This window comes from Labeo rohita, chromosome 6 (genome assembly GCF_022985175.1).
Source record: "Labeo rohita strain BAU-BD-2019 chromosome 6, IGBB_LRoh.1.0, whole genome shotgun sequence".
Classification (NCBI taxonomy): domain Eukaryota; kingdom Metazoa; phylum Chordata; class Actinopteri; order Cypriniformes; family Cyprinidae; genus Labeo; species Labeo rohita.
In genome coordinates, this window is record NC_066874.1 from 30,190,648 (window position 1) to 30,334,826 (window position 144,179).

At 34.8% G+C, this 144,179-nt stretch overlaps 9 protein-coding genes across 11 annotated transcripts; 4 read left to right on the forward strand and 5 right to left on the reverse strand.

Annotated features, from left to right (window-relative positions):
- The first annotated feature begins 11,517 nt into the window (after positions 1-11,517).
- On the forward strand, positions 11,518-14,213 carry LOC127166382 (potassium voltage-gated channel subfamily A member 10). Its single transcript, XM_051111593.1, has one exon. The coding sequence runs from the start codon at positions 11,578-11,580 to the stop codon at positions 13,258-13,260; it is 1,683 nt and encodes a 560-aa protein (XP_050967550.1). The 5' UTR covers positions 11,518-11,577; the 3' UTR covers positions 13,261-14,213.
- An 11,859-nt stretch (positions 14,214-26,072) lies between these two features.
- Positions 26,073-29,978, forward strand: LOC127167157 (uncharacterized). Its single transcript, XM_051113009.1, has 5 exons — positions 26,073-26,192; positions 26,707-27,526; positions 27,617-27,754; positions 29,108-29,178; positions 29,318-29,978. The coding sequence occupies exons 1-5, from the start codon at positions 26,181-26,183 to the stop codon at positions 29,651-29,653; spliced, it is 1,377 nt and encodes a 458-aa protein (XP_050968966.1). The 5' UTR covers positions 26,073-26,180; the 3' UTR covers positions 29,654-29,978.
- Positions 29,979-30,306: 328 nt separating this feature from the next.
- LOC127167158 (uncharacterized) lies at positions 30,307-35,030 on the reverse strand. Of its 2 annotated transcripts, none has more exons than XM_051113012.1 (5): positions 34,398-35,030; positions 32,354-32,627; positions 31,401-31,533; positions 31,157-31,279; positions 30,307-30,966 (listed from the first exon to the last, which is right to left on the reverse strand). In XM_051113012.1, exons 2-5 carry the CDS (start codon positions 32,553-32,555, stop codon positions 30,489-30,491), a joined length of 936 nt encoding a protein of 311 aa, XP_050968969.1. In that variant the 5' UTR covers positions 32,556-32,627; positions 34,398-35,030; the 3' UTR covers positions 30,307-30,488. The 2 variants fall into 2 exon arrangements, with proteins under 2 accessions (XP_050968969.1, XP_050968967.1); XM_051113010.1 differs by having other exon boundaries at positions 30,309-30,966; positions 32,354-32,650.
- A 150-nt stretch (positions 35,031-35,180) lies between these two features.
- rplp2 (ribosomal protein, large P2) lies at positions 35,181-38,710 on the reverse strand. Its single transcript, XM_051113013.1, has 5 exons — positions 38,605-38,710; positions 37,192-37,315; positions 36,887-36,935; positions 36,678-36,779; positions 35,181-35,312 (listed from the first exon to the last, which is right to left on the reverse strand). Exons 2-5 carry the CDS (start codon positions 37,312-37,314, stop codon positions 35,236-35,238), a joined length of 351 nt encoding a protein of 116 aa, XP_050968970.1. The 5' UTR covers position 37,315; positions 38,605-38,710; the 3' UTR covers positions 35,181-35,235.
- A 4,127-nt stretch (positions 38,711-42,837) lies between these two features.
- On the reverse strand, positions 42,838-44,770 carry rps26l (ribosomal protein S26, like). Its single transcript, XM_051111470.1, has 4 exons — positions 44,672-44,770; positions 43,298-43,475; positions 43,070-43,200; positions 42,838-42,937 (listed from the first exon to the last, which is right to left on the reverse strand). Exons 1-4 carry the CDS (start codon positions 44,672-44,674, stop codon positions 42,902-42,904), a joined length of 348 nt encoding a protein of 115 aa, XP_050967427.1. The 5' UTR covers positions 44,675-44,770; the 3' UTR covers positions 42,838-42,901.
- Positions 44,771-47,414: 2,644 nt separating this feature from the next.
- ppp4r1l (protein phosphatase 4, regulatory subunit 1-like) lies at positions 47,415-64,498 on the reverse strand. Its single transcript, XM_051112742.1, has 20 exons — positions 64,275-64,498; positions 63,427-63,471; positions 61,518-61,647; positions 60,911-61,017; positions 60,685-60,827; positions 59,743-59,889; positions 59,347-59,454; positions 57,271-57,336; positions 56,921-57,079; positions 56,577-56,701; positions 54,906-55,384; positions 54,602-54,819; positions 53,711-53,794; positions 53,276-53,461; positions 52,720-52,881; positions 51,643-51,743; positions 51,426-51,546; positions 51,099-51,233; positions 48,949-49,090; positions 47,415-48,318 (listed from the first exon to the last, which is right to left on the reverse strand). Exons 1-20 carry the CDS (start codon positions 64,279-64,281, stop codon positions 48,173-48,175), a joined length of 2,811 nt encoding a protein of 936 aa, XP_050968699.1. The 5' UTR covers positions 64,282-64,498; the 3' UTR covers positions 47,415-48,172.
- Positions 64,499-65,954: 1,456 nt separating this feature from the next.
- rab22a (RAB22A, member RAS oncogene family) lies at positions 65,955-77,363 on the forward strand. Its single transcript, XM_051111747.1, has 7 exons — positions 65,955-66,284; positions 66,867-66,946; positions 68,527-68,608; positions 72,668-72,739; positions 73,158-73,264; positions 74,849-74,958; positions 75,339-77,363. Exons 1-7 carry the CDS (start codon positions 66,249-66,251, stop codon positions 75,440-75,442), a joined length of 591 nt encoding a protein of 196 aa, XP_050967704.1. The 5' UTR covers positions 65,955-66,248; the 3' UTR covers positions 75,443-77,363.
- A 4,086-nt stretch (positions 77,364-81,449) lies between these two features.
- On the forward strand, positions 81,450-105,487 carry vapb (VAMP (vesicle-associated membrane protein)-associated protein B and C). 2 transcript variants are annotated; one of them, XM_051111745.1, is made up of 6 exons: positions 81,450-81,751; positions 89,849-90,001; positions 99,849-99,952; positions 102,646-102,726; positions 102,898-103,074; positions 104,911-105,487. In XM_051111745.1, exons 1-6 carry the CDS (start codon positions 81,694-81,696, stop codon positions 105,070-105,072), a joined length of 735 nt encoding a protein of 244 aa, XP_050967702.1. In that variant the 5' UTR covers positions 81,450-81,693; the 3' UTR covers positions 105,073-105,487. The 2 variants fall into 2 exon arrangements, with proteins under 2 accessions (XP_050967702.1, XP_050967703.1); XM_051111746.1 differs by having other exon boundaries at positions 104,914-105,487.
- An 11,605-nt stretch (positions 105,488-117,092) lies between these two features.
- apcdd1l (adenomatosis polyposis coli down-regulated 1-like) lies at positions 117,093-130,472 on the reverse strand. Its single transcript, XM_051111610.1, has 4 exons — positions 130,069-130,472; positions 121,216-121,399; positions 120,207-120,735; positions 117,093-118,854 (listed from the first exon to the last, which is right to left on the reverse strand). The coding sequence occupies exons 1-4, from the start codon at positions 130,127-130,129 to the stop codon at positions 118,081-118,083; spliced, it is 1,548 nt and encodes a 515-aa protein (XP_050967567.1). The 5' UTR covers positions 130,130-130,472; the 3' UTR covers positions 117,093-118,080.
- Positions 130,473-144,179: the final 13,707 nt, after the last annotated feature.

A 144,179-nucleotide genomic window follows, 5' to 3' on the forward strand; every position in this document is an offset into this window, starting at 1 on the left:
TATTTTTATAATGTAAAAATATATATAAAAAAAGTTTATATATATGTATTATATAAGTTTATATTATATATATGTATGTGTGGGTGTGTGTGTGTGTGGGTGTGTGTACACAAAGTCTCTTATTCTTTCTCACCAAGGCTACATTTATTTGTTTAAAAATACTGTATAAACAATAATATTTTGAAATTAAAAAAACATATCATATCAAGACAGAAAAACATCAAGATACTATCTAACCCTCACAAAACATCGGTCCAACTCCCTATCAATTATGACTGGCATCAAAAACATTCAGTAGATTTGCAGTTACATTCTTTCTCATATTTATCTCTGTCTCCCATCTCAAATTCATGAGTGGCTATTCATTCTGTTAATCTGGCGATCCCTCGCCTGCTGGCACCAGTTCTGCTTAAGTTGGCAAGGACGTCAAGAATGAATTACAGTCAGCCTTTCCGGCACAGGGAACTTGGGATGTAGAATGAGAGATTTTTACTTTTATATGGAATATGACACTGCACTAATTGCCCCTCACAGTCCTCTATATGCCATTACCATTTGCATAGACAAGCTTGAATGAATTCTCAGCAGCTACTTTAGTTGACACAAAAACTGCTAACTGTGTTTGAATCAGCTTAGATGAAATGTGATTCATGACTGTTTTTCCCAGGTGTGGTTATTGTGCGGCAAACAAAAGTCATTTGTTGTTTTAAAGCACATTTTTTTCGAGAACGACAACAAGAATTGGAAACCTCAGCTTTACGATGAATGGCACTCTCTTCTGAGCCATATGCACATAGTGAACAAGGACAAGACTACAGAATCAATTCTGGTGTTATGTGACAAAATTAGTGCTGGTGGAAGCATCAGTTCTCTAACACAGTGTACACAGGCCTGGGTGGTCCATCAAATGCAGAGGGCAACAAATAGGACATTTTCTTAATAATACTGATTGTAATTTTGACACAGTTATGTTTTCCTGAAATTAAGGGACATAGTTTCTTTTTGTACTATCAACTTGGTAAATTTTGCACCCAAAGGGAAACTTTTTAAAAATATTTCATCAGAATGGCTTTTAAAAGTTTGAAATTTTGAAATGCTCATACGTTCCTTAAAAAAATTTAAAAACTGGCGCTACATGTTGCTATTTTTACCACAATACAACTCGGAAAATAAAATACTGACACGATGAAAGACACAGCTACTGAAAGAGCTTACAGGTGATGATTGATATAAGCGTAAGCTTAAACCAAATGCCGTACCATTGATTTTTCCTCACAAGGAGTCTAAATGCCCCCGGATATCGAGTGAAAAATGCTGAGAAGCATGCATTGGCATGTTTACGTCCTGCCAGGATGGCATCTAGTGTTTCTTGTCTCTGCTGTTTGTAAGCTCTATCAGTAGCTGTTGTCTACTAAAAGCCTCAAAGGCTTCAGGGCTAGAGTGAAGAGAACAAAGACGTGGGTCTTTAGGAAGTTTTATTCATCCACAGACATCTTCCCATTCTTTTCTCCTCTTTTTATTGCTAGGAAAAGCAGTGAAAACTTACATCACTTCTCTTGTTGCCCTCTGACTGAAAATTACAACTAACAGCCACTCAATGTGGCATCGTATCAGTATTTTATTTTCCGAGTTGTGTTGCCTTAAAAATAGCAACAGGTAGCGGCAGTAGCTCACCGAGTGCAACCATTTCATGTCATCAAAATATTTTTTTTTTTGATGATGAACAAAGTTCATGAGAACAGCATTTATTTCAAATGTAAATGTCTATTCTCTGCTAAAAAAAAAAAAAATATATATATATATATATTTTTAAAAATTAGCTAGTCTTGGGTTATATGAACAACTTAGACTGGTTTACAGGAAACCAAAAAGAAGTAGGGCATTCACACAGAATACATTCCTATGATCAAAACAGCACAAAAGAAAAGTTTGAACAATTATTCTTTTAAGTTTTAACAATTTTGAATTTTACAAACAATCTTAAATTTTCAGAACTCATGCTGCGAAACACAAGTTGGACAACCATTTGACCATTGCAGTAACAGATCAGCTCTCAAAATGATGTTCCCATTAAGTTTTACATTTTTATTATTTTATTTTATTTATTTATTTTATTATTTATTTTATTATTTTTTTTAATGTTCAAAACGTCCACTTTTCAAAATGTTTTAGAACTTTTTCTTATTATTACTGGTTATGATAATATTAAAGGGATAGTTCACACAAAAATGAAAATTATGTCATCAATTACTTACCCTCATGTCCCAAATCCACAAGAACTTTGTTTATCTTATAATGTAATTATATAATGTTATCTTATAATGTTATTATAATGTAACTAAAACGTTCAAACGGCCCAGAAAGGTAGTAAGGACATCAATAAAATAGTCCATGTGACATCAGTAGTTCAACTCACGATGCGAAGAACCTTTTTTGTCTAAATGGTTCCATTAAGAACCGTTAACATCTGAAGAACCTTTCTGTTTCAAAAAAGGTTCTTTGTGGCAAAAGAAGGTTCTTCAGATTATAAAAAGGTAAGAAAGAGATGGTTCTTTAAACTTTGACTAATTGGTTCTGAATGGAACCAAAAATGGTTCTTCTATGGCATCTCTGTGAAGAACCTTTTAAAACACCTTTATTTTTAAGAGCGTACCAAGAGTAATTTCTGTCCTGAAGATGAATTAAGGTCTTACAGGTTTGAAACAACATGAGGTTGAGTAATTAATGACAGAATTTTCATTTTTGGATGAACTTTTTCTTTATAGGTACATGATATAATTTTGCAAACATTATGGGAATGTTACTTTTTAGTGTTCTGTGAACATTCTGAAACAAGTAGAGACATAAAAAAAAGTTAAACAAAACTAAATGTCTAACTAAAGCAATTCGGGGGGAAAAACATTCCATGAACACTGTATAAATAATGTTTTTATGCTATCATTGTGAGAACATTATTAAGGACCATGGAAAACTGAGAGCCTGGTTTCTCCCAAGGTTTTTTTCTCCATTCTTTCACAGATGGAGCTTTGATTTCTTGCCACTTGATTGCACAGATACTATTTGAACTGAACTGAGTTGGACGGTGTTATTTTTCTGTTGTTTTCCGGTTTAATACTATAAAGCTGCTTTGACACAATCTGTATTGTATAAAGCGCTATATAAATAAAGGTGACATACTTGACTATTGAACAGACGTTCTATTAACGTTACTGGAAGAACATTTTGAGACCTTGCCAGAATGTTAGCCAACATTCAGAGGATGTTCCCTGTTAGGTGAGAGCCTGTTACGTACCTTTGTAAACATTTGATGAAGCGTTAAAAACCTGTGCACAATGTCTCAGAAAGTGCGAAAAGCCAGCTATTGTTGGGTGCAACATCCATCAGGCGATCCATGAACGATCTGTGGATGTGTAGTCCCTGAAACTAAAGCATGACATGAATTCACATTGTTCAAAGTATGATGGGTTAGCACATATCCAATCAACTGATACAGTGAACACTTAAGCCACCAATGTCTCATACCCCTCCGTCAATCAATAACTGGGTGACATTCAACTTCTCCTCACCTTTTGTTGGAGTTCCACAGTGGATCATTCAGCACTTTTGCGACCTACTCAAAACCCTTACTCAGGCCCTGCTGAACATTTATAGAGACATGCAGATTGTCTGGAACCAATTCAGTGTCCTGCAGCACTTAGATACATTCTTACCTCTTTGTATGTCTCATTTGCAGTTGCCAGGCATCAGCAAGAGGCAAAAAGAAGACTTGATGAATGGCCCCTTTCACTTCTGCCGCTGGACCCTAAACAGAATTGCACTGGATCTCCTGTATAAGCAGTTTAAAGTTCTGGACTGTGCCGCGTAGCTGAATCGCTGCTGAGCACTGCTGCAGATGTTTGTGTGCGTATGTGTGCGAAAGCGTACGCGCTTGTGTGTGTTTGACAGCGATACTGGGTGCCGAGTCAGGTCCCCTGAGCTGATGGGGGAGGAAGGAGCCCGAGATATATGTGATGTGATTTGTGTTTCTATCCAAGTTAAAATGTGTTCAAATGTGTGTGCTTATGTGTTTGACAGCGATGCCAATTCAGGTCCCATGAGCTGATATGATGGAAACAGGCCGAAACATATGTGACCCTGGACCACAAAACCAGTCTTAAGTCGCTGGGGTATATTTGTAGCAATAGCCAAAAATACATTGTGTGGTCAAAATTGTTGATTTTTATTTTATGCCAAAAATCATTAGAAAATTAAGTAAAGATCATGTTCCATGAAGATATGTTGTAAATTTCCTACTGTAAATATATAAAAATGTAATTTTGATTAGTAATATGCATTGTTAAGAACTTCACTGATAGGACAATATTTGTCTGAGATACAGCCATTTTAAAAATCTGGAATCCGAATGCAAAAATATCTAAATATTGAGAAAATCGCCTTTAAAGGTGTCAAAATGAAGTTCTTAGCAATGCATATTACTAATCAAAAATTAAGTATTGATATACGGTAGGAAATTTACTAAATATCTTTATGGAACATGATCTTTACTTAATATCCTAATGATTTTTGGCATAAAAGAAAACCTTTTGACCCATACAATGTATGTTTGACTAGTGCTACAAATATACCTCTGCTACCTAAGACTGGTTTCGTGGTCCAGGTTCACATATTACTTTATTCCACAATAACTGTATCAAACTGTAGTGTCACATGACCTTATACACTTATGTTCACAATAGTTTGAGGTCTGTACTTTTATTTATTTATTTTTAATTTAATACTTTGACTTAGCAAGGATATATTAAATTAATCAAGAGTGATCAAAAGTGTAACATTTACAATGTTTCAAAAAAATCTATATTTCAAATGTCTTGTTCTTTTGAGCTATATATTCATTAAAGAATCCTGAAAAAAGTATCATGGTTGTTTTTTCAGGTAAAGAATTCTGGTCTAGAAAATCACATTCAGTGCTGTTCATAAATTTAAATTAACTTTTTAAAGAAATGCATACTTTTATTTAGCAAGGATGCATTCAACTGATCAAAAGTGACAGTAAAGACTTTTATAATGTAACAAAAGATTTCCGTTTCAAATAAATGCTGCTCTTTTGAATTTTCTATTTATCAAAAATCCTAAAAAAAAAAAAAAAAGAAATATATCACAATTTTTGCAAAAATATTAAGCCACACAAAAGGTTTCAACATTGATGATAATATGATTATTATTATTATTATTATTATTAATTATTAATAATATAAGAATGATTTCTAAAGTAAAGATGCTGAAAATTCAGCTTTGCATCACAGGAATAATTTAAATTTTACAATATAAAAAAGATAGAAAACAGATATTTTAAATTGTAATAACATTTCATAATTGTACCATTTTTACTGTATTTTTTATCAAATAAATGCAGCCTTGGTAAGCATAAGAGATTACTTTCAAAAAAAATTTTTAAAGTCATTGTGGAATACAATATTCTACACAATAATGCTATGTCCCATAAATGGTATAATCCCACTTGATATCTCATCTGTCTCTACAGATATCATCTAATGTGTGAACTTTAACTTATTAGCACAATATATTTACTTTAAAGTCAAATACTGGTTCATTTCTCTCAATGCCAGCATGGACTTCAACAATAAGTGTCATTCCATTGCACTTTTCTATGTATAAATGTAAAATTTTCAACATTTTGAGTTTGTCTTCCAAGTATTCTATACATAAAGAGCATACAATACATATACTATAATAGTATTATTAGTATTCTACTAACATAGATTTAGTGCCTGTGTAACTGCATATGTCAATGTAACTCGCAAGTGCGAGTGAGAGTAATTGTGAGTCTGCGAGTGCGTGTATGTGTGTGCGTGCTCTCGCGCCCTGGAGATGTTGCTCTGTTTGCTTAGTCGGCAGGAGCTCAGGTCCTGCCGTCCTTTACTCAGCGCTGTTTGCCCCGCAGAGCTCTTGCCGGCTCCGGCGCCGTGGGGTCCTCCTCTGACACCCCCAACACCTCACCACCTGAGGAGAGACAGACAGAAAGCGAGAGAGTAAAGAGAACCCGGTCTAAGGTTTAAAAAGCCAAGCCAGATGCGAAAGGTAAGGTGTGTGTGTGTGAGCGCGTGCGTCTCCCTGATGGCAGCCGTGGGTCTCAAGTTACTCAGGAGGCATAAGATTACTGAAAGAGAGAGAGCTTAAACAGAACACAAGGGTGTGCAGAAATCTGATTGTAACGCAGGCTGAGAAGAGGAGCAGGGCTAGAAAGGGACAGAGACGAAAAGAGGAGCCCCACTCATCCGGGATCACAGCGCTCACAGAAGGACCGTCCTGTTCCAGAGGTTTTCCCTGGTGGGTATTTCATTGAGCATTTGTCCGTGTTTGGGTTTATAGATCGGCTTAAGCATGTCATTTTGGTGTTCTTGGGTGTTGTTTTATAAAGGATAGAAGTCTGACTTTGGATCAAAGTAAGACTTTGGATCTAAATGAATTTATAGGATGTGAATGGAGCTGTTACAGAAGTTTAGAAAGATGAAATAAGATGCTGCTATCTGTTCTCTCCGGCAAGCCACATTGCTTTGTACAGTATGTGCTGTGAGATTCGACTGTATTTCAGCTTAAGCTGTATTTAGAACTGAGGAGTGAGATAAATATTCAAAATAGTTTGTTGTTTGATTCGATATTGATTTTTGGAATGAATGATGATTCAAAGGTTCATTTTCAATTTCAATTTCTTCAAATATTTTAAAGGGATAGTGACCCTTTATCAGACAGATGTTACCCGATTCACAGTAACACAGAAGTTCCAAAAGATACATTTTAATTTAAAGGGACAGTTCACCCAAAAAAGACAATTCTGTCATCATTTATTTACCCTCATGTCTTTGCAACTTACATGAATCATTCTTCTGCGAAACACAAAAGGAGATATTTTGAAGAATGTTTCAGTGACAACATTTTTTAAATATGTCTATTTAAATACAGGTTTGGAATGACATGAGAGTGAGTAAATGATAACAGAGTTTTCATTTTTGCATGAACTGTCACTTTAAGTTAAAATTTAATTTTTAAGTTGCTGCTACCAATCTGGTAATATCTGACTTGGAAACTAAAGCAGCTATAGCAAATTGTCTAATAACATTTCTGCGATTCAAGCCAGAGGAATAATTTGTGCTGATTCGGATATCTACGAAACCATATTTTCACAGAATTATGCACACAATCTAGTACATAGAGTACAAAACTTATATAATGTGCTTTTACACATGCACATGCTAGTGTCCTGAGGTGCTTGATACAAAACAATGGCTTTGTACCTGCGATGCATGCGGGGAAACTTTCTCACACGTTGGTGATCGATCTTCTAGACACACGCGAGCACACACACACACAGCTGAAGGATATAGATGTCATCTCTGTCCGTGGTGCATTTTCACATCTTCAGCATTTTCCCCCAGACGAAGCACTGCAGGATAAGGACGGAAGCTCCTGTCACTTGTAACCTTTGTCCATTGTGCCCTCGCTACATAACTGTACCTCATATAAACCCTCATGTAAACCCTGCATTTGTGCTGATAATACACTGGGCGGGAAAAAAAAAAAGTGTAGAAGCAATTTTCACTCAGAAATTGCAAGTCAGTTTTACAAACGATTACAAAAAACAACACGTGACACATTAAATGTTAAGTAGAAAAAGTTTGACATTGTTTATAACTTAAAAATATTTCTTTAAATGTAGAGCATAAACTCAATACTTAGGTAAAACGAGATTAGTTTCCTTTGCTTTCACAAGGTCATTGCAGTTACAGTTGAATAATGTAGGAAATAAATAAATATAAAGAAGTTCAATCAATAATAAATAAAGAAAAGGTGCAGAGTGCACAGGATACAGTTAACAAAGGCTGTGCAAAATATTACAATTGTGTAACATAAGTCTTTCTGAGAAGAGTATACTTAAAATAAAGACGGCAGAACCATGCAAAATTGGTAAAAAGAGCTATTTTTAAAATAGTTCTAAAAAATGGAAATTCTGATCATCTTATCATTAAATCATCTCTTTATTTTTTCTTCTGCGGGACATAAAATAATACATTTTGAAGAAAACTTCATTGGATCTTTGACTTTAAAAAAAAAAAAACAATTTTTTCAAAATATCTTCTTTGTGTTCCAAAGGAGGAAGCAATGCATACAGGTCTGGAACAACACAGGGATGAATAAATTATTTGGGAGTGAACTAACCCTTTAAATTAGATGCAGACATTGAGTCATACTGTACACTCTCAGAAATAAAGGTAGAAACGCTGTCTCTAGGGCAGTTTCTTTTCAAAAGGTACTAATGTATACCTATGAGGTGTTAATATGCACCCTGCACACTAAAGGTTAAAATAAAGGTTCTTTATTGGTATCAATGGTTCTATGAAGAACCATGAACATCCATGGAAACTTTCAAATGCCTAAAAGGTTCTTTATAGTCAAAAAAAAATCTTTAGATTTTTAAAACGTTCTTTAAAATGGTTCTTTTAGGAACTGTTCACTGAAAGGTTCTTCGGGGAATCATACTGGTTGTTCAATGGCATCACTGCAAAAACACCGTTTTAGAACCTTTTTTCTGAGAGTGTACAGTATGTGGCCACCAGGTATATACGATTTAAGCAGTGTGATGCTGTAATTCATCCTTGGACTCTGGGCAACTTTTCCTTAAAAACTAAAGCCAGCATTGAAGACATGGAATTACCATATAAACGAGGCCATCTCGCCAATGCTGTAAAAAATGTGGCCACATGAAACAGAACGCCCGTGTAACCCACCCATCCAACAATACTCCTCTGACAATGGAAAAGATAGGCCCTGCTGTATACTAATAGGGTCAATGGAATATAACGCGGAGCGAAGGTGAGAGGTGTGCGTTACCTTCCAGTGTAGCCACACAAGCTGTCATGGAGCCAGAAGCTTTTTTCTTTGGCGGCTGTGGGTTCTATGGTGTCAAGTGGTACGAGGGGTAGCTGTTTAAATCCTCTGTTCAGGTTATGGTTACCTGTCTCCATTAAACTCTCTGGAAAATAGAACGCTGTAGATAAGAGGCCCGAACCAGACCTTTGACCTGTACCTTTGACCCTGAAAGGAACGGCACTGGAATCCAAAAGATGCTTTACTTAGATGTGGAATACAGTGCGTTGAATGGGTATATTAAATGGGAATATACTATGTTAAAAATCTTAAATTGTCGCAGATGCTGTTGATTATCTCTTCGGTATTCTTTTCCAACTGGAATAAATAACATAAGTTTGCATAAATTAAACTGTAACACATATTAAATATAAATAACAATCATTAACATTCTTTAAAAAACACCCACTATTTACACAGACGTGCCTAATAAACTATTTGGCTCCATCAGTTGATTGCTACTCTGCTAAAGCACAATGCGCAGGAGAGAACAATACAACATAATTAAAATGGAAATTAATGGAGCATTGCAATGTAATAATTTCTAAATAAGCATAGCATGAGATTAGTGTAATTACTTACTAAAATTAGCTGTGCAAATTAAACCCTTATTTTGTGAAGCTTGTGAACACAGCAGCTTTCACTCAATGTTTGCGAGCATAAAAGAACAGGAAGTGATGTAATGTGTTGCTTACCTAAAACTCCACCTAAAGGAATTACAGAAATCTGTAACAGAAAACCAGAAGTTAATCTACCTACAAGAGCACAGAGAACAGAACTAATTATACAACATTATATGGAAACGATTAAATTATTATGTGAGTTTCCAAAATAAACAAATAAATGCATTTTAGTTTGTAAAAATTGAATGAGTCAAAATTACAGCCTGAGGGAAATTATGTCATATGCTGTTAAAATTAGTATAATTTATATTACACCTGGAACATACAATGGGACATTTAAATCTTATAATACTTCCTGATTGTCCGCAAAAAATAATGCTAAATTTGTCTGTAACCTAAGTATTTGTGTCTGCTTACAATTTCTGGTCTCTTTTGCTGAGCATCATTAATTTCATATGCAACAGTGTAGGTACAGCTCTATTGCTGTAAATGCTTGTACTACAATACAGGAGATGTGAATTAAAATGTGTGTGTGTGTTTCTACAACAGGCCATAAGGGAGAAACGATGATAAAGTGCAGTTCTCAGCTCTCAAGCACACTTGGCAGCAGACAGAGAGGACAGGAAAACATGTTCAGTTTGAATGCATTATTTATGTTTGTTTAGGCACATTCAAGGAGTTTTCAAGGAGAGACTAAATGCAATCTGTTAGTTGTAATGTATCTCTGTACAGGATATTGGCCATGCCAAACTTGCATAACGTAAAAACTGCCAATAAAGTATCACAAATGTTGTTAATTTGAAGTATTATTCACTGAAATTTATTGCATGACAGTTCATGAGAAAAGAAGAGACGACTGATTCATTTGGTAGAGGCGCTGAATTGTTATTTTTGGTTAAATATGTGACCCTGGACCACAAAAACAGTCATAAGTAGCATGGGTATATTTGTAGCAATAGGGTCAAAATGATTCATTTTTCTTTTATGCCAAAAAATTCATTAAGATATTAAGTAATCATGTTCCATAAAGATATTTTGTAAATTTCCTACCATAAATATATCAAAACTTAATTTTAGATTAGTAACATGCATTGCTAAGAACGTCACTTGGACAACTTTACAGGCGATTTTCTTAATATTTAGATTTTTTGTTGTTGTTGTTGTTTTTTTGCACCCTCCGATTCCAGAAATGTCTTAAATAGTTGTATCGCAGCCAAATATTGTCCTATCCTAACAAACCATACATCAATGCCACGCTTTCAGATGATTCTTATTTATTTCAGATGATGTATAAATCTCAATTTCATAAAAAAAAAAAAAAATCCCTTATAACTGGTTTTGTGGTCCAGGGTCACATATTTTAAGTGAAGTGGTTGATTTAGCTAGTAAGGTTAGGTAGTAGTAGTAGTTTAGGTCTGAATGATTTGTTAACATGTCATTGTTAAATTTCAGTGTGTTCCTTACACAACGCTATCATACAGCACCTTAAGATTTGGAATATAGCACATCTTTCATTATATATTTTTTAAACAGGTTAGATTTGAAACAACAAAGGAGTAAATAAATAATGACACTTTTAATTTTTGATTGAACTAATCCCTAACTTATAATGTTGATGCTTAATTTTGAATGGACTTTATTTGTGGGAATCATGTTAGCCTAGATTTTATACTTGGAGTAAAATAATTGTGCTTAAGAATAAAACCTCAATTGTCTTGTTGTAGAGTTTATATTACTTTAGATTGCCTTAATTGTTTCCTAACCTAAGGTGCAACCTTACCTCCCATGCAGTAACACAACTGTTTTGTTCCCTTTGTCTTTATCTGCAGATCAGGTGACAGTATCTTGGGATTCGGCTCTCTGCTGCAGAACCAGCCTGAATCTTCTCTGATCTCTTCGCACTTTGCGGTGCAGAGTGGGCTGGGCTGGCTGGCCTGTGCATTTGGCTGCCCGTCTGTCATTTCATCCTGGGTTAGGAGCCTGAGCTCAGCCCCAGGAGGGGAGGGAGGCCATGGAGGTTCCTCTAGTCAACTTTGAGAACCTGGACGACATCGGAATCAACCTGGGAGACCCGAGTGACTCGGGATATCCGACCTCACCCACCTCGGATGCCCCGGAACCAAACCAGGGGACCCGTGGCATAAACTCACCTACACACTCACCTCAGAGAGGAAGACAGCCGCGGCACTCGACGGCCTCACCACCGACACTTAGCAAGAAGGGAACATCAAGCTGCAACAGTCTGATCTCCAACTGGAAGGTGCTGATGAGCAGCGAGGGTAGTCCCAACGAGGCTCTGCTGGGAAAAGTAGCCAAGGATTGCTGCGAGGACTATTTTGCGGAAAAGGAGAAACTCGAGGAGGGCGAACAGAAAGTGGTTATCAATGTCTCAGGGATGATGTACGAGACAACACTTAAAACTTTGAATCAGTTTCCGGATACCTTGCTGGGAGACCCCATGAGAAGGATTGACTACTTTGATCCCATGAGGAATGAGTATTTCTTTGATCGCAACCGCCCCAGCTTCGATGGAATCTTGTATTTCTATCAATCCGGAGGTAAGATTCGGAGACCAGCAAACGTGCCATTGGATGTGTTTGCGGATGAGATCGTGTTTTATCGACTGGGGCATGAGGTAATGGAACAGTTCAGGGAAGATGAAGGTTTCATCAAAGACCCTGAGCCTCAACTCCCAACGAGCGAGCTTCACCGGCAATTTTGGCTGCTCTTTGAGTACCCAGAGAGCTCCAGTGCTGCCAGGTCAGTGGCCTTAGTGTCTGTTTTTGTCATCACTATATCTATTTGTATCTTCTGCCTGGAGACTCTCCCGGAATTCCGCGACGAGCGTGAATTTATGCCTGCGTTCGTCAACTTAACCCGTGACGCCAACGGCACGCTCCTGTCCCCTACGCCTCATCCAAAGGCCATGCTCTCAGCCTTTACTGACCCTTTCTTTGTGGTGGAGACTATCTGTATCATTTGGTTCTGTTTTGAGCTTGGAGTACGTTTCGTAGTGTGTCCCAGCAAGAGCGAGTTTTTCAGCAATATCATGAATGTCATTGACATTGTGTCCATTATGCCCTACTTCATCACCGTCATAACAGAACTGATGGCCGCCCACGATAAAGACCCCGCCGCCAACCAGAACATGTCTCTGGCCACGCTACGTGTCATCCGATTAGTGCGCGTCTTCAGGATCTTCAAGCTGTCCCGCCATTCCAAGGGCCTCCAGATTCTAGGCCAAACCCTGAAGGCCAGCATGAGGGAGCTGGGCTTGCTTATTTTCTTCCTCTTCATTGGCGTCATCCTCTTCTCCAGTGCCATTTACTTTGCTGAGGTTGACGAACCTGATACTCAGTTCGTGAGCATCCCGGAAGGTTTCTGGTGGGCTGTGGTCACAATGACGACGGTCGGCTACGGCGACATGTGCCCTATCACGTTGGGAGGAAAGATGGTTGGGATCCTCTGTGCCATCGCTGGCGTGCTAACCATCGCGCTTCCCGTTCCTGTGATCGTCTCCAACTTCAACTACTTCTACCATCGTGAAACGGAGCAGGCAGAAAAACAAATGATTGACGCTGCTGCTGAGGCCGCTGCAAATCAGAAAACCAGTTCTGAAGAGAAGTATGAAAGCAATTACTCGCTGGACAAGAGCAATGGGAATTGGCAGACAGGGAAAAATGGCATTCCATGAGGTTTGGTATTTCGCATGACTAGCAATAATGACTATACAACGATGCACTTAGAAACTCTCGGTTTTATGGTTTGACAACTGCTTAATTTAGAGTTCTACATACGTACCTAATGCTATGCATATACCAACAGTACCTTTGCAGAACGTGCTGTTTCAAAGGGAGACCTTAGCCAAAGGCTGCTAAAAACACCTTTGATGGATGACTATAAAACCTCAGAAGCACTGTCTACTAAAAGGAAGCTAAAAAAAATAGAAAGGAACAACCCTTTAAGGCTTTACAGTAATACAAACTGAAATGCACTGAACTGAAAAAAGGAATATGAACCTCAGAAGACGAAAAAAGTACTCATGTCATCATTTGCGAGGCAAACGGCTGCGTTTGACTGAGGTCAAAACAAGCATTTAATTAATCGCGATTAAGTGCCTGTGTTGCCGAGTCCCTCAAATTAATGCCGAGGAATCATGAATCTGCACTCTGAGCATCCACCCAGCACCACCTTTTGCTGATGTTGTCGTTCCTTTAGAGTTTTGCACTGACATCACCTTTTGTCCCTGCTGCTTGTGAGAGAAAAAGCTTATGCCAAACTGTTATCCATCTTTCAATGTCACCGAATGTCTCCTCTAACAGCCCTGGTTGTTGTCATACATAATCAGGCCTGTTTGGAATTTAAATACAGTATCCTACGCATGCAAGTATGTTATATTTGGATGACCCACCGTGCTGTGGCAGCATCTGCTTGCTGCTCGTCCCACATTTACTTCTGCTGGTTCTATTCTTGTCAACATGCACACAGAATGAGACGCAAGAAACTCTATCTTTAGGCAGAGTGAGTTCAAATTTTCGTACACACCTTTGCTTGGCAATTTCATTCAGTTAGGTTTATAGTACATCATATCTCGTCTCTTGTTTGACCGAATGTATATAAAAAGCACTGATGATAGCTAGTAGGTTACACAGCACTTACTTCTTTACCTACATGCTTCATTGGCCTACTGTCAGCCTTACTCGGTATGCACACGGATATGAATGGCTGGAAAACGCACAAGAATTTAAGCATGGATTTATACTTGTCGGTCAAATGGAGCACGCATAAAAAAGCTTTAATTTGGGTTGGTTCTGTTGGTGGAGGCAACAAGTGTTATTTAAAAGGCAGATTTTCATGTATCACGCTAGTTTATGCCGACTTGACAAGCCAATGAAGGCGGAAAGCATGATCGCACAGAGCATGTACTGTATAGTAAAATCAATTTACAATCAGCCACTGCAAAAGATGAAAAGATTGCAGCAAATGTATCATCTAATCCAGCCTAACGAATTACCTGTAAAGGATGTTTCTTGTTGATTTATGGAGGAATCTTTATCTTACAAGGATATTAGTAACATTCATAGGCAATAACACAATGTTTTTGTCATGCGATCATGCAAATGAGCACACATGTCTGTCTTTGTCCATTATTGCAATAGATGACATGTTTTGTTTTACTTATGAGATATTATTTCTGTCTTTGGAATAAGAGTAAGATCTGTTATGCTCATCACATGACATCATTTTTAATTTATTCAGTGACTTCTATATGCTTATAGAAATCTATGTCTCCATAACTTGATGTTTCTTTATTGCAGGAATTTCCTTTTTATGAGAGAATATTTCCTGCTTTATTCGCTTTAAAAAATATTGCACATTTGCATGTTTTTGTAAAAAGCAAAGTTGAAAAAATATACAGAGAACAAGTGTTTCCAAAGCAAATTTTGATTGTAGCATTTCAGCACTAACTAAAGCAAAGCAATACAGCACTTTTCAGGGAAGCAGAAATAAGTTTTCCAATAAGCTTGAAAATGACCTTATGCCAGCAGGTAACATTGCATTTTTCAGACACTTAATGTATAATTGCAATAGAGAGCTTAAAATGCTTTTTATCATGCTGTTGTAAATTTTAAAAGATGCATGAAAACTCTGAGAGAATTAAAGAATTAAAGAATGATCATGCTTTGAATAGAGGTAGGAATATAATATTTAAATCAACCCTCCATTGCGTCAATGGAAAAAACTTAAAAGTATATTCCCTTGTGCATGCATTTTATGTTATAGTATGGTTTAATATCAATAGTAATGTTAAAAGTCATTGTTCAATAAATACTGAGAGTTCTATTTTGATTTTTTATAATTATCCCACCGACGAAGGTGATAATGCCAGTGTTATGTGGTCATTATGGCATTTAGCATCTCATGAATGTATGCTATGGCTGTATGATATATTTTGATTGTTTAAGCACTATATTTTATTCATGATATTCTGAGTGCCTTTTATTAAATATATATTAAATTTATCGGCTCCATCTTTGTGTGATTTGACAAGGCCGCATACATTCTCATTGTATGATTTTGTGGCAACCCAACACAAAATCAGATTTATAAAGCCAATAAAACATCACCCAAAAACATTGTGGTCAGCACTACCAGTCAAACGTTGAACAGTAAGATTTTTAATGTTTTTAAAGAAGTCTCTTCTGCTCACCAAGCTTGTATTTATCTGATCCATAGTAAAGCAAAAGCAGTAAAATTTTGAAATATTTTTACTATTTAAAAGAACTGCTTTCTATTTGAATATATTTTAAAATGTAATTTATTCCTGTGATTTTAAAGCTGAATTTTTAGCATTATTACTCCGGTCATATGATCCATCAGAAATCATTTTCATATTCTGATTTGCTGCTCAAAAACATTTATTATTCTTATTATGTTGAAAACGGCTGAGTAGAATTTTTTCAGGTTTATTTGATAAATAAAAAGTTCAGAAGGACAGCGTTTATCTAAAATAGAATCTTTTGTAACATTATAAATGTCTTTATCATCAGTTTTGATCAATTTAAAGCATCCTTGCTAAATAAAACTATTAATTTCTAGAATTTCTCTTCCCAAAAAATTAAAAAATTATACCTAGTCCAAGCTTTTGAATGGTATAGTGTATAATGTAAGATATGCTTTTTATTTCAGATAAATGCTGATCTTTGAATCTTTCTATTCATTAAAGAATCCTGAAAAAACATATACTCAACTGTTTTAAATATTGATAATGATAATAAACAGCAAATCAGAATATTAAAACATAGTAAAAACATATAAAACTGGTAGTGTACATTTAACATATATTTAATGTAGCTTGGGTTTCTTTTACATTTTGTGGTCAGTTTTCGCCCCATAGGTCAATATTTCTTTACTATTTTTTCCCAGAAAAATACCTGTTGTCATTACAAACTTTTCTACTCTTTTGTGGTTTTGCAGTATTATTATTTATAAATCATTATATCATTTTTTCTGTCCATCTTGCTCTGATCTGGCTTTTTACATTTGGGCAGTCAACCGTCAGAGAAATGTTTTCCTGTATAAAACTTGAGAAGTTAAGATTCTCGCTTTTTGGATCTCTTAAATCTTTTCATAAGACCTGGAAACCTTTTTTAGATTACATCAAAGGATTACTCTGTTCTCTTGACCTCAGCGCTAATACACAATAATTAACTTTTATTAGAAAGAGGGAAAATTGATTTTTGAGAGAGGAATGTTTATTTATTTTTATGTATTTGTTTATTTTTATTTGTTTATTTAATATATTATTTAGTCCCTTTTTTTCTTTCTCTTGACTTTATATTCAAATGTCTTTTGGCTGGGAGGGTTTTGAGTAAGTTTATATTGAGACGATCTGTAATTTCTTATTTTTCACTGAATACATTATGTATGGTCTTAAAATACCAATAAAAAATAAATAAATAAATCATTATATCAACTCTCAGAATTTGAGAAAGTGGCGGTGTGTGGTTCATAAGGTTTTAATACAGTATTAGGGAGGTTAAAAGGTTCGTCTCAGGTCACTGAGACAAGTGAGAGAGCGACTGTGATTTATTGGCACGACCTGTGGAGTTTTTCGGGGACAGAGACTACACAGTGCAAGATCCCACAATGAGAGCACATTAATCTTTAAGGCCATTTTGTTTGTGTATGTGTGCGCGCATTAATGTTTCAGCGCTCGCCGTCTATCTGGACCGGGTTGTTATAGTGTGTACATAAAGTACGCAGATGCAGCAGGCATTTTAAGTTGGTCATTCTTTAGTGATCTCACTGTCTTTCCTTACTTTCATCAACTGCTTTGAATTGCCAACTTACAATTGATATAAAATCTACATTTTTGGTTTGATCCTCACTATGTCCATATTTATCCAGCAAGCTAAAGTGTTTGGTTTGAGGAAAATGTGAATACCAAATACTTTTGCCCCGATACCAATTTCCCTTTGCATATATATCTGTTTATCCAGCTGAGCTGTGATTCAAAAGATACATTAAAAGAATTTGGTGTAGAAACAATTTTCACTCTAAAAATGTGTTAGTAAATTTTAAAAATAACTAATTACAAAGAAATTGCAAATTACTGAAGTAGTATTTTCTTGTAAAACCTACTTCAATAATACATGCTCTATTTAAAAACTTTTAAAAAAATCCAAAATATTTGCACATGTATTGTAAATACTCTTAAAATGTTTTAAAGACAAACAAAATTTAGATAAATTAAGTATATATGCACTTTTTATATATATGCATTGAATCAGCATTTTATCCTGTTTGCTTGACTGTTATTTCAAGACATGACTGATTTTATTGAAGTCATTTGACAGGCAGTCATAAGAAGCACTATTGTCTAGAGGTGAGAGTCCAGTTGAGACTCTAAAATATTGAGTAGTGAGACAGCAAAGTAACCAAATACCAAACTATGTATATAGTATGTAAGAGAACGCTGTTAGTGTTTTGTGGTTATGTAAGAGGAATGCTAGGTATTATATGACTGTCATTTGAGTGGTGTCATTTCTGAAGTATGATATCGCAATATTTGTTGTCATAAAAATATAGTTTGGTGTATTTTTAGGTATGTGTGAACACAGTTTCCAAGCAAAGCAATTAAAGAGTTTGAAAATTTATTTTAGTATATAGTAATTTAAGCAAATGGTTGATTATGTGTACAGTCTAACAAGAAAACACAATCGGGACAAAATCTGGAAACAGAACTGTGGAAAACACTTTTTCTTTTGGAATGCTATGGATTGCAATTTACATAATATATTATGAACAATACATTTTAAATTAACATTAATAATTAAATATACTTAAAAACTCCTCAGCAGCTACAGTGGTCGCACCACAGTCCGGACTAGGCGCCTAATGATGTGTCCTTAATTTTATCTGCGTTTATCTCTAGAACTCGACACTATGCTGATAACCCCTGGTAAGACCAATTAGGAGATTGGGGAAAGAAAAATCACACAAAGCCGGCAATCGCCTTAATACCCTGGAGATACCCTCGGTCTCATATATACTTAACTGGTCAGGTGCAGAGTAAGGTCAAACAGGGTATGGAGAGAGACGTGGTTATAAACATTTAATGACCAGCCATTTTGTTCTAGTCTTGCACTGTTTAGACCGTTCAGGTCTCTCTAGTTCTGCGGCTGGAAAACGTTACTAGCAAGTTAAAGCTGGGTAAGACTGATTACATCTACAACAAGCAGAAAGTGAAAGAAACTGACCCCTATAACCCGAGCGTGGCACGATTTGTACTTTCACACAATCCTGATTACTGCGGTAACTTTAGTATGCAGACTAGACGATATTTGAGGTGATTGCAGGTTTAATCAAAGAAAGGTGACACTTACTAATTTGGGGATTATGGTTACTTACGAGTCGTCGGGATTTACACCGGAAAACAGACTTCATTTCATGCAACTTAAAACTATCAGCCTTGTAATTGCTGTAACTTTTTTTCTTTTTTATTGTTTGGTTTGTGGTTGTGCTTTGCAATGCCAAAAGTCATGGGCTCAATTGCCACACTCTCAGAAAAAAAAGCATACTGTCACAGTGGCGGTACCCTTTAAAAAAGTACTAATATGTGCACTTTAGAATACTAATATATACCATTTAGGATAAATAAGATACAAAAATGTACTGTCCCAGTGACAGCTTTGCACCTTTTTTCTAAGAGCGCAGGGATAGTGTGTATATTTTTAATATACTAGATAAAACTGCATTGCAAGTGCCTTAACTATAAAAGTATACTTTTTCTTGGACATGTGTTTTGTTGTATTTGAGAAAATTTGTTTGGTGCTGAATTAAACATCCAGGTTATTACTTACATTCACATTTATGAATTTGCTATCCAAAGCAACTTCTATTGCACTACGGGTTCACTTTTTATCAATGCATGCATTTCCGGAGAAACCCACAAGCTTGGCATCGGCAGCAGTGCCATGAGCCATTGTTTAAACTGCAATATTACGTATTAAAGGGATAGTTCACCCAAAAATGAAAAATACCCCATGATTAATCACCCTCAAGCCATGCTAGGTGTATGTGACTTTCTTCTTTCATACGAATACAATTGGAGTTATATTAAAAAATTTCCTGGCTCTTACAAGATTTATAATGGCAGTGAATGGGTGTTATTTTTTTAAGTCTAAAAAAAAAGTCCATCCATTATAAAAAGTGCTCCATATGGCCCCAGGGGGTTAATAAAGGGGTTCTGAAGAGATCTGAGCATTTGTGTAAAGAAATACCCATATTTTATACTTTATAAAGCATAATCTCTATGTGTAAGAAAAATGGATATTTTTCTTACACAAACACATCAATTTGCTTCAAAAGGCCTTTATTAACCCACTATATGGAGCCTTTATTAATGTGGAGCACTTTTTATGATGGATGGATGCACTTTATTGGACTTCAAAAAATCAATAGTCATTCACTGCCATTATAAAGCTGGGAAGAGTCGAGCCATTTTTAATATAACTCTGATTGTATTCATCTGAAAGAGTAAATCAAGGGGTAATTGTCATTTTTGGGTGAATTATCCCTTTATGGATTTACATCGTTAGAGTGGCAATAATTTACAGCAAAAAAGTGACCAGTCATCGTTCACTTTCATTGGTGCTCAAACAGAGGTCAGCTTCATGCAAATGAGCAGAAAAATAAACTAGTGAAAAAAAAACCCTGCCTTGTACAACTGGATGCCATATTCTTAAAACCAGCAGCAGGCCAACTTTTAATGCTGACCTCTAGTGATTTTATCACTGTAAGTGTGAATGGGGCATTAGTTACCACTTATCAATGACATGGAGAACTCTATGTGTACTTATAATTCTACATGTCAGAGATAAGTTTACTGTGATGTATGGCCAAGTGTGTATACAGTATGTTTAGAGGTGAGATGACCTTATATGTGAAGTGTGATCTTTACTGCAGGAGCTCTCTACTGAATTCAGATTAATGTAATGTAAATGGAATTTTTATATTTCTAACGGTCATATAATGAGATTTGATCTTTAAATATTTGAATTACTGTACAATATATGTGAATGTATTTTAATTAACTTACATACAACAAACATAATGTATGCCTATATGGATTCCAAAGTAGGAAAGAAGCTCTGTTACTTATTTCACATGCAAAGAGGGCATTTACAGAGACGTCTTAAAAGCACAGCAAAAAACAGTTTAAAACAATTTTGTGGAAAAAAAAAAATTGACAGTATACTACAAAATATTGTGTAAACCACTAATATGTAGTGTAATTCTTAGTATATGTAATTCTTCTGAGATAACACAATCTAACATTGACAAAAGGAGACAAAAGTTTGATTTCAGTATGGAGGATAGTTTCAGTTCATTGGTAATATACAGGGGAAAAAATCAGATGAGAGGAAGTGTTACTTCCACATCACTTGGCTGATCACCCTGTCACCTGGATACTGCCCACTATTCATATTCAATGAGTAATCACACAGTAAATAACTTACTCACTCAGACATCACTACTTTCAGTAGTTCTTTGACTCATAATGCTTATAATCAAAATGACTTGACAAAAAGGGTCATCATCATAAAACCTGTTTACAGAAAATTTGATCACCAAGTAGGTGGTCTAAAAAAAATCACCAAGTATGTGGCCTAAAGCCTAACAACAGTTAGTATTAACAAATAAAAGTTTACCACAACATGTTTGTTATTGTATTATAGCACTTATATATTATAGTATTATGCAAACTGCATAAAAAAAAAAAACTAACAAACAGCAATGCCAGTTAAGTCCGAATCAGTTTAAATCATTCTGTCAAATCACTTACTAAACAAATTCAAAGTGGTTACTGAATCAACACTTGATTCACTTATGAACTGCAATTTATCATTATTTTCAGTGATGTCCATCTTAAAATTAAAGCAGAAGTTCACTTCTGGAATTAAAATTTCCTTTTAATTTACTCACTCTCATGTCATCCAAGTTCATGTTTTTCTTTCTTCAGTCGCAAAGAAATTAAGTTTTTTGGGGAAAACATTCCAGGATTTTTCTCCATATAGTGGAGTTTAATGGGGATTAGGGGGTTAAAGGTCCAAACTGCAGTTTCAATGCAGCTGCAAAGGGCTCTACATGATCCCAGCCATGGAATAAGGCTCTTACTTAGCAAAATGATCGGTCATTTTCTTTAAAAATTGGATATTTATTTATATGCTTTTTTATCACAAATGCTTGTCTTGCACTAGCTCTGCGATGAGTCACGCGTGCATTATTACATAATGCGTGAGGTCGAGCTAGTGCAAGACGAGCATTTGTGGTTAAAAAGTATCTAAATTTGTATTGTTTTGGAAAATGACAGATCGTTTCACTAGATAAGACCTTTATTTCTTCACTGAAATCACGTAGAGCTTTTTGAAGCGGCATTGAAACTGCAATTTGGACCTTTGGCCACCATTGAAGTCCACTATATGGAGAAAAATCCTGGAATGTTTTCCTCAAAAACCTTAAATTCTTTTTGACTAAAGAAAGAAAGATGTGATTTTGGATGACATGGGGGCGAGTAAATTATCAGGAAATTTTCATTCTGGAAGTGAACTAATCCTTTAAGCAAGGTTTGTGTACAAAGCTTTGTAAAATCGTTTTAAGATAGGCCTACCAATACGCATTTTCTGTAATAAAAGACATTTAACAGTTTGCATCTGTAATTATAAGCAAACTACTTTTAATCAATACAAGGGTTTTTGTTTGGTTCTTTAACAATACACCGTCTTTCACTACTAGCGTCACCTACAGTTCAGTCATAAGCTCCGATTTAAATTGAAGTGTACTGGATTTAATATGATGCCCTGTAGAGTACAACGTGTTTCAAGACAGCCCACAAATGCGTCAGTATTCGCACGGATTCTCAGGCAAAGCTCAAAGTCATTTTGAAATATGAAAAGTAAATAAAGTTGAGCCACACCCATTCTACTTCAATTAGCATACAAAATATACACCTTTTCATATACACTACCGTGGGGTCAGTAAGACTTGTAATAGTCTTTAAAGAAGTCTCTTATGCTCATCAAGGCTGCATTTATTTGATTAAAAATATAGAAAAAAAAACAGTAATATTGCAAAATGTTTTTACAATATAAAATAATGTTTTTTATTTTAACATACTTTAAAATAGAATTTATTCCTGTGATGAAAAGCTGAATTTTTATCAGCTGTTACTCCAGTCTTAAGTGTCACATGATCCTTCAGAAATCATTCTAATATGTGGATTTATTATTAGAATGATCAATGTTGGATAATATCAACAGTTGTGCTGCCAAATATTTTTTGGAACCTGTGATTTTTTTTTTTCAGGATTCTTTCATGAATAACAAGTTTAAAAAGTACAGTGTTTATTCAAAATATAAATATTTTATAACAATGTAAATTATTTATTATTAACTTTTAATAAACTTTTAATTATTAACTTAATACATCCTTGGTGAATAAAAGTATTAATTTCTTAAAAAAAAAAAAAAAAAGAAAGAAAGAAAAATGTACTGACCCCAAACTTTTGAACGGTAGTGTATATTTTATTTTATTTATTTTATTTTAATATTCGAGATATGCTACATATGTCGTAATATTACTGGTAGCTTATTCTGAAATCTTGAGAAATACGTTAACTCCTTCAGACGAGGTTGATCACCCAGTCACGATCTAGATTGCTGTAAAATTATCTGACATGACCTGTGTTAAGTGTTGAATGTGCAGGTTCTCTTTTCCTCTCATCTCAGTTGAGCTGTAAAACAGGTAATGAATGTTACTCATCCCATGAGGGATTTCCCCTGTTGCTTTACGTCTGTCCCTCTGACTCTCTATTACCCAGCTTTGTTACACCCTCTTCATTCATTATTTACATGATGTTTTGGTCTTACTCAATAATTCAAAATGGTCACATGATGGACTAATAACTGGAGTAAAGTTCAGAATAAAATAAATATTATTATATTACTATGAAGACACTCTCATGGTTGAGTGATCTGAAGTAAGATCACATTTTATGCATGTGAAGAGATTTATCATTTTAAAAATTAAAAATGCATGACTAAAACATAAAATAAATGGGAAATGCGCTTTCCTTTATGCATTCATGTTAATTTTATCCTTAATTACCCATATAATTTTACAGCTACACACAAACACAGTCTTCAAAGATTTTGAATAATATTTAGCGTTTATGTTTAGTGTTAATGTTTGCATCATTAAAGTGTATCAAAGAAACAGATTCAGTCTATACAGTAGCATGTTTAGCTTAAAAAGACTACTTCATTACAGATGAGTTTAAAGAAAAACACCAGTAAGCATGTGTATTTTTAGAAGCAAAATGCAGCAAACATTAATCATCTGTCTAAGAACATATGTGTGTTTGGAAGGTGAGCGTCCTGCCAGCTGTGCATTGTTAACCATGAAGGAGATACTTTATCTTCTTTATGTCCCCACAAGTCCTTGCCTGGACACTGAAACCTTCAAATCACAAATGCACTGTGTGCAGAATAATGAGAAAAAATGTGCTTTTCTGTTTGCATTCACACTCCATTTAGTTTGAGGGGACCATTCCTCACTTGAAGGCCAAAATGACAAGAGTTTTCACGTTCTTCCTTCAAATAGATTGTCATATTAAAAAAAAAAAAAAAAATGCTTATTTTATATTATATCTGTTTGTTTCAATAAGGGACATTTCAAAGGAAATAAAGTTCTAAAAATAAAAGCACTCTACAAGAAATGAAAGCACAGCACATTAGTCATTAGTCATTAGTCATGAATCAAAATCACACCTTTGCAAATAATATGAAAAGAGGAACTTCCTTATACAGTGTTGTTGGTTATGCATGGTGCATTTCCCACGAACAACACTTGAAAGCCAGACCTGACTTGCTGATTGATTACAGTGTCGCAATCACTGTGCCTGTGAGTAACAAGCCATCTTGCCCTAAATTATGTGTATGAGGTAAGACATATTTCCAAAACTGAAAGGCTTTGAATGTGCGTGCAGTAATGCAGGCGTCAGTAAAAACAAGGTGAAAAGTCAATCATCTGTCTTCCAGGAAACTGTCTATATGATTTTAGTAAAGCAGCAGCCAAGGTCTTCCCCCACACATCCTTCAGATGACCTCTAGTGGCCATAATATTGAACTGTTTAGTGTAAATGGACCACAGAGAAAATACACCAGAGATGCATTACATAATTCATCTTACATATATGAAAATAGATGTATATGTGTATGCAGAAAAATAAATCAAGACAGAATGGCACTGTATCTTTACAGGATATGGCATATGTAAGCCATACAGGAAGTACTGTATATGATATGCTATGAAAAACAGTATCTGTCATCATTTTACTATATACCGCTGTAATGTACACCTACACTGTCTGTATTGATACTGTATACAAAGTAAAAGCAATCACCTTGATACTCTCGTCATCATCGAGATCTGTGCACTCCCACAGCATGTTTTGAAGTTTGAAGAAAGTGTCTGCTAAGGATGTAAATGTAATTTAAAAGTGGTTGTTTTTGCAGTTATGTATTTGTGCATTATTGTATTTGCATAAATGCACTCAGATGGCTACTGTGAATGCAGTAAATATGAATAATTAGTACCTAACTATATACATTTCTATAATAATAAAACCAGGTAAATAGTGAAAGTAAAGAGATCTAATGTCCTTTTTTGGTTAAAAGCAGCCCTAACATAACAAAAGAACTCAGCTGACAAACTGGTTTGACTTTAAATGGATTTCCCCTGCCTCATTTTAATGCAAAAACATATGACAATGTATTGAGGTTAGTAACATTTATAGTCAAGTGACGTGTCCTACAGCATTAGTCCAAATTGTTACTGATGGATAAATATTTTTAAATCTCCTATATCTTTAAATATTGCCAATGTATGACATCTTTATTTTGCTGATTTTGTCTGCATTCCTTAATATGAATTACTCATTACAAAAAGCAAAAATATCATTCCCTGAACACTTCTTTATTTTGCAACACCTGAATTTTTGCACAGCTTGTCTTGACTTAATTTCATTTTCATTACGCATCAGACTTTCCATGTCTTAACTTTTACCTCTGCAAAATTTAAAGCACGGGAATTTCTTGGTCTCATAAACAGTTTGCTGTACATGTCATCCATCAGAGACTACAGTAAAATGTTTACTGGCTACAGAATGATGCAATTTCTTCTTCGTGTCACATACATTTAAGCCAAACTCATGACTTGGGAAAGACAAATGAATAATTTTTACTGCACGACTCGGTTTTAACTACTTCTATTCAAATTACCTGGGAATTAGTTTCATTTTAAATTATTTTCTGGAGCCATTTCCTTATTTGTTTTAACATGAAGAGCAAACGACGGCGAAACCGTAAACATCACCTGACAAGCCTTTTCCCGGACTACCTGGATGACGTCAACCCCAGTTGCAGCGCCTCCTGATAGGTGCTTCTTTAAAACAAATGGGCGTCTTTAACGTTGCCTACACGTCCAAGGTTCCTCAAAGACTTTGCATAAACAGTCGGTCGCGACTGGATAGTAGACTGGGATCGAGGAATGCGAGAAACAGTAAGACAAAATCAATGGTTTACTTGAAAATTTCAATACATTCAAGTAAAGTTCGTCTTGTGATGTCTTGAGTTTGTGTTTTCGCTGCTAGGCTGAATAGATGCGTGCAGTTACCATGGTCGACCCTTCTTAAAGGAATAGTTTCCGTAAAAATTCAAATTCCTCTTCTTTATGTTATGTGGAGAAAATCACTTAAATCGGTATAATTTTATATTCTTCCGAGGAACACAAAAGTGGATTTGATACGAAATTAATGGTGACTTTCCGCCTACAGTACAATGTAGCGATTAATCGAATGACTTTTGTCTGATTTTTAGCATTGGATGAGTAGCTTGTCAGCAGATTATTTACTTTTTCTGTTTTCTGTTTTAATTAGTCAATAATATATTCAAACAGTTTGTAAAATAAGTGTTATTTTGCAGTTCTGGGATATTGCGTGTTTATATCAGCGCTAGAGATTAAAAAAAACGTATTTGTCAACCACTAATAGAAATGTTGATGTATTTTTTTGCAGTATGACAGCATGGCGTCTATTCCGTATGAGCAGAATACACAGCGCGCCCCTCAGCTGCTGTCAGTGGGAGAAAAGGATACCAAACGGCTGCTGGAGGTGTATGTGAAGCGAAGTCTCAGCCTTAACGATGGAACTCAAAGTCCGTTGAGACATGAGCAAAGAGCACGTAAATGGGTCCCAGTCACAGAGCGGAAGACGAGAGATCGCAAACATTCCAGCGATACATCTCTGAACTTGACTTCGCAAGCGTCCTTCTCAGATGAGGACATAAGTTACCAGCCCGTCGTTGAACCACAACCGGACAAAAAAGAAACGGCGTCTGAGAAGAAACCCAAAATGTGGAGAGTTAAAGGGAGTCTACGTCGCAACGATGGCTCGAATGTGTCTCAAAAGTCCAATAGCAAACCCAAGAAGTGGTTGCTACGTTTGGATAAGGGCAAGGAGGAAGGTGGGCAAAGCAGTGATGCTTTGCCCCATGAAACGAGTGTGTTTGCTGATGGAGATGTGCTAGAAAATGTGGAAACTTCTACAGTGGAAAAGAAGGACAAAGAAGGCAAGAAGACAAAGAAACCCACTGTGTGGAAGAGTTTCTTGAACTGGTTTTCCAAAGGAAACAGTGAAAAGGAACAAGACCATCAGAGAACCAAAGAACAGCTACCTCTTTCCCAATCCTCAACACCCGAGATCTCTTGTTTGCCTTTAGCTGATCCCTTATCAAAAGGCGATATCAACCTGCGGCGTTCGAAATCTTCGAAAAAGAAAACGTTTCACAGGAGATCATTAAAATGGAGGCGAAGTGGAGATATGTCTAATGAAAAATGTATGTATCTCAGATTTTCTCCACGTATGTGCAACTTTATTAAGTATGCATTTGAAAAAATGTTGAAAAAAGGTTTGATTTTTTTTTCAGCTGTTGAGATTGTGGAATCCACTACCTCATACTATGAGAAAATGTCAGAGGAACTGGAGAAAATTGTGCATGAGGTGAAAGACAGTCCAGCCGATGACAATGCCACTTATCAACGAACAGACCAGAATGGTGTAAATGGTGGGTGTTATTATAATAGACTATTTGAATGATGCAAAACAGTTGGGTTACATATTACATAGACAGAACGCCACAAACCAGTACAGGTTTCGGCTAGTTGTGTCTCACTTTCTGAATTACTCAAGACAGCAGAACAGGGATGAGTGTAAAAGGAAAGTTCACTACAAAAATGAAAATGATTTTATCATGTACTCACCGCCATCTTGTTACAAACACTTCCTTTGGTGAAACATAAAAGAAGATATTTTGAAAAAAGTCTCTATTCCAATACTGATTGATTACTGACATTCTTCAAAATATCTTCTTTTGTGTTCTACCAGAGATACAAGTTTGAAACGACTGAATTTGATGTATTTTTTTAATTGTTCAGTGAAATCACTTAAGCAATAAAGCTTATGCAAATTTAAAGCATTTACTAATTATTTAAAGAAATTCTACAATTATTTGCTCATTCTCATGTTGTTCCATGTTGTTTTTTTTCTGTGGAACACAAAGGAGAACAATTCATAGTGACCATGAAAGACAAAAATTATTTGTATTTACTAATTATTTAAAGAAATTCTATAATTCTATAGAAATTCTATAAATATTTGCTCATACCCATGTTGTTCCAAAGCCTATGCTGTTTTTTTTTCTGTGGAATACAAAGGAGAACAATTCATAATGACCCTGAAAGACAAAAAATTATTTGTATTTACTAATTATTTAAAGAAAATCTATAATTCTATAGAAATTCTAAAACTATCTGCTCATGTTGTTCCAAAACCATATGCTGTTATTTTTTTCTGTGGAACACAAAGGAGAACAATTCATTGTGACCATGAAAGACAAAAATTGTTTTCATTTACTGATTATTTAAAGAAATTCTATAGAAATTCTATAATTATTTGCTCATTCTCATGTTGTTCCAAAAACATATGCTGTTAATTTTTCTGTGGAACACAAATGAGAGCAATTCATAGTGATCATGAAAGACAAAAATTATTTGTATTTACTAATTATTTAAAGAAATTCTATAATGCTGTAGAAATTCTATAATTATTTGCTCTTACTGATGTTGTTCCAAAGCCTACACTGTTATTTGTTCTATGGAACACAAAGGAGAACAATTGATAGTGACCACGGAAGACAAAAATACTTTTAGTTTACTAATTATTTAAAGAAATTCTGTAATTCTACAGAAATTCTATAATTACTTGTGTTCTATAGTTACTTATGTTGTTCCAAAACCACATGCTGTTATTTTTTCTGTGGAACACAAAGGAGAACAATTCATAGTGACCATGAAAGTTGTGATTTTCTTGTTGCTTTTTTTATAACATTTGCTATTTTTTCTTATATTTCTCCAATTAGTCTCACAAAAAGAGATTATCGAGAGAATCATAGAACTCATAAAACATGAAGGAGACATAATACAAGACAAGGTAAGTGTGCATCTTTTCTTTTGAAATTTTATTAGTATTGCAGATGTATTGCCAAGTATTGCCATTCCTTGCAATGTGTAATTTAAAGGACCAATTTTCTTTTGATTACTAATGTTTTCTGATCTCCTTCCCCACCCAGCTGAAAAAGAACAACACCGTGACCACTTATCTGGACGGAATCACCTATGGACTCTTCCAGCAAATGGCTGATCAATATGTGCAGTCAGAAGTTCCCAACAAGAAAACCCAGCTGCCTGTTGTGGCACCGGAACTGGTGAAGTTCGCCTTCACTCTGGACTTCACAGCCAGAGTGGCTAATTTGCACCGCCAAGCCACAGGCCAAATCATGGGCTTCGGGAACCAGTATCTCCAAGATCGCTTCACTCACATGAGCGACAGCCATCCGCATTTCTTTGACTTTAATGCAGAGGATCGGAGAAAACAGAACTCTGAGCAAGAATTTATAAGCTTGTAGAAGCTCGAGCTTCTAGCTGACATAGTTTTACTGCGTGATTTACCTTTGAAATGTAGCAACAAAACAAACCATAATGAAGGATTTTTATAAGATTTGTTCAAAACACACGTAGTTAAAAAACCCTGAATGAAGTAAGAGAAATATGAATGTTAATTTAATGTTAACAAATTATTATGTATTTGCACAACTGCATTCATTTTTTTATTTACATCATTCATTTTTATATCTATATATTGTAATTCAAATTTATAAGCTTTACTTACTAGGCATATATATATATATATTACATATGTTGTAACTGTATATGCAGGCATATACATACTGAAATATTAAATATATTTAATTGTTGTCTATTTAATTTATTTTATTTTAAAATGAAGTTAAAATTATGCAATTTTTTTATTTAAAAATATTTATTGTTACTTTAAATATTTATATAAAATATATGAATGACAAAAAAATCTATATTATTATAGCCATATAGTCATATGTGACCCTGGACCACAAAATCACTCATTTTTTTAAACTGAGATTTATTTTGTACAGTTTGTTGTTTTGATATATTCAGTCTGTCCAAATCAAACTTGATAATGCATTTATTAGATTATAACAGTGTTACATACAGAAAACAGAATATCACTGTGGCACATTATTACATTTTTACTAAACATTTAGTAATTCTGTCATTATGTGCTTGTCATTTTCTTTTTTCGTTTTTATTATTTCTATGTAGCTTTTGTTTTAGTAATTTTAGTACTTATTTTCAGTTCATTCCCAAAGCAACATTTCTCGTTTTTATTTCTTTTGCAATAAATTTGCAATATAATACAGTCATTCAGTCTTCCTCTTGTACATCCATGTAAGAAATAAAAGGAGAAGATAGATTCTCATCTACTTCTGTGTTTAGTAATAAACTTCCCTCACAATCTGGTGTGTCCTTCTGAAACTGTCGTGGTTCAGGATGGCTGTCCATTTCTAACTCTAAGTTGAGCTGCAGGAGAAAGGCAGAAGATAGTGGCTCTGCATCTGTCAGTATGTTATCTGACTTCTTGCAGAAGCCACCGGATCCGGTCAGCTGGAAGCAGAAGAGAGATCGTTGTCTAGACCAGAGAGGCTGAGTCTGGCTCCTGCACTCCGGCTGGTTATTTGATGTTGAAGTGGAGAGACGGCGTGGCAGAAAACGCAAAGCAAGAGAAAGTAAAGGAAAAGAGGAACAGGGAAGGAAAGCAAAAGGAAGAGATGCGAAACAGGACCAGGGTGCAAGAAACAGAGCAAGTGTGGGGAGCAAAGCTGGAACTTGCAAAAGCAGGGATCTGAAAAAATTCAGGAACATCTAATAATGGCAATAAGGTTAAAATCTACAATCTAAATATGCATTCACATATTTAAAAAATTCAAAAATTCAGAAAAAATGTCACATAATGGAAGTTAAATGGGTCGCCAGTGTCATTTCGTGTTGATTAGGTCAATCATGTAGGTAAAACTTTGTTCTACTAGTTTTACCTGTTCGACAGAAGTCCTCTTAAGTGCGCAAAGACTAATCGCAGATGTGCGATCACTTCCTGTTTGAATTCCTTGCATGTGTTCAGAACCTTGTGGGGAATTTTCTTCACCCAGTACAGAAATCTGTTTGGTGTCCAAACACATGGAAAAAACATAGGTGCTTACATATTTTGTCTTTGTATCTCATGTACTGATAAGACAGAAATGAGAGACATGAGCAACAGATTTAGGCTAAAGATCTGACCTATAGATGAATGAGATGACAGCTGTAGCAGGCAGAGTGTACGGCAGTAGGGTGTAAGATATGAGACGACACGGCAGGATGTTGTTATGAAAAGTCCAGATGCCAAACTGCTCAGCTAAGTTGCAAAGCAAAGCTAAAGAGAGAGATTTGTGCATTTTTACACGTATAGTACAGTGCAAACATGAAAGCAATGTGTCAAAGTATAATTATAATAATTATTATATTACTGTTTAATTACTGTGCATCAGACTGGATGTAGTACAGCTGCCCCAAAAAGGATTCATACAGTTAAGTCACACTTTAGTGTTCAATATTATTTTAATAAATAATATCAAACCAAGTGTAATCTGCAAACAAATGCTGCTATATAGCTTTTCTCAAAAATAATGATTCTGGGGCATCTTTGCAATGACTTTGCAATGAAAGGCTGCATTCTAGATCAAAATATACAATAAAATCTGTAAAATTATAAAACATTATTACATTTTAAAATGCCAGTTTTCTATGTTGATATACTTTAAAATGTAATTTATTCCTGTGATGCAAAAGCTGAATTTTCAGCATCATTACTCCAGTCTAATAGAGTGACATGATCCTTCAGAAATCATTCGAATATGCTGATTGGCTGTTCTACTGCTGTGATACTGCGTTTTGACTTCATTAAGTACTTTTCAAGCCTATATATCACTAGACAGTGTTTGTCATACTTATTTCACAAGTCATGAACAACTTGTACCGTGGAAACATTTGCCCGGCATGATCCTTCTGTAGAGCAGGTGGGATATAAGGGGCGTAATGAGGGTAAAAGTGATGGAGGGCTGCCCGCTGGCCCTCATAAAGCTCAGATGCAAGGTTTTCCTAACCCCAGAATCACCAGTGAATACTGAGAGTGTCATTAACTAAAGTCAGAAGTGCACTAAATCTGGATTGATTATGTATATTGGGCTACTCACCTCTTTGTATCCATGTTGGCAGGCTGATGTACAGTAACTGCTCCAGTGAGTTCAGGTTCCAGGGTAGATCCTCAAGCCCATGATAGTACTCCTCCGGTAACTCTGTATCTGTTTTTATCTCTTCAGAAGGCTCTACTTTGTCCCACCTTTTCTCTTCTTCTTCATTTATCTCATTTTGTCTGACCTCTTGTTTTCTATTCATCTTCAGTTCCTGAGGATTGTGTTAAGATCACTCCATGCCAGAAATATCATATCCAGGCCCAGACGCCAGATCCTGTCAGAAAATACCTGTTTTGTCTGGTAACAGAACACTAGTCAGCAAAGTAGTCTAATACCCAAATCCTGTTAACAACAAGTCTTGTCTGGTACCCAAAACTAGTGTTTTTTTGTTTTGTTTTTTTGTTTTTTGTTTTTGTACCCAAAACTGTATTTTATACACTGTAAAAGAAAAACAAAAAACACAATTTCTTGAGTCAACTTAAAATAATTTGTTACCCTGGAGACTTCAAATGTTAAGTTCAGTAAACTCAAACAAGTTTAGTCAACTTAAGTTGTACTAAGTGAAAATGTAGATATTTGAGTTGACTAAACAAACAATTTGGTTTGTTAAACTTAAAAACTGGGCTTGTTACCCAGCTGCCTTAAAATTTTAAAATGAATGAACTCAAATATCTAAGTTGTCACTTAGTACAACTTAACATTTCAAGTTGACTAAACTTTTTTGAGTTGACTGAACTTAAAATTTTAAGGCAGCTGGGTAACAAATTATTTTAAGTTGAATCAACAAATAGTTTTTTACAGTGTAGTCGTCTATCAGCCAAGAAGTCTACCGAGTAAAGCCAGTGAAGAGCAGAAGCAGATGAAGTGATGATGATAAAAACGGAGCAGTTTATTGAATAGTCTTAGTTGCATATTTTTCAATGCTCAGACTTCGTCTGACCACAAATCCAACAAGTGTTTTTACAACAACGTCCAATGATGTTAAAAACCTTGAAATAGCTGGAGTTTATGTCATTGTAGCAAGCATGTTGTCTTTTATAAGGACTGACAAAATAAAATATTCAAATCTTAAAGGGACAGCTCACCCAAAAATAAAAATTGTAATTATTGTGCAGGGCCGTGGGCAGAGCTAAAGAGTCAGGAATACGCGCAGCTTTTGCGTAGCGGTCCTCTGCAAACTGTGACATCGACATACACTACCTGTCAAAAGTTTTTGAACAGTAAGATTTTTTTAAGAAATCTTTTGTGCTCACCAAGCCTGCATTTATTTGATCCGAAGTACAGCAAAGACAGTAACATTTTTAAATATTTTTACTATTTAAAATAACTGTTTCCTATTTGAATATATTTTCAAATATTTTATATTTTCAAATATTCGGATCAGCCAAATTTTCAACATCATTACTCAACCTTCAGAAATCATTCTAATATGCTGATTTGCTATTTAAGTAACATTTTATTATTATTAATTATTAATTTTTTTCTTCTAGATGAATAAAAAGATCCAAAGATCAGCATGTATCTAAAATAAAAAACAAAGATCAGATCCAGCAATATATAGGTTATTCGAACCAGAATCCAATCGCGGCGACTTCCGTAACCTAAATGAAGCCATTTGATAGGTGTGCTCTTGCTCTGGTTGATGTGTGTACACACTTTTCTGGGAGAAGTGCCCATACATCCTTTATGATGTTATACAGGGCCATACTCCAAAAAACTTTCCAAAACTCATTTTTAGCATGAGAATCCAACTCTTTAACAGTAGTGTAAATAATGCATGAAATGGCATTAGACACCTATCTTAGGTTTCCCCACTTTATTAAAACCATAAACCCTGATTATTACATTACATACATTATGTTAACATGTATTTTACAGAACTATATGCCTAAATGTTTCTTTTAAATGGCACCTATTACAAGTGCAGACAGTAGTGCCCTCTAAAAAGTACAGCTGCTCTTCGTATTTCCTATACAACCACCACCAGTTAATCTCAGTTAACTTCAAAAAAGTTGAGAAAGTGAAAGTAAAGAAATTTACTTACATAATAGTTCATAACATCTTTCAAGTCTAGGGAGGGAGAAGAGAACAGCAGAAGCTCTACTGAAACCCTGATTTTCTCTGAGCAGTGAATTGTGCTCAAGCTTATTTTAGAGAGACGGTGACAGCGGCCAGTCAGCATGACAGGGCATTGCCAGTTTATGCTATTTTGCCACCTGCACCTATTTTTATACACCAGTGATGATTGATGGCTGTAATAATGCAACTGACTTCTGCCCAACACATGCTCAAAGGCTTTTGCCAGGCACTCATTGTGATTTTCAAACCTTCTGTAAGCAACATGTTTTCTTATTTTAGAAAAGTCACCTTCCTCCAAAGGCTGATTTAATATTTATTCTCTTATCCCAGTTTAATGTGCAGAGACAGCTTTAAATGATCATGGTTTGCTTATTTATGACATGACAATTAGCTCAACAAGTGGAGTAGGAAATTTGAAACATTTTTTTACCAAAGAATTTTCAAAAAGCATTATTGAAGACCAGTTTCATAAAGTAAAACAATTCAAAGTAATTCTGACTATGATTTTTTTCTTAATTGTGAATTCTGTTGCAGAATGCCTTCATATTTCACAACTGTGGATTTACAGTTGTTTACAACGTGACTTTATTTTTTTAAACGTTACCAGTTGTCCCATAACATTTTGCACCTTCAAGAGATTACAAAAAATACAACCATGAACCGTATATGCCTAAAGACAAGGCAGAGTTGACCTATTAAAAAAAATATTCAAATTTACCAGTTTGCAGACAAATAACCAAAAGGCAGCTTTAAACACAAACGTTTTTCTTTTTTATTGTATTTTTACAGGTACAAAAGAAAGATTAATCAAAGAGGCCAAAGCCCATGTCTTCATCAGACTCCTCGGATTCTTCTTTCTTCTCTTCCTTTTTCTCTTCCGCTGAAAAGTAAACATGCACAAAGCTTCCTGGTTATTTCTGACCTCAACCACAAAGTATTTTATCAGTGAACCAGATCAGCCTCTCTGTAATTAAAGTTTGGACTGTTGCAATTCAGCAAGAGGGAAAAAGGCAGGAATGTTACGATCCGATCAGATCCATTACAAACCAATTAGTGTGTAATGGAAGACGTTCATCTACTACTGAAAAACAGATCATTCACACAAGGAAACAGATATACAAATTGTACAAGGAAGTGCAGTGTTATTTTTTTATCGTTAAGATACTAATATAGTTTTATTAGTTTTTATTTTTATGATTTGTTTTTATTCTAGTTAAAATTTAATTAATTAATTAATAATTAAGTTTTGATTTGGTTTTAGTATTAGTTATTTTACGTCAGGTTAAGTACATTAAAGGAGAAGTCCACTTCCAAAACAAAGATTCACATATAATGTACTCACCCCCTTGTCATGTCTTTCTTTCTTCAGTCATAAAGAAATTATGTTTTTTGAGGAAAAAAATTTTCTTCATATAATAGACTGATATGGTGCCCCGATTTTGAACTTCCAAAATGCAGTTTAAATGCGGCTTCAAATGATCCCAAATGTGGTTGTACATGATCCCAGCCAAGGAAGAAGGGTCTTATGTAGTGTAACCATCGGTTATTTTCATAAAAATAATACAGTTTATATACTTCTTAATGCCAAACGCTCGTCTTGTCTTACTCTGCCTGGACTGTTTTTGTTCCGGTTCATGACAGTTAGGGTATGTCGAAAAACTCCCATCTCATGTTCTCCCTCAACTTCAAAATCATCCTACATCGCTGTTTTACCTTTTTTGTTAAGGGTGTTTGATCTTCTTTGCATGTTCACTTTGCAAACACTGGGTTGGTACTTTTGCAGCGATGTAGGATGATTTTGAAATGATTTTTGAAGTTGAGGGAGAAAATATGATTGGAGTTTTTCGACATACCCTAACTGTCTTGAGCCACAATACACAGAGTTCAACGAGAGCTTAGCAAGACGAGCGTTTGAGAATAAAAAGTATTTAAAATGTATTTTTTAAATGACAATAAGCAATCGTTTCACTAGACAAGAATCTTCTTTCTCGGCTGGGATTGTTTACAACCGCATTTGAGATTGTTTGAAGCCGCATTTAAACTGCATTTTGGAAGTTCAAACTCGGGGCACCATAGAAGTCCATTATATGAAGAAAAATGCTGAGATGTTTTCCTCAAAAAAATATGTCTTTACAACTAAGGAAAGAAAGACATGAACATCTTGGAGGACAAGGGGGTGAGTACATTATATGTGAATCTTTGTTTTGGAAGTGGATTTCTTCTTTAAGTTAATTAAACTACCCACCTGCAGGTGCTTCCCCAGCAGGAGCGGCCCCACCGCCACCAGCAGCAGCAGCTGAAACCGCCACTGCACCACCCGCTGGAACGGAGGCTAACTTAGAGAGGCCTGTGGAAAAATAAAAGTAAAACAACAAAGCAAGACTCATGAAATACTCATAACTCACATGATCTAAATATTATGTAGGTCAAACAGCAAATGCAATGCAGCCTTACCGGCATTCATGACTTCATTGATGTCTTTGCCATTCAGTTCACTGATGACCTGTTGAGTAACAACAAAAACAGCAGCATTGACTAATCTGGGGATTTAGTGAGCATTTATCTTACTGATTAAGAACAAGAAAATAAGGGCAACAGAGTTGCATGTGCAAAACCACCAGAACTGTATCGAATTCCTTATAATAACTAATAGTAGACTATACCCAAGAAATGTATTTAATGTGATAAGGGTTGCAAAACCCATTAAAAACACTTGTAATTATAAAACACTTGTTTAAAAAATTCAAACTAGGATCCACCTTGTTAAGACGCTCATCATCGGCCTCGATTCCAACACTACCCAGGATGTTCTTGATGTCCTTGGCGGATGGGTTGCTGTTGCCACCCAGAACAGCCAACAGGTAAGCGGCCACGTAACGCATTCTAGAAAAGAAGTTATAAATATTACTGGTTAATAGGCTCGTTCATAGCTATCTTCTATTCATATGATCTAAAAAAGAATTCTCACCACATATATAAAAATAGATATATATAAAATATATAAACAAAAAAAGTATTAAATACATTTTAAACAATGTTTTTTAAAGAAGTCTCTTCTGCTCCCCAAAGCCTGCATTTATTTGATCCAAAGTACAACAAAAAAGTACAATTTTTAAATATTTGTACTATTTAAAATAACTGCTTTCTATTTTAATATGTAATTTATTCCTGTGATCAAAGCTAAACTTTTAGCATCATTACTCCAGTCTTCAGTGTCAAGTGATTCTTCTGAAATAATTTAAAATGCTAATTTGCTGTTCAAGATTTGCTGCTTGTTTGTTTTTTTTTTTTTTTTTTTTTTTTTAGCAGCAAAATCAGAATATTAGAAAGATTTCTTAAGGATCATGTGACTGGAGTAATGATGCTAAAAATTCAGCTTTGAAATCACAGGAATAAATTACATTTTAAAATATATTCAAATAGAAAACTGTTATTTTAAATAACACAAATATTTCAAAATTTTACTGTTTTTGCTGTACTTTGTATTAAATAAATGCAGGCATGGTGAGCAGAAGAGGCTTCTTTAAAAACTAAAAAATCTTACTGATTAAAAACTTTCGACTGATAGTGCATTTTTTTTTTTATATTTATATTATAATATAACAAAAGCATCTCCAATGCCTAAAAAAAATGTCAAGACGCTCTAAATTAGATCTCACTTACTACATACTATATTTTTGGAAAAAAGGTATTAAATTACACAGAAAAAAACATATATTTTAACCTAAGATATTTAATAAATTATAAAAATCATCTGTACTGTAACAGAGATGGAAAGTAACCCTCAATGCCAGATGTGTCTGGGACTAAACTTCATAAAGTGAAGTGTCATTCAGCTGAATAACGTTAGGTTTATCAAGCGTTTAATACATGCTTTGTTTAGGGTTAGAGGCTTTTACATTTAAAAACGTAATTCAAATAAACAGAACATTTTTAGCCCTTCACGACGTATTATTAATTATAATTACATTCTGCCATATTTCTATTCTGGAGCGCAAGGAAACAAAATGGAGTAACGTTATGGCTGTATCACTTGACAAGCGTGTGCTTACAGAAGGGGAAATACAGTTGAGTTTTAATTCCAAATACTACTTAAACATACTTTAACACCTTCAACATATAAACGATACGTGAAAGTAAGATTTACTGATAAAATGTTTATAAAAACGTACTTTAAGTCTGCGAAAGACACGAAACGTCGGTCACGCTGCAATTCCGGAAAAGAGAGGACGAGTAGAGGGAAATAGCTGAAGAATGTCGCAGTATGCGATGATCTGATTGGCTGCATGGTGCGCGCTGTCAAAATGGCGAACGTTGATTGGCTACTATTTTTTCCTCGTTTATGGCGTCCTGTCAAATGAGTGTGACAGCCATGGTAAAGAGCAATATTTGTTGATTTTAGGCATTTTTACGTTTTTTTTTTTTTCACAACGTCACCCATGTATGCCATCATCATATTGTGGTTTTACCACATTTCTATTTTAAATGTATATTTTTTAATCTAAATCCCCTCCAATTTTGCTATCGTCCACACATTAAACAACACCTCATATAGTCAGTAAAGAGATGTTAAAATATTGTATGAACAATAGCCTTAAAAGCCTTAAAAAGTAGTTGAATTATTGTTATTTGTCGTTTCGGTGCCATTTAATCAGTGTTGGGAAGGTTACTTTAGAAATGTAATAGGTTACAGATTACAAGTTACTTGATTTATAATGTAATAAGTAGTGTAACTTTTTGATTACTTTTTAAAGTAAATGTTAACTTTTGAAACATTTAAACCAGGCAGAGTTAACCTTACAGTAGCACTCAACACTGATTACTGTCAGACTTTCAAAATCCTTTATCACTTGAATTAAGATTATAATAAGTAAGGGATAATATACATTCAGACTTTGCAATAACAACTGGCTGAATGGACATTACCTCACTTATTACACAGCTGCTTGATAGATTATTTAGTTGTTTCGTGGCAAAATTATTAGACACCAAACACTGATCTGAGTTGAAATATTTGAAATATATAACGCAAAGCTCCAATGAAGAAATCAGTTGCTAGCAAACGGCAAGTTCAAACTAGATATTTTAGGGATACAGTGCAGTCATACCAGTTTTCTTACACAACATTTCACCACATGAATAATTAAGTAGTAGCACTAGTGTGTTAGTTATCTTATAATCCATTACAATGTACAAAAAAAAAAAGAAAAAAAAATGGCAACAGCTGCGTTTGTATGAAACAACAGAGCATGTCCACGATACCAGGATGACAAAATTAAGAAATTGTCCACATAATGCTGAATTAAGCTTTAATATTTTATTAGCTAACCAAACACAAAACTTCTGCCAAGAAAAATTATCAAGCATATAGCACTGACTTAAGTTGCCCCGAATGAGCCTGAGCTGTGTAATAATTTAATTTAAAGCACAGCCACCACAAATTCAGACTTTTTATTTTTTTTACTTTTTTGGGGGGGGGCTTTTTATGCCTTTTCTAGTGATAGGACAGTAGAGAGATGACAGGAAAGAGCTGGGAGGAGAGGTCTCCGAACTCGGGTCACCGCTCTATATGTCATAACAAGATCATGACATAAATAACATCATAACAAGAAATAGTTGAATAGCTATGAAACTGGGTTTGAAATCAAATGTTTGCATAGTTATGACAGAAGACACTAGCATCTAACTATGCCTTGGAAAAAACAATCTTAAAAAATAAAGCTTATGCATAAACCCAAATAGGAAATAAAACAGTTATCGAATAAGCATGTGTCCTATTCTGTGTCCTAAACTCCTGAAACATCGGTGTCTCATTTTAGAGCAGTCAATGCAATTTATGAAAAGTCAATTAAATCTGTAAGTGGGGGTGGGTGTGTGAAAAAAATTCAGATGTAATCCCCTTTTAATCACTGGCATTTTTCAAAAGTAACTGTAATTTAATTACACATTTTTTCTCAGTAACTGTAACTAATTACAATTACATTCATTTTGTAATTAAATTACGTAATTCCGTTACATGTAATTAGTTACTCCCCAACACTGCATTTAATGGCCTTAACACCCATTTAGTTCTGACCTTGATACACAAGAACTTTCTAATGTTTAATTAATTACATCAAGGCAAGAATAAAAAGAATGAGACCTTTTTTGTGTACATGGCAGGAGCAATGATCTTGTAAAGGTCATTCATGGCATTACATCATAGCCAAATATTAGAACAGCACCTATTTAAAGTAAAACAAACAGGTCTTGTCATAACCACATTAAAAGAACACAAAATTAATAGATACTGAAGCTTTTTATTGACAGAAACAATGGCAAACACAGCTATCACAAACACTGACTCAGATTATTAAACAGGTTTGTGCAGGTATTTTCTATAGTTTATTAAAAGGGCTTTAGAATTGGATTCAGGTCCAGTTCCATCTTGATGTAGGAAACATCTACAGTTCTATTAGCTCTTCATCCTGCTCTTGTATAAAGAGGTACGACACAGTTTCCAGAATAAACTCCCAGATTTTCCTCCAGCTGGTCACATACCATATCTTATACAGGAAATGTCCAAAGATTACCAGCAAAAACAGTGCAAGAAAACTCAGGAAGATCCGATCAACGTGGTAGAGCACCTTCTCTTTGAATGTACGTTGCTCCCACGGCACTGCGGCCCTTGCCTCGCTGTATTTGCCAAAATGGAGGAGGGCTTCCTCGTCACTGTTTATCTCTTGTGTCTCCATCTCCCGCTCCTCCACGGCTCCGTCACCTTCTGCCATCCTGCTTAATGCGCTCCAAAAGTCAGGCCTTTGGAAATTGCTTTTGTAATGAAGTTTCCAACTTGTGGAGACAGGCCTCTTCCCAGCGCGTCTTCTTTTGTTGGTCTTCCCTGGGCGCAGGCGAAGAATAAAGCCTGAAGTAATTGAATTGGCTGGAGCTTAATTAGTTTTCAGGCTCTTTTTAAAACCTGAAGTTTGAGAAAATACAAAGGATGATTTGAATGAAACTAATTAATTTACTGTAGCCATTTTAATTGAGTTGGTTAATTTCCATTGTCCCCGTCAAGGCTGCTGTGCGTGTCTGACTGAGTACGGCAGACTGATTATGAACTCACACCTCACTAAGGAGATCACTGGGACTTAGCGACACTCAGCGCTTTTCAAAATCCTACAGTAACAGATGGCAAATAAGCACAATAGTGCTACATTATGCTAACAAAAAAAACGCTGCTTTAACATTTCTTTTAAAAAACTTATTCATAAGAGTAAGAATAATTTCATCTTATTTATTCTGTAAGTTCTTTACTTAATATTTCTTTACTTACATTACTTATTTTAAACTAATTCTGTATATGGAACAGGTTAATTAATTATTTTACTTTTGCATTTATTCGATCCAAAGTACAGCAAAAACAGTAAAATTTTGAAATATTTTTACTATTTAAAATAACTGTTTTCTATTTGAATACATTTTAAAATGTAATAGATTCCTGTAATTTCAAAGCTGAATTTTCTAGCATTATTACTCCAGTCACATGATCCTTCAGAAGTTATTTTAATATTCTGATTTGCTGCTAAATCAGAAATATTTTGTAACATTGTCTTTGTCATCACTTTTGATTAATTTAAAGCAATAAAAGTACTAATTCCTCTTATTTCTTTCCAAAACAAAATTTTTTATATGACCCTGGACCACAAAACCAGTCATAAGGGCCAATTTTTCAAAACTGAGTGTTATACAACATCTGAAATCTGAAAAAATAAGCTTTCCACTGATGTATGGTTTGTTAGGATAGGACAATATTTGGCCGAGATATTTGATATATGGAATTTGATATATGGAATCTGAGGGTGCAAAAAAATCTAAATAAATATTGCTAATCAAATAGTAAGTTTTCATATATTTACAGTAGGAATTTTACAAAATATCTTCATGGAACATGATCTTTATTTAATACCCTAATTATTTTTTGCATAAAAGAAAAATCAATTATTTTGACCCATACAATGTATTTTTGGCTATTGCTACAAATATACCCCAGCGACTTAAGACTGGTGTTGAGGTCCAGGGTCACATATCTACTGACTTCAAGATTTTGAATGGTAGTATATAATGTTAACAAAAGCTTTTTATTTCAGATAAATGCTGAAAAATGGAAAAATGTACTATTATTATAAGTGTTACAAAAAAATAAATAAAATGTGGCTGTAACACTGTCTGCTAATACTAATTCAATTAATATTATGGCTTAAATTTCTTGATATAAAATAATTTTGGGCATATGTTCACCTAATATAATAACAGAGAAAGATTTAGAATAAAACTTGACAGAGCTCCAAAGTCAAACCACACAGCATTAACAAACACACTCAAACCATCATGCAGCAATAATAAAAACAATGAAGCCCCAGAACCTGTTTTAGATATTTTTTTAATTTTTATGCATAAAAATGCACAGAATGTGACAGTTGATTTGCTTCACATGGGCTTTGCAGGAGCTCTGGGTGCAGCACCCTGCAAGAAAAAGACAAAAGAAAATGCTGAGATGCAGATAAACACCAAGTATAAAAAAAATAATACAATGCATGAACTTTAACCCTACTAATTATTATTGATTAGCCTGCAACAAAATTTGAGTGTACATACACTAGGCCTGAAGCGTGGAGGTGGTGTTCGGTCCTTGCGGGCCTCCCGGGATCTGTTTCTCACCACCTTGCTGTGGATGGCACAGCTGACACAGTAATGCAGCTTCACGTACAGCTTGGGCAATACGTAAGCTATGTAGGAGGAGGAATAGGAATATGAAAAACAATTCAATTATATGGAATAGGACACATTTTTAACTATGTTTTGGTAGTTAAAGCAGTCACTTACAGTCAAACACACTAGCTTCTGAGATGTCCCTCACAGCGGCAGCCTCCACGATGTTCCTGATGACAAACTTCTTGATGGCCTTGTCCTTGGGAACACAGCGGGCACAGTTGGTGCAGCGGATGGGCTGGACATGACCACGGCCCTTCTTCGCACGTCCGTTGTTCCTTCTCTTCTTAGTCTGTCAATGAAAAATAAAAACACTTTAAAAATTAAGAGTATGGATCATAAATCAATTAACACCCTACAGCTATTAACCAATTTTTTTTTTTAGGAATTTTTCAGTTGTTTGTAAGTAATAGTTTAATTTTTATACAAATTCCTTTCCGGGAGAGCAATTTCTTGCTTATGATAAAATTACATTTAGATTATTATTTTTAATTTTCAGATTTTTTTTTTTCCAAAACCTATTAAATAAAAAATAAAAAAATTAAATGTTGAATAAATGTTGTATGCGGTTTGCATTGTAATTATGGAAATAAAAAAAAAACGTAATTTTCAAAAATTCTAAAATTAAAAATCTGCATGTGGTTTCCATAGTAATGAGAATTACACATTTCAAAAAAATTATATTTCCAAGAATTCCATTTCTATGGGAACCACTTTCAAAAGTCAATATATATTTTTATTTTACTTTTCTAAATAGCTTTTGGAAATTAGAAATAATAATAACAACAATAATAAGTAAAATAAGTACATTTTTTAATGTCAAAAAAATAAATAATACATTTATTTAAAGAACAACCACTTACAGAAATCATATTTAATTTTAATTGAACTTTTTTTGTTTAAAAATGGGGATTTCCTGATATTTCGATATCAGGAATGTTTTATTACTTATTTATATTTCCAAAAAAACAGACACATAAAATGTGTATCTTTTTGCACCAATAAAAATTATTAATTGGCCAAAAGCACCAAAATTATCAACGTTTAAATAATTTATTAACTATATGCGATACTACAGAGCCAAGTTAGATTCTGCATCGATCTTGATGTCAGCTCAGTTTACACTCGAACACTATGACAGGATGGGGCCTCATGATATAAACGCAACATAACGACTATAACACATCCAGCATCCTTACATCGAACAACTAACAGCGATAATAAACATAAAAGGACAGTATTTTGCTTCATATACACAGATTAGCGGGCCAGCCCATGCCGCGTGCCATAGCAGAGGCAGCACATGCTAGCCATCTTCACAAACTTCTTACTAAAACTGCCTAATAATTCGATATAGTGGCCCGCACTTAATAACATCAAATACGTTACTAACTATACTTAGTGATCACATCATTTTCTTGAGTGTATAACAGAGATTTCGTATACTAAAAGACATTCAAGGATCAATCGCGAAAACTCGAGACTCACCATCTTGAAACGGAGGCAGGAAAGAGGACCGGAAAAGGAGAACCGGAAGTAAAATCGTTCTCAGCTACACAACAAAAGTCCATCGAACGAGAAAAATACATCTCTAGTGTGATGCAAACGTATACGTAAATATTTAATAGAGGTATGGGATATATTATACCATTTAAGTATATCAATTCCTATATGACACGGGGGCTAATTTATTCATAATAAGGAACTAGTTTACTGCGGAAGGATATCTGTTAGTGGTACATGTAAGAGATGATGGCGAAGGCAACGTAAAAGTCACGTAGTCATGTGAACTACAGACTAAACAATTTGTTTACACAAAATAAAATGTATTAAAAATAATTATAATAAGGGTCAATTAGGCAGAAGTCCAAAAGGAATAATAAATATTTAAATATTTATTTATTTATATAGTTATATAAATAATTTAAATAAATTATTTTAAAAAAAAAAAATTCGTTCCAAAAAATGTGAAATAAATATTTAAATATTTATTTATATAATTATATTATAAAAATTAAATAAATTAACATTTTTAAAAAATAAATTCGTTCCAAAAAATGTAAAATAAAAATAAAAAAATTAATTAAAAACCTCTTAACAGATTGATTACATTACAGACATTACAAGGAGATTCAAACGATCATACACAAGGAAAGCATCTAAATATGTAGATTTTCTTTAAATACTTTCCTAATATTTCTTAAGGGGTTTTTATTCCTTATAAGATGAAGATATTTTAGAAGAGTGTTTAATTTAATTTTAACAAAGGGATAGAATGGGGAACTATTTGCAATGTTTTTGTTTGTGAATAAAAAAAAATTATCATATAAAATAAAATAAAAATCAAGGGGTTTATGTTTAGTATAATAATAATAATAATAATAATGTCTTTTAAACCAACGGCGTGTACAACATTGACAAAATCAAATATCAAAATGTGTTACAATCAAAATCAAATATACAAGAACCTAGGTCAGATCAACGTATAAAAACAAAATTAATTTCTAATTCTAATAGAAATAGACTTTCGGATAGATGATCACAATTTGAAATGCAGCCACAAAAGTCTGGCTAAACTGTCTTCAGAATAATAAATCACAATTGAAAATGATTTCAAATTTATATTATTTTAATTAATGAATACTAAAAATAACAATACATACAATGTATTTAAAAGAGATGCACAGAAAATTACAAAGGTTGTAACCTGAAAGGTTAGGATATAAAATCTTTGAACATGATACACTGAGAAAAATAAAAGGGGGCAAAAGAATCAAAATCAGATGTTTGTCTCTTAATATTGTAACATTGCCAAAAAACTAGTGGATCAGTACATATGCAGACAGATGAAGTGGTTTAGTTGACATTTCAGTGATGTCAGTGCCTCAGGCAAATCACACAGGAGAATTTATTGGGGAAAATAGAACAAACAAAACAGAAATGTACTCTCAACCTGGTCCATAAGGGGAAACAAAAAAGACACAGCCACACACAGATGCATGCAGACACACATGGGAACACAAGGAAAACAACTTCCCCCCTTTATACAATTCCAAACATCGCCACAAGAAAGAAAGAAAGAAAAAAAAAAAAAAAAGACTGGCCTTGGCTCCTGTAGATATTGTCAATAAAATCCTATTTTCAATTTGATCACAGGCTGTATTTCAGAACTAGACTAAACCTATTTTTTTAAAACAATTCCATATACACAATCCATATACACATCTGCGAGAATAAATGCACCGGATCAGAGCACCACTTGAGTTTGGTCAAGAAAGTTGCCTTATTCAAAAATCTGAACCGCCGACTTGTCATGATTCATCCAGATTTATTTATTATTATTATCATACACACTGTATTTAAAAAAGGACCTGCAATTTTCTTTCCACTGAACCCTTAATGAACAGTAAAGTGCTCTTGGCAAAGTTTGCCCTTACATGCTGATGTGGGTCCGATCCTCCTAATTTAATATATAAACCATAAAAACAGGCATACTGATAACCGATCAGCAGCTAGACGCAAGTTAACCGATGCCAAGAGCAGCACGGCCATGCTTTATAAAAAACGGCTGGTCCGCCATTTCAACTTCAAGCACAAAATAGCTTATCTACTTTAAAGCAAATTTGGGAATTGTCAGAATCGGAGGAATCATGGTGTGCTTTGATTAGTGCAATTCTGACTAAACAGTGTGCTTGCTTCAGCGTTTTCCACAGACAACCAAGCAGCGCCCTCTGCAGGTCAGGCCCTCATAGCACAGAATTAACAAATCAAGATTTTATTCATGTCTTACTGTAACTGGACAATTGCTATACGTCGTTTAGTGGCTGTAAAGGTTGCTTGGAAAGCAACTCCCGACACCTCTCTAAAATACTGGCCCCTTGAATTTATAAAACGGCGAGGAATAAAACCGCTCTCCACCAATCAGGGAAGACGAAGAGGTTACGTACGACTGGACCACACTCGAAACACGCAGAAAAAAACATGTACATTAAAATGTCAGTTTTGAAAGACAATAGCAAATTCTTGTGAGCTACAAAAGGTTTAAGCAAAAAAAGAGGGATGTTTTCTGCTCCTGAGCTGCAAAAAACGCTCGTTTGCTGTTTCTAAACACCATTTCCCACAACAATCTGGGTGGATCCTGAGGGTCAGGTAAACTGGAGGTTGGTAAATGCAGCAAAAGTTCTGCAGCATCACTTGGGCTCAGCTCGATACCGTTTTGCGGCATTGCAGCTTAAAAAAAAAAAAAAAAAAAAATCTGAATATCAGGTCTCCCTGAGTTAGTAGCACTTCACCGTGTCAGTCTGCTTATGTCTTCTTAGTCCTTTTTGCCTTAAGAAATCCACAAGAAAAGGAAATGGAAAAAAAAAAGAAGTCTTACAAATGTACAGTTAGCTTTGGAGGGGCAGCTGGTAGCATCTGAACGGTTTGACGAGGAGAAATGACGCAATCCGGCGTTAAGGTGCGTCTTGCATCTCCAAATACTTTCTGCTGCCGCAAAGGTGCAATGAAAATCTTGCACCATTCAGAGAGGTGAGATGGTTGTTATGTGTTTGAGTGTGTGTAAGTGTGTGTGGTTAAAGTGAGGCGGTGTAAGTGAGAGGTTGAGTGGTCCTCATGTATGGAAACTACTGTTTTGCATTCATTTTTAATAGCTTGACAACCCAATCTTACAATTTAATCATCTAAATGGTGAAAACCACTATGGAAAATTAATTTGCAAGACCGTATTAGTCATATTACCATAAATATGCATACATTTGCATATTTTAGGGATCCAATTTATGATCGCTATAAATGTTCTACAAATGAGGCCGTTTTGTGTTTAAATGCATATGCATGCACTGTCAAATGTGGAGCGTGATAGCAGAGGATAAGGATACGTTGTGTGATGGTCTTGGTCAGTAGTCCCTATTTGTAAACACTTGTCTGTGAATCCATTTAGTGTTGTTCCTGCTGGTGCTTGTTCATGTGTGCGGGTAGAACGTGGTGTTAAATTAGCGCTGCTGTGTCCATGACGTTTCTGTTGGGATCCAGTGTGGCGAAAAACCGCACGTCCCTGTCCTTGTCCATCCTCAGCTCAGACAGAGCCTCTTCCAGCTCATCCGAGTAAGCGCTGACTGGGTCCTTGAAATACGCTGAGATCAAAGAATAGACATAGGGGATTCAGAACTGATGCCTAAACAGTGATACACTAAATACTTAATTAGAATTTTTTTTTTGTGCTACTAATTTGTTTAAAAGCCTACATGAAGTTAAAACTAAAAAACTACAAGAATTTCAAATAAATTTCAAAAAAAAAAAAAAAAATTACATATACATACATATATATATATATAAAAAAAAATACTAAATAAAAAACTAAAAATTAAATTAAATAATGAATCAAATAGAAAAAAAGTAAAAAAAAAACTAAACTAAAAATTACAAATTAAACAAACAAAAAATAATTATATATATATATATATATATATAAAAATCAAAATAAAATGAAATACATCAAAACAAAAATATAAAAAAAGAACTTTAAGTGCAACTACTTTACGTGCAACTACACTTAATTACTTGTACTTCGGACATTATGATTTTAGAAAGCATTTCACTGGACAAAAATAAATACACACATTGTGCAGGATATATACAAATACTTTGGTCCATTAGTTTAATTTAAGCCCTTGGAGGGCCTCATTAAATAGCAGATGCATGCAAAACTTTCTGTAATGCATACATCTTCTAACTTGTCTTTACAGTGTATTAGTGTGTCTTACGTTTTTCCAGAACACTCTGCCGTAACGCCTTGGCCACCAGCACTCGTACGTTGGGTACAGGATCTGATGAGAGGCTGAGCAGACTGGGTAGAAGGTGCTGTGCAAACTGGTCCATGGGCATACAGTCCTCCTCCACAACAGCCTACATGGAAAAATAAGACAAAAAGAATCACTCTCATAAATATAACATGACAGATTTAAAGAGAGAGTTCACCCAAAAAGATTTAAACCTAAATAATTTACTCACCCTCAAGCCATCCTAGGTGTATATGACTTTCTTCTTTCAGATAAATACAATCAGAGTTATATTTAAAAAAAAAAAAATGTCCTGGCTCCTACAAGCTTTATAATGGCATTGAATGGGTGTTAATCAGTCCAATAAAGTGCATCCACCCATCATTAAAAAAAAAAAAACTCCACATGGCGGTTAATTAACGCCTTCAGAATCAAATCGATGCATTTATATAAGAATAATATCCATTTTTAAAACTTCATGAACTATAATCTCTAGCTTCTACTAGGAAGTAGGCGTATTAAAAAAGTAGCATTTATAAAGTTTTAAATATGATTATTGTTCTTACACAAATGCATTAATTCACTTTAGAAGGCCTTTATTAACCCCACTGGAGCCACGTGGAGTCTTTTTATGATGGATGGATGCACTTTACTTGTCTTCTTTTGGATTATTGAATCTCAACATCAGTGCCATTATACAGCTTGGATTAACCAGGACATTTAACTCTGATTGCATTTGTCTGAAAGATAAGAGCCATATACAGTTGAGGTCAAAAGTTTACATCCCCCTTTCAGAATCATTAAAAATGTTAATTATTTTACCAAAACAAGACAGATAATATAAAATGCATGTTATTGTTTATTTAATACTGAACTGAGTAGGATATTTCACATAAAAGATGTTTACATATAGTCCACAAGAGTTTTTGATGCCGTTCACAAAAGTTTACATACGCTTGATTCTAAATACAGTGTTGTTACCTGAATGATCCACAGCTGTTTTTTTTTTGTTTAGTGATAGTTTACATGAGTCCCTTGTTTGTCCTGAACAGTTAAACTGCCCGCTGTTCTTCAGAAAAATCCTTTAGGTCCCACAAATTCTTTGGTTTTCCAGCATTTTTGTGTATTTGAACAGTCTATTTCCAACAATGACTGTATGATTTTGAGATTCTTCTTTTCACACTGAGGACAACTGAGGGACTCATATACAACTATTGCAGAAGGTTCAAATGCTCACTGATGCTCAAACCATGCATTAAGAGCAGGGGGTGAAAACTATTGAACAGAATGAAGAAGCATACATTTTTCTTATTTTGCCTAAATATCATATTTTTTCCATTTAGTACTGCCCTTCAGAAACTACAGAGGACAGGTACATGTTTCCCAGAAGAAATTATTATTTATTAATTATTAATTATTATTATTTTTAATTAACCCTGATCTTCAGATTCAGGAAGTTTTCACCCCCCAGCTCTTAATGCATTGTGTTTCCTTCTGAAGCATCAGTGAGTGTTTGAACCTTCTGTAATAGTCCCTCAGTTGTCCTCAGTGTGAAAAGATGGATCTCTAAATCATACAGTCATTGTTGGAAAGGGTTCAAATACAAAAAAAATGCTGGAAAACCAAAGAATGGGGAGCCTGGACGATTGTTCTGAAAAACAGTGAGCAGTTTAACTGCAGGACAAACAAGGCACTTATGAACAACTATCACGAAACAAAAAAGCTATGGATCATTGAGGTAACAACAGTATTACGAATCAAGGGGATGTAAACTTTTGAACTGGCTAATTTTTATAAATTCAACTATTATTTTCTCTTGTGGATGGCTTGAAGGTGAGTAAATCATGGGGTAATTTTCATGTTTTGGTGAACAAAAAAGCAACAGAAACGACCATGAGTCATGACCTTATTGGTCATTTACACACCAGTCTATTATTCTGGTATCATCATTTTCAGCACAATGTCTTTATGCAAAATATTTATTGAAACTTGAAATTAACTGCATTCAAAATATGAGATTATGAAGGAGAGAAGTAAAAAAAATATATATTACAGTGAGTGGAAGGTGAAATATTGTTAAGATAGTGTAAGTGTAAATCCTGGATAATACCGTAAAAATCTGATATAAATTTTACCTGGCAAATGAATGCAAATGCCTGACGTCCGACCCATTTGGGACAGTGGCAGAATCTCATAATGAGCTCATTAATGAAATTCAAACCCAGATCATGAGCTTCACAGGCATACAACTTCTGCAGGATCTCCACCACCTACACACATTCACAAGACAAAACATCAGCACTAAATACAGGTGTGCATGATAATATCAGGAGTAAATAGCCTATAAACTAAGGTTCAAAACAGTCCAGTGTAGTCGCTAAAAGTAGAACACAAACGCAATACAATACAGCTAGTGAATGGCATTGTAATGTTGTTGCTATTTTTGACAACACATGACTTACCAGTTTATAGGAGATCCACCGCACTTCAGACACTTTGTCAGAGCAAAGGTTAAGTGCAATCTGTCTGAGGTAGTCATAAACATCATTGTGGCTGTACAACTCAATGATCAGGATGAGCTGCCTAAATACACAGACACATACAAACGCCACAAGAATGAGATCACACTTGAGACAAAAGGCACTTTGTCAATGAAGCATGTAACAAAGTAGCACCTACTCGGCTAGCTCATAGCGGAATCTCCAATTTCGGCTGTTGTCCGTCACCATGAACTCCTGCAGCTGATACAGATACTCCCGACGCTTATCGGCATGAAGAAGCTACAAAAGACACAGAAAGATCTGTTAGGGCCATTGTTAACTAAAAATATTTTAAAAACTTTTCAGTAACTGAAACAGAGCAAAAATAAATATAAATATTAGATGAAAAACCTGCATTAGCAACTAATTGAAATAAGCTTAAAATGAAAGTGTCAAAATGGCTAAAACTGAAAAAAATAAAAGATATACAGAGCCATTAAAAAAGAAAAACTAATAAAAATGACAAAAGCACATAAAACAGCTAGACTTAAAAAAAAAAAAAACACTATATAACTATATATATATAATAAAACTATAACCGTATAAAAAAAACTACTAAAATAACACTGTTTGGGACAGCCCTGACATGCTCATAAAATTTATATTTCACATTTAAATGCATTTAACAAATTAGCATATCATAACAAAAATCCCTATTAAAAAAAATACTATCTGAAATTATAATCCTCAAAGCATTTTTTTAGTATAAGCAATTTATTTTTAAAACTCCTGGTATAACATGCACCTATGTGACCCTGGACAACAAAACCAGTCATGAGTAGCATGGGTATATTTGTAGCAATAGCCAAAAATACACTGTATGTCAAAATTATTGATTTTTCTTTTATGCCAAAAATCATTAGGATATTAAGTAAAGATCATGTTCCATTAAGATATTTTGTAAATTCCCTGAAATAAATACATCAAAACGTATTGCGTATATCCGCATTGCTAAGAACTTCATTTGAACAAATTTAAAAACGATTTTCTCAATATTTAGATTTTTTTGCACCCTCAGATTCCAGATTTTTAAATAGTTGTATCTCGGCCAAATATTGTCCTATCCTAACAAACCAAATATGAAAAGACAGCTTATTTATTCAGCTTTTACATAATGTATAAATCTCAAAATTCATTGTTGACCCTTATGATCGATTTTGTGGTCCAGAGTCACATATATTTGGTCTTCTCAGTTGAAGAAATGTCATACTCTCACCTTCAAGAAATCATACAGGTGTTTGAGGACTCCTATCCGCACTTCATCGAGATCTTTGAGGAAGCCATTAAAAATGGGTACCAGGTCAGCCGCGGTCAGTTGATCTCCCAGAATCACTGCCAACTCGTGGATAGAGAACGCCAGCGTCCGCCGCACCTTCCACTGTAACACATTCAGTATTATTTCATTTGACAACTACTGTAACTACTATGTCTATTTCTCAATTTCTCATAACGTTTCCAAAAAAAAAAAAAGACAATCTGTAACAATGTGGTACAGAGAATATGATGGTGTGCTTGGTTTTAACGTAACTTTATTCTTTCATGAGTTATTTACAAGTTTCTGACCACTTATAATGTGCCACAAACAGGACGTTAATATCACCAACCATTCCCATTTTATTAAGGTGTATCCATATAAATGGCCCACCCTGTACATATATATACACACATATATACACACATATATATATACACAAACATTTAATACAGAGTTTTATTATACCTTAGTCTTCCAGCAAATAGCATTGGCAGTGGAGTTTAAGAGGAAGTTTTACCTGTACGTCTGTGGCGAGTGTCTCGTATGTGTCTTTGAGGCAGTGCCAGTTCTGTCTGCCCAGCGTTAGGGCGACGCCTGGTAAGCTGAATGCACAGTGTTTGGCGATCTCAGTGTCGACGGTCTGAGCTCGAGCGGGGTCTGTCATAGACAGATACTGATCCAACAACTGCTGTGGAATTACATTCTAAGACGACAGAAAGAATGATTATTAGGAAACTAATTTGATCAGTCAGATTTAGTCTGTTTATTTCTAAACAGGAGACTGTGCTTAAGTCATTAACAATTGCACATAAACAGCTGGTACAATGACACAAGTTTGTGGTTTACACAACTACCTGAAAACCAAGGCCAAGGCTAACAGATGGTAAAACATGCAAAAATTATTTTTTAGATTCTGTTTCTGTTTTAGTTGGTTGTATTTTACATAAATTACCTGTACTTTAGACTTCTCCTCTTCACATGTTTTAGCCGTGTCTGCATCTTTGTCCTCCTCCACATTTTCTATTAGGTCTGACTCCTGTGTGCACAAACAAAAATGCATGTATAATCAACTCTTTACTGTAGAGTTACTGTGCCAGCACTTCCTTCTAATGACATTTGCATAAACAGATTTACATAAAAATGCAGATGGGAAGTTGCCAAGACATGTCGAACAATAGCAGCAGCACAAAAACAACTTAAAACAACTTTACTGTGGTAATGACCTTCTATTAACTGGCACACTACACAGAGTATTGGTATTTTTCCATAATATTGTAGATTCTTCATTTGCAGACTTTTCTCAGCAAATATTGCTATGAAATTATTATTTTTTTAATTAAAAATTATGTAATACATATTTTCCATTTGAATTATTATTACATTTAATAACACACTTTTGTGTCATTTAATAAAATATTTAAAATATAATTCAAATTTTTATATATATATAATTTTTTTTTATATATATATATAAAAATTATTATTGCAATGAAAAGATAAAACATTTTAAAGAATTTAATTACATGTATTGACAGTTTAAATACTACTACTACTACTACTACTAATAATAATAATACTAATAATAATAATAATAATAATTACATTAATACCAGTGAAATATAAACTATAATCTTAAAATTAAAAAATATATATTAATACATATTTATTATATATATATATATATATATATATTTTTTTTTTTTTTTTTTTTGCATTTGAAGTATTATTAAAATGACTGTCATAACACATTTTTTACATTTAAAATATTTGAACAAATACTTACTTTTTCCTCAGAGACAAAGAGAACATTCCTTGACATTTAACTACAATGCCGTCCTCTTACCTCACTGCTGTGTTCAGAGTCGTCTACCAGCACTGGTGAACTAGAGGGTGAGTCTGAGATCTGTGCATCTGTCAGTGAGAGTTCACTCATAGCACTGATCTCATCAGATGTTGGCGAGCCTGTGGATCCGTTACTCTCGGACACGGACTCATCCGCATCTTCTGTCTCACTCTCTAGTTGGGCAGCTTTCAGCGCAGCGGACAACACCTTCACTTGAGCTGCGAGTGAAAAGCACACAGGGAAATGAATAACCATGTCCTCATGTGGAAAAGAGCAAAAGAACATGGGCTCTTTTTGCAATCACCTTGCACGTCAGGATCATCAAGGTGGGGCTGAAGACAGTCCAAAACTTTCTGGATTTGGGAGCTGGTGGCTGGGCCTTGTGCATCTAAACTTGGCACATTTTCTTTCCCTTCACCTTCTGTCTCTCTTATGGTGTCATCTTGTTTCTCTATCACCTCATCACTTTCCTCTACTTTTAGTAGCTGTAGGTCTTGGGTGATGTCAGGTAGAGGTGCTCTCCAGAAGTTAAAGGAGTTGAACATTGTGCACTCATCCTGTTGCTGGTGGGGCAAAGGGGCTGAGCGTTCAGGTGGGCCTAAGCTGGTGCCATCTTTTTGGGGTTGGGTAGAGGAATTGCTTTTAGGATGTGATGGTGGACACGTCAGATCTGAAGTGGATTGTAGCTTCTCTGAACGGGGCTGAATAAAACTGTCTGGAGAACCATCATTGGAGGCATTGCGGCTGTTACTGGAATTGCTGGTGGTCACTTCTTGTCCATGGCTACAAAGACAGAAGAGGTGTATTTAAAATGTATTCATTAATTTTGTTGCACAAAAGAGTCTTAGAAATGCATTCTAAAGTAGTACAGTTGAGGTCAAAAGTTTACATACACCTTGCAGAATCTGCAAAATGTTAATTATTTTACCAAAATAACAAAATGCATGTTTTTTTTTTAATTTAGTACTGACCTGAATACGATAATTCACATAAAAGACATTTACATATAGTCTACAAGAGAAAATAATAACTGAATTGAAAAGTTTACATACACTTGATTCTTAATACTGTGCTGTTACCTGAATGATCCACAGCTGTTTTGTTTGTTTAGTGACAGTTGTTCATGAGTCCCTTGTTTGTCCTAAACAGTTAAACTGTCCACTGTTCTTCAGAAAAATACTTTAGGTCCCACAAATTCTTTGGTTTTTCAGCATTTTTGTGTATTTTTGTGTATTATGTCTTTTTAGATCCATCTTTTCACACTGAAACGGGGACCTGAAGGATTTTTCTGGAGAACAGCGGGAAGTTTTGAACAGGGTCATTTTTATAAATTCAACTACTATTTTGTCTTGTGGACTATATAAACATCTTTTATTTGAAGTATCATATTTAGGCCAGTACTAAATAAATAAAAAATAGCATGTATTTTGTATGATCCCTCTTATTTTGGTAAAATAATTAACATTTTGCAGATTTTGCAAGGTGCATGTTAACTTTTGATCTCAACTGTAACTAAGAACTATACTACTGTTAAAAAAAAGTCTCTTATGTGCACCAAGGCTGCATTTTGTGATGAAAAATAGTCAAGAACAGCAATATTATAATTTTTTTTTTTATTTCAGTATATTTTAAAATGTAATTTATTCCTGTGATGATAAAGCTGAATTTTCAGCATCATTACTCCAGGCTTCAGTGTCACATGATCCTACAGAAAACATTCTAATATGATGATCTGCTTTTTTTCAGGATTCTCTTTTGAAAAAAAAAAAAAGACCAAAATGGCATTTATTTGGAAAAAAAAAAATAACGAAGTTATTTTTATTTATTATAATTACATTTTTGATCAATTTAATGCCTCCTCGCTGATTAAAATCACAAACATCTTTATTAATTATACAAGCCCTCGAGTAAAAATTGATAACCGACTACAACAACTAGTCAAATTCAAACATTAATAAAAACCATGTGCACTTACTTCTCTGAGGAGATCTTCGGTATCTCACGGAGGGTTCCATCCTCACTAAAATGCAATCCTGTGATTGAAGGGTTGGCAAACGTGGAGATGAAACGACCTAGAGACTGGAACGCAGCCTGGCGTACCTGAAGAGGAAAAATGAGAGAAGAATATAATGTGATGTCCCCTTCCTTTTTAATAAAAACTAAAACAAAGTCAGAAATAATCCACAATCCTACTTCATATCCCACATCCGCACACTACACATCAAATAACCAAATTCACTTTCAGCGAGAACTGAAATTACATGCTGAGTCACGGCATGTTAGAACACAGTGTTAGTGTGTGTACGACGTTGCTCTTACCCAGCGTGACTGATCACTAATGAGGTTGATGAACAAGGGGGACAATTTAGTACGCCGCACCTCCGGAGAAGTGCAGTTTGAAACAACCATGAAGCACTCAGCACAGGCTTTCCTAATACCCCACAAACTGTCTGAGCACAGGTCGAAAAACTTCGGCATCTACAGTAAGGTCAGAACAAAGAGAGGGTGCTGGTTAACACATTTGCATGTTGCGTCAACAAAAATCTCCACAAACAGACTTTGAGGCTTCATAAGATTAAAGGTGTTTTTTGGGTCTAGCAGTCAGTTATAATTAAATGCATTCATTTTGGCCCACTGTGACTGCACAAGTGGAACGCAGCAGGTCTTACCAGAAGTTTTTCTGTGGCTTCCTGGCCAACAATAGAACAGAACTCGCCGAAGTTTGCAGCACAAACCTGATGGTGAGAAAAAAACAAAGTGTAATAGAGGGTTTAGACATTTGCAATGAGATCAAATTCAGTCTACTGTTATGTTGCAAACAGAGGCCTGTTGCAACTCAAGCAACATTGCTTCTTGCCAACCCAGCACGAGTTGCAAAAGTAGATTAACATTCTTCACAACTTCTTCTACACAGTGTACGCCTGAGCTCTATTACTGAAGTTATTTGAATGACAAAACAGTCACAAACATGTACCAGAATACAACTTGACTGTGTCAAGCTTTCTTGTTTTTGGAAGCTGTTTTGGTCTACTGTGTTCTTCAGATTGTTACGTATTTGTCTCATGATACTGATATAATATAATAACGCACTGACTTGGCATTTCCACACTTATGTAAAAAGGGAAATACACCGTTCGAAAAGTTTGGGTCAGCAAGTTAAAATAATTTCTGAAGGATCATCATATTGGAATGATTTCTGAAGAATCATGTGACACTGAAGATTGCTGAAGATTTGCAATCATCTTAAAATACATTAAAATAGAAAGCATTTATTTTAAATTGTAATAGTTTTTCAAAATATGTTTGTTTTCACTGTTTTTTTGATGAAATACATGTAGCTTCCAAGAGCAGAAGTGCTTTCTTTTTTTTTTTTTAAAAAAACATTTTAAAAATCTCACCAAGCACAAACTTTTGAACAGTAGTGCATATTTAATGTAGGGCTGGGCGACATGGCCAAAAATTTATCACAATATTTTTTTTCATATCAGTCAATATCGATATTTATCACGATAAATGTCACATTTTTATTTCTTTTAAGTTTAAAGTCAGATTTTTGCTATAATGTGAAAGTTGTAAAAACCAGATGGTTAAATGTGGCTTTAAAATATTCTTTATGGTCAGAACATGACAAACACGTCATGTTTTTTGAATTCTTCACACTTTTTCATTTTCCCTTAACAAATTAAATATCTTAATAGAAAAAAAAATTCTAAGTTTTGCATGTCTTAATGAGTAATATTGTTTCAAATCAAAAAACAGGTTTGTGTTACCTGATAATATTAATAATATAACTTTTTTTGTCTCTTAGAAATACACATTTAATAGTAGCTTGGGTTTAATTCATTATTGTTCATTATCAAAATCAGTAATATCTGTAAAAACTGTAGCAACCTCATTTTTATACGGTGAAATTTAATTTGTCTGACTGAGTTTTTTTTTATTAACCATTGTTCTTCCATAGTATCATCCATAGATCATGATAACAACCACAAATATAGCACCTAAATACCATGGTAGAAATGTAATATGGTTCCTAGGTATTTGTATGAAAAACAGTAGTCTAAATACACTTAATATAAATGTATAAACGCTATAGCTTAATTATATATACTGTATATTACTGTATATAAATATACTGTAATTATATTCCATTACTCCTCCTTCAATACGTCTACATTAATAATAAAATTCAACACAAATATATCCACATTTCTGACACAATAGTGCAGTTAGTGCTACTACAGTATTCTATGGTAAATGATGGCAATTTGTAGATTAAAAAGCCTTCTGACTGTATCGTTACGCACAGCTTCTCACTTGTTCGTCAGCGCGGTTTCATCTGGCTATAAACTGATTCATTTGTGTTCTTCACTGAGTTCAAGCGCTTCACACTGGATCTCAGAGCACTGTTTAGTGACCGAGACTCATCAGTGAGTGAACGTATATGCTCTAGTAAGTTCGCACCGTGTCGCGTTTGAATTTTGATCCGAGTGCATAAACGGTCCAAGTGGCGCGCTTTGACTAGTGTTCTGTTGTTTCGTCTTTACCGCATAAACATTATATAGAACATTTATTGAGGAAATTCACATTGTGCGATAATTAGCTTTATCATTTTATCACCCAGCCCTTATTTAAATGTCTCTGTATTAGGAACAAAATAACAAATTGCATCTGCAGGCAAATGACTGGTCATAAACCAGTCCATGCTTTTCCTAGAGTATAAAACATTTTGAGGCTATAATTACCTTGCGAACTTGAAATAGTCTGACGTCACTGCAGAGTTCACAAAAGCGCAGCAATAAAAGGTGTTCCACCGTGTCTTTAGTCAACATGGTCACCAACTTGCACATGATCTGCAATAAAACATAATTCACCATCAACACAAAGATCAACACATGGAAGTTCAACCCAACCCCACAAAACAATTACCACAGTATCATACAGACAATAAACAGATTTACACAGTATCAATGCAGACACTAAACAGATTAGCATTCCATCATAGATGGAATGAAGTTACGACAGGAAATATAACAAGTTATCGTTTCAGTCCTATGCACACTCATTGTTTACATATTTTTATGGTGAGTATTTTCCATTTCCAGTAATCATAGCACATTCTCTTAAACACAAAGACTCACCGCAACTGCTTCGATCTTGTAGTCGTCATCACTGCTGGGTTCAGTGAGCTCCAGAAGCACAGGGCAGACCTTTCCCTCCATATCTGCCTTACTCATCAGACCCTGTTCAAGTAGCACCAGTAGAGCAGCCTGGCTCGTCTTTCGCACCTACAGGAAAAAGCACAGACAAAATTGACTCAGTTGGTTGTCTGAACAACTAAATGATTAGTTGGTGTTAAAGAAACCCTGAATAAGAAACCCTAATACTGATCAGATGCGATTCGGCCTTTTCGGTCACGGAAGCATGGTTGCGGGTTTATTTGCATTCTTATTATTTAAAACGAAAAAGCTTCAATTGGTTGACTGACCCAGCACTATGTGAAAAACAACCCAGCAAATGTACGGCCCTATGTCCAATATTTATTGCCAAATAACCCAGAAATGGTTGTTTTTAACCCAGCATTTTTTAGAGTGTACACAAAATTATCATAGTCTTCACTGAAAAACAGAAGCCTACAGATAATGCATAATAATGGGACCATTGCTCAAGCAATCTGATAATTGTTGTGAAACTTACTGTGACTATTACAAAAGAGCTTTTTAAGATGGCTGTTTGTATTACAGAATAAACTATAAAATGGGGCGAATTTAAAGACGCAACTGAAAATGAAAGTTAAAGCATAGGCAAGTTTTTAAAACAGTTACAATAAAAGTATTTAATATCTTTTCCTCTCTCTTTCTCTCTATAAATAATAAAATATTAATTAAAAATATATCTTAAATCATTTTAAATATAAAAAAATATTTTTTTTAAATAGGTTTTTTTTTTTTATACATTTATTTACTAGTGCTCACTAGTTGCTTATTGGCTGGCTATTTGAACATCTTAATCGTCTTTACTCAAACACAATTATATTTGTCACCATTACTCCTATTCAGAAGCACAATTCAACTAAAACTCACCTGGTTATTAGGGTCTGTGAGATACCGGACCACAATGGGTACTAGATACCGTGAGAAGGCTTCTGGAAAATTAGGCCGATTTTCATGGAGAAACATGGCAATGTTGGGTACCTGTTCCATCAGCTCTGCTCGCACTGTCGGTTCTGCAACATCACATTACATTTACAATATTAAGTACAGTTTGACCACTCTAAACAAGGTAAATACAGGCAAAAGTCATACAAACCTCCATCCTCAGACATCCTGGCAACTGTTTCCATAACGCTGATGAAGTCATTTTCATTATCACTGAACTCCCGTAGCACATCCAGCAATCCACGAGCCACAATTTGCCTGAAAATAAACATATCAAGCACACCATAATGGGCATTTTCAATTACATGAATAATACAATTTGAAGAATAAAAAAATTACTATTTAATTTTTAATTTTATTTTAATTTTTTCCATAATAATGTTTATAATGTTTCCAAGCCAAAATATTTGAAGTCACCCAAGAAAGTTATAAATTCTAAGCCAAGTTCTTCTATGATGACATGTTTGGCTCCTTACTAAGTATTTCTGTTCCAACATCATATCAGGTTCACTTTAAACCCTTAAACTTTTAAAATTATGTTCCACCACTGTGCCATAAAAAGTTATCCTCATATTTTCTGTATCAAATCTCACTCATATTTGAGTGATAGTTACAAGATGGACATATAAAATCTTATACTACTCCTAAGTAAACACTAAATATTGCATTTCAGAGAAAAAAAAAAAATCCTAAAATCCATCTCACATAACATGTCTAATACTTGTTTTATACTGAAGACCACACGCTTTACATCTCACCTGTTGAAGACGTTTTCACTGAAAGCATATTTCTCCAGCCGGCCCAGAGGGGTGAGATTATCCTGGCCTGCATCCAGGAATCTTGTTATCCGAATCCCATCGCACTCTGAACCATAGTCATCGAATCCAACTGCAAGACAGATTCATATGGACATTTAATAACTGAGAATAATTTAATGTCGAGCTTGTTAGTACAGCCTGGTGGTATCAAATGTGAGACTCTTTAAATTTAAACTAAGAACCTCTTTAAAAGACGAAGAGAAATTCAGAGTGACAGAGTAGATGGAATTTGTTTAATGAGAAGTTATTTACTTCACAGCAAGAACCGTTATTAAAGGGATTCTGTTACGTGCAAACCACTTCTGCCAGCAAAAATCACACTGAAACACATTACAAATATTTTAGGTCCATTAAAGATATTTTTATGACATTATCTTGACAAAACATTAATGTCTTTTAATTCATATTATTCTTAATGGCAGTTCCTTTACAGTATACATTAGGGATGCACCGATACCGATACTGGTATCGGTATCAGCCCGATACTGAGCTCCTGTACTTGTACTCGTACTCGTTAAAATTCCCCGATACCAAACGCAGATACCACATCATGTGACAAGTGCGTATGCAGGCAAGTAAACACCGACAACAAAACAACAGATAGCAGAATAAAGTCATTAGAGATTAAGAAAGATGTCTACGAAGTATATGTATGCAAATAATATAATGTTAAACATTCAGTATTAAGCTTGTATAACTGGTGCGCGTCAGCTGATAGGCAAAGCACGCAGATTGGATTGAGCGCGCGGCGGCCAATATGTGCGGGCTTGTTGAGTTAATATCCCGCCTTGACATCACTGGAAAGTTTGTAGTTCGGTGAGATATGTCAAAAACAACTGAAGTAAATCAATGCACAAGTTACTTAACGGTATAGAGAGAGAGGGAGTACGAGAGAGAGCACGAGACAGAGAAAGAGAGAGAGCGCGCGCTGTTGCGTGATCTTTATTGATGTTTGCATATTTAGCACACGCATCTTCTGGATTAAAAAAAATTTGTAAATATAAAAAAAATATAGGGGCATTCGCTATAAACATCATTTATTTCCAACCTTAAGCAAACACGACTGTCCGGCGAAAGTGAAACTATAGCAGCCTGTGTGAAATGCGATAGGCAGTACTGTACTTGCGCATGTTTTGATTGCTTCACAAGTGTTTCTCCATTATTTGAGTCGCTTTGGATTATAGCCCAAATTGCAGCATATTTCAGATGAAAGTACGCTACTTATATTGCTGAAAATATCAGAGTTAGGAGATTCATAATGAGTGGTTCGCGTGATTACAGTACTGATCTGCTGCAATGGAGCAGTTTAATGCTATTAAATTGAAGATGACGTACCATAGAGCAAGAAAAAAACACAGTGAAAGTAACAAAACACATTTTAATTGTAAAAATAAAAATAACTAAGGGATATATAGTCAACCCAAAAAATATTCAGACAGCAGATATACACCATCTTTTGATCATTTTTGATATATATATATATATATATTTGTTTTTTTGTTTTTTTACTATTTTTTTAATGTGATCTAAATAAATTTTGGTTTGACTGTATCTATTTGATAAATTAAGTTGACCAACTAATATTATACATATTCTTTTAGTTTCTGTACCCCATATTTTACATAATAAAATATCGGTATCGGTACGCGGAATCGGCAAGTACCAAAAATAAGTATCGGTATCGGGCGAGTACTGGAAAAAGTGGTATCGGTGCATCCCTAGTATACATATAGGTTTTTGAGCCAAACAAGACCTGGACACATTCTTGAGAGGTTTTAAAAGGTTCACCCAGTCAAAATGACAGAGAGATGTTGATTCGTAAAGTTGCTGAAGAGTTCTGTATACTCACAGTCATCCAAATCATCATGACCATCTTCAAAATACAAAGACAGACCTGGGGACACACAAACAATGAACTTAAGATCAAAGTCACACAAGTGTACAGTGGAGAAGCTGACAATTTCAAGCCATGCTGCTGTGACACATGAAGTTCGGCTGTGACTCACAACCTACTTGTAAGCTACCTTACTAGACAGTTTGTTAGGTCTTTTCAATGCAAAAACGTTAGGTGCAAGTGCTGCTTAGGTAGGGTGTTCACTAGGTTTTGACACACAGCCTTGGCATGTAGTGTTAGCTTTTATCTCACTGAAATGTCAACTCAGGTTTGACTACATCAAATAACCCGCTTACTAGGCGAAGATGCCTGCCAAAAACCTTTTCTATCGTATTGTGCAACAACATACAAAGCGTTCTTAAGTTATGACACATTAGAAACGCATTTTTAAAAGGTGACCGGTAAAGCAAACGTGTTATCCGGAATCGACCCCGGTCAGGTTGGCTAACAAACTGACAGTCAAGCTCCTGTCAGCTCAGCAATGTTATCTTATATCTATATTTACTTGAATGTACTATATAATTTCCATCACAAAGTATTTAATACAACAATAATTGTCTTGTTGGCCCGAAGTAGTTGTTTATCACAGTACTTTTATAACATCCCAGTCTGTCCTGCTAGCTTCACAACTCGCAACTAGTGTTAATCCACTTAAAATTTCAGCAGTCTCGTGACCTTTGTTTTAAAATACATCAGAAATTTTTTAAAGGCATTACGGGCAATTAAAGTCAACAGCGATAACGGAGTCGATTCTCTATAAACCGCCTCATAAAGCTTTAAATAAATGTACTAAAGCACGTTACCTGCCATCTTGATTTACAGCGGGGCTGTCACTCCACTTCCTCAAAAGATTTCCTGCTCTTATTTCAATCCCGGCATCTATATGAATATCAAATACTTAAAAAACAAACGTAAACTCATCGAAACAAATCACTTTTTCGCGTGAAAATATCCCAGATATTCGTATCGCTCAACCGAACGCTCGATGAGAAAAAAATAAGACAATGTCGATCACGTGACTAGTCTAGCGACGTCCGATTCGTGAATGAACTGTTCATGTAGAGTCGGATCTTTTCAGTGAATCAGTAGAACCGGTTCACAAAACCGGACTGAATGATTCTTTTTCTAATGAATCGTACTGAGATCGGGGCGGTTCTCGAGCCACTCTTGGAATTTTAGTGTTGTTTAATGTAAATGTATATTTTAGTTATAAACCGTTTTGATGAGCTGAATCATGATTGAGACTTTTTTTTTAATTTCTAATAAAAAACATAACATTTATTATTCTTATTGTTATATTTTAAATGTTTTAATAAAGTCTTTTCTATACAGCAATTTTTAGATATTTAAATATATTTAATAATATTTTAGTATTTAAAATAACTGTTTTCTATTTGAATATATTTAAAAATGTAATTTATTCCTGTGATTTCAAAGCTGAATATTTAGCATCAGTCACATGATCCTTCAGAAATCATTCTAATATTCTGATTTGCTACTCAAAAAAAAAAAAAGTAGGCTATTATTATTATTATGTTGAAAACAACTGAGTAGATTTTTTTCGGATTTCTTTGATGAAAAGATGAAAAGCATTTATCTGAAATAGAAATTTTCTATAACATTATAAATGTCTTTGTCTTCTCTTTTGATCAATTTAAAGCATCTTTGCTAAATAAAAGTATTAATTTCTATAATTTCTTTCCACCCAAAAAACTCTTTAAAACTTTGAATGGTATAATGTATAATGTTACAAAAGCTTTTTATTTCAGATAAATGCTGATCTTTCTGTTCTTCATAAAATGTACTCAACTGTTTTAAATATTGATAATAATAATAAATGTTTCTTGAGCCGCAAATCAGCATATTAGAATGATTTCTGAAGGATCATGTGACAACTGGAGTAATGATGCTGAAAATTTAAGGAATAAATTACATTTTAAAATATATTCAAGAAAGCAGTAATTTTAAATAGTAAAAATATTTCACAATATTACTGCTTTTGCTGTATTTTGGATCAAATAAACGGAGGCTTGGTCAGAATAAGAGACTTCTTAAAAAAAAAAAAAACGACATTTAAAATCTGTTTAAAAAATGTTGACTGGTAATATATATATATATATATATATATATTTAATTATTCTCGCTATATATGTCATATTCACCCTGCCTCCATAATATAGATATTTTTCAACTACTCCATTATCATTAATATTGGAATTTAATGTAAATAAACACATTGAATTCCAATAAACACTATTGATAATAATACAACATAATAGAAAAGTGCATACACAGCCCTAAATGGCTTATATATGCTCAATCGGGCTTTATTTTTTCCTTTCTTTTTTCCCTTTATTTTATTTTTATGCGTGTTATACGTTAGGAACCACGAGATGACGTAATCACTTTGATGAAACAGTTTTCGAACGGTTCGATGAAATGAACCGTTCGAAAGAACCGATTCGCGGGAATGACTTCCCATAACTAGACTCGTCAACCGGAGTTCAAGATGGCGATCGGCGAGCTGCTAATATCGCAACGAATCGATCATTAATATAACATCTAAGTCCTCATACTATAATAAGCTGTAGGCGTTATGTCAGTTTTTCACATCAGCTTCTTATACCGTCCTAAAGCAGTGGCTATCCGACACTAGTGTGTAGAGAGAGACTGTGTGTGTTCTGTTTTTTAGCTTACGTCAAATAGAAATAGTTGCTGATCAGCTTTATGAAACTGTTTGGAATGATTGGGAAGTTTTCATTAGTTTGGAGGTCAACATGTCGCTAAGAGAGTTGAAAGTATGTCTTCTTGGGGTAAGATTACTATTCGCTTTTAATGACTTGACGTGGATTGCAGTTTTGGTGCATATTCAATGTTTTGTCACTGTGTTTATGCTCTGTCATAAGTGTTATTGCAAGGTTTAACTTGCAATAAAGTGTGCTAGTGGTTTTACCTATTGTACAATCTTTGATTAGTGTTACAGTAATATTTCTGGGCTGATGACGTATTTAACCACCCATTCAGAAGTGGATGACAAATATCTAGAGAGTTTGAGAAGTTTCATTTGTTGTGTGGATACATTGGATATATTTATATGGGTCAGTTCATGTTGTCAAATCAAATTATCTAGCATGAGGATTTCATATGGCACAATTTTTCACTGCTATCTGTATTTACTTATGTGTTGATGAAAAATATGTGTTTTTAGGTTTGTAGTCTGTCAGTGGGTAGAGCCTTAGTTAACATGTGGTTAAGCAGAGTTCTGCAGTGATATTTTATACTTAATCTAAAACCATTTATTGCAATTATATCTTGATTTGTTATAGACCTTATTTTCCAAACTTTCGACAGCCTTTGTATGGTATTTCAAAACTGATTTTGTTCTTGTGTCCTAGGATACAGGGGTTGGAAAGTCAAGTATCGTGTGGAGGTTTGTGGAGGATAGTTTTGATCCCAACATTAATCCCACAATTGGGTAAGCCTACTGAAAAACACTCACAATGAGGTCACACAGACTGTGATGCAGGTTTTGCTTATTTCTAACCAGCAAGTTTTGAAGGATTGGCACATAGCAAACACAGCAAGCGGTAACGAAAAACGAAATTGATACTTAGTGTGTTGAAATTTCCTGAGGATTAGTGTCAGAAAGCACTGTATCAAAAAAAAAAAAAAAAACAACTTGGTGAATTATTGTTTTAATATTTTAATAATAATTCAGTATTTTAAGAAAGCAAAATCTGTAATCAGCATCTGGGACTAGCTACACTAGCTGCTCTGTTTGTGCTGATAAGTGAATGTAATCGAGATTCAAATAGCTTTAATTGATTTAATATATAGCATTGATTGTATAATACTGTTGCATCACAGTGTGTTAAAGATTTAAACTGTGAGCCCTTTTAATTGAGTTACACAAGTGTGAATTCAATTGATACACATTTCAGGGCTCAACAGTAAAGATTTTTTCTGCTGTCCCAGTCAGAAAATCATTCAGATTTGTGCCCTTCTGCCCAACAATTTTTATTTTTTTAATACATTTTAAAATAACTACAATTTTAAATAATAATAAATAATTTAAAATACTTATATATTTTATTTTAAAATATTAATTAGTTCATTAGGTTGTTAATTTGCAGTAAAACCTGTAAATTATGCATCTACAATTCACCTATGACTCCATGAACACACTTTTGCTAGAAAAAAAGGTGGCTTATAATTTGATGCTTGCAAGACACCAAATTCATTTTCACAATAATCCACAATAACATTTAATCATAACAGAGGCATGGGCAAAACAACATATGTGACCCTGGACCACAAAACCAGTCATAAGGGTCAATTTATCGAAACTGAGATTTATACATCGTCAGAAAGCTGAATATATAAGCTTTCCATTGATGTATGGTTTGTTATGATAGAACAATATTTGGCAAAGATACAACTATTTCAGTATATGGAATCTGAGGGTGCAAAAAATCAAAATATTGAGAAAATCGCCTTTAAAGTTGTCCAAAAGAAGTTCTTAGCTATGCATATTACTAATCAAAAATTAAGTTTTGATATATTTACAGTAGGAATTTTACAAAATGTCTTCATGGAACATGATATTTACTTAATTTCCTAATGATTTTTGGCATAAAAGGAAAATCTATAATTACAATGTATTTTTGGCTATTGCTACAAATACACCCCAGCAACTTAAGACTGGTTTTGTGGTCCAGGGTCACAAATGTAAACAACAGAAGACAGTGACAAACAACAGACAGTCCTTGTTATGGAGCTCTGCATGTCTTGCCTTTGTTTTGTGTGTATTTGCACCTGGCACGACACTTGTAAACTTCTAAAGATGCCGTCCACATGACATCCACACATTTTCCTCATTTACCTTTTAGAATGGGGCCGGTCTGGATTGAAATATTGTAAAATACATGAAAAAAAGCTGAGGGACTTGGCAGCTGAATGCGTTGTAAAAATGGCCTAATATTTAAAAAACAACATCAGCAGATTCCATGCAGATCTGTTTGCATTTGTATCTGATCATGCTGATTTTATTTTCAGAGCATCGTTTATGACAAAGACTGTGCAGTACCAAAACGAGCTTCACAAATTCCTCATCTGGGACACAGCAGGACAAGAAAGGGTAAATAGTAACACTCACTACGTGCACCGCAGTGACACATACACAAGCTGACAGCCATTAAATACAATGTTTACTCTGTTTCACTTCTGTTTTTGCAGTGACTTTTTAGTTCGGACAGGGGGCAGTATTGCATGCATTTCTCTTGCATGCATGCAAGTATTTGAGGGAGAGAGGGGTTAATGTTGTTGGGAGGGGGCTGCTGGTCTTCTTCATGTATCTATACGCTCTATATCTTTACGCTTCTCTCTCGCAAAACACTTTACAGTTGAAGCGTACGGGTGACATCGCAGAGCTTGAGATGTTTATCGCCGCTCATGATTTGACTGCAGTCTTGAGGCTGTTTGGAATATGATCTCCTCTTGAGTTTGTCTGTGATGTTATGTGATGCTAAATGTAGAATGCCAAGCGGCCCACACAAGCTGCTAGAAAAAAAAAATAGTATCATACCAAGTGTTAAGGAATTGCTTCTCTCTTTTTATGCAACTATGTTGACAATCTAGGTTTTTTTACGTGTAAAGGAGGAAAATAAAAAGTTTTTGGATTGTGATAAATTTAAAACACAGAAAAAGTATATATAATAAATAAATATTTTGCACTATTATCTAGGTCAGATGTAACAAATTTGTGGGGTTTGACATGCTAAATCCTTTGTCTAAAAGATAGACATGGCCTTAAGTACAGCAAAACCAGTAAAATTTTGAAATATTTTCACTATTTAAAATAACTGTTTTGTATTTGAATATATTTTAAAATGTAATTTATTCCTGTGAATTCAAAGCTGAATTTTTAGCATCATTACATAGGGTCACATGATCCTTCAGAAATCATTCTAATATTCTTTTTTGCTGCTCGAAAACAGTTACTGTTATTATTATTATGTTGAAAACAGCTGAGTACTTTTTTTTCAGGTTTCTTTGATGAACAGAAAGTTCATAAGAACAACATTTATCTGAAATAGAAGTCTTTTGTAACATTATAAATGTCTTTAACATCACTTTTGATCAATTTAAAGCATCCCTGCTAAATACAAGTATTAATTTCTATAATTTCTTAAAAAATAAAAAAAATTATACTGACTTCAAGCTTTTGCATGTTACAAAAGCTTTTTATTTTAGATAAATGCTGATCTTTGGATCTTTCTGTTCATCAAAGAATCCTGAAAAGAATTCTACTCAGCTGTTTTCAACATAATAACAATAAAGTTTTTTTTTTGTTTTGTTTTGTTTTTTTTTTTAGCATCAAATCAGTATATTAGAATTATTTCTGAAGGATCAGAAATGACTGGAGTAATGATGCTAAAAATTCAGCTTTGAAATCACAGGAATAAATAACAGTTTAAAATGTATTAAAATAGAAAGTTTTATTTTAAATTATTTTGCATTTTTTAAATAGTTTTAAGTATGTATAGTAATAATAACAATACATGTTTCTTAAACAGCAAATAAGAATATTATATTGATTATTGTTATAATGATTTCTAAAGGATCATGTGACACTGAAGGCTGAAGTAGTGATGCTGAAAATTCAGCTTTGAAATCACAGGAACAAATTACATTTTAAAATATTTTCAAAAAGAAAACAATAATTCTAAATAGTAAAAATATTTCAGAATTGTACTGTTTTTGACGTACTTTGGATCAAATAAATGCAGGCCTGGTGAGCAGAAGAGACTTAAAAGTAAAAAAAACTGTTAAAAAAAATGTAACTGGTAGTGTATATATGAATTTTGTATTAAATAAAAAAAAAAATGCTAAGTAGAAGTAATGTTCTTAAATGTTTGGATCTCACTCCTTATGAAAGAATGAGCATATGGGAAAATCTGACTTATCTAGCCTCTTTACCCTCATCTGGTCCTGTTTAGCGCTTTGATGTATTCCCACCGGTAAATATGGTGCAAGTTCTTCATCGTGGCCTTTGAGTGGTTAAAGAGGTCAGGTTTTCTGTGCTTGGCTTTGTTCGGGATGCTCCAGAGCCTTATAGGATGAAATGTTCAGCCGTGTCAGAGATAGCAGTTTCAGAAAAGCAATCAATGCCAGAATCTCTCACTCGCTCTTCCTTCGTCCCTTTCTCTTTTTTTTCTTTTCGAACTTCAAGGTCTATTGTGATTTTTGTAAAGTGAAGACAGTTTTGTCCACAGATTCCTGTGCTCCAGTGGGAGCTGTGATCAGGCTTTTCACTGGCTGTCAAGCTCTTGATTAGATAATTATCCAGCACATTGCTTTTTAGAACAGCATTGTAGAAACACGGCTTGTTTTGGACTCTTTCCTTTTTGCTTTAGTGGTTTCGTGGGTGTATTAAAGTGATCAAATGTTACAAAAAGCGACTTTACATTCTTAAAGTATTTCATTTGACCTTTCTTTTCATTGAAGAACCCTGGAAAACTAAATTATAGTTTGTACAAAAATATTAAGCAGCACAATAGTTTTTACACTGATTATACATTGATTATCATAAAAAATGTTTTTTGAGCATCAGATCAGAATGATTTCTGAAGGATTATGTGACACTGAAGACTGGAGTAATGATGCTGAAAATTCAGCTTTGATCACAGGAATAAATTACATTTTACAATATATTTACAGTTAGTTTACAATATTACTGTTTTTACTCTACTTCGATCAAATAAGTGAAGACTTGGTAAGCATAAAAGACTAATTTTTCAAAAAGAAAAATTTTATATAGCTAGAAAAGCGATTTCATTAGATCTTTAAAACTGACAAATCGACTTGATGGCAAGAGAAATTTGAGGAGGTAATAATGACTAGAGGAAGTTGGATGAGAGAAAATGCAGGAATAGAGTTGGAGAGGGACCACACAGTCTGGAATCCTGGGATATGTCTGAGGAGACATCCTGCAATTTTAGTCAAAAGCTAAACTAAAGCATTTCCTCTTCCTTGTGCAGCGAGCTTTGCCAAAAACAGCTATAAATGTGAGAAACCATGTCAGTCAAACTTGATTTATTCATTTTATTGGCGAAAAAGATGGATTAAGCAGAGCTCTGACCTATTTTCTTAACTTAAATCCAATTTATATTGGATTTAAACAGCGTTTTCATAAATTAAATAATAAACTTTGCACAGCGTCAAATGAATCTGTAGAATAGCTAGTAGTAAATGTTATTTTAAGTGATCTCACGTAGTACTCATGCATTGATCAGCAAAACCAGTTAAGAACTACTAGCTTTAAGTTCCATGTGGTTTTGGATATTATTTATAAATTATGTACAATTATGCATAGCAGTTCATAAAACATTCTCTTAATGAGCACAAATACTGTGCACCAATTTGCAGCTCATCACTGCTAATTTGTGAGATCTCAATAATTTGCCAAAACTTTGAATTTGGCTAAGAAAAAGTCTAAGACACGCCTAAATTTAAGAAAGTATGTAAAAACACAAACCTGACAGTGTTTCTTGCCATGTCTGCTTTCCCTACCCTCTCTTAATCATTCACTTTCTAATGCACTTTTCCCCTCTTTAAGCTCTTTTTTTAAAATGGAATGACATGCTGGATCCAGCTTGTTTTTATTAATCAGAGTCTTTTTTGTCTATTTTTGATGACCGGGGTCGAGCAACCCAACTATGCTGTTTTATAATGATTAAACGCTAACTTCTTCTGACACGTCGCGCTCATCTTTCCCCTGATGGCTCCCACATGTGTTGATACGCCTTTCCGTGCAGTTCCTCAACTCGAGCCCCCTTGGCATGGCCGCCTGAAACACAATTCTCCTTTAGGTTTTAACGGTGGCTCACGTCTAGGGCTTTTCACCGTGGTTTTCCCTAACCGCCGCCTCGAGTTCTGTTTGAACGGAACAAGTTGGAATAACACACGTTTGTTTGTATTTCAGTTGTCTGTTTAATTCGGCATGAAACTCGGAGGAGACCTCCGCCAGAGCGAACAAATTCTTTCAAAGCTCTGATAATAAGCATACGTAGGCTGCTCGGCCCCTAGGAAGGGATGCTGGGATGTTATCAGTGATGATTAAGTCTTTTTTTTTTTTTTTAAATGTGCAGGTCATCTTTTTTCTCTCACATCTGCATGTTATCTGTTTCGCTCTTAGTTTCGTGCCCTGGCTCCCATGTACTACAGAGGCTCTGCTGCAGCTATCATAGTGTATGACATCACTAAAGAGGTACTGAAACATTTCTTCATTATTACTACACAAACCTTTCTGCTGGTAAAGCTATTAAAGGGATAGCTCACCCAAAAATGAAAGTTCTGTCATCATCTACTCAACTTCATGTCGCTCGAACCACACAAGATCTTTTTTTTCCGTGGAACGCTAAAGGAGTTATGGGCTGAGGTAAGACTTTCAGTGAATAGTGGGTTAAATGTCAGTCTGTTCCCCACACAAAGCTATCATATGGCTTTGGAAGTCATGCAGACTACTTTTATGGTGTTAGCATTCATGTTCAATTAAATGGAAAAGAGCAGCTTGTACAGTCTGTTAGGTAACTCCTTTTGTGTTCAACCATTCAAATGTGCAACATGAATGGCCTTATGATGTATCAGCATTGCTTGTCTTAAAGATCTCTTCATCTTTCACTCAGGAATCATTCCAGACGTTGAAGAACTGGGTGAAGGAGCTTCGCCAACATGGACCACCCAACATAGTGGTGGCTATCGCTGGGAACAAATGCGATCTCTCCGATGCCAGGTGAATTCCGCCGTTCCCTGCCACAAAACACTCCGCATCCTGTCATCTCTGTTCAGCTTGAAGGGATGCACCCGCAGTGGCTGTCAACTCAATTCGAAGTCGGGAAAAGACCCGCATAGTTGCTGTCAACTTGTCTCGACTCATTGAAAACAAGCTCGCACACGTACCGTTGCCCATAAGCATAACTTGTGATGAAAAAGAAATCTACTCTTCAGCGGTCTGTAATTTATCTTTCCACTTTAAATTGCTTCACTCTTCCCACAGGTCCAATGATATGTCTTGGTTCACCATTGCTTTCTTTGGCAGTGTTAGTCGGCTGTCAGTGCGGTTGTATTTTACTTTTCGAAACCATAAAGACCGAGACATCGAATCTGAGGAATAGCGATCGCACCGCAAGCCATTCAGGCAATAAATATCAGGGAAAATTCTTGCAATTGTTCTGTCTGGCACATAAAGCTTGGATATTTCGTTTTTCTGGCACAACCGGTCCTGTTCTCAGTGAGCCACAGCCATCATTTATTTCACTTTTAAACATTTATTTTATTGTTTCTTTACATTTTTTTTTTTTGCTCCAAATGTAAAATCATGTTGATTCCAAGCACTTCTGATAACATTACCCCTAAATATTAATATTATTAAAAATGATGTGAATTAAAAAGCTTACATTACTTTTGCTTAGACTCAGGGTTAGATATTTTATTGGATGTGTTTTTTTCCCTCTTGGTGGAGGAAGTGGCCACAAATTCCATAAACTTCCATTAAAGGAATAGTTCACCCAAAAATGTGATCCTGGACCACAAAACCAGACTTAAGTAGCACGGGTATATTTGTAGAAATGTCCAATACAAAACCTTGTATGGGTCAAAATGATAAATTTTTCTTTTATGCCAAAAATCATTAGGATAGTAAGTAAATATTATGTTCCATGAAGATATTTTGTAAATTTCCTACCATAAATATATCAAATTTTTGATTAATAATATGCATTGCTAAGAACTTCATTTGGACAACTGTAAAGGCGATTTTCTCAATGTTTTGATTTTTTTTTTTTTTTTTTTTTTTGCACGCTCAGATTCCAGATTTTCAAATAGATTTTCAAATAGTGACTTTTGCAACCAAGAAAAATTGATTTAATCGAAATGTTTAGAGAAAACATCACCAGCTGGGTGGTTCATCTAAGAGTGCGAAGCGTCAATGGAAAATTGATCCGTTGTCAGTGTGAGCGGCCTGATATGTGTAGCACGGTGCAATCTGATCAGCACCTGTGATCAGGTGACAGTTGCACAGAGAACCAGCACACAATGGTTTACTTCCAACATGCTGGCGTGTGCTAGTTATACACCACCATCACAAAAAAGCACACGAGTTTTACAAGGTTCAGCCCACTCAGATAATCTCCCACACATGGTGTCAGTTTAAATCCTTGTATAACCCAGAATAGCACTAACGTGCTACTCTATTTGAGTTTTAAACGAGTCTGAATTGTTCACGTATGAATCTGATTACTTATTAGTGTTGTAAAATAGGCTGCTACTCAATTGTTTCACTCTCTTATTTCATCTGCTTTGTCTTATTGTTTTCCAGAGAGGTGTCAGAGAAGGACGCCAAGGACTATGCTGACTCCATTCATGCCATATTTGTTGAAACCAGTGCCAAAAATGCCATTAACATCAACGAGATCTTCATTCAGATAAGTGAGTAAAATCCTAACTAGTTGTGTCATCAACAAGCCCTTGATTGAGCTTCTTAATCAAGCAAGTTTAGTTTTAATAAATGCTGTTTGTTCCAACACCATCTATTATTAAAATGATAACGAATGCATGATCTATAATTGATTCTGATGGTGGTGAGAATAGTGCTTCGGTGGATACTTGTTCTCGCAACTTGGACCCAGGGCAGTTGGATGGGTTACAGTGGATACAGATCTTTTACCATGGAGCTTGGCAGTTGCCCCATTGAGGAACAGGCGTTCCTGTGGGTGCATGACACCATGCGTGTGACTTGAAACAGCAAATCATTTTTGCACTTTTATTTCTCATGCATGTTTTTTATCGCTCATTTTATTGCTTTACAGGTCAAAGGATCCCAGTTTTAGACACAGATGGCGGGTCTGCAGTCAAAGGCTTCAAACTTCGTCGCCAACCGTCAGAGTCGACCAGGGAACGCACTTGCTGTTGACGCAGTCGTAAACAATTTGGCCAGATCCTCTCCAGCCTCTTGTTTTATTTTCGATTAGCAACCGAGAATAATAACAGATAAAGAATGTGATGTCATAGGGGAAGTTACAAAACTTCCTTCTGGAGCCAAAAAAAAGTTCAGTTAAGAATGGAACGAGATAAATAGTCTGAATCCCGATGCACTTTTTTTGAGAAAAGATGAAAATGCCCTCATACAGTCGTTGTACCTTATCTTGCCTGTTCTTCAGCCCCGTTCAAATGTCTTCGGGGGATTCATTTCTGTCCTAGATCACTGCCCAGAATCAGACAGCAACCAAAACACCTGCTTAACAGATCAGATACTGTCCTGTCTTGCTGTCTTGCTCTCTTTCTTTCTGTTTCTCGTTCATTCTCTGTGCAACAACCTCTGCAAAACTCCATGTAGAGCTGTCCGTCTGTACATTTTAACAGCTTCAGCACTCCAAATGCATCAACACAGCATTCTTGTCTCACTATTTTTGCACATTTTTGATGTATATGATAAAAAAAGAATGATTAAAAAAATGAATGGGTGAATCTCATGAAAGCTGTAATATCCAGGTCATATTTAACACAAATCAAGTGAAAAAAAAATTGAAAGAAATTATATTTTGCATAAAGTGAAGGTAAAGTCCATTCTTAGGGCTATTAAGATTTTTATTGTGTAACCATTTAAAATTCAATTTTACTGTAAAGCAGTAACAAATGCAGCTGTGTTAATGATGCATTAATGATAAATACAGATATACAGTATGTAAAAGTGCTTAATTGTCCTAAAAATAATGTAACAATGCAAAAATATTAATTGTCCTAAAAAACTGACGTGTTTTCATGAGATTTACTCAAATGCAAATTTACTATTATAGATATCAAGATATTTTTTGTATTTTTGTTGAGCTGGACCAGAGATCAGGTTGTGTGCACTTCTGACTTATGTTTTGTATATGAAAAAATAAAACTAAAATCAGTGGTAGTACTAAAAATCTAGATAAAAATACCTCTTTTTCGGTCAATAGTATTAAACATTAGCAAGAGCTTTGGCCTGCAGCCCTATTTTGAGATGAGTTTATGAAGTTATATTTGGAGTTCTATATGAAGAATGTGCCAAATTGTTTTCTGTGGCTTAGTAGGAGTTGAATCTTGCAGTAGCAGATCAATAGGTTGTTGATAATAATGGCAGCATATGCAAGTTTGACAAATCCTGCATATTTAATCAGTTTGCAAGTTGAGATAGCAGTAGTAACACATTCTATGCTCCAATTAGCTGCATTCTGGGTTGCCAGATACTTAGGTACAGATCCAGCCTTAACAAGCAGTTAGAATGGACTTTTATATATAGTAAATGACCGTTGTTACCGCTTACAGTGCATAATCGTGGCATTAGAAAAGTTCAACCCTCACGCTCTGAGATAAAGTTGGCCGGTCTTCTAGAATGCTGACAAAAATAGCGGTTTCAAAGTGTTAGATGTGATAACTTTTCCAACCGTTCACATGTTTTCCATATCAGAAATTTAACGTTAGTGGGAAGGAGACAAATGCCAGAATTCTGTAGTGCAGTTTAGGCTTGCGTCCAGATTTTGTGAAGTGTGCGTTATGTCCGAATACTTTCTGAAATTGCATTTTAACCATTTGTGTTAGTTGGCAGTTGGTCTCTTCAGATCCCTTGCTGTTCCATTTTATGACGTTTTTTTACTGGATTGAGTGATTTTGTGAGGCCTTGCCAAATGCCCTAATTGTCTCATAAACATTTTTCATCTTTCTCATTCTTTCACTGAATAACTTTTGGCCTGCACATCCAACATGCTTTTACTATCTGGACAGGGATAAAAAAGGAGCGTATCTGGAAACTAGTCTTGGTTCAGAAAGAACAAGGCATTTAAAAAAAAAAAAAAAAAAAAAAAGTAGTTACACTATACCACATATTCTGCTTTGAACTGTCCCCAAATTAATTTTTTTGCAATTTTCACCTAATTGAGCCTAAATGTTTTCTTAAGAGCTCTACTGTGAGTTTTGTTAAAGAAATACACTTAATTTGGGAGAAGAAGTCTGAGGAATTGCAACCTTGTTTTTGACAATCTGAGAAACTTTTAAAATATTTGAATTTATATACTATTCATTCAAGATCATTAAAATAATGTGACTGAGTGGCACTATACATCATGTAGAATTTACGTTGAGGTTTATTCAACCAAAATCGAACATTATCTTTTACAATTTTGTCATATATGTGAATATAGAATAACTATATTATGATTTCTTAACTGTGTACACTCTTAAAAATAAAGGTTTCAAAAGGGTGTTAATGCAGTGATGCTATAAAAGAACCATTTTTGGTTCCCCAAAGCACATTTCAGTAAACGGTTCCAAAAAGAACCATTTTGAAGAACATTTAAAAATTCTAAAGAACCTTTTTCGACTCTAAAGAATCTTTTCAGCATTTGAAAGGTTCCATGGATGTTCAAGGTTCTTCACAGAACCACTAATGCCAATAAAGAGCCTTTATTAATGAGAGTGTACACACAATGACAAAGTTTTAAGGATAAAATGTGGTTAAAATGTGTTTCATTTACATCAGTATAACACGTGACACCATCTCTGTTGTTTTTAGAAGTTAGTATGTGGCTTCTGTAGCTTGTCTTACGATGGTACATAGTCACAAATATTATCGCATATGCTTTCGACACATTATAGGAGTCACAAAATGTGTTTAGTGAATCAGAAAGAATATTACGGGCTTCGTCAAAGTCTTGCGTTCCATTTGCCGTCTTTTACCCTGTGATTTGCCGTCTTTTATCCTGTGATTTTTTTTTTATATGCAGTGATGCCAATGCGCCGTGATGTTTTCGGAATTCACAAGTGCAATAATAACACTTTTCCCCGCCAAAATGTGTGCTGTCAGTAATAATAGCAGAGAGATTTATAGACTTATTACAGTAATTGTAGTTAATCCATGAATTTTAGCACAACAATATTTTCCTTTAAGACAGTGCTTGTTAAATGGAAAAAAAAAGGGATTACTTGGAAACAATACTTGGAGGAAAAATTGCACTTTTTTAAAATTGCTGTGTGTCTTTTGCCCTAGTTGAACAACTTGAAAAATTGCAGTCCCATGCTGTTTCTGTTGATGTTTACACAAAGAAAAACATTCAAATTGATTCTTCATATGACTGTAATATACCTTACTGCTAAGTAAAAGTATCTTTCACTCAAACCAGAATCTTTTTTTATTTTTCTGTCACGTTAAACTAATTGGAGAAGGAAACAGCTTAACTAATGTCTTGTCTTGTTAAACTCACTGAAGAGCCTTTACAATGTATGGAAAAGCTCTAAATGTTGTAGAATAGCTGTTTTTTGTTTTGTACAAAGCCTGTGAACCACAGCGAGACCAAATGTCTTATTCAGTCCGGTTGAAGTTCTTGACTTCTCAGCCAATTGAAAAGGACTTGCTTGTCCTCTTGCTAGGGAGCAGACTTTGCATTAATGCTTTTGAAGGGAACTACATGCTACACTTGAGTCAGACATCATAATATGCTGTCTGGTGCGGTTTGCAGTGGTGTTTAGGTTGAAGAACAATGCCAACAGTCTTGGGCTGGCCCTAAGAAAGTTGTGAAATTCTGCTTATGTACTTTACGTCCTTGTATATACCACACATGGATGAATTGTGTAAATTAATTATGTAGTCTTTCAGGAAATGTCATACTTCACCACTACTTACCATTGTAATTCAGTATATACGGAAGTAATTTAACCTAATCATTAAGTGTTTTTGCCATTTAGCTTTTCTATTTCATTATTTTGTCATGCAAAGAAGGCTTGAAAATAACATTTTATTTGTTCATTTGTGAATGTGCAAAAGGGAAATGTTGAGCGCTTTATTAGTAATAAAAGTATTCGAAATCCGTTATCATTTTTTATGTTATGTAATCAACATACACTGATCTCTGACAAGTTACTGCAAATTATTGTTTTAGGTAAAAATAAAAAATGGTGGAAATGTCTGCCTGCGGTTTAGAGGGATTGAGAATCTGTTTGGAGCCATGATAGTTCCTCCTGAACTGGCCGATGGGCTATATATATAAATATGACACTTGTGGTATGTGTCTCCTTTGGCAGGGGGTCCCTGCTGATCTTTTAATTGTGCTGAGGAAAGTAAAACGACCCTCCTAGAGCTTGTGTTCAGCTGCCAAGCTGAGCATAAATTAACTCACCTAATTCAACCAGATGCAAGTACAATGTGATCCAGAAACTTGGCTAAGGATTAAGTAATTCATGTTAATTCTTAGATTTCCAGATATTTAGTTGGATTACTTCACTGCTTTTGAGGAACACGGTTAGATTTTCTTCTCTTAACTTTTTTATTTTGTGTTTTATGCATAATGTTTTATGTATAATGTTTCAATATTTTTTGCTATGCCAAATTATTTTTATTATTTTGTACAAATATTCCATGTCTATTATTATTATTATTATTATAATTATTAAGGTGTGTGTTTAATTATATTATTAAAATAGTTATGACTATAAATATGTTTTCCATGTCTATTATTATTATTATTATTCAAAATTATTATTATTATTATTAAAGGTTCCATTAAGATATTTTGTAAAATTCCTCCCTAAAATGTTTATTTTGATTATATTATTAAGAAAATTTGAAGAACTTTAAATGATTTTCTATATTTTGATTTTTTTGCATCAGATTCCTTTTTTAGTTTATTAATTAATTAAATTATGTAATTATAACAAATATACATTAAATAATTTATTCAGCTTTTGATGTACAATTTTGAAAAAATATTCCATGTATCTTAAATACAAATTCAATTCACTTTTTTTTATGTACAAATATTCCATGTATCTTAAATACAAGGTCAATCAATGTGAAATAATTACGCAAAATACATAAATGAATTTTTATATCATTTTTATATTTTTATTTTATTCTATTAGATTTTCTATTTTCTATTTATTTTATTTTTAATATGCCTCATATTACTAATGGCATTGAAAAAATGTCTTTAATATGTCTTCATTATATTATGTATTATAATAGTTTTTATTATATTATTTGTAGTGCTGTCAAATCGATTAATCGCGATTAGTTGCATCCAAAATAAAAGTTCGCGTTTACAAATATTCCATGTCTATTATTATTATTATTATTATTATTATTACTACTCCTGTTATTATTAATGTTTTAATTATATTATTAAAGTAATTATATCTATAAATATGCTTTAAGTTTATTAATTTAATTATAATTCTATAATAATATAATGTAAATATATAACATAATAAAAATTATTAACATTTTTTGATGTTATATATAAGGTCAATCAATGAGAAATAATTATGCAAAAATACATAAATTATATTTTTTATTATTTTTTATATTTTTATTCTGTCAGATTTTCTAAAATTTATTTAATTTTTAATGCCCCTTATATTTATGGCACTGAAAAAGTCTTCATTATATTATGTATTATAACAGTTTTTATTAATATATTATATAATTTTTTTAGAGCTGTCAAATCAATTAATCGTGATTAATCGCATCCAGAATAAATAGCATTTGTGTTAACGTGTGTGCATTGTGTATATTTATATTTGCATGTAAATATACACACATACATGTATATATTTAAGAAATACATGTAATTAAATGTGTGTGTATATTTATATATATATATATATATATATATATATATGCATGTGTAAATATATATATTATATACTATAAAATGTTTTTTAACCTAATATCATATTAATATAATGTAATTAAAAAACTTTTTAATTATAAAACTGCAAAATAGTTGCATTTTCTATAGTGGTCGTTGTATGTTAATATAACACACACACACACACACATGTGAATTCACCACTGCTAAGTTACCGTAGCATTTTCATAACATGGTTGAAGACCAGATGACCCATAAAGACCACCCCCACCCTCATTCTACACCCTTCTCCTCACATCAGTCGCCACTACTCAGTGCATACTGCAGGGGCAGTGACGTCACGGCCAGCCTCTCTCTCTCCTACAGTCCCTTCCTGCTGCATCACAACAGTCGCTAGTGGATCGGGTAACACTGAGCTATTTCCACTGCCTTGTGGAGTTTTTATTTCAATAAATGTAACAGAAGTCCTCATCGACAGCCTCAACCGCCAAGCCCGTCACCGTCAGTTCGAGCGGACGTCAGCGCAGCAGTCGACGCGTTTGAAGCGCAGTGGGAGATGGCCAGGCCAGAGCAGGTCCTGCTTCTAGAACCGCAGCACGAACTGAGGTTCCGAGGTGAGTTGGGAGACTGACACGGCCGTGAACTGGCGGCTATAACGCCCAGCACAAAGAGGGAGGGTCAGCCGACGTGTTTAGTAGGGGTTAAGGGCAGAAAGAGGCGGTGAGATGGCGTTTCTGAGAGGCCTCAGTCCTTGCAATAATAATAATAATAATAATATGGCGCAGCGCCGTAATGGTGAATCGTTTTACACTCCAGACTCATTTTAATGACATCAAATGTCCTTCATGTGTAGTGCTCACTAGGTTTAGCAGAAGACTGACAAACACGTTAGCTAGAGCTAGCCTGTTTTAGGCCTTGACATACAGGCTCTATTGGTGGGCTAGTTAATTCGGTTAGTATGAAGCAGTGCAACCGGTGTTGCCATGTCCGCTTATTATTAGCGACGTCGCGTTGCATTTTTAATTTTTAATCGCTTATAAAACGGGCTGTTGTGGATTAAGTACGAGGTTATTCCCAGAAAATAATGGAGTGTTTTTGTATATTAGTGTCTAGCTCATAAACAAACTGTTTATCTGTCGTTACATTACTCTGTCATTACATGACATTATTTCTCTGTTTGAATGACCGCTGAGTGAGCTGTCAAAGTCGAGCTTTATTTCTCCTAATGTTTAGTTAATCAGAATAAGAAATGGTTTCTGTCCTAAACACAAATAACTGGGCCGTGTATTTCGGGTTCTTTAATGAGGCAAGTTGATTATTTCTGGCTTTTTTTGTTAGAACTGGTAACATATTTTTTTCTAGCAAAATCTGGCAACACTGGTTCCTACGTTGAAGCCGCTTCCAGTCAGGAAGTCTCTGGCACCAGTACTTGTACTATTATTTTACTGCCATGGTTCATCGTTCCATTGACATGGATATAATTATAATTTTGTGGTAAAATAACTCATGTTAGCATTTTTGTGAAAACGAGTAATGTTTCATTCAAACTGGCACTATTAGTTCATACATGTATGTTCCTGTGCTATTTAATGTTTACCCAGTTTCAGGATAGAAGCTATAGATGTCACCAATTACTCTTAACAACAGACCAATGCTATATTGTTGTATGCTTATAGCACAGGCCTAGTGTTTATTAAAGTTGGCATGAAATGAATTGTTCTTTTAAATGCCCACATCTTAAAATCTAATCATTATTCAATGAATGAACTAAATCCCCGCCCTACATTTTTTACTTTTCTATAAGCCATTACAGATTTGGTGCTAAATCTGTTTCCTCATGACTTTATAATCAAAAGACAGAAATATTGTGTATGTGTTTTTCCTTTTTTCTACAACAATCAATATTTGCGAGTATTAACAACAATTATTATTAATAGTCACCTGTTTGTTATTCAGTAAATCCTCTGTAAACACTTCAGGTGTAACAATGGTTTTAAGCACGGAAGTGAACCCGTTTAAACCACCTTTTCCTCAACTGGGTTAGTAATTAGTTAGTCTGACCAATTCCACTAGTATAAGATTGTTTTGTTTATTGTTTTGTTCCCATCTTTCTTCCCACCAAAATATCATCTTTTGTGTTCTACGGAAGGTAAACAGGTTTGGAGTAAATTATGATAGAATTTACAGAATTTTAAGGTGAACTGTCCCTTTAAGGAGCTTAGTGCAACTACAATGAGCTCATCTTTACATTTTCAGTTATGCCTTTGGCTGAAGCTTTTGTACAAAGTGACTGGTATTGCGTTCAAGCTATATGTTTTATTAGTTCATGCATTGCTGGGAATTGGCAAACGTGGCTTTCCTCACTCTGAAACTTTATATGCTGAAGACAAGTATGTTATACACTAGTTGATCTCATATTTCAAAATATTCTCATTTCATTGTTGTACTGTTGATTACATTCTTATCTAGAATTTCTCATCCCTGGGCCATTCCTGATTTGCTTTATTAGGCATTGAACTCAGTAAAAAATGAATATGCTTGACTTGTGTTGCCTAATAGAATGGAACCTAAAAATGAATAGTTAATTGTGATATTTATTTTCAAATGTAAGAAATATCACATTGGCTCATTTCCTGAAAATTGCTCTAAATTTAAAGTTTTGCCAAAGATTTGTGTCAGTGAATCTGTTTTCCTTCTCTGTAGAGTCTTCCTTTTTTAGTCATTTGTCAGGACACACCTTGTAAATCGTCTTGGGTTAACCGTGACATTTTGTAAACCTAATGTTGTAAATGTTATTGTTGTTAATGACGTCACAGTCTTTGGTTCATTGTTTAGGCGTTTCAAAAATGAGAGCAGTTCTCCTACTGCTTGTTCACACCAGCAGCCTGTGAGGTGACATTAGACATGCTCTTGGCTGCAGGAGTTCTATATCGATGCCAGATAACTTTCAATGCCATTTGCTCTTCCCAGTGCATTTAGTTTGTAGTCAAAATACTTATCACTAACTGATTAATCTAGTAGTTCCTGTCTAAAGCTTGTCTTATTTTACAGATGATCTTTGCTCACCAATAGCCACACCTTTCATGTCCAAGGCTAATGAGTGTGTAACCATTGCACCTTTTTATTGCTTAGTTTTCCTTTGGTAATCTTGCTTGTTGTACAATAATGTTCTTGTGTACGATTCCTCTGAAACAACTTTTTCAATTGGTGTTTCACCTAGGGCCATGAGGGCTATTGGTTAATGTTAATATCTTTGAAAGTGAGTGTGAAGCAGTTTTAAGTGTTGCTCATTTAGTGTGAATGCTTATTTATGTTGAATAATTCAGGTGTAGGCCAGGAATAGTATTATTCGCTTCCAGGTTTCATTTTGGTTTTTAATCATACACTAAAATTGAGGAAGAAGAGCCTAAGTCGCTTCTCTAAAATTGTCCTGATTCAAGGGTAGTGCAGAGTTACAGTGAAATTGTTGCAGCTCTTTTGCTACACCAGATTTTTATATTTGCTTTAGTTAGTTAGTTAGTGTTCGTCTCAGACAATGAATGCAAGACAGTAGAATCAGGGTTGCCAGGTTTTCATAAAACCTGCACAATTGCTACTCAAAACTAGCCCAGTCGTGTTTTAAATGGGGTAAAAATCATGTTCTGGGGGGGTAAAATACACATTTTTTTTTAGAACCTGTGGCAACAGTGCTAAAATAATCAAAATATTAAAAGCCTTAGGAACAAGTAAGGTTATATGGGCTGTGCTGCAAAAATCATTTTCAGTATTTTTTTCTTGATTTCTAGTAGCCATAAAGCAAGCTAAATTTACTTGAAAAGCAAAATAACATGATATGTCTTGTGTTCAGAGAAATAATATATAATTTTGTCAGGTTTATGCCTAAAACAAGAAAAAAATATGGTTTGGGTTAAGAACAGTAAATTCGAAGGAGAAGATTTTTTTGAAACCTCTTTGGAATAAATGTTTTCTTTTTTGAAATTTATTTATTTATTTATTTATTTAGCATTTTTCTCTTTTTTTCCTCTTCTCTTTTTCTTAAAAATAAGCTTAAACCTAATATAATTTTTTTTATCTGAAAAAAGACTTAATATATAATTTTACTGATTTGTACACTGGACAAGCATCTTAGGTATCAGATTTTTTTTTAATCAGCGTCTTGCCCAATAAAAGTCACATGGCTGTGTAAAGTTGGAAAATTGACCGTTTTTAGAAATGCATCCTTCTGTTCTGTTACGTTAGTATCATGTATTTAATTCAGCAAGATTTAATGCATGCATAAAATAATTTTAAATAATTTAATAATTACAAGATGTGCATTCAATTCATAGCCATAATTCAAACAAATACATTGAAGCTATAAGTACTGCACAATTGAGGATAGTACTTATCTAGAGTTCATTTAGCCAACTTTACATTAAGGCATTCAAACAAAGCTGTGGAGATCTCAAATCCACTGTGTAATTGTTAGGTGTAGTCCAAAGCACAGTTGCAAGCTTATGTTTTATAAATGAGGCACAATGCATTTATTTCTCAGCACTGGACATGGCTTTCCCCCTGAGGAGGCTGCTAGAATGGGTCATACGCCATAAAGGAGCCAAAGCAACTTCACCTCTCATTCACATTACAGTTACACCACACCTCCTGCCTCGGACTCCACCCCCCTATAATACAGTTCATTGAATAATCAGCATAGCAGGTAACTTCAAGCAACAATAACCCAACCGTCCCGGCATGCCACTTTATATTTAAGGCATCTGAATCTGAGATTCATCTGTGGTTTATAGCCCCAGCCAGTAATTATATGTGATTTTGGGAAATATAAAAGGTGATTTGATCCCTCAGAGATTTTAAGGTGACCCAATTGTTAGTAGTAATGGGGCAAAGCTGTTAAAATACGGTGATGTCTGTGTGATTTAACAGGGCTGCACCTTCTTGGCCCGTTCTCTCTGTTCAGAATCACTAATACCTTGACCTACGTGGCGAAATTACATAAGTGCTCATTGATTTAGACCTTGGATAACTGAATTATTATAATCATCATGAAACGCTGCTGTAATAAATATGTTTTAGGGCTATAAAGCAGGGTGCAAATGAGAGGCAGATGTTGAAATGCCGACTTGGAAAGACGATTCACATCTGCACACGTGCGGATGCCAAGTATCTCTCTGTGCAGATGAACGCTGCATCACTGCAGACAGATGTGTTGGGTATTTCCGAGCCGTATGAAAGGCACGCATAATCGCTCTAGGCTTTTCCGCCGCTGTACCTTGTTTGGCAGAAAAATTTCTTCAGCAGTAAATGATGTGTACAGTGATTTTTTTTTTTTTTTCCCTCCCCAAAGCAACATGTTTTGTATCTGCAGAATATCCCAGAACTTTCTTGAAGCTCTAGAGGTCAAACTGAGGATCTTCTTGTATGCATTAAGTGAGACCGCATGGCTAAGTAGTGTTTATATATAGTATGCATTACTCAATAGCAGCCATTTTTATGTTTATTTATTAATGCATATCGTGCATTTAAATCTGTTAGTTGTGTAGTAATGTTTGCAAATAAAACTATAAATGTACCCTTTTATGTATTTAAATACAAAAATAAACAAAATGCCCATCCCTACTAAATAGGGTTGTTTTTTCATAAATTGAGTGTTTTGTTCCTTTTAGGCGGTTGGTATTGATCGGCGATGTTGTGATTTACCTAATGAAATTAATACAGAGAGTGATGCCTTTCTGCATGACTCATCCTTTGCAATTACTTATGCCCTAATTGTATCAGTTTCTCCATAGTGCTCTGTATGAGTAGAAAGACATGGAGCATAAGGCTTCTGGCTAGGATAGTCCATTGTTAGGCCTTGTGCAATATTTGTCTCTCTATAAAGGTTTTAAAGGCACAAGGCGCTTAGTTCATCTGCATCTTTTCTTTTGTAACACACAACATAAAGCCTCAAACAACATAAGGCTCACTATGGGTTTCAAGTGTCACAGCCTCTCAATAATTTAACTGGTTTAATAGAATTAACCCAGATGAGGTGTTGCATACTTGATGTGTGGCGCTGCTGCATCACAAAGGTTGAGGGATGTTTGAGACAGAACTAGCATTTATGAACTCAACGATGATCTAAACACATTTTTGTGTGGTTATGTTGGGCACAATCTCATTGTTTACCTTTGTAATCAGTTGTAATAGTCCTGTTTCTTGCTGAAAATCCTGTTTTGCATGGAAAGTCACATTATGGAATTAAAAATGTTGCAAATTACGCTGTTTTATGTTGACTTTAATACATTAGGAGAAAAAGAAATCTTTGTGAATGAGACAAAATCTTGGCAGGATGACTAATCTTTGATGGTCAGAGATTTTATCTTCTCTTCCTGTTTGAAGAGAAACCGCTGCACCATGAAAGGGAAACCAAGTAATTTGCCATTCAAAACTTTCAAAATAATGTCATACCATATGTTATCCATTTCTCTGGATTAAACTGTGGGTAAACAAATGTATCAGTGTTATCCTTGGACTTCAGGATTTATAGTGTTGCTACAAACATATTTATAGTATTATTAAATTTATTTGTTTTTCTGCATTTTTATTACATTTTTGTTTGTTTTAACAGAGAAAAACATGTCTTGAACAGCCATATCAGTGTTTTGATCTTTCAGCTCGTTCTGATTAGAAATGTTTGAATGCTGATTTAATGTCAGAACGGGATGAAATTCACATCGCATATTTCTGAGTGAAACATGCAAGACGTTGTTGGATGGCACTTGATTTGATCAGGAATTGATTGGCTAACTAGTAAATGTTTAACTCCTTTTAAAGGGGTCATCGGATGCAAAGTTCACTTTTACATGTTGTTTGAACGTTAATGTGTGTTGGCAGTGTATGTACACATCTACCCTATAATGATAAAAATCCATGCAGTGGTTTTTAATTAATCTGTAAAAATAATCCCCTTTTTCAAATCGAGCCATTCTCAGATGCCTGTCGTTGTGGCGTCACACCCAACAGAGGCCGCTGCCACAGTAGTTGATTGACATGAGCGTCTTACTTCGGACCTGTCAGCTGTAACAGTCCGACCTCCACTGTTTCAATGCCGGAGCAGGGATGTAAGTTAGACAAGAATATCTCCGATTGAGGTGTTGTGTTGCTGGATGTAACGATGAACATAGTGGTTGTCATTTACTCCCCAAATCTGAGCCGCTGAAGATGCAGTGGATTGCATTTGCTTGTGAATGGAATGCGCCTCGCGATCTACATATATCTGTCTATGTTCGCGCGAATCATTCATGATCCAGCTTGACTTACAGCAGAAGTGAATATAAGGGTTTTTTTAATGAATCTTTGCGGTCGCCTTTCCTAATAACGTGCTAGTTAACAAGTTTAGCAGCTAAATGTGGCTAAATGCGGCTAAAATTAAAAAAAGGGATTCTTTGGAACTTTTTCTTTATAAAATAAAAAAAATCAGCGCTGTTTCCACAAAAATATTGAGCAGCACATCTATTTTTAACACTGATAATAATCAGAAATGTTTCTTGACCAGCAAATCAGCATATTAGAATGATTTCTGAAGGATCATCTGACATTGAAGACTGGAGTAATGATGCTGAAAATTCAGGCATCTGGACAAAAAGCTGTGCTTGAACACACTGCACAGACTACAGCTGACTGCAGACTAACATGTGCATTCTGCGCCTGCGTGAGAGCATTTAGCTGTCTATATCAGCAGCTTTTAATAGTATGGATTCGTCGTTCATAAGGAGAAACCGAAAAAAAAGATATACAAGATAAACGCAGATATGCGAAACGTTAACAAAGCATCGCTTGCTTACCATTTTGAATATCAGTTATGTTGATAACTTTTGACATTTTTAAACAGCTCATGTTGTTATGATAATGTTCACATGCTGGAATGCTTGGTTAAGACCAAGTAAATTTAGAACAGTCTTCTGTTTGTGCTGCCTTTTAGTTCTTTTCATCACTTTGACTTTAATTCTCAGGCACTGGCTCTTTCGCAAAACCAAGCATCCAGTCAGAGTTCTCACTTTCCCTGACGGTCCCAACGCCGATTCAACATGTTTAACATGAGCCTGATGAGAGCTGACGTGTGGAACACACCAAACAAACTAGCCCGATAGATGCTGACGACCGACCGTTGGCTTGGTGTGTCCTGGCCTTAAGAGACTTCTTTCAATGACGTAAAAAAAAATAAATCCTACTGACCATTGAATTTTGAAATCAGTCTTCTTTCTGTCACCATATTGTTTTAGGTCTCCACTCTTTGTTTTTCACCATAGACGCCTAGTTTGATTCTGTGATGTGGACTGATTAGCATCAGCCTTTGGCAGAACAAATTCCGTTTGTTCTATTTTCCCAAAATCGCCCTTATTCTTTGCCGCAATGTAAAGCGAGTGCCAAGATTGAGAACAAATACAAGTGATCTTTTGGCCTTTGATATATCGCTAATTTTGTAATGTGCCACTAATGTGATTTGTCTCTAATCATTATGTCTAGGTGGGGTGAAATCGGTTACAAGGTTGTAAATCGATGTGGTCACTTAGAGCAGTCTGGCTGCAGATATTGCTCTTGATCAATTTGAGATGTTTTTGCAAAGCCACCACCCTAGAAACTCAATAGAAATGTGCTAACAACTACACCAGACATAGTTGAATCATTTCAATGCGTTTTGAATGTACAGTAACGTCCTCTTTTTCTCCCCTCAGGCCCATTTACAGATGTGGTGACCACCACCCTAAAGCTTGCTAATCCCACAGACAGAAATGTGTGCTTTAAAGTAAAGACGACTGCACCGCGCCGATACTGTGTGCGGCCAAACAGTGGAGTGATTGATGCCGGAACCTCGATCAACGTCTCTGGTAAATGCACCTCATTTGTCTTGTTGATGTTATTCACAATAAAAGAAGCCTTTAGAGCTATGACCCAACACTACCAATGGAAATACCAATACCAAAACCCACATGTTGTAAAGTTCAAACCATTTGTTGATGTGTGGTTGAGGAGAGTTTGAGAATTGAATCTGAGCTCTCAATGAGCCTTTAATGGTTTGTCAAATTTGCATTTTGAAACCATGAATCTCTCTTGATTTATGAAGAACTTTCAAATGCTTCCAAAATCAAAAAAAAGTTGTTGCATTCATAGTTTTTAATGTACAACAACAATAATAATAATAATAATAATAATAATTTTAAATATTAATATACACTTAATACATTAAGACAATTAATGTTTTTTAAAGAAGTCTCTTCTGCTCACAAGCCTGCATTTAATTGATCCAATTATTTTTTTTTTACTATTTAAAATATCCGTTTTCTATTTAATCATATTTTAAAATGTAATTTATTTATGCATTTTCAGCATCATTACTTCAGTATTCAGTGTCACATGATCCTTCAGAAATCATTCTAATATGCTGATTTGCTGTTCAAGAATTTTTATTATTAGTTTTATTCTTAAAAACTGTTTAGTAAATTTTTGTTCAGAATTCTTTGATAAATAGAAAGATCCGAAGATAAGCATTTATCTGAAATAAAAAGCTTTAGTAACGTTATACACTATACCAATCAAAAGCTTGGAGTCAGTTTTTTTTTTTTTTTTTTTTTTCCCAAAGAAACCTGACAAAATCTCTGCTCAGTTGTTTTCAACAATAATAATAATAATAATAATAATAATAATAATAACAATAAATGTTTTTTGAGCAGCAAATCAGAATATTAGAATGATTTCTGAAGGATCATGTGACTGGAGTAATGATGCTAAAAATTCAGCTTTGAAATAAATTTCAAGAATAAATTACATTTTAAAATGTATTCAAATAGAAAACTGTTATTTTAAATAGTAAAAATAGTTTAAGAGTTTTGCTGTAGTTTGGATCAAATAAATGCAGACTTGGTGAGCAGAAGAGACTTCTTTAAAAAATTTTTAAAATCTCAAACTGGTAGTGTAAATAAGAATATTATTATGCATATAACTAATAATAATTGGATGTTTATACGTTAAATGTTCATTATTTATATGACTATTATTTTATTGTTTTGCTTGCTTCATAATTAATAATAATAACATTTTTACTAATATTACTATCATTACTGCATTTTACTAATATTAATAACAATAATAATAGCTGTTATTGTTCATATTCATATTAAATCAAACTTAAGTATTTTTCTCCATTTTACAATTTCGCATTTGCTTTGTTAGACAGATTAAATGACTCACTGTTTGACTTCTTTTTTTTTATTTTGCAAATGCAGAGCTATATATAGCTTCATAACAGTAAATACAGTGCTATGACTCATCTGCTCCAAGTCTTCAGATTGTGGAGGAACCACTTGAACGTTGATGATGATGTCAGTGTTGACGTTTAGAATGAAACCATCAGCAGTCTCAAAGAAATAAATGTTCAAGTTGACGCTGCTTTTTCAAATGCTCATTAGCTCTCATAGGTAATTGATCTGTATGAGCAGTTGATATTTAGATCGATTGTTTAATATTGAATCATATCTGATCTTTTCTGTGGATCTGGCACAGGACGTGTTTGTGTAAGCTCGACAGCTTGGCTTGTATCTGTCTGTGTGGATCCAAACTCCTGTCCCTGTTATAAGTGTTACCCCTTTTTTCAGACACCTTATTTTTTCACACGTTTTGGTTTCAGTAACAAGGTGATGCATCTCTATCTGTGAAGGTACAAGGAATCGTCAGAAACACCTTTTGTTTTGTTGTTTTTGACCGGAAGGCTGAGAATGATGCAAAAACTCAAAAAATACTATGAATAAGCCTTCAAATCCCAAATTCAGGCTAATTTGAAGCAATGTTGTTATTTGTGAAGTTTTAAAATAGTTTTAGGTATTTAAAATAAAATACACTTGATGAAGATGCCTACTTGGCAACTAACTGAAATCTGAAATAAGATAAAGTATTACATTTGCTAAAACAAATTGTATATGTGTAGATGAACATGGGTCAAAGACAAAAAAAGGGTTAAGCATAAAAACAATTAGTGTAATACTGCTTTAAATTGTTGCTGCTGTTCCAAAAAAAAAAAAAGTAAAAGTTGTCTTTTTAATTTATTTGCATTTTTGTTTTTGTTTTTCTGAGTAAAAAAATAAATATCATACATTTTCCCCTAATTTACAGAAAACATCCACTAAAATGTCATTCAGTGTAACAATCTTGTCAGGCCCCAAATACTAATTAGTCATAATTCTACATAGGTTTTGCCCATTTGTCAGTAAGAATTGTTTACTTATTTAAAACACAATAACATTTGATATGCTATAATATAAATATATATATATTAATATATTAATATGTACAAGTCAGAATAAGCATGCTGTTTTAATTTTTTACATAAATATTGTGTCATACTGAATGACAACATTATTTCAACCAATTTTTAACATTTTATTCTCCAAAAACTTGCTGGAAACCTTGAAAGTAGACAGTTTACTTGCATTCAATGTGCTTTTTATGGACATTAAATCACTTTTGTAAATTTATTTTGATGTGGACATCTTAAAATCTTTGACCCACATATATATGACACATATATATGTGACCCTGGGCCACAAAACCAGTCATAAGTAGCATGGGTAAATTTGTAGCAGTAGCAAAAAATACATAGTATGGATCAAAAAGATCAATTTTTCTTTTATGACAAAAATCATTAGGATATTGAACAAAGATAATGTTCCATGGAGATATTTTGTAAATTTCCTAACGTAAATGTGTCAAAATTTATTTGATTAGTAATATGCATTGCTAAAAACTTCATTTGGGCAAATTTAAAGGCAATTTTTTTTTTTTTTTTTGCACCCTCAGATTCCAGATTTTCAAATAATTGCATCGCCTAACAAACCATCATCAATGGAAAGCTTATTTATTCAGCTTTCAGATGATGTATAAATCTCAATTTAAAAAAAATTGACCCTTATGACTGGTTTTGTGTTCCTGGGTCACATATGACAGAAGTACAGCAAATGACTAAAACTGTAACAAATTTAAATGAGTATTTCAAATATGAAAATAAGTCTAATTCCAAATATTAATGCATCTCTACTATAAAATTATATTAGTGTAACATTTTCAGTTTCGGTGACATAAGCATCAGTGACTGTTGATGATAATGATGTTTTTATGTCCATCATTGGAGCAAAGTTGAAAATAGTTTGACTTCTTGCAGATTAGCTAATGATAGTGAAGACATCGGAGTGCACATGTCTCCTGTGAGATACTGCAGTTGGCAAATGAAGGAGACGTTTATGTTACAGCACCTTTATATCTATTACCCAACTGCTCTTTGTGCATGACGGAAGCCTTTACATAACCAAGAGATATTTTTGTAACAACAGTTGTTGGTGTCTGAGACCTTCGAGAGTTTTCCTAATAACTCAACTCATCTGAAATCTCAGAGCCTCTTGGAATCTCACTGACTTTTTAAAATTACTCTCATTATTCTGTGTTGATTCCAGTGTTTTGGGATTCCTCTCCATGGTGAGATGCCTGGTCCCTGTCAGTATGGACAATAGCTCTGACTCACACGATTTTCCTTCACTGGTATTCGAATCAATGACAGGCTAACTCGTCCCTGGCGTGTTTATCGCAGGAGATACACAATGGATTTCGCCTAATGTGCTTTTGACTTTTATCCAGAGCTGTGAGATGAGCCTCACGTCTCCACCCGTTCTCACACATCACAAGTTATTTGTGGACAGTTCAAAAGCAACAGCTTCAAACTTTGAATCCCATACGTAATCTGTTGTGATTGAAGAAACTCTGTCTCTGTTGAGTCCTGTATACAGTAAATGTCCACTTCAGCATTGCCGGAGAACTACACATTCACTTAGGTATTTTAAATGACGTCTGAAATCTAAAAATGTCACTCTTATGTAATGCTTCTATGACTTTGAGCAGCAACGGTTTTTATCTGCACAAAGTGAAATAACTAAATGTAAAAGAATATTTGGGCTTACTGATCACTGTGATTGTGACATGCTGTCAGTTACGAGAAAAATAGGTTTGACTGGTGTAACTAGTTTGACAGAAAACATTTTTTCTTTAAGTTTTTTTTTTGTTTTTTGTTTTTTGTTTTTCCTACTGTCTAATAAATTCTGTAATATTATAATAATAATAATTTTAAATTATTTTAAATATATTTTATAGAATTATCTTAATTATAAAATATGTCAGAACATTTGTTCTGTTGACACATTTGTAAATAGTTTTCGGTTTTTATTTATTTGTTTATTTATTTATTTATTTTATTTTATTTAAATAGATCTTAAGCATTCTTTTATCTTAAGTCTTAATCTTGATCTTAAGTCTTTATCTTTTAGTCCTATTTTAATCCTATTTATCTATCTATCTATCTTTTATTATTTATTATTATTATTATTATTGTTATTGTGTATGTTTTAATATAAAATATTTAGTTGTTTTATATACACTGCCGTTGAAATGTGTGTGATCAATAAGATTTTAAATGTTTTTTAAGGAAGACTTTTTTGCTCATCAAGGCTGCATTTATTTGATTAAAAATACATAAAAAACCTGTAATATTGTGAAATATTATTGCAATTTAAAATAGTGGTTTTCTATTTGAATATATTTGAGTATATAGCAGCATCATTACTCCAGTCTTCAGTGTCACATGATCCTTCAGAAATTGTTTTAATAATTGTTTTAATATGCTGATATATATATATATATATATATATATATATATATATATATATATATATATATATATATATATATATATATATAATATAATTTTTTTTTTTTTTTTTAGGAACCTGTGATATTTTTTTAAGGACTCTTTGATGAATAAAACATCAAAAACAACAGCATTTATTTAAAATAGAAATCATTTGGAACAATATACATTAACGTTCAAAGTTCGTTTTTTTTCTTTCTTTCTTTCTTTCTTTAAAATAATTGATAAAGTGGTAGTAAAGACTTATATTGTTAGAAAAGATTTCTAGTTTGAATAAATGCTGTTCTTTTTAACTTTTTATTCATCAAAAAATCCTGAAAAATATTAAGCAGAACAACTGTTTCCAACACTGATAATAAATCAGCATATTAGAATGATTTCTGAAGGATCATGTGACACTGAAAACTAATATAATGCAGTTCATATTACTCATAATTTTTTTTCCAACAAGGTGGAGACACCAGTAAATTTCAAGCTAAATATGGTTTATTATTGTTAATCTTGTCATGATAATATCACATTACATGTTGATTTTACTTGTTAATACCTTTCTGTGACTCAGAACCTTTGCTTAGTAAGTTAAGTGCATTTTTCCAAACCATTAGTGTTGTCTGGATTTCCTCACATCTTCTCCCTCTCTCCATTAAGGCTTCACAGTTTTTGCCGAGGGGATTCCGAGGTCATGTTTCATAATTAATGGAGTTGTTCGCTTTTTATCTCCAGGGATCCAGTTAATTACGCAGTCTGCAGTCAGGTGTTTCGTTGTGGTTTTCATTTGAGATGACCAAGGCCGTCACTTGAATTCACTCAGCCCAGGGAAACATTTTTATCCCCGGACAACGGCCCCAAAGATGACCGCTCAAGCTGTGACCACACAAGCTCAGAGTGATTAGAAATAGTTCTCTTCTAAGACTACAAGAAAGAACAGTATGTGCAGACAGCTCATAAAATTTGTGTAAAAGACAGAGATTGTGCCAAACGTGGTTGCTTTCAAAATAAAAAGGAGATTCAGAAGGACCTTTCTATACATGCGCAATTCTCATATGTCCACGTTGCACATTAGAGAGACCTGATATTTTGCATTCCTGAGAGCATAAGTTAATCAGAAAGCCAAATATATATATATAGTAAGATTAATTTCAGATTGCATTGGTTGTTTTTCAACCATCTTCAGGCTAACATTTTCCATATTTAACAAAACTGAGCATTACATAAAGATGTTCTTTGTTAAAGAAGGAATGCTCTCCTGCTTTAACAATCATTAAATCATTGCCTCGTTCATGTTGGATTGTGTCAGCAGTGAACTGCCAGAAAGAACTGTCAATCGTAGTCAGCAGGCAGCCGCCCATTTCATTGTTCAGAACAAGAACACTTCATTCTTAGACTATAAAGTCTCTTTGTTTAGACAGGCAGCAAAAATCAGATTTTTTTGGTGTGTCCGACACAAATCTGTTCAGTAATTTGTAGTCTCAACATTAGAAGAACACAGGAGATCTGTTTTTTAAATTCACATGTGTTTTTTTTTTTTTTTTTTTCATTTGGATTGTGATATGTATATTATACCACATACACTACAGTCCAACAGTTTTTGAAAGAAGTCTCTCATATGCACCAGTGCTGCATTTTTTGGGGGTCAGAAATGCAGTAAAAACAGTAATATTATGAAATGTAATCACTGTTTAAAATTATTTTTTTCTGTTTGAATACATTCAAAAGTCCAAGCCGGTCCATTTTGACATCACGCTTAAAGGAGAAGTTCACTCCCAGAACAAAAATGTACATATAATTTACTCACCCCCTTGTCATCCAAGATGTTCATGTCTGTCTTTCTTCAGTCGTAAAGAAATTGTTTTTTGATGAAAACATTTCAGAATTTCTCTCCATATAGTGGACTTCAGTGGTGCCGTGATTTTGAACTTCCGAAATGCAGTTTCAGTGCAGCTTCAAAGGGCTCAAAATTATCCCAGCTGAGAAAGAAGGGTCTTATCTTGCAAAACGATTGGCTATTTTCTAAAAAAAAAAAAATGACAACTTCTATACTTTTTAGCTCAAACCTTGTCTAGCTCTGCATAATCTCTGTGCGTAACTGTCCAAGACAGTTAGGGTATGTCAAAAACTCCCATCTCATTATCTTCTGCAACTTCAAAATCATCCTACATCGCTGTTTTACCTTTTTTTGTAAAAAAAAAAAAAAGGTTTGATCTTTGCATGTCCACTTTGTAAACACTGGGTTGGTAGTTCTGCAGGAATGTAGGACGATTTTTGAAGCTGGAGGAGAGAATGAGATGGGAGTTTTTTGACCGACCCTAACTGTCTTGAAGTTAGGGTATTTGAGGTTAAAAAGTATATAAATTGTCAATTTTTTGGAAAATAGCCGATCGTTTTGCTAGATAAGACTCTTCTTCCTTGGCTGGGATCATTTAGAGCCCTTTGAAGCTGCATTGAAACTGCATTTTGGAAGTTCAAAACCACGGCACCACTGAAGTCCACTATATGAAAAGAAATCCTGAAATATTTTCCTCAAAAAAACATCATTTCTTTACGGCATAAGAAAGAAAGGCATGAACGTGTGAGAGAGACTTGTGCAAAAATCAAAACAAGTGAGTGCAACAGCACTCTCAGAAAGTTACAGATGCACAGTGCGGTAGAAAATAAAGATATTTATAATATATGATTTAGGTACGCAACATTGCAAGACGTTTCCCTGAATATCAAAACTATTGCAATGTGACACTGATTTTTTTTACAATAGTAGTTCAGTAAGCAAGAAGTTGAAATTAAGTGACTTACAATTTGTCGACTGTTTTTGCTCAGTTTCATTGACAAAAATAATTCCAATCAAAGCCACAGCAGAACTGCTGCATGTTTGTTCACAGCGCTGTTTCGTTACTCCATTTTCCAGTGAATCCATTTTTTTTTTAACAAATTAAGTGAGTCAGGGATTCATAAACTCATTCATAAAGAGTCACTTGCCTTTTTTTTTTTTTTTTTTTTTTAATGAATGAATCTGCTGTTTGAACAAATCGTTTGAATTAATGACTAAATTACTTTTTAAATAGCATTTTCCGCCACCTACTGCTGGTTTGGTTTCATATTTAAAAGTATCATTGCAGTTCTCCCAACATTTTTTATTTGTATGTTTAAAAAATATTTAAAATATTAATATTTTAAAATTATTTATGCATTTGAAATTTTGCAGTGTAAATGCGTTCATAGAAAATATCTGTAACTTAGTCCTGATAGGGGGAATTGTAATGTTTCATTTTTTTTTTTTTTTTTTAATGTAAATACATATTTCGGAAAATTGAAGGAAAAATCTCTATTTGGAATGTAATTTTGTGATGCAAAGCTGAAGTTTTAGCATCATTATCCAGTCTTCAGTGTCACGTGATCCTTCAGAAATGAGTCTAATATGCTAATTCGTTGCTTAAGAAACATTTCTTCTTATCAATGTTTTTTTCAAAAACTGATACATTTCTTTTTCAGAATTCTATGAATTCAGAATGTAAAGAAACAGCATTTGTTTGAAACAGAAATATTTTGTAACATTATAAATGTCTTTACTGTCACTTTTAATCAATGAAATCCATCCCTGCTGCATAAAAGTGTTCTTTCACAAACCTTTGAACAGAAGTGTTGATATATAAGATAATTAATGACAACAGTTTTGGTAAATCAAACAGATCACAGATTTTATCGCTGAGAGTGTGGACAGCTGTTCCTAAAGATTGACTTTGACAACAGATTTTATGCAGTTTGAACGAAGCCTATATGTCCATATAAAAATATAACATTGCTACCATCAGCGACAAATCATAGCTTGAACTTGAACAGACTTCTTTTGTCAAAGATAGCACCAGTTATGTGTGAGGAATCTGAATATTTGCACAGTGCAATTTTTTTTTCTCTTAGAAATATTAATGATGTGAGCTGTACAAATAAAGCCATGTCAAGACTCATTTAAACCCTCTTCCTCTGTAGATACGTGTAAAAATACCCCCTTGGTGCTGACGGTGAAACACCGTTCTTTCAAGTGCCGTCGGAAAGATTGGGACTGACAAAACAGGACATTCCCAATCTGTCTCAGCCGTCTGTTTTCAGTTTGCAATATCGACGGTGCTTGATTGCCATAATGGCACAGAAAACCAGAGCGAGGTTTTTAACTCGCGGGGGGAGTTGGCGTGCACCTTCTGCGAGCTCGGCGGTAGTAGCCACATCTGAGAACGCCTTTGAAATTAAGAGATCATTTGTTTTTAATGAAACTTAGCAGCAGTTTTCCGAAATCACGCACACATTCACCCCCGATGCGAAAAAAGACCCTTTTAAATCCGAATTGTGTTTTTCAAAAAGGGTGATGGGGGTGAAATCGGCCTTCAATACCGATTTCAGCCGTGCCAGAGCCCTCGCACGCCAGGCATAAGAAAGTGATCATTGTAAATCATGGTAACAGCTCTAAATTAGCTTTTGCTCGTTGGAATGACATCAAATAACATGGCCTTCTTTTGGATGGTGCTGATGGGGTTGTAGACGTGAACTTCCTCACACCAACACCTGGTTTGAGTTAAGGGCTGAATGTGTTATTATTAACGTGAAAAACACTGTTTAGGAGCTGTAAGAAAAATTGCCCTTCTGGGGTCACTGGAGTTTTATCAGCCACGTTTGTAGTGGGATTATATGCAATGAATAGCTAAATCTTTTTGAAACATTGATGCTCTACACCCAAGTATTTTATCACATTTGGACTGTTGAGACACCCTTGTCTCGTACTAATACTAATAGTATGCAGTTTTACTTATTCCTTAAAATGCATGAAATTATGTTGGAACCATGGCTTAGCATTTGGTGCTCATGTAGGCAGCACAGGTTCGAATCTGGCTCATTTTCCAAATTTGTTCCTCCTCAATCCACCCATTATGTCTTGTCCTCTTTTTTAAAATGATAAATTAATTGTTTAGTAGTATTTATGTTTTTGTGTGTGTTTGCTTTTACAGTGATGCTGCAACCGTTCGATTATGATCCGAATGAGAAAAGCAAACACAAGTTCATGGTACAGTCTCTGCTGGCCCCGCCTGACATGACCGACACTGAGGGAGTGGTAAGTACTGATCCCTGCCACCTGTTTTCTCAAGGTTTATACTCGTTCACTTGTTCAGAGGCATTTCCTTTCGGTTGCATATGCTCCTTTTTTAGTAACACTTTGAAGCCTGTATATGTGATCGCTACTGAAAAAACAGCTAAAACCAGCCTAAGCTGGTTGGCTGGTTTAAGATGGAAGTAGCTGGATTAGCTGGTATCCCAGCCTGGCTAGGCTGGTCAAGCTGGTTTTAGCTGGTTGTTCCAGCTGGTCTCCCTGCCTGACCAGCAAAGGAAGTGGCTAAAACCCCTCTAAAACCAGCCTGCTGACCAGCTAAGACCAGGCTGAATGACCAACTAAAACTAAAAGCTTAGGCTGGGTTTAGCTGTTTTTGTCAGCAGGGGTATTATAAAACCATTGCTGATTTCCTAAAAGCTGATGTTTTACACATGATAATTATACCAAAATATATTGTAGAACTGCCAAATGTAGGTGTATTTTTAATATATATAAATATCTTATGTAATTTTGTAGTATTTATGGTAACACTAAAAATGAACAATGCTTCTACAGCATTTAATAATCGTATTTAATGTTAATTTCAGCAATTACTAACGCATTTTTAAAAATCACAAGGCGTGTTTGTTAACATTAGTTAACGCACTGTGAACTAATATGAACAAATAATGAATGACTACATTTTTATGAACTAATTAATAAATATAATATCATTAACAAATATTAATAAATATTGTAATAAATGTATTGTTCATTGTTCGTTCAGGTTAGTTAATACAATAACTAAAGTGAACAAATGGCTCCTTATTGTAAAATGACACCGTGTTTAATAATATTTTAAATTAGCTTTCATTTTTGTTTCCATTTTATTGTAATTTTATGTGCTTTTATTACTATTTTAATTCAGCTTTTCGTTTCCCCAAATTATTTTGTTTCTAAGACAACATTTCTATTTTTTTTAAGTTTACATTTTTCATCTAATATTCGTATTTGAATGAATTTCGGGGGGGAGGGTGTTTAGCAAAAATTATTCCTAATAGTTTTAAAATTCTGTCACTATTTACTCAGCGTCAGGTCATTCCAAACCCGTAAGATCTTCGATCATCTTCAAAACACAAATCAAGATATTTTTTTTTATAAAATCCAAGCTCTTTCTGACCCTGCATAGACTGCAATGCAACTGACATTTTCAAGGCCTAGAAAGGTAGTAAGGACATCAATAAAATAGTCCAGGTGACATCAGTGGTTTAATCATAATATTATGAAGTTACGATAAATGTTTTCTTTCCGCACAATAGGGCTAGGCGATTTTTCTGATTTTATCAATTATTTCGAATTTAATGTTTTGCCAGGATTTCAGTTTTTTAGAAATCGAGGAATTGTGGTTTTAAACAGAAGTATTACCAAATGTTAGATTTAGACACTTTGACAATATCCCAATGATAGCAGTAAAGAGAAAAGAATGATCCAACCATGATTTTTTTTTTTTTTTTTTTTTTAAGCATTTTCCTAGTATTATTTCTGAACACATAATATGTATAAGACAAGTTTGTACAAGATGCAGTTGTAGTTAATGCATGTTTTCTGCAAAGATATTTAACAAGTGATTTGTTTAACATTTACATCATGATGACACCATGTGTGGTGCACTTGGAATAGAATTTTATTTTCTTCACCTAGAGGGTTAATAAAGAAAAAGTTGCTTTATGTTGAGACAGTTACACTTTCAAGTTGACTAGTTAAAAATCATAAAAAATCAAGAATCAGTCAAACGTTCTGAAAAAAATTGAGATTTTAAATTTTTTTGCCATATCACCCAGCCCTACCACACCAGAAAGCTATCGAATTTCATCAGAAATATCCTAATTTGTGTTCTGAAGATGAACAATGGTCTTATGGGTTTGGAACAGAATAGGGATGATAATTAATAACAGAATTTTCATTTTTGGGTGAATTATCTCTCTAACAATAACAGCACTGGTCATAAAACAGTATTTTGCATTATATTAGTGTTTCAGTATACAAGCTTCATAGACGTTGTGCTTCAGTGTCAGTAGGCAATAATATTATGGTAACCTCCAGCATAGAGCAACAACATATGACATAAATGGTGTGGGTTTGCTGTTCAAGTAATACAAACAAATGTCATATAACTCCAGCGGTGTTTGACGGGGCCCAAGATTACAATCCAAATCTCACGTTCATAACTCTTTTGAAGCTTTCTGAATGACGCCCCAAGTAGAGCATACTGAAAATGAGTGTGCATGTGCAGATGTAACGATAAATAGGTTATGAAAACGTCAGGAATGGAGAAGCGGAAAGAAAATGTAGAGCAGAGATCTGGCTACTTACTCACTGTCCTGAGCTATTTCCACTATTGCTGTTGATGGCTCTAAAGCTTGGCTCCAAAACTAAGCAATCTGCCTCTGCAGTGTATAACTTCCAAGATATGTTTGCATGTGGCAAAGCTAATGCATGAGAAATATTGAAACATAATAGTGAATTGTGCATTTATAATTTTTCTATTAATACGCTGTAATTTTTTTGTGGAAAATCTACACTACATCTACACTGAGCCTAAAAATGCTGTGCATGTAAGCAGGTTGCTAGAGTTTGTAAACAGCTCATGAGGTGTTTATTTGGTGTATAATCATACGTATGCGCGTGTTTACATGTGTTGTTGTTCTCTCATGCAGTGGAAGGACGCCAAGCCCGAGGATCTGATGGACTCCAAGCTGAGATGTGTTTTTGAGATGCCTGCTGAAAATGAGAAAACAGTGAGTGGAAGGCTTTTCATGTTCTGTAGGCAGTTTGTGAAATGACAATGGCAGCAGGCGTTACGCCCTCTCCTAAAAGTAATAAGCTAAACAGATTCTTGGCTTTTTCATGGATGCATTTGCTCATGAGACTCTCTCTCTGTTTGTGTGTAACCCTGATTGTGGCCCCAGCATGAAATGGAAAGCAATAAGATAGCCTCCAGTCTCTCAAAGTCGGAATCATCCACATTGTCTATGAAGTCCATGGCCTCCAGTCTGGATGACGGAGAGGTGAAGAAGATCATGGAGGAATGTAAAAGACTGCAGACGGAGGTGCAGCGGCTACGAGAGGAGAACAAACAGATCAGGGTGAGTATGTTTGCTAATTGCATTCTTACACATGTCAGGAGTGTTCGTAAAACATCAGATATTTGTTTCCTTTTTTTTATTTTTATTTATTTTTTATTTTTTGAAACTCCAAATTCAAATGTACACTATCAGTCAAAAGTTTTTGAACAGTAAGATTTTTTTTATGTTTTTTAAAGTACTTTTTTTCTTTTCAGGATTCTTTGAAATTATAGAAATTAATACTTTTATTAAGCAGGGATGCTTTAAATTGATCAAAAGTGATGATAAAGTCATTTTTAATGTTTCAAAAAATTTCTATTCCAGATAAATGCTGTTCTTCTGAACTTTCTTTTCATCAAAGAAACCTGAAAAAATTCTACTCAGCTGTTTTCAACTTAATTATAATAAATGTTTTTAAAGCAGCAAATCAGAATATTAGAATGATTTCTGAAGAATCATGTGACTGGTGTAATGATATTCAGCTTTGAAATCACAGGAATAAATTACATTTTAAAATATATTCAAATAGAAAGCAGTTATTTTAAACAGTTTATACAGGTATGTTAAACAGTTTTTGCTGTACTTTGGAGAAAATAAAAACATCTTTACTGTTCAAAAACATTTGAGTGTGCATAGTGCATTAAATTGTCAGAGTAATATTACATTATATACACTACAGTTCAGATGTTTTTGGGGTGGTAAAATGTCTTAATGTTTCTGAAAGAACTCCCTTAATGTTCACAGAGGCTGCATTTATTTGATCAAATATAGTAATGTTGTGAAATATTATAACAATTTAAAATAGCAGTTTTCTATTTTAATATATTTTAAAATGTAATATATTCCTGTGATGCAAAGCTGGATTTACAGCATCATTACTCCTGTCTTCAGTGTCACATGATCTGTCAGAAATCTAATATGCTGATTTGCTGCTTAAGAAACATTTCTTATATTTAAAAATGTTGAAAACAGCTAAACCTGGCCCATAAAAGCTGAAATGGAATTAAAAAAGAAAATAAAAATGTTGAAAACAGTTGGGCTGCTTAACAGTAATTTTTTTTTTTTGTATTATTCTTTGATGCAGAAGTTCAAAACAACAGTGTTTATTTAAAATAAAAAATTTAATATTTTTAAATGTAACATTAAAGTGTTTTTATTGTCACCTTTGATTCATTGAATGCATTTTCAAAACCTGACCCCAAACTTTTGAAAAATAGTATATATAGAACAAAACGGTAATCTCTTGAATTTAGATTAAGTATAATTCAAACTAACAAATCACTGGAAATAGAAATTATATGCAAGTTTCTACACACAAATGCTTTTTGGTCAATTCTTGTACAATCACATCATTTACTTGATTTTACAGGCAAAGAAAATGATGCTTAAATTACCATTAGACTGAGACAAAATAAGGTTGAAAGTGGCATTTAAGGGTGCACTTACTCTAAATGCTGTGTTAAATTTAATTACAGGAATTTAGTTTTATCTTTAAAGTGGTTATTATCCATTTCAGTTCATTTTCTTCCTCTGATGTCCACTTAAAATTTTTTGTTTTCATGGCAACTTTGGCAATGTTCAGGCTGCCTAAAATGCCATATTTATATGTTGCCTTGATCGTTCACATAATGTTTAAATTTGTTACGGCCACAGGATGTTAAACATATTGAGAGACGGAACTGACGATAACCTGGCCTTAGTCATCAGCGCTGTGTGAAGCTGCAGCTGGGGACCATTACCGCTGCTTGTTTAATGAGACGACCACAGAGCCAAAAGCACTTTTCATAACTCCCCAGATCATTTCTGTCATCTAACTATCTTTATCTTTCTCTCTCTCTCCACTCGTCCCCACCCCAGCAGGAAGATGATGGTCTGCGGATGAGGAAGAGCACAGTAATGTCGGCTCCGCACTCATCTCCAGCGGTGAGAGTGAAGGAGGAGGGTCTGAGCACCAGGGTGATCGCTCTAATTGTGCTGTTTTTTGTCGTGGGTGTCATCGTAGGCAAGTTGGCCTTGTAAAATCCAAGAGGGGAGACGCTACAAGCATGCATTGCGGATGAAACAAAAACAAAACAGACAAGTAACCAATGCAGAATTCGTTTAATCCGAATGCCATATCATTTGGGTAGTTTTGGATTAGCGAGGTGTGTAAAATTAATAAAGAGATCAAGGAATTTCATCATGTTATGTGCAAAGAAAACAAAAATTCGAAAAAAAGAAAAAAAGAATTATAATAATAATCTGACACAGCTCTTGCCTCAAAATTGTGAAATCATTCTGGCCCCTCTTCCTTAATCATTTCTGATGCAAGTTCAAATGGATAACAAATGTCATAGATTTTAACCACTAAAAATGTCGTAGGGATTTTCTAACACCAGATGTGCGATTGAGTTGTGTAGAGTGAATGTTGTTTTATCACTTCTTTTTTTTTTTTCTCAGTGGGTCAGAAGCAAATTGAATCTGTGTACAAATGCTAAACGTCTTTGTCACATGTGCATTTAATTTATGCGTACCCAAACATCCTGCATTAAGGCAGCAGTTCACTGAAGTTCAGCCTGTATATTTTCAATCACTCTCCAGGTAAATGATAAAACAAGCCTTCTGGTATCTTCCCCAGTCACACTGGTGTTAAAACAACATGTGTTATAAATCTTCCATCTGCTTCCGTTCAGTCCAGCTGATATGTTTGAGTACCAACAGGTACTATGATTCAACATATAGTTCCTGGGCAAATCAGAAAATGACAATATGCCTTTTTGTTCCAAGCCATCACTGTTTCATGCAAATCATGCAATCAGTCACCAATTGGCGCCAAAACCACTGTAAAGTGGCTTGGGTGATACAATTTGGAATTTTTGGAATTCAAACGTTTATTTGACAGCGAAGAAATGGACTGTTAATAACTGATATTTAAAATCTGCTGTTACTGGGGAAGCATTCGGCCATTTATCCACTCCAAAAACCATTCAAAACAATTTTCTTTATGAACTGCTGTGTAGGGCTGACATCTCTGAAGCCAACACTTCTGACGAAGCTTTGCACAAACCGGAATCAGAATAGATTTTTCACCTTTCTTTATTGTCATTTTCTTTTGGTAAGGGATATGTGCTTGAATGCATGGCTCTGTTGAGAGCGAAAAAATACTTTATATTTTATTAAGCTGCTCCATAGGTGAAATATCCTTTTCAGGCCCTTTTAGCACACCTCAGTTTCCATTCTGCCACAGCCTGTAGACCAGAGTTAATTTATTGATCAAGTCATTATATACAGTAATAGTGCAGCTGCTAAGCGTAACTTTTGATGCACCATGTACATGCAACTGGTTGAAGGTCTCTCTCCCTATGAACTTTCTATCTGAAGATGCCACGAGGAGAGTTTACCATCAGGTCCATAAACACTGACCCCCTCTCACTTTACCCTCCAAAAAAGAACAAAAATAGTTAAAGGTATAGTTAACTCAAACTTTAACGTTTTGTCATAATGCGCATGTTGTTTCAGTTTTTTTGTGAAACGCAAAATGAGATGCTAGGATGACCTGCTCTTTTTGCATACCATACACCATACAGGTATCATAAAACTCATCCAAACATCTTTGTCTGGAGCCATATAAATAGCTTTGTGTTTGCATTTGGCATACAATATAATATATTTATTTTGCATTTAATTTTCTATGTTGGCATACTGTATAAGAGCTCTAAAATGTAAATTTTGTTCTATTTTTCACAATAAGCTGTTGCATGATTTTAGCATAGTTGTTTGGATCACGTTTATTTTTTGTCCTTTTCAATCCTTTCAGAATAAATCTCTATTCACTTTTATGAAAAAGAGCAGCTTGGACATTCTGCGAAGCATGTCATTTTAGGTTTCATGGAAGAAAATGAATAAAATGAGTTTAGAAGAAAATTTACACTGTTAAAAAAAAAGCAACTTAAAAGCGTTTCAACTTTAAGTTTTTGTGCTGCCTTAAAATTTTAAGTTCAGTCAACATGAAATGTTAAGTTGTACTACATGAAAACGTTGATATTTGAGTTGAGTAAACTTAAAATTTGAAGGTAGCACAAACACTTTAAGTTGAAACAACTTTTTTTAAGTTGTTTTTTTTTTTACAGTGTAGTAAACGGTGATAAAATGTTGATTCTTGAGCCAACTATTCCCTTAACAGCTGACACGTGTGAGTATTGTAACCTGTATTTTAGCCATGCCAAGCCTACACCTCATTTCTAAATAAATGCATGGCTTCGATATGCCTTGTCGGTGGTCTGAAATGTACACAACACTGGTTTATCTCGCAGCGTAAGGCTTTAAAAAAAAAACTCCTGACATTTCTGCACTGTTTTCCTGAGCCCTCTGTTTCTTTGCTGTCCTCTGATGTTAATTTAGTTGTTTTGTTTGGATTTAAGTTATGAATAAAGCTTTTATTGCACAGAACTGTTTATATTAAAAATGCACTACATATAAAGAATGTCATCTTCCCATGCGCAACGGTCTGATCTTTGTGAATTAACCGAAACGACATCCGAAAAGAGACTCTTCCTACAGGGGACCATTTTGTGACCTGATATGTACTTGTGTCATAGTTTGGTGTTGTGGGGGGGTGTCTTTTTCTTTCATGTTTCTCTTCTGCCCCCCGTCCTTGAGAGGCTTTTGTTTCAGTTGATCATCTTTGGCTGATATTGGATTTCTAAGAACAGAGGAGCTTATGATATTGTCAAACGGAAACATTTTGCTTTGTAAGTAACTTTAGGAGATGTTCAGGGTATAGTGATTTTTTTTTTTTGGACTGCGGTTTATGTATAGTTCACCGAGGAGTATGATTGCCATGGAGAGGGAGGGATTTGGGGGCCTGTCAGCCAATCAGCTGGCTCGTAATTATACCTAAACCCTATTCTAGTGCCCCAAACCTTCACATACGATGTAAACATGAAGGTGACCGTTTTGTATGTATATAAATAAATAAATAATGAGTCTAAGATGAAAATTAAGGTTGATATTCCTAGTCAAGTAGTCTATAATGGTATATAAAGAAACCCCAACTTTGTTGGACTATGTAGCATCTTAATAAATTAAATCAATAAAGCCCCAGACCAAAACTTTTGGTGATGTTTGTTCTTTTGTCCAATTTCCATTGTCCACTTAATAGTTCAAAACTTGCTGAAAATGTGCTCTTTTTACCCTCATTCCATCCAAGATGCAAATGAGTTTGTTTCCTCAGAACAGATTTGGAGAAATGTAGCCATACATCACCTGCTCACTAATGGATCCTGTGCAGTGAATGGGTGCCGTCAGAATGAGATTCCAAACAGCTGATAAAAACATCGCAATCCACAAGTAATCCACACCACTCCAGTCCATCAAGTAACGTTTTATAAAGCAAAAAGCAGAAACCAATCCATCAAGATATTTTAAAATTAAATTTCTTAAAACTATTGCTTTCTCAAGTAAAAAAAAATTCTACATTTGCAGATAAATATGCACGGAGCAAGCACTGTTTACTTGTGTAAACATTTCAGGACAACAGGGGATTGACTTATTCATTGGAGGAAGGGCTTTTTATTATATTACTAAGATGTTTTTATCAGCTGTTTGGACTCTGACGGCACCCATTCACTGCAGAGGGTCCATTAGTGAGCAAGTGATGCAATGCTAAATTTCTCCAAATCTGTTCCAATGAAAAAACAAACGCATATAAATCTTGGATAGCCTGAGGGTGAGTACTTTTTCAGCCAGTTAATTTTTGTCTGAACTGTTCTTCAAATACATTTCAAGTGTATTGTGAATTGTATGGCTGATGTATGTTTTTATGTTGTTAATTTGTTATAGTGGTGACAACAAAATGATGCATAGTATGCCTGCCAATAGACTTCCTGTTCCTGAGATTTCTGTCTCAACTGAGACTTTTCATATGACTTGTGAGATTGCACACTTTACCTTTCAGGAGTTTCAATTTTCACTTTCTCAAACATTACGGTTGTGGTTAAAAACTTATAAACCTTTATTATAGACCTGTGACATCATTAAACTCCACCACAGGTCTACCGCATTGCTTCTGATGTTAACTTTAAAAGTTATTGTATCCACAAGTAGACGTTCAAGTTACAGAAAATGACAGGACACCTGCACAAATGTATATGTAACTTACAAAAATAATGTAAAAAATAGAATGAAGACTGTTCCAGCTAGCTTACTATGCTTATTTGGATTTTACACATTTGACCTTGCAGAGATTGTGGACCTCAGTTTGGTCTTTGCTATAAAATGCATGATCCCACCTTATTGTTTTGATTAAATTTTGAAAAAATACGGAACAGATGTTGGTTTGCAATTACACAGACACATTTTAGAGCAGTTAAGTATTTTATTGGTTAAATAATACAATACAAATAACATTTAGAGACATATACACTACCAGTCAAAAGTTTTTAGAACAGATTTTTAATGTTTTTTGAAGATGCACAGCAAAAACAGTACAATTTTGAAATATTTTTACTATTTAAAATAACTGCTTTCTATTTGAATATATTTTAAAATTAAATTTTAGCATCATCACTCCAGTCACATGATCCTTCAGAAATCATTCTAATATTCTGATTTGCTGCTCAAAAAACATTTATTATTATTACTATGTTGAAAACACCTGTGTAGATTTTTTTCAGGTTTCTTTGATGAATAGAAAGTTCAGAGGAACAGCATTTATTTGAAATAGAAATATTTTGTAACATAAATTACTTTATCATCACTTTTGATCAATTTAACGCATCCTTGCTAAATAAAAGTATTCATTTCCATCATTTCATTTCTGTAATTTATATCTTTTGGCATAGTGTATAATGTTACAAAAGCTTTTTATTTTAGATAAAAGCTGATCTTTGGATCCTTCTATTAATCAAAGAATCCTGAAAAAAATGTTCTCAACTGTCTTAAATATTGATGATGATGATGATAATAATAATAATAATAACACAAAATGTTTATTGAAAACAAATCAGCATATTAGAATAATTTGGATCATGTGACACTGAAGACTGGAGTAATGATGCTAAAAATTCAGCATTGAAATCACAGGAATAAATTACATTTTAAAATATATTTAAATAAAAAACAGTTATTTTAAATAATAAAAATATTTTGGAATTTTACTATTTTTGCTGTATTTTGAATCAAATAAATGCAGGATTGGTGAACAAAATAGACATTTAAAAAAAAAACTTCTGACTTTGTGTATAAAAACAAAGATATTTAAATAAATTGCATCAATGCATAAATGATCGCTTTTAAGGTAAGTATTCAGTACAATTAAGTATTTTTAAGTACAATTCAGTACAATTAAGTATTGCACAGTTTTTGTGCTTCAAGTCTTGGTTTCTGTGCAGGTAAAGAGTATTTACGGCATCTCACAAAGCAGAAAAATAAATTCCTTTTTGTTTGGTTTATTGTTTTTTGTTTATTGGGATCCCTGTTAGCTTCCATAAAGTGGTTGCTAGTTTTCCTGGGGTCCACAACTCAATCCGAAACAAACAGTCGTACAAATAGATAAAAATACATTTAAAAAAAAAAAAAACATTTTAGGTAGATGTTCTGCTGTGAACTTTAAAACAAGAAGTATAGTTTGACTAAATGTGACCGGAATGAGGTCAGTCTTAGGGAAGTTTGCCCTGGTTTTTCATTAAGTATGTAATCTGATCTATTACAGGACCTCACACTTGCACTTTGAAAACAGATGCCGTAGACGAGACCTTATAGATATGTAATGCCTTTTAATATTTCCTCTTGTCAGTGGTTTAGCCGGAGGGTCTAGCTAATGTTGAGACTTTATTAGACAGCTGCAGCTCATATACTCAACTGTACAGCCTTGTAATGGATGTTTCTAATGGAGCTTGTGAGTGGAGGTCTGTAGTCGAGAATATAAGAGGGCGACTGACGTAACTCTTTGTGAGTATTAATGAAATGTACATATTGAGGCTGTTACTGTACTCTGGAAGACTTTTATGAAGCAACTTGCTTGTACCAGCGAGCGCAGTGGAACGAAATCAGTTTTATGATGGTTTGGAAAGACTACCATCAAATAATGACTCTTATAAATAGTGCAAATGCTTACCATGTGTGAAGAATACTTTTGTAATGAGATACAATAACACTTTTTTTTTTTTTTTTTTTTTTTTTTTTTAAGCATCTCTGTCAGTTGTCTGGCTGACCAAAGGGATTTTTTTGCCGCTGTTAAGTATGGAATGTTATCTTTGTGCTTTTATAATTTTTGCATCGAAGGCTGGATTTCATCAGTCTGTTTAAGAAGTTGGTTCACATTGTTTCCTTACTAGGGAATTATTATGACAAACCCACAAAGATTCTGAGGTTTGGAAGCATCAATTTGCTGAAGGAAAATGTTTTACTTTTGCATTATATTGTTGTACCTTTTTAATATCATTTGGTGGCCAGAAACATGTTCGTCTCCAAATGCACAAACTTGCCGCCACATACGGATCACTCCACCCCGGTGGACTGTGCATGTCAAGTCTAGTTCATTTAATTGTTCGGTTCAAGTTTTTCAGAACTGAACACTATTGAACTCTTTACTCAGGTCTAAATACAAGCAAGCCAGTCTTTGTGGTTGCATAAGTGCAACTAGTATGATTGCAAAACACATGCAAGTGGAACATTTATTCTGCATTAAAAAATTAAACATTGTCTTTTGATTTTCTGATTGCTGCTTGAGCTTCATTACCCATTTCTTTTTGTGTGTGTGTATATATATATATATATATATATATATATATATACATACTATATTTACATATAGTCCACAAGAGAAAATAATAGTTGAATTTATAAAAATGTATAAAAATGTGCCTGTTCTAAATACGGTGTCGTTACCTGAATGATCCACAGCTGTGTTGTTTTGGTTTAGTGATAGTTGTTCATGAGTCCCTTAATTGTCCAGAGCAGTTAAACTGCCCGCTGTTCTTCAGAAAAATTAGTTTTTCAGCATTTTTGTGAATTTGCACCCTTTCCATCAGTGACTGTATGATTTTGAGATCCATCTTTTCACACTGAGGACAACTGAGGGACTCCAATGCAACTATTACAGAAGGTTCAAACACTCACTGATGCTCCAGAAGGAAAAACAATGCATTACGAGTAGAGGCGTGAAAACTTTTGGAATTTGAAGATCAGGGTAAATTTTCTTTTTGTCTTCTGGGAACATGCAAGTATCTTCTGTAGCTTCTGATAGGAAGTACTAAATGGGGAAAAAAAAATCTTTATGCAAAATTTTAAAAAACACATACACATCTTCATTCTGTTCAAAAGTTTTCACCCCCGGCTTTTAATGCATCGTGTTTCCTTCTGGAGCATCAGTGAGCGTTTAAACCTTCTGTAATCGTTGCATATCTGTAATCGAGTCCATCAGTTGTCCTCAGTGTCAAAAAATCGATCTCAAAATCATACAGTCATTGTTGGAAAGGGTTTAAATACACAGAAAAACACAGCTGTGGGTCATTCAGGTAACAACACAGTATTAAGAATCAAGCATATGTAAGCATTTGAACTGGGTCGTTTTTATAAATTCAACTACTACTTTCTCTTGTGGACTACATGCAAATGTCTTTTATGTGAAATATCTTATTCAGGTCAGTACTAAATTAAAAATAACCTGCAATTTTTTTTTATCCCTCTTGTTTTGGTAAAATAATTAATATTTTGCAGATTCTGCAAGGTGTATGTAAACTTTTGTCTTCAACTGAATTCTTACAGCAAAGCTGAATTACTCCAGTCTTCAGTGTCACATGATCCTTCAGAAATCATTCTAATCTACTGATTTGCTGCTCAAGAAACATTCCTTATCATTATCAGTGTTAAAAGCTTCTGTAAGAAAAAGCATTAACATAATCCTGAAAAGACCACCAATCACATGAGTCAATGTTATCATGAAATTACAGCAAGAGAGCTCAGCAACGTCCTGTTGCTCCCATGAAACACTGAATGAATCAAATAAGTCTAGTCTCAAACTACATATATTTTTCTATGTATCCACATATTTTGTAATAATCAGTTACTATGAACTTTTATATAGAGTTCATGGGGTTTTTAAATTCTCTTAAATTCTTTTTTCTTTATGTGATCTTGAATCACATAAACATATTATGATTCTCATATATGGGTGGTTTGTTTTATGGCTTGTACCAATTAAATAAGTCCCTATGGGGAAAATAAATGGCACAAATACTTATTGCGTTATGTGGGGAAAAACACTGCTTGTATGTAACAATGGCAATATTATAAAGCCGTATTAATCACAGATGTTCTCAGCATTTGTGCTTAGCAGTTAACAGCCAAACCCAGAGTTCAAACCTACCCATAGAAGTGAAAAAAAAAAACATTTTGCAATGTTTATGATAGCAAAACCTTAATAAGCAATGTCATACGGCCAGCCATTACCCAAAATACTCAAGAGACTTCCGCTTTCTACACAATTTCTTTTTACTTATCTTAAAACTACGTCATTAAAACCATCTGCAGGCGTATTCATGTGAAACAACTCTTTTGGAATCATGAAACGATGGAGTTTGTGGTTTTTCTGTTAAAAGTAATGAAATAATAGTCGCTGGCCGAGGGACGTAACGGAAGAGAGCGCGGAGGGCAAAACGAGTCGGCGAGTCGCATCCAAAAGGCAGCAGATTGTTCATATTAAGTCGTGTGTATGACGGTGGCTCTGGGTGCCATGAGGTAATGCTTTCTTGGTTGTAACAAGAGTTCCGACGGTTGGGAATTTGGAAATAATAAATAGAGGGAGAACAAGTCACATTTCCATACAGACAGTCGCATACAGCGAGCTCGCCAATAACAGCAGGATGAATCCAAGCTAATTCTAGCAGTCCAGCAAAGCTGATTAAAAATAAGTGACAATCTACAACGGTCTTTCTGTGGTTACAGTTAAACTAATAGAAGCCAACTGTCGGAAGATCATATTACAGAAAAGCCTTTGGCTTGTAATCACGCTTCTTGCTTGTCAAAAGAATCTATAAAAAGATTTAACACAAGGCCTATTTTACACTGTTCAATGAAAAGTTACGAAGCATAACAGCGTGACTGTGTCCTAGTTACAACGTCTTTGCGCCATGCTCTACTGCTCCAATTATGATTGCTAATGGGATGGGCGGCTTTGATCATTGGCTCTTGTGATCAGAAACATCACTCTAGAGCTGCTGTTCTAAACGGGTCATGAAGAGACAGGATGACAAAATAAAAACCGGCTTATCAACTTTTAGAAAGGGAGGAGACACATTTACCGTGTCTTTTGTTGCTGACATCAAAGGCCGTGCGTATCCGCCAGTGGTAGAATAGCGTGACATCCTCAAAAACCGCAAACAGAACTATGCAAGGTGAACAAAAACACGACCCAGACTGCGTTAAATTCACTTTCAAAGGGCGAACTTGGAAAGTGCACCATGTGGTGAATTACTGGCTGCTGAGAGCATGAAACTATTATAATTCACAAAACATTCTGAAACTCTATAAAGTCAAAGTAAGAGTAAAATGTATTTTTTTTCTATAGCAGATACACTACTGTTCACTATTTGGGATTTCAGTGTTCAAATGGTTTTTTGAAGGAAAGTATCACTTTTATTCATTAAATTGATCAAAAATGAAAGCCAAGACATCATGTTGCAAAATTTATGTTTTAAATAATTGCTGTTCATTTGAACCTTTTTATTTGTGAAAGAACACTGGAAAAAGTATCAGTTCCCACAAGAAATATTAAGCAGCACAGGATCTTGAAAAGTTCACGTTACTGCTATAAAATCGGTTTCTTAGTAGAGAAAAGAATGGGATTTTGCTGTAAACAATATTTGAACATCAGCTGTATGATTTTATTTACAGTAAGTGCCTAGGATCTCATTTAATTAAGGATTCCCTTATAAAAACTGAGCATGGCAACTATAGTTCCTTATAAAAAAAAATGAAGAACCAAAACAAAACAAAAAATGGTTTCTAAACTATGTAAGCCAATTTAAGATTTCTCTCTGTTTTTATGTCCCATGGTTTATATGATTTTACTAACTATGGTGTTTTGGTGGAAACTATGCCTAAATTTTTGTAAGGGTCATGTCAAAACTACACTGTAAAAAAACAGTTTGTTGAGTCTCCTGGCTCCCTTAAAATTTTAAGTTCAGTCAACTCAAACAAAGTTTATTTGAAACTTGAAATGTTAAGTTGTACTAAGTGACAACTTAGATATTTGAGTTGATTCAACTTAAAATTTTAAGGCAGCTGGGTTACTTACTCAGCTTTTAAGTTTAACGAACACAAATATCTAAGTTGTCACTTAGTACAACTCAACATTTCAAGTTGAATAAACTTATTTGAGTTGACTGAACTTAAAATTTTAAGGCAGCAGGGTAACAAATTATTTTAAGCTGACTCAACAAATTGTGTCTTTTTTTTGTTTATTTGTTTTTTACAGTGTATAACAATCAATATGATTAGGGGTTCAAGTGTGTAGTGCTGAAACCCTATTGTAATTGTTAGAATGGTCATGGATCAGTAATCTCCATGGAAAACTGATCGTGCAGACCAAACCGTAAGTCGTAGAGTCGTGAAACTTGGAGGGATGGTAGTACTCAAACCGCCTACAACGTCACCAAGGCTCACTCCAATCGGCCTGACGGGGGCGCTACAGCGTTCAAAAGTACGAAATGGCTCATAACTCCTAAACTGTCAGTTGCAGGCTCACATGTTTTATGTCGTTGGAATCCTCGGCTCACACTGGACAAAATGCATGACTAGATCAGATTAGATCGTGAGCCTGGTGAAATTTTCAGGTATTTTGGATAGTACTAGTACTTTTGCAAACTAGTCCTAGGTTTTTTGCCCGATTATAACCAAATCAGTGATTCTCAAATCAAGATTCTCTGGAGAGTGAATAATATTTATCCAAAAAAAAGGTTGAACTTTGACTCACCGTCACAAAGGGATGCCAAAACGTTCAAAATGGACAGGGCAGCTTTTAGTAAAATAACTGTAATTGCTGAACGAAATTAGATATTGTCGCCAAACTCAGAACACCAATGTAAGAGCTCAATATGAGGTCACAGGGAAAAAACATAAAAATGGCTATAACTACGCAACCATTTGTCCTTTCAACATTAAAACCACTGTACACTGTCATGGTCCAAAGTGCCACAAGTGTCTGTAAGGACATTTGTGTATCTCAAAAAACATGGCTGTCATTGGCCAATGAAGTTTGAGCACCTGTTAGACAAGGTTAATGGATGCTCAGAACAAAACTCGGTGGGCCTGTTCGACTCACGAAAGAAATCAGCCAATGGAGGGCGATATTGCATTTTTCAAGGGCGTAAGCAATTGTACATTTTGCATGTTTTTTCGCACATACATGCGATGTTCATATCACATGATAGAACTCATTCCAGACAACTTTGCCTCTAGAACCACTGCTGTCAATCAAATCGCTTGTTAAATGATTGAAAAGACGTTTTTTTGCTCAATCTGGATAAAACCACTGCAGCACAATTCTCAGGACTTCCTAGGTCAATAATTATCAAAAAAATGTTGAAATTTACCCTTTGGGAAGCTATAATAGGCTCATTTAGAAAAGGGGGCTGTCCAAATTTACCCCAAATCCTCTAAAGCCTAAAGAAAAACTCAAAACTTCACAAAACATGCTGAGCGCATGCGTCAAGTGTTTCTAAACAAGCACGCAAAGTTTTAAGGTGATCAGGCCACAGCTGGCCCTATAACAATCATAAACATTAAAAAAAAACCTTTATATTTCTATGCTAAATTACCTGGATTTAACAAAAAATCTTTTTTTAAATCATTGATTCAGGTGGTTACAGGCTTGTATTTTCATATGTGCTTAAATGCCTTAAAGCACTTGAGCCCTGGTAATCGCTGCTTACGGGTATATTTAATTTTTAAGTTTGACAAATTCATTTGGACATCTTGGAATTTTTTTTTCATTTTTTGCTTTCAAAGATTGCCTCCAGAACAAGGAATCACTCAACTCTGTAAAAACAGAAAATTGCACGCTCTGCTAAACTAAGACGGAATGAGTTGAACACTTCCTGTTCTTCCAAATAAACAGTGGGAGTGAATTGTATGCAGAGTTCTGAGAACTTATGCTTCAGATATTGGCGAGCGCTAGTATAATGTGGAAGCCATATGACAGCTCCGTTTAAATGTCTTGCACATGTATTCAACATTAGATGTGAGTTAAAGCATTTGCAAAGGCTCACTGAACGTTCAAACATGTCTACATTTTGTAGACATGCAAATAGAGAATCCAAAGAGTTTCTTATCAAAATTACTTTAATGATAGCAATAAATATGTTCACCCTCACCATTATTAGAAGATTAAAGCTACATAAAATTCATTAGATGGCAAAAATGGGCTATGTCTCGTCTTGAAGACAACAGCCTAATATTAAAAGAATACAGGGTAGTTTATGTTGAATGTAGTCCATATATGCACTTCAGATCAAATAATCAGGACATACAAGATCAGAAAAAGAGGCATTTTTTTGGAATTCTTCTTTCTTCATTCCCAAAGAGAATCTGAATGTCCATCTGTATCTCCCATATATTTTAAAGCTGAAGAATTGCAAACATAATGATTGTTTTCAAACAGGTTCCTCAAATAGTCCTGTCTCCCATTGGTCGGTCAAACAGTTAGTCCCGCCCCAAACTCACACCGCTGGTAAGTATTTTGAAGTTCTTGACCTTTAACTGATCTTGCTGGAATGTTGGCAAATATAGCATTGTTCTGGAGTTCTTATGAAACCACGCTCCAAATGACAGACATCAAAAACGTTGATATACTATATGATTAAAAGGAGGTTTCTATGTAAAATTTAGCATCTTAGATTAAAAAAAGTGTCATATTTCAGAGCATCTGCAGCAAGCGTTTTATTATAGCACCGAAGTGAACAATCCTTTTCCAGTCTATCAGATTGTACAATCCCCGTAATAAATGGGTCAGAATTTGATCAGTGAACATGAATGGCACGCCATATTTCAGAAGATAAGATAAATATTCCAGCACCATGCATTCAAAAGGGTCAGCAGAATCAACGAAGAGTGCAGTGCATTAGCAGAGCTCATCTTATCTCCCGTTGAATGATCTTTGAAGGAACTGTAGTGTGGCTCCACCGTAATCCTTGTGCTGCATTGCAGCATTGGTGTCTGAAAGGACGTTGGCCTTTTTGCAGGTCGATCCGGGCTGGATCCATCCGTGGGCCTTTCCCCATTGAACAACAGGGGGCGCCCTTTATGATCCACGCCCATCTTAAACAGCTCGTACTCTTTGTGCGGAAGCCGTATCCCCAATGCATCACATCCATTCGTCCAGGTTATGTCTTGCTCCACGCCTGTTTCCCATCTTCCCGCCTGCCCGCATCTTCCATTTTGCGTCGAATTCATTTCCCGCAACAGTGCTTGGTCATACACGATCACTTTTGCTCGCGTCACCTTGAAGACGAGCTCGGTGGCCCCACGTACTTTAACGGACTGTCCCACTTTAGCATAATGACCTGATGCAAATAGTGTAAAGCTGGGTTGGCGGCACATTGGGTCGGAGTAATGTTGATAGGTGCCCTCCCAAATCCGTTGCTCCTCGTTGAAAACAAAAAGGCGGGTGAGGAAGAGGACGGATGGACTGGACTCGCAGCGTAGGCTCACCCAGTTTCCATTTAGATCCAGGGGGATGAAAGGGGATGGAGGAAGGATGGGTGGTTGCTGTTCTGAGGCTCGGTATACCACGGCGCACACTGGGCATGGGTGGATGTGGTGCTGAGAGTAAAAAAACAAAGGATATTGTTAATTTTATAATAATTATATTACTGTTCAAAGGTTTGGTGTCAGTTCTTGAAGAAATTACTACTTTTATTCAGCATGGACATACAATTGAGGTCAAAAGTTTGAACCCTTTCCAGCAATGAATGTAGGATTTTGAGATCCATCTTTTGACACTGAGGACAACTGAGGGACTCATATGCAACTATCACTGATGCTTCAGAAGGAAAAACGATGCATTAAGAGCTGGGGGGTGAAAACTTTTTGAAATTGAAGATCAGGGTAAATGTAACTTATTTTGTCTTCTGGAAAACCTCTGGTAAGTATCTTCTGTAGCTTCTGAAGGGCAGTACTAAATGAAAGAAACATGATATTTAGACAAAATAAGAAAAATGTACACATCTTCATTCTGTTCAAAAGTTTTCAACCCCCGGCTCGTAATGCATCGTTCTTCCTTCTGGAGCATCAGTGAGCGTTTAAACCTTCTGTAATAGTTGCATATGAGTCCCTCAGTTGTCCTCATTGTGGATCTCAAAATCATACACTCATTGTTGGAAAGGGTTCAAATACACAAAAATGCTGAAAAAGCAAAGAATTTGTGGGACCTGGATTTCTGGCATTTTTCTGAAGAACAGTGGGCAGTTTAACTGTTCAGGACAAACAAGGGACTCATGAAGAACTATCACTAAACAAAAAACAGCTGTGGATCATTCAGGTAACAACACAGTATTAAGAATTAAGTGCAGAATTAAGTGCATGTAACTTTTGAATGGGGTCATTTTTATAAATTCAAGTATTATTTTCTCTTGTGGACTATATATATTTATTAAAAATAAATGCTGTTCTTTTTAACGTTCTGATCATCCGCAAAAAAAAGTTAGCATTTTAATAATCTAAAAAACCTTTTCCACTATAAAGAACCTTTTGTGGAATGTAAAGCTTTCCACACTCTTAAAAATAAAGGTTCTTTACTAGCATCTATAAAAAATAGTGTGAACATCAGCTCCTGCGTTAGCAGCACCACATGCATATGTCGTGGTACTCTTGTGAACACACAACGAATACTTACACGGAAGAGAAGAATTTAATTTTACTTTGCGCACAGAAAGTATTCTTGCAGCTTCATAACAGTGAACCACTGATGTCACATGGACTACTTTATCTATGTTCTTACTAGCTTTATGGGCCTTGAACATGTCAGTTGCATTGCTGTCTATGCAGGGTCAAAAAGCTTTCGGATTTTACCAAAAATATCTTAATTTGGTCTTACAGGTTTGGAAAGAATTTACATTTTTGGATGAACTATCCCTTTAAGCAAAAAAAAAAAATACTGTAGTCTTAACTCTCACCATAGCATTCTGCAAAGGCTCCTGGTAACCTGTCGGTCTATGGTGCACTCTTTCCTCCCAGTCTGTGTGTACATCCCCTAAGAACAGCTCCTGAGCCGGCCTGCTGTGAGGATGGTGATGGGTTTCCACCCGTAGCAACTCCAGTTCCATCATGGTGAACCCAAGAGCGCCCAGGCAGTCTTTCTCTGCTTTGGCATTAAAGAGTTCATAAAAGCGATGAGGCACCAGGTGTCCTCCAGCTTTGAGCCCCAGACAGGAAAATGGCAGGCGGGTAGAGAGATGATGGATGGCCTTTTGGCTGTGAATGACCATTCCTACTTTATGGAGGTGGTGCTCTGCTTCAGTGGCTCCACGGGTGATCCACGAGGCCTGGTGCAGCCGCAGTTTACCCCTGATCACAAGAGAGTAGGTTGGGATGTGGCACTCGCTGTCAGAGTAGTAATGCTGGAGAGCCCTGAAGAGACGCGTAGGGCTTTGGTAAAATGTGTAGGATCGAGTGAGGAATTCTGGACCGGGCCGCACTTCACATCTGAGAAGAAAAGAGCAATATCTTAAGTCAAAAGGTGAACAAAGTCGTGTAGCTTCATACCATTACGGTGGAACCACTGATGTCACATGGACTATTTTAACAATGTCCTAACTACCTTTCTGGGTCTTGAGTGTGTCAGTTGTGTTACTGTCTATGCAGGGTCAGAAAGCTCTTGGATTTGATCAAAAATATCTTAATCTATGTTCCTAAGGTCTTACAGGTTTGGAACAACATTTCATTTTTGGGTGGACTAAGCCTTTAATGTAGCAATTGCAAACCATTTTATTTCCTAAATACGATGCATTTTCAAGTCAAGGATATTCAATGAGACAAAATGACTTTACATTACGCTTGTTGCTTTACAGGCTTCAGTTTCAAAGTAGATTTCTTAACACTGATAAAATGCACTGGCCTATTGTTCACAATAAGAAAGCTAAATTGTGTCAAATTTAAATGCATGTTGACTTTAAAGTCTCCTACCTGCTTGACACCCAGTGGCCCTCCAGTTTGGGTGGTATGGTGGCTGTAATTCTTGCTTCGTTCTGTAGATGGCGTAGCTGAGTCTGGCACTGTGGCTCCCAAAACAGTCTCGTGCTGAGGTTGGCATGGGGTACGAGGGGGGCGGTGGGCACTTCCCATAGCTTACTGCCCCTCACACACAAAACTGAGGAGAGACAGGGATATTATCATTCTGTATGTGTCTTAATGCAGAGATTGCATTGTTGTATCTGCCTGTGTGCAAGCTTAGTTGATATCAAAAAGTTGTTTAGGTTTTGGCAAGTTACTAATCTCGACAAGGGGCTTAAAAGTGACTCACCCTCAGGTTATGCAAGATTTAGATGAGTTTGCTTCTTTATCAGAACTGATTTGGAGAAATTTTGCGTTAAATCACTTGCTCGCCAATGGATTCTCTGCAGTAAATGGGTGCCGTCAGAATGAGAGTCCAAACAGCTGATAAAAACATCACAATAATCTATGATAATGGACTTTAGTATATGTTTCCTCCTGATTCAGATAAGATGCACTTGAGAAAGCAATATCATGAACAGAAGACTCGTATTTTAGCTAGAAGCAATGGTTTGAAGTTAAAAACGTCTTAATGGTGGATTTGTTTCTTATAAACATGCCGCTTTTTACTTCACAAGATGTTAATTGATGGTCTGGAGTGGTGTGGATTACTTGTGAGTTATTGTGATGTTTTTATCAGCAGTTTGGACTATCATTCCGACGGCACCCATTCACTGCCGAGGATCTATTGGTGAACAAGTGATTAATGCTAAATTCTCTAGATTCGTTCTGATAAAGAAACAAACTTATGTACATCTTGGATGAGCTGAGAGTGAGTACATTTTTAGCAAACTGTAATTTTTGGGTGAACTGTTCCTTTAAGTATTTGTTTTCTTTTCATTTTTGAAGTTGTGAATTGCTGTACGTGACCCTGGACCACAAGCATGGGTATATTTGTAGCAATAGCCATAAATACATTGAATGGGTCAAAATTATCGATTTTTCTTTTATGCCAAAAATCATTAGGATATTAAGTAAAGATCATGTTCTGTGAAGATATTTTGTAAATTTCCTACCGTAAATATATCAAAACTTAATTTTTGATTAGTAATACGCATTGCTAAGAACTTAATTTGGACAACTTTAAAGGCGATTTTCTCAATATTTAGATGTTTTACATCCTCAAATTGCTTTCAAATAGTTGTATCTCGACCAAATTTTGTCATATCCTAACAAACAATGCAACAATGGAAAGCGTATTTATTCAGCTATGTTAAAGTTTTTTAATAAAAACATTTCCTTAAGTGTTTGCAGGTCATAAGTTTTTTAACTAGTCCTAATTAAGTTTATGTGGATTGTTGTTGCTTATAAGAGCTGCCAATATAATAAATCCAAAGGGCTTCAGAAGGTCTAAGTTTGCAATAATGTGCTGATTTCTTTTCATGACTCTGTCACCACATTTCCAAATAAATTAAACCTTTAAAAACCCTCAGACACTTCAAAAAGCTTTGGTACCTCCAGCAATAAAAAAAAAAAAAAAACCCTCCAAGAGGGGCATTTTCACTTCATGGTCTTTTACGGTCCATAAACAGGATTCTGCTGAACTGGAAGTGGTTGAAGGATTTTGCATTTCTGTAATTTTCCGTGTAATGAAACGTGATGAGGTCTATTAGTGCCATATATAGATCCCAATCCTGCTCTGACCGCGATTTGTGGTGAGGCCAGAGGTTTGGCATGTCACTTCAATCAGACACCATCTTCAAGGGAATGGGAAGGGATATGTGGCGCTGGCCAATGAAAACAACAATTTTTGACAATTTTTTTTTAAACACAGAAAAGCAAACATGGTTCCAGCTCATGAGGAGTGAGATTTATCAACATGGCACTGGGCATCTTTGTTTAATCTGTAAATCTCCTTGCCGTTGGCCTCACCACAGAGCTGTCCTTGAGTAAGAACATTGTAGATATATGGTGTAGTAAACCTGATTAGCAGAAGGAGAACTTTGGGAAGTTGCATGATGAGAAGTCCTGCACTATATGTGGACGCAAAAACATGAGCTTTTCAATTAAACCTGCGCCAAAGTGGGAAGGAGAGAAATAGCTTTACTTAGCTTTTCTCTTTTGCCAAATGTCAGATAATTATTCCAGATAGAAACAAGTTATAAAAAAAAAAAGTCACATTTCACCCTGAAATCAAAAGAAAATGAAGCCTATTTAATGATAATCAATTTGCTTGCAAGACTCTAGAAATACTTTAATGATAAATTAAAGATGAGAGGTTTTAAATGTAATTTTTAAGTACAAATATACATAAAAAGTGTATTATAATTTTAATATACACCATTATTCAAAAGTTTGGGGAGAGTATGTTTCTTACGCTCAACAAGGCTGCATTTTTTTGTTTTAAAAATTACATTAAAACAGTAATATTGTGAAATATTGCAATTTAAAATGTAATTTAAGATGCAAAGCTGAATTTTCAACATCATTACTCCTGTCAGTGTCACATGATCCTTTGTAAATCATTCATACATGCTGCTCAAGAAACATTTCTTCTTATCAATGTCGAACACAGTTATGCTGCTTAATATTTTTGTGAAAACCATGATTGGTTTTTAAGGGTTCTTTAATGAATAATTAAATTAAAAAAAGTAGTGTTATGTATCTTTTTGTTCCCTGTTCTTTTTACTCAAGCTAAAATATAAAATATACAAATAAAATGAACATTGTCACCTTGTAGTAGCTTATAGTTAAAAAGTTTATTAATCAGTACGATGGAACTTCTAATCGGATAAACCTGCTTTCAGAAAAGCACTAAACAGAATAGCTTTTATTCCCATTTGTTCACTGTAGCCCTAAAATTTCTCTGATTGCATAATTACAAAGCATTTATTGAGCATGTCAGGCTGGGTCTAGTTGTTTGCCCTAAAGAAGGGAATTATTTCCTCATGCTGTTTGGGAGAGATCCAGGCTCTGCTTTTTAAAGTTTTTTTCCCAATATGGAGCCAATGTGAAAGCAGATTTGTTGCTCATGATCACAATAAAGTGATAATGTTAGATAGAGTTAGCATGTGCGTTTCAACCGCCTGTTTACGGTTGTTTTGATGGTTCAGCAGCCTCTAATCAAGCTGAGGTTCTGTATATTTTTTTCCTCTCTCATCTGCATGTGGATTACTTTAGCATTACACACTTACAGTGTAGATAGCTTCTGGGCTTTTCACAAATCAACCTATTAACCTACTGTTATTTTCATTCAGTTTATTGTATATTTCAAATTTTAATATTTTACTATGGGTAGTCAGATTTTAGAACACTGTAAATTTCAAAAATATATTTGCGTTTGTCATTGACTATTTAAACCTCAAAAGCTCATGAATATTTAATGAGGCAGGCGTTCTTTAGTTTATGATTGGTTGCCTGCTGCAAAACCTCTGCCCTGTCATAGTGGCAGTACGTGATATTGAGCAGCAGAGGGCGCTGTGGTAGAATGTGTGTGGTCTCTTTGCTTACAGGCAATTCCCTTTAGTGTGAGCCAAAGTAAGCTACCTGTCCTAATATTCCAACCATTCAACACCCCCAGACACACACACACTGGAGACATTGATTTATAGAAGAAGTGAGGCTAGCAAAAGTACCTCCGACTGGTTTCATGTATTTGTTTTTATTTGTCATTTCAATTTGGATAGCTTCTCTCTCACCCCTAATGCGTCATTACTGAAGAGTGGCCAAAAATAAAATATCCCCTTTCCTCTCCACCACTATTCCTCCCGCCATTTGCCATTGCTTATTTAATATAATGTGAATAAAAATGAGACCGTGAGGTTCAATTTTGATCACTCATTCAATAAAACGTTTAGCATGTTATTCCAGAGGACAAAAAGTCCAGTTGTGAATATTATTTGGGCCAAAAAAACTTAAAATATTGAACAGACTGTACATATAGCCTCATTTTCAATTAAGTCAAACCAGTGTTGTTTTAATATCAGTAATATTTTTTGTTAATATTTTGAATTCAATTTTAGTTCTATTTTTTCCATTTTATATAAACCTTATTTTTATATTTTCTGTTTTCATTTTTATTATAGCTAAACTTTTTACATTTTTATTAAGTTTTCGTTTATAGTTTTGGTTGATTTAGTATCGCAACTTAATCAAAATGAAAATGAGAAATGTCATTGCCAACAAGATTAAATGAGTGAAAAAAGCTTCTATTTTGCATAATGTTTTATTTTAATAGTTTTAGAGTAATTGTTTGACAAGTCAAATTGGAAAAAAAATTGACTAATTATATATCATAATTAACACTAATTAATTATTAATTAATACAAACAATTTTATTGTATTTTAGCCACATTTATACTAATATTTTGCTTTAGTGACAACATGCACTCAAGCTGGAAATGTATGGAAATTTTAAATGTAGTAATTTATTTCCATGTTTTTTTTTTAAGTAAACGAAAAATCAAAGTGTATTTAGACATTTGGATCATACTGCACATATTATGGCATATGAATATGGCAGTTATTCAGAACAACTGCATATATCAAAGCACAGTAGTATCTCCATCTGATACCATCATCACTGTGCTACAGTACAGCCAGATGCATGAAATGGCCCCTTTTCAGTGTTTAACTGCCTTTGTGCCGCCCGTCCGCTTCTTTCTCCCACCGGCCCCTGCTTTGATAACTGCTCCCTGATGAAAAAACTCCCATTTACACCTCATTTACTTTGGATAGAGCTCAGATTCCTCGCTTCCTCTCCCTCTCCCTCTGTCACACTCTTTTTGTCTGATGAAGTACAGTTACAGAAAGGTAAAGTTTCATATAGAGAGTCAAGTTTGCATGTGTGTGCATGCATACAAGTGCTAGGGGCAACAAAGGTGTGTGAACGCTTATGTGCATATGTTTGTAAAAAAGGATAGGTGAATATGTTTGTCTATTGATACGTGCAAGTGAATGTGAACAGAGCAGTTGTATCGCCCTCTAAGTTTAAATGGCGATACTTTTTTCCCCCTAGAATCCCATCATTCAACTTCCTTACAATTTTGCAGCATTGTTGTCTTTTCATGAACGTTAAACCTGCTTAATCCAGCAGTTGTTTTCATTTAGATAAGGATTATGAGAAAGTTTCTCCCACAAGCTAACAGTTACCCCTAGGGTTAACTCAACATCACTGATAGTGACTAACCAGGAGAACTCCTGAGGAACTTAACTGTAATTCTTTTGAGTTCTATTAGGTGTCTGCATCTAGTTAATGCAGTATCTCACTAACCTAACCAGAAAACAATTAGTATTTGATTATTTAGTGAGTGTTAAGTCAAATTATGGCACAGTTGCAGTTCACTTTATGAAATTCTGACCTTGATCTGCTTTAAAAACTTGCTGTATCTTAAAATAAGTGGGATTGTGTTACACTAACTTTAACTTCAGCAGGTGTCATGCCAATAATAAAAAAAAATTCAATATTTCAGTGATATTTAATAAAATGTTTTTTAAAGAAGTCTTTAATGCTTGCAAAGGCTTTAGTTATTTGGTTTAAAAAATACAGTTAAAACTGATGTTATGAAAAATTATTACAATTTAAAAAAAAAGTTTATTTTTAAAATAGTTTTAAAAATTATTTAAAATTTCATTTTAAAATGTAATTTATTCCTGTGATGCAAAGCTGAATTTTCAGCATCATTACTCTAGTCTTCAGTGTCTCGGGATCGTTCAGAAATCATTTTAATATGCTGCTCAAAAATATTATTATTATTAGTAGTAGTAGTAATGTTGAACACGGTTGTGTTGCTTAATATTTCTGTGGAAATTATGATAGAATTTTGTCAGAATTTTAGAAATTAGAAAGCTAAAAAAATAATAATAATAATTAAACTTTTAAAATTTTAAAGTAAACTTTATTTGAAATAGAAGTCATTTCTAACATTATAAATATATTTACTTTGATACATTTTATGCATTCTTGCTATTTAAACATTACGTTCTTACATTTTTATTAATTAAAAATGTACACATTTATCACATTTTATCTAAATTAAAATCTTGCTGACCTCAAAGTAAATAGATAAAGAAATAGTATTGTATATTTTAAATATCATGCATATAGGCTTATGTTGTCAAAATGTGAAAACAATTTTTTATATTTTTTCTGTACTTCACCAGCATTAGTCAACCATAGATGCATTAATCCAACCCATTTCTGACCACGTACCAAATCAGTTAACATGACAGTTAGTTAGTAACTGGTGTGATCTTTTGCTCCTATAGCTGACTGATGCTTTTAAAGTGTTGTGCATCAGTCAAAGCCTGTCTGACATGCACTGGGCCTCCTTTTATCTATAAATGGCTGACAGGCTTTCTCTCATGTCATCTACTTATGAATATTACTTATGCATCTCAAAACAGACATATTTTTAAAAATACTGGAATGAGAGGAACAAACAATGCCGAACAGCTGCAAGAATTATGGTGGCGATTCCTTGTAAAACTGGAAGGCTTTTTTTTTTTAGCAATGTTGAGGCATAACTTCCTGTAAAATCACCTTGTGTTTAATAATTTTCCAGTTTAAATCAAAGTAGACAAAGTGTAACAGCCAACTACAATACAGCGTTGCGTTTAGTATCTGTTCTGGCAGATTACTCAAGCACATGGGCATGACATTAATCATTTTCGCAGATCTAATTCTGCTGTTTGATGAAAGAAGTCCATGTTTTGTAAGAAAAGATAAAGTACAGGCACATAAATGCACACACACTGACCTCTGAGGTCATGGGTAACTGCCATGAGTCATTGGGGGGGCGGGTGTAATTGCGCCAGTCTTTCCCTTTCTCTCTCTCCTTCTGTAGGCGGCCTGATAGTGAGAACAGAAGCCTATTGCTTTCTTCATCACCCTAACCATCCCTGACTGAAAGGAACGAGAGCGTAGAAGAAAAACAGCCAGTAAATGGCATACGAACAGAAGGGGTCGTTAATGGCATTGGCCTGTTACTCTAATCATTATTTTAATGGTGGCATTAGTTCCACGGCTGTGATCTGCTTTCACAGGAAACAATGGCCTCCTGCTAACTTTAAAAGAGGCTGGAACAAAAACGGGGGTCTGGGGCCCGTGGAGCAGACTGACAGGTGAAAAGAGCAGAGCATGGGGAAAGGTGAGAGCAGGATCACAGTGTCGAGCCAAAGTCTTTGCCGCTTATATTTAAAGCTCTTTAAACTTCACCTGACTGACTCGCAGTAATTTTCCTGGAGAACAAGCCAAATTTCTGTTACTTGTGCACTCTTAAAAATGAAAGTTATAACCTTATGCCATCGGAGAACCTTTTAACGTTCCTGAACTGACTTTAATTCTTTATTTCGTTGGAAAATCATCTGTGTGGTGCTCTAAAAAAGCCAGAAACTGATATGCTGATCTGAAGAACCTATAAATGTAACATCAAGAACGTTTTTCATCTCCAAAAAAACTTTGTAGACCATACACAGCGAAAATAGTTTGAGGGCTTTAAAACATTTTCAATTTAAATTCATATTTTTATTATACACTCTTAAAAATAAAGGTTCTTTACTGGCGTCGATGGTTCTGTGAACCTTGAACATCCATGGAACCTTTTAAATGCAGAAAATGTTTGAAAAATGGTTCTTTTAGGAACTGTTTACTGAAAGGTTAAAAAGGTTGAAAAGGCAAAAACGCCCTTTTGGAACTTTTATTTTTAAGAGTGTATCGTTTGCATGCTAACCTAGACTTTTGTATCCCACTTTATGTTTTACACATGAACAAACGTCCCGCCGACAGCTTTGATATCAACAACAAGGCATGAACTACATCTTGAATATTCAAAAAAAATGGTGCAGACATGAGTTGCGTGCCTTTCTTTTAACAATTTAAGGACAAGTTTAGTTTTGTCAAAGGTTTTATTATATTAATTAAAGCTGGAATTACCTCAAAAACTGAAACTTTAACTCAACCTTCATCATTTAGATCCTAATTATTCTTGTGAAATCCAGACGAAAAAAATACACAGTAAAAGCTTTGATACAGCAGAAAATGCTCAGACATGTCGGTCTCAATAATGAAGGTGTTTCGCTTGGCAGCTCTCATACTTTCACACAGTAACAATAAGCCACTCTTAAGCTATACTTTAAGCTTATAGATTCTCATAATTCATATTTGTAAATATCTGCATTTACGTTAATACCAAAACACATAAGATTCATTCGTTTAGATATCTATGATTCTTTTCCTGGTTGGATCTGTGATAAATGCAGATCTAGGCTTTACAAATCTGAGAAAAATAAAGGTCCTTCAGGTTCAGCAAAGAACACTTCACATATTTTGGCCGTATAGTTTTTTGAGTTGCTACATGGTGCTTTTTGATTAAAAAAGTTAATGCATTTGCATTGTGGGTTCTTCAGATAAGCATATTTGGTTTCCTTACAACAGTCCTGGTTCTAAAGCACTGCAAATTTTGCATGCTTATTTAACTCACCTGATTTATATCATCAGCTCATTAGTTGAGGCTCCAAGACCTGAATTGGGTGTGTCAGATAAGGGAGACATTCAAAATGACCAGGACTGAAAACCACTGCTTTAAAGCAGAAGTTTATTTTCTAAAGAACTAAAGAATAAAAAGCTCTTTGTATGACTTCAAAAGCTTTTTTAGTGGCAGCACAATATAAAAACCATTTTATGTTTCAAAAGTATCAGGTGTATAAAAATGCATTTTTCAATAAAATATTTATTAATATTTTAAATACTGTCTTGAAATGGATAAAACCATTTGCTTCATTCTGAATGATAGAGAGAAAGAGAGTAAAAGCAAAAAGTTAACTAACCTTGCGTGAGAAATACCATCCAAGTTGTCTTCAACAGGTGAATAAGTCTCACCTCAGCCATGATCAGCCACTTACAGTCTCCAAATCACTTAAAAATATATGTAGGGTTAAAAAAGGAAAAGCTTTGGAAATGCTCCTCTCCTGGATGTTCACGTCAATGAGAGCGTGTCAGATGAGAGTGCCCGTTATGCAGATCAATTTAATCCACTTAATCCAAGTCTCATCTTCAAACGTGAAGTTTTCCATTCATTCTAGGACTCATTGACTGAGTTTGCAAGATCTCCTTTCTTGATGGTGCTTGAAAATCTGTCCCTTGGTGATTCTGTGCTCTCTCTGGTGATGTTAAACCTATGTGGTGCTTGTATAAGTCTGTCTTTGGGTTACTCAGCTGAGAGGAGCTAGAGATCGGAGTGAGAATCTGAGAGGGAGGGAGAGAGAGAGAGCGAGAGAGAGAGAGAGAGAGAGAGAAAAGAGGAGGGAACTTGTAACCTCCCAGTATTAACCCTCCGGGGAGCATTCAGGGTAAGGTGCAAAAGGGCACAGTCAAAGCCAGAAACCTGCTGCAATATTAGATTAAACATAAATGTGTTAATCAAACACACACACACCTATGTATAAACACAGTTTGACAGATGCAAAGTAAGCAGAAGGTTTCCTGCATAAACTTTGTAATGCTTTAAATCTTTTCTCCATTTACCTCATATACACACATAATTTGGGCATAGTAGGTGTTAAAAAGCAATGGCACAGTGCCACCCGAGAAAAGAGTTTATACGCCGTTTTCTGTGTATTGCAATTCTAACTTGACTCAGCTGCTTTGATTTTGAAATGCAACACAGTAGAGATAACAAAGTGGGAATACAGTCCAACAAAATAAATCTGTTAATTTTTTACATATGACCCCATATAGCATAAAAAACAGCTGCTCGAAATAATAAATATATACTATGATGATATGTTAAATGGGTTTAATGCATGTGAGGTAAAATATGAGTACAAGTCAGACATTAATGGTGTTTAATGTGTTGAGAATGCCTTGAAACTGCGCTTTTGTGCTTCAGCGGCCAATGCATTGAAGAGTTTATGACCTGCGTGATTTGGATTCTGTGTTATGTTCGTGAGGTCAAGTTGAAGAGTTACCTTACATGTTTGGATTCAGAGATGCATATAAATTAGATGGATTAGAGTGTTTTTATGGTCTAGGTAAGGTTAATTAAATCTGAAGTCTCTTTGCATATGAACTAGTGTGTGAACTCATTACCTCTTGTTAAGACTTCTGTGATGTCATTTTTGGCCACAGCCTCATAACTGTTTGTGACTGCTGTGTCGATCTGTCATTCATTTAGTAATGTGTTTGTTGCAGAAAAGAAGTGACGAGTGAGAACAGAGTTGGACTGCGGACATAACCCTGAGGAGCGCCAGACCATGTTGCTGAGTTTCACCACTTGTGGTTTGCTGTGATGATAAAATCCAGTGTCTAATTGCCAGACAAGCTGCACAAACTCAGCGTTTCACATTTCCAGAGTTTATTTGAGGAAATAACGGCTGAATTTCAGAACCGAAGGTAAAGGTTTGTACAGTTCATGTTTCATAAGGCTCACCAGTGGTTTTGCTAGTAATGAGAGTTGGCATGACTGTAGAATTGAGTTAAGTTTATAAATAGAGTAATTTAATGCAGTTTATTGTTGTTTCAGCATGTAGGCAAAACAAATCTGCATAGTTAAATATGAATAGTTAAAGAAACCCCCAACAAGTGTCTTTTGCACATTTGAAGCATTGCTCTTTTGGTTTGAACACAAAGTCCCACCTAAAAATGCAACTCAACCAATCGCATGAATTTGGAGGTGTGGCTATCCGTTTGTCAACCAATGGGAGACAGAGTGTCAGATCATTATTGTTCCAATTTCGTTTGGTAACAATATTGGCACCAAATTACATTTCATCTTTAACCATTCGTTCTGTCAGGAAGAAGCTGTTATATTTAGCTCATTTGTAAGAAGAAGATAAGTTTCACATCATATTCCCAAGACGTGGTTACAGCGCCCTCCACAGGGCCTGTTTAGTTTCTACACACACTCTCTGACTTTTCCATATGATGGCGGCAGCTTCCAATCTAACACACCCATGCAACCAAAACCACAAACAGCTCTCTAATCAAAACCTTTCTGTCTCGCTGCCTTCTTTGTCACACACTCTTACACACAGATTTGATGTCACTGAGGTGCAAAGCTTCTTTGGAAAACCACCACCCATTTCATTCTTTATCCCCCCCTTTCTCTCGTTCCCCTGAGGCCTGTGCAATCAGTCATCTGTTTGATCATGTGGAGATGTGGCTTTAGTGTGTGTGCTGGCTTGCTGCGTAATTCTGTCTTGGTGCTTTGAGATATGAAAGAGAGTATTTTTCCCCCCTCGCTTCCTCAGTTTAAACCAGAGATGCCGCAGTGGTTCCAAGCCAGTGAAGTCTAACGCGTGGCGGTCGTCCAAGCTGCAGGAGGTCCAGCCCAGCCCAGGTGGGCGAGAAGGGGCTTTGGCGTGGAACAAAAACAGAATCGTGCCCCTGTGCATAAGATAAGATCCACTCTCTAATCAACACACATTCGCATCCCTTGCATTCTATCGGGCAGCTGGGTGACTGCAAATGCACAAACACTTGCTTTAAACGCAAATGTAAACTGACAGGGTTGCCAAGTGTCTCTTACATTATTAAAAAACATTCTTTATTGGCATGGTTCCATAAAGAACCTTTGACATCCATGGAACATTTCCATTGCACAAAAGTTTCTTTATAGTGAAGAAAGTTATTTAAATTATCAACACATTCTTCACACTTTGAAAAAAAATCTTTCTTTTAATTCTTTGTTCTTTGATTGCATTGATATGAAAACCCTCTTTTGTAATCTTTAGGGGTTCAAGCACATAGCACTGAAACCCTATTGTAATTGTTAGAATGGCCAAGAATCTCCATGTAAAACTGATCATGCAGACCAAACCGTAAGTCGCAGAGACTTGAAACTTGGAGAGATGCTAGTACTCACACCGTCTACAGCGTCACCAAGGCTTGCCCCAAACGGCGTGACGGAGGCGCTACGACGATCAAAAGTATGAAATTGCCCATAACTCCTACACCGTTTGTTCCAAGTGTCTTATGTCATTGGAGTCATTGGCTCACGCCGGACAAAATGCAATTTATTATTTTTTTTTTAAATCCTACTTTTGCAAACGAGTCCTAGGTTTTTTACCCGAACTGAACCAAACCAGTGCAGGAAGATTCTCTGGAGAGTGAATATCAATAATTGTCCAAAAAAAAGTTGAACTCCAAAAGGGACTCCAAAACGTTTGAAAGGGACAGGGCTGCTTTTACTAAAATGGCTATAACTTTTGAACGGAATTATATGTCTACACCAAATTCAGCTATAACGGGGTTGTTTAGAAAAGGGGCCCATCCAAATATACCCAAAAGCCTATAAATCCTAAATGAAAACTCAGAACTTCACAAAGCTGAGCACATGCCAGAGGTGACACTAAACAATAACAGTCACTATAACAGTCATAAAAAAAACATTATATTTCTATGGTAAATTACCTGGATTTGCTTTTTAATTATTGATTTAAGTGGTTGCAGGCTTGCTAAATAATATGTAATGTCTTTTTTCGTATGTGCTTAAATGCCTTAATGCGCTTGAACCCTGGTCATTGCTGCTTGCAGCTATATTTTACACATAAAAAAAGAAATGGTAATTTGTTTAAAATCATAAACACTTACATGGGATGAAGAGTCATATCAGTAGCCTAATAAAAGTGATCTTGGTAATCTGTTTGTTAGGATGTAATTGCATAAGCAATAAAAGAATCACTAGAAACATTTTATTTCCATAATATATAAAACTATTTACATTAACAAGTCTTTACTCTACAGGATTTCTTCTGATGGAGGCGTCAATCTCAAATGCATGTGTGATGTATGAAAAAGAGAGTGTTCCTTATTTTTCTAAGAAAGTTGGCAACTCCTTCACAAGAACTACCCCTAAAACACGTACAGGACATTTAGACTATATATAGTCTGCTTAATGACTCGTAAATATCCTTGCATTACACCCGCGGCTGACTTTTCAATATTCAAACAAGCTGTGACTGTGGTTGAACCGGTTAGCTTTAGCATGTTTGCTCTTTGGTTGTTAATTGCAATACTTGCGTCAGCAGTTTGCTGCTGTGTCTATTTACTTTTAATAGTGTCTATTTCTAGACAGGGAGAAGTCGCCTTGTGGGTATGTGGACCTCCTGCTATGGATTCCCTCAGTGGTGGTCTTGGACAGAACAGATTTTGCCTTTGCTCTTCTGATATGTCGCTTTTAGTCCTTCTCTATCTACACTGATGTTTATCTGCATGTCTTTCTTACATAATCAGAGCACAACAGATGCCCAAACAAGTCAGAGCAGAACAACTTGGGAACCATCCCGGCAATGTTGTCCCTCTTTCATCCAGAATTCCACACAGCCTGGAATATTTCAATTCCTGTTCTGATGCCACATGGAAGATACATTAGCCAGCTGACCTCTGACCCCTTGTGTGTTTCTTTGGCTCTGTGTGTGTGTGAGGCACAAAAATAAACATTTGTATGCACAAACATGCAGAGGAACAGGCATGTAGACACGCACACAGCGACTCATTAGTGCAGTGCTGTCAGCAGGACCCCGCTTTTTCTTCCAGGGGTTACAACAGCTGCAGCTTTCAGTGATCCAGAAACTAAAATAAATAACAAATAATGATGCTGAGATGTTTCACAAATTCTCCATATTGCTTACAGATACTTTCGGCCTCTAAATCTGACCCAAATTAATCTATAAAAAAGACTGTAGTCTAATTACAAGTATTTTAAAATGAAATATAATCATATATATATATATATATATTTTATTTTTATTTTTATTTTTTATTCTGAAGCAGCCAGTACTGGATATTTAATTGTGCTTGTTCGTTTTTTCTATTTTCACATTTAAATTGTCATAAAGGACTAAATATTAATTTAAAAAAATGTCATGTTTTGTAAAGAATTCTCTTCTGCTCACCAAGCCTGCATTTATTTGATCCAAAATTCAGCAAAATAGTAATATTGTGAAATATTTTTACTATTTAAAATAACTGTTTTCTATTTCTATTATAGAAATTTATACTTTTATTCAGGAAGGATGCTTTAAATTGATCAAAAATGATGATAAAGACATTTATAATGTTACAAAAGATTTCTATTTCAGGTAAATGCTGTTCTGAACTTTCTGTTGATCAAAGAAACCTGAAAAAAAAAAAATTGTGAGCAGCAGATCAGAATATAAAAATGATGAGTAATGATGCTAAAAATTCAGCTTTGAAATCACAGTAATAAATTACATTTTACAATATATTCAAATAGAAAACCGTTTATAAAGTAAATAATATTTGAAAATTTTAGTTTTTGCTGTACTTTGGTGAGCAGAAGAGACTTCTTTAAAAAACATTCAAAATCTTACTGTTCAAAAACTTTTGATTGATAGTGTATATAATTTATTTTTAGAAATAATGTTCAAACATTTATTGGTTACAGAGTTTTACTGTTATTAAATCGTTAATAGCAATGAATCCACTGGCCAGCTACATGTTTAATACAATTTAGTAACTTATGTTTTCATTATTGTTACAAGTTATTATAACACATTACCATTAAGGAGATTACATTGAAGGACTAGAGGTGATGGACATGTTTTCTGCGAGAACAAAGGATCTCTGTAATAATGTGGGATTAGCAGAATGGAAAATGGAAAATGTTTTTGAAAGCTCTACTCACAACACATTTCTTATTATGTCGGAGTTTCCTCACTTTGGCTCGAAGACGTTCCCCAAGTGAGAACACGCGAAAAGCAAAACCCGAGATCCTTGACTTTATCATTAATCTCTGTGAGCAAACGCCTGGAAAATACAAACCCCTGTGGCATGTTTGCTTGCTCTGTCTCTTCTTTGTGTCTTTCGTTCTTTCGCTCTCTCCATCTAACATTTGCTGTCTAGTGTCAGTGATAAGGCTTGTTGCCAGGAGGTTGAGAAGATTAGCCTGTTCTGAAGTCAGCAGCCCTTTTGTCTGCTAGCGCTTTGTGAAGTGAGTGTGGCTTGATATGCTAAGCATCTCACTCTCATCACTTCATCGTGCGCTGATCTGAGACCGGCTACCTTAATCAGACCTCAGTTGTTGTTGTGTTAAAGAAACATCAAAACACATCTCATATCAGCAGAGGAATGTATCTCCAGCACATCACTTCTCACTGCGCCTACAAAGCTAGAGATATCAATGCACTCTGCAGATGCAAAGATTAACATACCAATGGCTGAGTAATGAGCTGCCTACAGTTCAGACGGCATTCTCTAAAATTGTCCCAACCGTGAAGCCAAGTGTCCAAAAACAAGCCTAGTTGTTGTCACGCTTTTTTTAATCGCAACATGAACATACGTATCATGGTATTAGAGACTTTGCTTTCTCCAGACTTTTGAATAGTAGTATATCACAGCTTCCACAAAAAAAAAAAAAAAGCAGCAAAAACTTTTTTGCATATATTACAATAGAACGGTTCTTTTAAATAGTAATAATATTTCACAATATTACTGTTTTTACTGTATTTTTAATCAAATAAATGCAACCTTGGTGAACATAAGAGACTTTTTAAAACGTGTGAAGTGGACTTTTGTCAACAGGTTTTTTTTTTCTGTCTGCTGTCTGTGACGTTACAGCTCATATTTGGGCAATCTTGATTTTTAAACTGCATATTTTTGGATGTCCTCCTGTGTCAGCTGAGCAACTGCCTTTGAGATGTATGGGAATGCTAATAGACAGCTTTTTCCAGGTGTTATAGACCTCCTTGATTTTAGCATGGTCATAAAGTTGTTTCCTTTTCCGGTATTCCCACGTGACTCTTTTTGTGCTGTGTATGTGTTGTCAGATGTCTGTTAAAGACAAGTCTGTTGACATTACTACATTCCCACTTGTCCTAAGAGCCAGAATGAAGCAGGAACTCTATGTGGCCTGTAACGTGAGCCCTACAGATTCTGACACCGTAGATATTACTGTACATGTGTATGTTAGTGGTGGTGACTAAGGGTTCATTGGGGGTACAAAAGAATTTCTATACATATAATGTATATACAGCTGCAATTAAAATTATTTAACCCCCTTGACCTGCAAGACATTTTTCTGCAGAGAACAAAATTTTATGAAAACAGTTCAACAAAGGCATCAGGAAAGTTTACACATTTGAGTAATTCTGAGAACGTAAGTTGATGAATAATGAAAAAAAAAATTGAATTTGCTGTAAACGTTCATGTTCAAAATTATTCAACCCCCAAAAGTAAAATTTGATGCACAATCTTTTATTCTTTAAAATCACCAATTAATGCTGCTTGGAAGTGCTTAGATGCTTCTGTCACCTCTCTACTGCAATCTCGGCCCATTCCTCACCTGAAAAAGCTTTCTGATCACTGATAATCTTTAGTTGTCACTTTGCCACTGCTTTCTTCAAATTCAGCCAAATATTTTCAATAAGAATCTGGAGACCGAACAGGCCACTCGAGAACACTCTATGACTGATCCCTGAACCAAGCATAAGCAGATTTGGATGTATAGTTTGGGATCACTCTTAAAAATAAAGGTGCTTTAAAAGGTTCATCACAATGATGCCATAAAAAAACAATTTCAGTCAAAGGTTCTTTAAAGAACCATCTCTTTCTTACCTTTCGCCACAAAGAACCTTTTGTGAAACAGAAAGGTATTTCAGATGTTAAAGGTTCGTTATGGAACCATTTAGACAAATAAGGTTCTTCTATGACACCTTTATTTTTAAGAGTGATGATTGCTTGATAGTTCAAAGAATCCATGATATCCTTCATACGGTCATGGACTGGCCCACCTCCATGTTTGACCATGTAGATGGTGTTCTTCACCTTATAAGCTTTGCCTTTTTTGCACTAGACATACCGCTGATCCATAGGTCCAAAAAGTTCCAGTTTGGTCACATCACTCCATAGGTCTGTCCAAATGAATTTTTATATTAAGGATATATTAAAGATTAAGGATGTTAAGTAAAGATCATGTTCCATGAAGATATTTTGTAAATTTCTTACCACTAATATATCAAAACTTAATTTTTGGTTAGTAATATGCATTACTAAAAACTTTTTAACTGGACAACTTTAAAGGTGATTTTCTCAATATTTAGATTTTTTGCACCCTCAGATTCCAGATTTTCAAACAGTTGTATCTTGGCCAAATATTGTTCTATCAATGGAAAGCTTTTTATTCAGCTTTCAGGTGATGTATAAATCTCATGACTAGTTTTGTGGTCCAGGGTCACATATAATAAAACTATTTCTTCTTTTATAGCTTTTGTGAGAGCTCTGTTGACTTTGCCATATTTGCTACTTAACTTCACCACATGCATGGTCTAAATGTATGTATGTGTAACAGCCCAAGCTAATTCTGTTTTTCAATAGAGTTTTTAAAGGCTTAATTGTGTTTTAAGACAATTTTGTTCCCTACTGTAAAAACAAGTAATTTAAAAACAGCAATGTTGAATAGGGGTTGAATAATTGTGACATAGCTGTGTTATCAAAAAATCCTATAACTCAAAAACATCACATTATACATTATCACTTTTAATACACCAGTAAACTGTTGTAGATGCAATTTTATAAAGTCCTGGAAATATAGAAAAGCTTGTATTTGTAAAGTACTTCAGTCTCTAGGGGGTTGAATAACTTTGCAACTGTAAATTATTTTAAATTATACATTATTAAATTAAATTAAACTATACATATAATTTAATATGCATGAATCTCCTTCAGAAACTCAGAAAGGCCAGATAGTATGTAATTTGTTTGCCCACCTAGGGTAAACAAACTGGATATATGGGATATTTACTTGTGTAAGTGGTGTTGGTGATTGTGATCAAGCATGCTGCTTATGTTAAAAATGTTTCTTTAATTACTCACAGAAATGTATCTTGAAACAGAAATGTCCCATGACTGTGGTATTCCTCTTGAAGTCCTCCAGCAGTCTGTTGGTTTTAATTGAACAGATTATAGAGGGAGCCAGAAGGGTGGTGGAAGGGGAGCTGGGAGGTGGAAGAGGTCAGGAACAGGGCCATAATTAGCTGTGGCTAATTGCTGTGTGGCTTCATTGGTTTGGTTAACTTCAGCATTTAGCCCCTGCTGGTAGATGTCGGAACTACATATGCACATTTCTCCACCGGCAACCATTCAGAAGTAGCTGTGCATGCTGGTAAACATTGTTTGCACGCAACAAAAATTGTGAAGCTTGCTGCAGACGAAAAAAATGCAGTTGCGAGGGAGAGGGAAAGTTGAGGCTGGGTGGTCATGAGGTAAACGGCCTGTTTGGGAGTCTTGCAGCAACAGGTAGACGCTTTTTTTATTTCATACCTGCCGACAGGTGCTTGGCAAAGCATGAAAATGAAGGGTTAGTCACAGAGAGGATCAAGGACAGTCGTAGTCACACCCTTCCGCCCTCACACTACAAACATCCTCTATCAGAGGAAGGATGTTATCATGCACCAGTAAACATTGAATCTTTATCAAAGACATTTTGATGCTTGTGCTTTCACAGTTGCATGCAAACTGTGAAGTCACTGCAACTTCATTGTCAGGTTACCATGACTGTTATGTTTACATCATCACTCTTTGTCACAGTTTTCCCTAGTAAAAAGTAATAGAATTAAAATGCATTTATTTTATACTAAATATGGTTCAAGTCTATTAACATGTTTAAAGACATATCGCTCGAGACTTTACTGATATAAAAATTGTAATTAAACTTTATTTGCAGTATTACTTGTGCACAATCCACATTTCTTAATATTATGCCTAAAATATGTTTTAATGTCACTATTGATGAGGATTGTATGATCTTTAAATACTATCGGTCTTTAAATGCAAAATATTTAAAGTGTACCTAAAGTCTGGGCTAAAGTTGAACTACTTCCGCACAATTAAAGTGCATTAAGTACAGAGTTAGTCGTTCCAATTTTGCAGACTTTTGGTATACTAAAAGCACAATTGCAGGGTATTTTAAATTTGTAGCATACTTAGCATGAAATAAATGTATATTAAATACATTTTAGTATATTTATTTTTCACTAGGGTTTTCATGGCAAATACATTTTTACACTAATATATAGGTGAATTTGGGTAAATCGGGACACTTTTTGCCATTAAGATGCCTGGGAAGATATACTGTCTTTTTTCTTTCTTTTGATTTTAGGGTGAAATATGAGCCAGATATGTTCTTGACAGGTTTACTGAGAGTCAACCGTACAGAGAGACCATTGATCTTTATAATTGTTACCTTGACCTGATTTAAAGATGCTGACAAACAGAGGCATCTACTGCATGTTGGTTATGGTGTCATTCTATCCTCATAGTAATCGATCCAACATGCTCACCAGTGCAAGCTATCATCTCCATCCCTTCCTCGTTAAAGAGTCTCTCTGCTACCATTTACAACAATACACATTCTATTTCCATCACTTTGTGATGTGTGATTTATGAAGCACTCCCTCGCCTCAAGATCATGAAGTTCCATCTGCAACTTTTTTATCTCGCTTCTTGGTGAATTTACGACAAACAGCCGGTTTACAATTCTCTGTGCTGTATAGAAATAACAACCGAGTGTAACGGCATGTAATGCACATAATTATTTACAATCACATCCTTACCGCAGGGACGCCCGGCAATGATACGGGACAGAGAGTTTGTGGGAATAGAATTACTTTCAAGATTTAGTGATCCTTTAAAAGAAAGGCTTCCCTTGTTGGATTGGTTTACCTCTCCTATGTGGAGTTCCCCTTCTGGAAATGGTTGGAGGAATAATCATAAAAACAGCATTGCAAGAACAAGTGAAATGAGAGTTGCTCATGTCGGGTCATGCGTGCAGCCACAAAAAATACTTATATGAACCCGTGGGACTATAGTATGTAGTACAAACAAAGTAGTACAAACCTTTAAAAAGAAAAAACTTTTATTTACCAGTGATGCAATAAATTGATCAAAAGTGACAGTAAGGATCTTTAAAATATTACTTAAATATCTACTATAAATAAATGCCTTCTTTTGAACTTTCTTTTCAACCCTGAAAACAAGTATCACGGTTTACACATTAATATTAAGCAGCACAACTGTTTTCAACATTGATAATAATAAGAAATGTTTTTGAGCAGCAAATCAGCATATTAGAATGATTACTGAAAGATCATAATACTGAAGATTGGAGTAATGATGCTGAAAATTCAGCTTTGCATCGCAAGAATATATTACATTTTAAAATATATTCAAATAGAAAACATTTATTTTACATTGTAATAATATTTCACAATTTTTTACTGTATTTTACGCTACCAGTCAAATGTTTTTGAACAGTAAGATGTTTTTAAAGAAGCCTGCATTTATTTGTTCCAAAGTACAGCAAAAACAGTAAACTTCTGAAATACTGTTACTATTTTAAATGACTGTTTTCTATTTGAATATATTTTAAAATGTAATTTATTCCTGTGATCAAAGCTAGCATCATTACTCCAGTCACATGATCCTTCAAAAATCATTCTAATATTCTGATTTGCTGCTCAAAAAAAATGTATTATTATTATTATGTTGAAAACAGCTGAGTAGAATTTTTTTTGGTTTCTTTTTGATGAATAGAAAGTTCAGAAGAACAGCATTTATCTGAAATGGAAATCTTTTGTTATATTATTTTGTTATGTTATATAGTAAAAATATTTCAAAATTTTACTGTTTTTGCTGTATTTTGGTGAGCAGAAGAAAATTCTTTAAAAAACATAAAAAACCTTACTGTTCAAAAACTTGACTTGTATTGTATTTCTGATCTAAGTAGAACATACTGTTAATCATTGTCCATAATCATCCTTATAGAAGCAGAGCAGCTCTTCTTTATTGACTGTGGGAACTGGAGACGGATCAAACAGGCCATGTACAGGTCAGACGCGGGGGAGGGTCATTTCAGAGGCACTGGTATGAAGCATCTCCTGCGGACAAATCCACAGGTGCCTGATCCGCCAGCTTAAGACCCTTTAGCCCCCCTATATCCCATTCTCTAATGTTTGTCTACATACTGTACTATGTATAAAGAGCACTCTTGAGCCCATGATTAACAGGGAAAGCTCCAGAACCCGTGACCCTTAAGCCAAGTTCATTTCCAGAATGGAGAATTCTCTGCATGATATGAACTGTAGAATTCCCAAGATTCCAGACTCAGTGTAGCAAGGAGAACAGCTAATGGTCTGTTCCTCTGCACAACCTTTTAACTCATCCCTACAGAATTAAATGGTGTAGAACAGATATAGAGTAGCATACAGGACCTCTCTATATAGCAATGATGGATGCCAGAGAGTTAAAGGGACAGTTCACCCAAAAATGAAACTTCTGTCATTTATCTTTTCCTGAAGTCGTTTCAAACCCGTAAGACCTTCGTTCATCTTCGGAACACAAATTAAGATATATCTGATGAAATCCGAGATCTTTCTGACCCTGCTTAGACAGTGACACAGCTGAAACATTCAAGGCCCAGAAATTTAGTAAGGACATTGTTAACATAGTCCATGTGACATCAGTGGTTCAGCTGTAATTTTATAAATCTATGAGAATACTTCTCATGCGCAAAGATATGACCTATGCGTGTGGTGCTGCTGACACAGAAGCTGGCATTTTTCAAATTTCCTGAAAATATACTCACACTCAGACCATCTCTTCACAAGATGTTAAATGATGGACTGGAGTTGTGAGAACTACTCAGTGCATGAATCTCTATCAAATGTGTGCATGTGCGTCTGACTTTTCTCCCTTCACAAAACACCCAGAAATCAGTTTTAATTACCGCACCACAGTAGTTCATCTCTTCAGCAGATGTTTGCACACACTTTCCTTCGGAGACATTTTTAGAATCACAGAGAAGTGCTGGTGATGAAAAACATCAAACAACTCAATCAAAGTGACTGAAACGGGCAAAGAAAAATGATGAGACGTGTGGTTTCTCTTTGAATTCGTCTGTTTATTTTAAATGCATATGTGAAAACCTCCTCATTCTTAACCACATTATTTAACATCTTGTTCCGTTTCTGTGAGAAAACATTCACAACGCTCAGTAATTTATTTCTGTGATGGCAAAGCTTAATTTTCAACAGTCTTCAATCTCACATGATCCTTCAAAAATCATTCTAATATCTATGATTTTGCTGCTTAGGACACATTTCTTATTGTCATCAATGCTGGTGCTTAATTTTTATTTTATTATTTTCTTTTTTTATATTTTTGGGCATTCTTTTCATTGAAAGTTCCAAAAAGAAACAACATTTATTTGAATATTTTTGTAACAATGTAATAGTTTTACTATCACATTCGATCAATTTAATGCTTACTCTCTGAAAGAAAAACATCTAACTACAGGAGTTTTGAACGGTAGTGTTGGCAGCAAAATATGCAGTTAAAGTTTATATAGTTTTATGTCCCTGGTGTCTTCAAAAGCTTGAGTTTAAATGAAGTATTTATACTTTAATTTAATTCATGGTAACCATGCTACTTTGCACTTAAGTTTGATAAGTATATTAATCTAGTGATGAGAGATCATTTCAGATGTTGGAAAAACAAGCAGCACTGTAAATTATGGTAATCCCAGATGTTTCACACATACCACACAAAACATCTGTTGTGTTTGGCAAAAGAACTGAATATCTTATTCTGAGACTCCTCTTCTACAGAGGAATTCTTACATGTGTGTGTCTCTGTGTGTGTGTGTGAGCACACATGTCATTGTATACACATAAGAATGCATATTATGTACCATACTACATAGAGGAAAGTTTATCTGGTAGATGATCACACTGTTTCGCTTGCTGCTTGACTTGCCTGTGTTAAGAGTGGTATGTCTGTGGTTAATGGAGTGTGTGTGTTCATATACAGTTTCGTTCCTTTGATCTTCAACGTTGATGGATGATGATAAAAAGAAGCTAAGTTTAATGTACTTTTTCTCACCATGGAAAATACCTTTCATAGTCTCCTTACTACACGTGAATTT

Bases quoted from the DNA above. Each gene is read 5' to 3' on its own strand.
- vapb (XM_051111745.1), top strand. From the start codon at position 81,694: ATGGCCAGGCCAGAGCAGGTCCTGCTTCTAGAACCGCAGCACGAACTG. The intron at 81,752-89,848 runs GTGAGTTGGGAG...TTCTCCCCTCAG, and splicing joins GCACGAACTGAGGTTCCGAG to GCCCATTTACAGATGTGGTG. The intron at 99,953-102,645 runs GTAAGTACTGAT...TCTCTCATGCAG, and splicing joins TGACCGACACTGAGGGAGTG to TGGAAGGACGCCAAGCCCGA.
- apcdd1l (XM_051111610.1), bottom strand. From the start codon at position 130,129: ATGGCTGAGGTGAGACTTATTCACCTGTTGAAGACAACTTGGATGGTA. The intron at 121,400-130,068 runs GTTAGTTAACTT...GTCTCTCCTCAG, and splicing joins GATGGTATTTCTCACGCAAG to TTTTGTGTGTGAGGGGCAGT. The intron at 118,855-120,206 runs GTGAGAGTTAAG...TTTTACTCTCAG, and splicing joins AGCCTTTGCAGAATGCTATG to CACCACATCCACCCATGCCC.
- LOC127166382 (XM_051111593.1), top strand. From the start codon at position 11,578: ATGGAGGTTCCTCTAGTCAACTTTGAGAACCTGGACGACATCGGAATC.
- rplp2 (XM_051113013.1), bottom strand. From the start codon at position 37,314: ATGCGTTACGTGGCCGCTTACCTGTTGGCTGTTCTGGGTGGCAACAGC. The intron at 36,936-37,191 runs GTGGATCCTAGT...GTTACTCAACAG, and splicing joins ATGATGAGCGTCTTAACAAG to GTCATCAGTGAACTGAATGG. The intron at 35,313-36,677 runs GTGGGTAGTTTA...TTTACTTTTCAG, and splicing joins TGCTGGGGAAGCACCTGCAG to CGGAAGAGAAAAAGGAAGAG.
- ppp4r1l (XM_051112742.1), bottom strand. The intron at 52,882-53,275 runs GTAAAACTTCCT...AATGTGTTACAG, and splicing joins CACTCGCCACAGACGTACAG to TGGAAGGTGCGGCGGACGCT. The intron at 51,234-51,425 runs GTAAGTCATGTG...GAATGTGTGTAG, and splicing joins GGTGGATCTCCTATAAACTG to GTGGTGGAGATCCTGCAGAA.
- rps26l (XM_051111470.1), bottom strand. The intron at 43,201-43,297 runs GTAAGTGACTGC...CCTCCTACATAG, and splicing joins AGAAGCTAGTGTGTTTGACT to CTTACGTATTGCCCAAGCTG. The intron at 42,938-43,069 runs GTATGTACACTC...TTTTTCTTGCAG, and splicing joins CTCCACGCTTCAGGCCTAGT to GGTGCTGCACCCAGAGCTCC.
- LOC127167157 (XM_051113009.1), top strand. The intron at 27,527-27,616 runs GTATGTATCTCA...TTTTTTTTTCAG, and splicing joins AGATATGTCTAATGAAAAAT to CTGTTGAGATTGTGGAATCC. The intron at 27,755-29,107 runs GTGGGTGTTATT...TTCTCCAATTAG, and splicing joins AGACCAGAATGGTGTAAATG to TCTCACAAAAAGAGATTATC.
- rab22a (XM_051111747.1), top strand. From the start codon at position 66,249: ATGTCGCTAAGAGAGTTGAAAGTATGTCTTCTTGGG. The intron at 66,947-68,526 runs GTAAGCCTACTG...TTTTATTTTCAG, and splicing joins AACATTAATCCCACAATTGG to AGCATCGTTTATGACAAAGA. The intron at 72,740-73,157 runs GTACTGAAACAT...TCTTTCACTCAG, and splicing joins TGTATGACATCACTAAAGAG to GAATCATTCCAGACGTTGAA.
- LOC127167158 (XM_051113012.1), bottom strand. From the start codon at position 32,555: ATGAATAGAAAACAAGAGGTCAGACAAAATGAGATAAATGAAGAAGAA. The intron at 31,534-32,353 runs GTGAGTAGCCCA...CTCTCTCTTTAG, and splicing joins GCCAACATGGATACAAAGAG to CTTTGCTTTGCAACTTAGCT. The intron at 30,967-31,156 runs GTAAAACTAGTA...GAATTTTTTCAG, and splicing joins AGAGGACTTCTGTCGAACAG to ATCCCTGCTTTTGCAAGTTC.